Raw genomic sequence first — 144,179 nt, forward strand, 5'->3', positions numbered from 1 at the left:
CCATGTGCCAGCCAATTATCCAGATGTCATCAGAGATGGAGAAGCCACCATTTCTCCACATACTGTGACAAAGTTCCTCCTCTATCTTGGTGGGTCCTGTGCTTATTGGCGGATTTTCTTGCCTCAGAGATTCACCATGTGGGTTGGGGAACAGCCCAGAGACCTTCCCCTCTGGAAGAACCCACAGTCCAGGTCAATTGGGAGGTTTGGGGGGAACCTGGGCCCGCCCTCTACTCCGGGTTCCAGCCCAGGGCCCTGTGGACTGCAGCTGTCTATAGTACCTCTTGTAACAGCTGCATGACAGCTACAACTCCCTGGGCTACTTCCCCATGGCCTCCTCCAACCACCTTCCTTATTCTCACCACAGGACCTTCCTCCTGGTGTCTGATAACACTTGTGCTCCTTAGTCCTCCAGCAGAACACCCTCTCACTCTCAGCTCCTTGCGCCTCTGGCTCCCAGCTCCTCACACTTGCACCACAAACTGAAGTGAGCTCCTTTTTAAAACCCAGGTGCCCTGATTAGCCTGCCTTAATTGATTCTAGCAGCTTCTTCTTAATTGGCTCCAGGTGTCCTAATTAGCCTGCCTGCCTTAACTGGTTCTAGCAGGTTCCTGATTACTCTAGTACAGCCCCTGCTCTGGTCACTCAGGGAACAGAAAACTACTCATCCAGTGACCAGTATATTTGCCCTCTACCAGACTCCTGTACCCCACTGGTCTGGGTCTGTCACGTATCCCTCCCCCCTGCTCAATGCCAAGGGGTTGGGCAGCTTGGGACGCCAGACAGTGCACACGTGACAAGCCATCGGCGTTGCCATGACGGCTCCCTGCTCTGTGTTGCACACGGAACTGGAAAGGTTGGAGGGATAAGAACCATCTGGTCACCCTTGTGTTCTTCTCCTTGTTCCGCTGCATCCATTGAAGAGGGGCATGGTCGGTCACGAGGACAAATCTGCACTCGAGCAGGTAGTAGCGCAGTGTTTCCATGGCCCATTTTACAGCGAGGCATTCTCTCTCCACCACTGCATATTTTTGTTCCCTTGGAAGGAGTTTCCGACTGAGGTATAGAATTGGGTGTTCCTCCTCCCCGACCATCTGTGATAGAACGGCCCCCAACCCTACTTCCGATGCATCCGTCTGCAGGATAAACTCCTTGGTGAAATCAGGGGCTATCAGTACGGGGTTACTGCAGCGGGCAGTCCGCAGGTCTGTGAATGCTTCCTCTGCTGCGTCAGACCATCTCACCAGATCAGGTCCACGGGCTTTCACTAGGTCTGTCAGGGGGCTTGCCTTTGTGGCAAAGTGGGGGATAAATCGTCGGTAATACCCCACCACACCTAGGAACGCCTGGACTTGTTTCTTGTGACTTGGTCGGGGCCAATTTTGGATGGCCTCTAACTTGTTCACTTGGGGTTTTACCAAACCTTTTCCCACAATGTAGCCAAGATATTTGGCCTCTGTAAACCCTACAGCGCACTTGGCAGGGTTTGCTGTAAGGCCAGCTCGCCTGAAGGTATCGAGGACTGCCTCCACCTTCTCCAGGTGGGTTTCCCAGTCTGGGGTATGAATGACCACATCGTCCAAGTAGGCAGTAGCATAACTGTTATGCGGGCGTAATAGCTTGTCCATGAGGCGCTGGAAGGTAGCTGGGGCCCCATGTAGGCCAAAAGGGAGGACAGTATTTTGAAAAAGACCCTCTGCTGTAGAGAACGCAGTCTTTTCCTTTGCATCTTCTGCAAGGGGAATCTGCCAGTACCCCTTTGTCAAGTCTAGGGTAGTCAAGTACCGGGCATTACCCAGACGGTCCACTAGCTCATCTATGCGAGGTATGGGATACGCGTCGAACTGGGATACTTCGTTTAGTCGCCGGAAGTCGTTGCAAAATCTTGTGGTGCCATCAGGTTTGGGCACCAGCACGATTGGGCTGGACCACTGACTGTGGGATTCTTCGATGAACCCCAACTCCAGCATTTTTTTTACTTCTGCTTTTATTTCCTCCCTTTTTGTTGCTGGCACCCGATAGGGCCTCATTGTTACTCTGGCCCCAGGGTTCGTGACGATGTGGTGATATGTCTCGGTTGTTCGACCCGGTTTTGTCGAGAACACATCTTGGTTCCGGAAGATCATCTCAGACACCTCATTCTTCTGGTCTGGTGTTAAATCGGGAGACACTCTCACCTGTGTGGAAGGCTTGTTTTCCTGGGTTAGGTCTTTTTGGACCGTTGTGCATGCCTCTTGTGCATGCCAGGGTTTCAGAAGGTTAACATGATAAATCTGTTCTTGTTTTCTGCGTCCTGGCTGTCGCACCTTGTAGGTTACTTCCCCCAAGAGTTCAACCACCTCATAGGGCCCCTGCCATTGGGCCAGAAGCTTGCTTTCTGCCGTGGGTACCAACACCATAACCCGATCCCCTGGTTGGAACTGTCGCACTTTTGCCTGGCGATTGTAATGGGTTCGCTGGGCCTCCTGTGCCTTCTCCAAATGTTCCCGTACAATAGGGGTAACCCGGGCTATCCGGTCTCGCATCTGCATTACATGCTCTATTATATTTCTCCCCTCATTGGGTTCCTCTTCCCAGATCTCTTTGGCAATATCTAGTATGCCACGGGGGTGACGCCCATCTAATAACTCGAAGGGGGAAAACCCAGTTGAGGCCTGTGGTACCTCCCGGATAGCGAACACAAGGTAGGGTAGTAAGGTGTCCCAATCCTTCCCGTCCCGACTTACCACCTTCCTTATCATAGCCTTGAGGGTTTGGTTAAACCTTTCTACCAACCCATCAGTCTGCGGATGGTAGACCGATGTTCTCAGGGTATGTATATGGAGCAGCGTACAGAGGTCCTTCATTAGCTTCGACATAAATGGGGTTCCTTGGTCGGTTAATATCTCCTTCGGTAGCCCCATTCGGGCAAAGATCCCCACCAGCTCTTTGGTTATAGTTTTAGAGGCCGTGTTCCGCAGGGGGACGGCTTCTGGGTAGCGAGTAGCATAGTCCAAAACAACAAGTATATATTGGTGGCCCCGCGCCGTCTTCTCCAGGGGTCCCACTAGGTCCATGGCTATTCGCTCGAAGGGGACCTCTATGATGGGAAGGGGTACTAAAGGTGCCCTCAAGTGGGGACGGGGACTGTGCAGCTGACACCCCGGGCAGGAGGCACAGTACCTCCGCACTTCTTCATGTACTCCAGGCCAGAAGAACCGTCGTAGGACTCGTGCCAGGGTCTTCTCTACCCCCAAATGCCCCCCAAAAAGATGACTATGAGCCAGACTTAATACAGCATTCTGGTGTTTTTGAGGTACTAGGATCTGCTGTACTTTCTGCCCCTGTACTGGTGCAACCCGGTATAAGAGATCCTTCTTCATTACGAAGTAGGGTCCTGGTCCCTGGGTTTTTCCTTCCACGGGGACCCCATCTATTTCAGTCACCTCCTTCCTAATGTTGTCATACCTTGGGTCTTCTGCCTGGTCCCGTCCAAAATTTCCTCTCCCGGGGCTAATCTGCACAAGATCTAGGGGCCCAGTCTCTGTTGCCTCTACTGGTTCAGAAGCATTAGGGTGGAGGTCAGACTCAGGTGCTTCTCCCTCCTGCATGGCCTCCTTTTCAGCCGTGCGGGTCCGCCTACCTACAAGAGCGACCCTCTGGCTATGGGTCAGTATTCGGGTTCCCAAGGCCTTAGCTGCCCTTCTTTCCCTTTTTGTCTTTCTACCCTGTCTGGGAGTGGAGAACAAATCTGGGGATATTTCAGAGAAGATTGGGGGTTGACAGTCTGCTGTGGATGCCTCACCAATTTTAGGGTCCCCATCTTTCCCAATCCCCCTACTGGGAGTAAGTTTCCAAACCCTGGGAAGTCCCTCCCTATGAGCACCGGGTATGGGAGTTTAGGGACTACACCTGCTGCTACCTCAGTAGTGTTCCCTTGGATCTCGATTTTTACTGGGATGGTGGGGTAGTAACTAACTGTCCCATGGACACATGTTATCCCCGTACGTTTAGCCTGCAGCAGCTGACTACGCTTCACGAACTTCTCTGAGATAAGCGTGATAGCACTCCCCGAATCAACCAGTGCCGTGGTCCCTACCCCATTTAGTTTCACTGGCCTGGTATACATATGTGGGGTTAGTGAGACCCCCACAAGGTGGATTAGGGAGCATGGATCTGCCCAGTTCCCCAGGTTACACTGCATAGGCTCCTCAGCATTGGGACACTGTGCAGCTATGTGTCCCCACTCCCTGCAGGCATAACATCTGTATGGAGCCCTAGGCATTCCCCGGTCTCTTGGTTTGGGCAGTCTAACATCACGATCCTCGTCTCCCTCCGTGCTCCGACTCTTTGTGGCCTCTGATGGGCCTTCAGCCTCTCTCTTTTTCCACCTGGGCCCTCCTGGTGGCCCGGTCACCCGAACTTTAGGGCTTGGTGCTGCTAGTTTAACCCGGGGTGCCTCTTCCTTAACTGGTCGGGTCAGCTCCCTCGCTGTCCTTCGCCTCTCTACCAGGGCGACAACCTCATCATAGGTGGAGGGTTCGTTCTGGCTTACCCTGGCAGGAATGTCTGGTGGTAGTCCCCTCATGTATCGGTCGATGACCAGAACTGCTAGTATCTCTTCCAGACTCCGGGACTCTGTTTGCAACCACTTTCGTGCGAGATGGATGAGGTCATACAATTGGGACTGCGGGGTTTTGTCTTCCTGGTACCTCCAACCGTGATACTGCTGGGCCCGCACTGCTGTCGTTACCCCAGATCTGGCCAGGATCTCTGCTTTCAGCTGGGGGTAGTCTGCTGCAGCCTCTTCAGGCAGATCATGGTAGGCCTTCTGGGCCTCCCCACACAGTAATGGGGCAAGGATGCCAGATCACTGATCTCGAGGCCAGGCCTCCCGTAGGGCTGTCCTCTCAAAGGCCAGAAGGTATGCCTCTACATCATCCTCCTGTGTCATTTTCTGCAGCCAATGGCTGGCCCGTATGAGCCGCGTCCCATCATGGCCGCGAGTCAGCTCTGTAAGGGACTTTACCTGGTTTATCAGTTCCCGCAACATAGCTCGGTCTTGAGCAGCCTGGTCCATCAGCAGGCGATTAGTCTCTTGCTGCAGCCGCGCTGCTTCCTGTTGGGCGGCTGCCTGGACACGGGTAGCCTCCTGCTGGGCCGCCGTAGCTTGTATCAGTGCCCGCACTACGTCATCCATTGAGGTGGGAAAAAAAATAAACCCTCTTCTTTTTTTTTGTTTGCTTTTGTTGTTGTTGTTGTTGTTTTTTAAAATCACCCTCCTTCTTCCGCCGCGCTGTGCACCCCAAGATCCCACCTCTGACACCAGTGTGACAAAGTTCCTCCTCTATCTTGGTGGGTCCTGCGCTTATTGGTGGATTTTCTTGTCTCAGAGATTCACCATGTGGGTTGGGGAACAGCCCAGAGACCTTCCCCTCTGGAAGAACCCACAGTCCAGGTCAATTGGGAGGTTTGGGGGGAACCCAGGCCCACCCTCTACTCCGGGTTCCAGCCCAGGGCCCTGTGGACTGCAGCTGTCTATAGTACCTCCTGTAACAGCTGCATGACAGCTACAACTCCCTGGGCTACTTCCCCATGGCCTCCTCCAAACACCTTCCTTATTCTCACCACAGGACCTTCCTCCTGGTGTCTGATAACGCTTGTGCTCCTCAGTCCTCCAGCAGCACACCCTCTCACTCTCAGCTCCTTGCGCCTCTGGCTCCCAGCTCCTCACACTCGCACCACAAACTGAAGTGAGCTCCTTTTTAAAACCCAGGTGCCCTGATTAGCCTGCCTTAATTGATTCTAGCAGCTTCTTCTTAATTGGCTCCAGGTGTCCTAATTAGCCTGCCTGCCTTACCTGGTTCTAGCAGGTTCCTGATTACTCTAGTGCAGCCCCTGCTCTGGTCACTCAGGGAACAGAAAACTACTCATCCAGTGACCAGTATATTTGCCCTCTACCAGACTCCTGTACCCCACTGGTCTGGGTCTGTCACAATACACACATCCTAGAGCATGAAATAACAGCACTTCCATGAGAATACCCCAGGGCAAAGTGGTGACAAAAACTGGCATCCAGTATTACAAACGTGTATAGTCAACTGGCTGTAAAACTGGTATGTAAAATCATACTCCCTGGTGCCCATTAGATTCTCCTCCTGCAGTGGAGGAGGGATGGGAGACTGCCTTCTTGAAAAGGGCAGTGAGAAGGGAAACCAAATCGCTTCATAGATTATAAAGCTAGAAGGGACCTCTGTGACCCTGGCAACTCAGCACTGGCTGGGGAACTCCTTTACGCAGAGGGTATTCCCCAGGGGCATTATTTTCTGCAGCATTACGACCCCTTTGTGCTGCCTCGATGCCAGAGAGAAGCAGGCCTTACTTTCTACATTTTCACTGACCAAACAAATAGTTTTTTTCCCTTTTCAGAAATGCTTCCCTGGCCTCTACCTCTATCCCTGAAATTACACTGAATCGATTCAAAAGCACAGCACCTGAAACATGCTAAAAACCATTTATACCCAAAGTGTAATTGTAGCTCCTTTTAATGTTGCATAGCAGCTAGGATAGAGGAGAAGCCAGGTCCATATGAGCAGCCAGCTCTCTGCGAGTCACTAGCAAGCGTCTGCAGGCCACAGTCTGGGAACCTCTGTTCTCTGCCAAACATACAAGATGGGGTAGCAGAGTGGAGCAAATAATGGATTTTTCAGGAGGCTAATCCCACCTAGCACTTATAGAGACCTGTCATCAGTGGATCTCCAAGTGCTTTACAAAGCAGGTCAGTAGCATTAGTTCCATTTTACAGCTGGGGGAACTGAGGCACAAAGTGGGCAAGTGACCTGCACAGCACAAAGGCACCCAGCAGGCCAGTGGCAGGGCCCAAGACTAGAACCAGGGCCGGCGCAACCTATTAGGCGACCCGGTCGCCTAGGGTGCTAACATTTAGGGGGCGGTGACCACGGTGGCCAGATCTTCGGCCGCACCGGTCATCGGCGGTATTTCGGGGGCGGGACCTTCCGCCGCCTCTGTCGGGGGCGGCATTTTGGGAGTGGGACCTTCTGCCGCCTAGGGCGGCAAAAAAGCTGGCGGCGCTCCTGACTAGAACCCAGGTCTTCCAAGTCCCCGGGCTCTATCCACTAGGCCACATTGTCTCCAAAAGTGCCAAAGGGGCTAGGAAAGTTCACCAGAGACTTTTTGAACCAATCAGAACCAAAGACTCCCATCCCGCCCATCCCCCAGGGAGTGGGGCAGTAGAAGGGTGATGAGAGGCCATCCGAAACTGTGGAGTCAGCTGGGAGCTCTGGGGGATGGAAGGCTCAGCCAGAGCGCTCCTAAGTCATCCTCTGCAAGGCCCAGGTTGAGTGGCAAGGCCAGATAGAACCTGCTTGCCAATATCCTGATGCTCAGTTGCTATGGTGACGGGGTCCAGGATGACAGATTAAGAGATAGGATGAAGAAGCGAAGTTGGATGTGGAGGAGGAGTGCTAACCCATGGCAAAATGGCTTTTGAACCTACCACAAAACTGCATTCTCCCCTTTTCACATTCTAAACTCTCCCACCATTTCCATTCCTAATGTACCATCCCCTTCCCCAAACAGAGCTCAGGCCAGCAGCCAATGCAGAGATTCCTGCTTTCAGAGCTCTCTAGTCAGTACCAGACCCCAGCTCCGCAGTGTCAGAAACTCAGCCTGGCAGAGATGTGTTCCAGGAAACTTTGTCGTTCTCATTTAATTTCTCTTTGTTCAGTAACTGGGATGTGACCAGCCCTTGCCCTTGTTGCCCAGCTGCAGATGCAAACATCTGGCCCTCAGCAGCAGGTAGATGAAATCTCTGCATCCCCCGTCATGGAACCCCCAGCAGCAGCAAGCTGTCGCACTTGGTTTATTGGTTTTCATTCTGGGTATGCAAGTGAATTATCTGATCACCTCTGCAGCCCCCTAGCAGAAGGGCAACAGCCCTTGTTATCAGTAATCCAAAAATCTTTTATCCTTTAGTCCAGTGTTCTTCAACTGGAGGGGGTCACAAAAGACAAGGGGGGGGGCGGGAGAGGGGGTCTTGAGACACGGAAAATGTTACTACAATTCTAAAACCAAGTGTGTGGCTCTGGTGTTACATACACACATGTAACAGTCTATGACACAAATGGCACGCATGCATGTCTAATATACCATATGGTCTGCAGGTGGGAGGCATGTGTTGGCATCAGATGCATTAAGAGGAGACAGAAGCCCTCTGTCTATCCCCAGGCAGCAGTGGCTTTGCCCCATGCTGCCCTGCCAAAGGGCCTCACTGCCAGGCCTCAGGGTGCATTGCTAAGAGGGAACAAGTCATTCCTTGTCTCCCGGCTGAGCCTGCCCCCAGAGAAGGCTGTAGCTGATACCAGCGGGTGCTCCACCAAGCCAGGATGGCTGTGCTACATCTATTTCTCCTCAGATTCTACGGCGCTAAGGGAGGCAAATCAGTGTAGGATATTTGCTCTAGATACAGGTGATTTGCTATAGACAAGTGACCCTTCACACACGGAACGTAAACAGGACACGAAACACATTGGCACCCCCAGTTCCAGCTCTCCCATGTCAAAGGAGAGGGCTGCTCTCTCAGCTCAGAGTGATATGGCAGCCCACTGCTAAAAGACCAGCACACATTTGACACAAGTGTGTGTTTCCAACAGTAACGTCAATGTCTGATGTGAACATGTCCAGGCCAAAAACTGATTTTTTGGTTTGATGGGTGAACCAAAAAATCAGGGAGAAAAAATCATTTGGGATCGACTCAAAATGAAATTTTTTTGAATTTTTCTCAAACCAAAAAAGTTTAAAAAAAAAATTGGTTCGGGTAGAACAAAACGTACTGTTTGACGCAAAATGAAACATTTTGTTTTGGTTTTGAGAGTTTTTAACCTTTTAAAAACAAAATTGAAATAAAATTTGAAGGAAAAAGTCATTTTGAATCAAAACATTGAAAAGTTTTGATGTTTTCAGAATTTTTTTCTGATCAAAACAATTCAGCAAATTAGACCCAAATTTACCTGATATTTCAAACAAACTGAAGCTGCATTTTTCAGTGAAAAAAGGCTCTCCAGATGCCTGTGTGAAATGTTTAGTGTTTGTTTATTTGCTGAAAAAGGACCACGCCAGTTTAGCCTGTTACCTAGAAACTGAGTGGCGCTGGCCAAGCTGGAATAATAAAAGCAGTGATAAAGGACTCACGGAGGTGTTAAAGCTGAAATGTAGCAAAAGAATTTCACAAAGCTTTCAATGACAGTTATGTGACTCCTTACCTTTGGAGCAGTTATGAAAGCACCATGAAGGGATAATTCATTTACCTTGAGCTATGGAAAGAAAACCTGTTTGATATATTAGAAGTGCATAGCACAATATTGGTATTTTGGGACGTGATTTTTCTTTCAGGACAATAGCTGATCTTCCTGAAATCGAGGGACAGAAAACAACAACTGCAGACAGAAGAAGGCAAAACTTGAGCTGCCAGTTTGTTCCCAGGGGTCGGCAACGTGGCTGTACACGGACACAAGTGTCCATGGTAAAAATGTTGAGGTTCGTGGGGGTACTCACCTCAGGAGGCTCCTCACAAGTGGCTCTCCGTCCATGCTGTTGCTGGCGGAGGCATGGCCAGGTGAGTCTGCAGGCTGCCTCTGTCCCTGCTCCCTGAGTGCTGACTCTGCGGCTCCCAGCCTATTGGCAGTAGTGGCAGTGGCGGCGGCTGTGAGCCCCGGGCCCTTTTAAATTGCCCGGGTGGGCCGCAGGGCTTCTAGGCACATGCCCCATAGCTACCCAGAGTCAGCGAGAACAGGGGGCAACAGCAGTGCCTGCGCCTAGCACCGCCCTGCAGAGCCCTGCCCTTTCCTGGCGGATCAGGGGGTTGGGAACATGGGGAGGGGAGGGAGCCTCTTGGCTGTGCCCAGAGCTCCCCCTTGGGGGTCACGCTCCTGCAGGCTGGCCTGGGATCTCACGGCAGTGCACGGAGCTGATCTTGCAGAGGGGTCTCTCCTTATGCCTGGCCGGACCCTGTTTGTATTAACATCCCCCTCTGCATTTAAATAGCACCAGCCAAATATTTCAGGCAGTTCTCAGAGGTGTTGAGACTGTGTCAATCTCCACTTCCCTGGGGAGTAGCGAGGGGCTGGCTGCCCCTTTGAAGAGGCACTTTGAAATGAGAACTGGGCTGCTCCGGTTTATCTGCATGTGAATTGCTGTGAATCAAGGCAATCAACTGGGGGCACTGTCCCTTTAGGAGCTCCCAAGGGGTTCATCCCCCAAACCAAGGGGAGCCCCCATTGCACTGCCTAGTTCTCACTCCCAGGCCTTGCAGGCGGCTCTGGATCAACCCCCAGAAGATTAGAGCAAAGGCCAGTAACATTACACTGCTGCTTCAAAACCCATTCCCATACTAGGTTACTGTTTTTTTTCAGTGTGGAAAATTATGTGCACTATTTTACAGGTTGAATGACTGAATGACATAACCCCCCGCCAATGTCAGTCACTAAGGCCGGTAATTTTGTCAAGTGTCTGTCGCGCAACATGGTTGTGCTGACCCCTGTTTGTTCCTAATGCGCTCAACCTTGCCTGTAGCATTGCCAGTTCAAGCACTGGATCTTGCACAGCTCTGACCTCCTGTACCCACCTCTGTTCTAGTCCAGTGCCCAGGGCCGGCTCCAGGCACCAGCTTGCCAAGCAGGTGCTTGGGGCGGCCACTCCGGAGAGGGGCGGCACATCCAGCTATTCGGCGGCAATTCGGCGGACGGTCCCTCACTCCCGCTTGGAGTGAAGGACCTCCCGCTGAATTGCCGCCGCAGATCACGATTGCGGCTTTTTTTTTTTTTTTTTTTGCTTTGCACCGCTTGGGGCGGCAAAAACCCTGGAGCCGGCCCTGCCAGTGCCTCACACAACTCGGTCTGTCTTACTCATTCCTCTCTCTCTCTCTCTCTCTCTCTCTCTCTCTCGTTTTTACTTGGCATATGCATCTGTATTGATTTTCCCATACACACCAAAAACCAGACTCTGATCTCCTTGGCTCTCTATCCACATAATGTTATCACATATCATTAAGGAACATTGACCATGAATTGTAATGTAAATTGACATAACAGGAATAAAAAACAGAAGACAGGAATCAGTGAAAAGGAGGATAAAGGGGCCTTATAAATAGGCCAATAGACAAGAAATTAATTGAGTAATTGAGTGTTAGCAATTGACTGCAACACAACCATGAGTAAGCAGAGCATTCAGTATGAACTGCATCATTAATTGACTAAAATTAATCACGTCACTAAGGCCTGGGCTACACTGGGGGGGGGGGGGGGAGGTGTTCGAACTAAGATACGCAACTTCAGCTACGCTATTCACGTAGCTGAAGTCAAAGTATCTTAGTTCGACTTACCTGGCCGTCCTCACGGCGGCGAGTCGACCGCCGCGGCTCCCCCGTCGACTCCGCTTACTCCTCCTGCCGAGGTGGAGTACAGGCGTCAATTCGGGGATTGATTTATCGCGTCTAGACAAGACGCGATAAATCGATCCCCGATACATCGAACACTACCCACCGTATAGATGTACCCCAAGAAATCAGACAAAACACCACGTAATGTACCAGTCTGATTCCTTGCTTGATATTGTTGAGATAGCTTTTCATAATTGGTCGGTTCACTGACCCTACAAACACCCAACTGTAATGACAATGCAAGGTTTCCACCTCTGAATTCTTCTTGGTAACCAAACCAGGGTAACTCCCAGTCAGAACTTTCAGTTGAAATGACAGACAATCCCATTCAATCCTGCCCTGCAGCACTCCCTGCTGTTTTAGACCAGGATCTCAGGGAGGACAGAAGGATTTTGAGATTTCAAAATATGTGTTTTTCCTAAACTGAAGATCTCAAAGTTTTCTGCAAAGGAACATTCCAAAAAATATTTTGTTTGGAGTCATCCGAAATGTATTGTTTCAATTTTGACTTTTTTCATTTTGTATTATAAATATATTTTACTACAAAATGCAAAAAATTTGAAACTAAAAGTTGTTTCAAAACAAAAAAAATCAAAAAAGTTTCATTCTGAAAATGTTGGTACAGGTCATTTCAACATTGTTGGAATCCCTTTTCCCCCATGCATTTCTTCCTAAACAAAGTTCAGGCAGAATTCAACCCAATTTTGCTAAACGTTTTGCTTTCAACAGAACTGTATATTCTGATGGAATATGATTATGTCTACATTTCTCCAACCAGCTCGCCTCTTGAGCAGAGACTGCCAATTGTAACAAATGTGCTTTTGTTGTGTGTGATATAAATACTGATTATGGAATCTATGGTTTCTATAGCAGGAAAGTTATTACATGGCGTTCACAGAATGTATATTAGTTTGCCTAGCTTTGTTTGAGTCATGATAAATCTCTATCAGGGATCAGACTGTTATCAACATACTCGTTGCACGTGACCTAAGCCTGTTATGAGTTTGGGTCCCCGGAGATGAAAATTGTCTCCCTTCCCACCCTGTCCCCACTCCATTATTTGGATCTGTAACTAGGAAGAGCTGCTGGCTGATGTGGAGCTGGCTCATTGCCCTGCCAGTGGCCCCTGCTCCTCATTCTCATTTGGTAGCAGATTTGAGTTTGTGAATAGCGTAGGGGCTGGAATCTTTGAGCATCCAGATCTCCTCTCCCTCTTGGGCCCTGTGCTCAGCAGCACCCTCCAGGGCTGCGGTCAGCTCCGGGCTGAAGATGTTGTTGGATGCACGGTAGGTGCGGGTGAGGCGGCGGAATGAGGAGTCTGAGGCGCTGTCGTCGTGGTTGTCCTCGTCGTGGTCATGCCGTAACTTGGTCCGGCTTAGCTCTGAGCTGCTCCCCAGTTTCGAGTCTTTTAAGACCTCCTTCATGTCCTGTATGAAGGCCATTTTGGGGCTGAAGATACAAAGCAGGAACACCAGGCCTCCGGAGACCCCACACAGAAAATAGAGGCCCACCTTCTCGGGGACACCTAAGGACAGACGTGCAAACACTTCAGAAGAGAATATGAATTACTCCTAAAGAGCAACAGGAGTCATTCCCCCTTGCAGTGAGCTACCAGTCTCGTAGCCCTACTGAGCAAGCATGAGAGCAAGTGGGAAGAAGGGATGTAAAAGAACAAGGGCTCTCAATCTTCATGCTTCACAGTATAGGGGTCAGGAAGGAACCGCCCCTGTCCCCCATGATAACATATCATGGAATTAGGACAGTGTGCCATTCTATACCTTGGGGCAGTGTCTTGTAACCCCCATATTCCTCATTTTTATATAATCATAATCTTACATATAAGCATGCCTTGTAAGGTATCAGGGGAAAGGGTATGATTTGCTGAAAGTCATTTCTCTATCCATATATGTATATCATTAATACATATGAAGTTATGAGAATTGTGTGGTATGGTTGTCACTAAATCATGCTGTAAGTTGGGGAATCAGACAGATATTAGCTCCCCAGAGGCAACAGCAAGGAAAGTAACCAACGCTCGGGCAGCGTGTGAAACAACCCATCAACGGCCATTGTCCAGCAAGGGAGCTACAATTCAGTGGCTTACCTGCATGAGGCCACACCAGGGGAATTGCTCAACATTGCCTGGAGACTCAGCAATGCCCCCAGACATGGGACTAAGGGTATAAAACAGAACATAGCAGGCCCATGCTGCTGAGCCTCTCTCCTGCCCCCACCTATGCTGCAAGCAACAAAGACACTGAGAAGAAGACTGAAGACTCCAACAGAGGAGACTGGCCCAGATTTAAGGGACAAATCTGTATATTAAGGACTGCAATATCCAGTGGGGTGAGAAAAACTGCTTAATCTAGATGTTGCCCAGTCTAATATGGTTGAGAGTTTAGACTGCATGATTATATTTTATTTTATTTTGGTAACTAACTCTGACTTTTTACCTATCACTTAATATCATTTTAAATCTATCTTTTGTAATCAACAAATTTGTTTTACTGTTTATCTTTGCCAGTTAGTTTGTATGAAGTGTGTGGCAAATCTGCTCAGATTTTGCAAAGGCTGGTGTGTATATCCACTTTCCATTGATGAAGTGGTGAACCAATTATTAAATCTGCATTGCTTGTCTTGAACAGAGCAAGATGGTATATTTCCTGAAGTGTAAGTCTGGGAGCTGGGGGGATTGGGCTGGTGCCTTTCCCTGTGTGATTCATGAGTGGCTCTGGGAGCATTCATGTAATATAGCTGGGTGTGGGGCTTCACATGCAGTTGATCTGAGTGATAACAGCACCTGGAGGGGTTTGCTGCTTGTCACTAGCAAGGCATTGTGAGAGACAGCCCAGGCTGGGAGAGAGTTAAGGGGGCACAGCAGTCCCACGGTCCCAGGCTGCACCCCAGGGATCCCGTCACAGACGGTACAGGGTGTTACACCTTCCTCAGAAGCATCTGTCACTGGTCCCAGTAGGAGACAGGGTGCCAGGCTGGAAGACACTGCTTTATTCCAGCAGGATAAATTCTGTGTTTCTCTGACTAGCACAATCAAAGATGGGTTTGACTCCTGGTAGGGTGGGGGCAAGACACACAGTGAGTGGACTGGTAACTCCAGGAGTTATTTTTTAACTCATTTACACGAGTAATTTCCAGAATGGGGGGCTAGTTCGCCAAATGGTACAGCTCACACCGAGCTCGGGGGTCTGAGCTATAAACCCTGTGAGGCACTGTCCTCTCTCTCTACAGAAACGAATGCAAAACAATATCCTGCAAAAGGCTGAGGGTCTGGCTACTCTGCAATCAGAGGTGTGACTGCAGCATGTATAGACAGACCCAAGCTAGCCCTGATCTAGCTAGCTCCAGTGACAATAGCAAGGAATCTGCGGCGGCATGGGCAGCAGCATTGGCTGTACAACTCCACCCAGGACCCTGGGTATGTTACTTAAATGGCTAGCCTGCACTGATGCACCTTCACTGCTATTGCTGTTGGAACTAGCTAGATCAGGGGTAGGCAACCTATGGCACGCGTGCCGAAGGCGGCACGCGAGCTGATTTTCAGCGGCACTCACACTGCCCGGGTCCTGGCCACCGGTCCGGGGGGCTCTGCATTTTAATTTAATTTTAAATGAAGCTTCTTAAACATTTTAAAAACCTTATTTACTTCACATACAACAATAGTTTAGATATATATTATAGACTTATAGAAAGAGCCCTTCTAAAAATGTTAAAATGTATTACTGGCACGCGAAACCTTAAATTAGAGTGAATAAATGAATACTCGGCACACCACTTCTGAAAGGTTGCCGACCCCTGAGTTAGATCAAAGTCAGCTTGGGTCTGTCTACATGTGCTGCAGCTGCCTCCCTGATTGCAGGAGGAAAGGGGTGGCCCTGGAGTTCCAACAAGTGGCCAACCAGACTGGCATCTTTGCTTCTCCCTAGAGTGAGTGAGGAATTCAGCAGGCATCACATTCATTAACGTCCTCTCTCAGCTAGACTTAGTACTGTCTCCTTGCCTGAGGGAGAGAGAATTCAGTCCTGGGATCATTCAGTCCTTGAGACTCCATGACATTGCTCCACCCCTACGGATGTATCTTGGATGTGGCTTCAATGACCAGCCTACACCAGAGGAGCATTGATGGGCATAAAGGGAGTGCACGGTGCTGCGGGCTCTTCGCCAAGTGCCCCCTAACATGCCCGTGTCTCCCGGCACGCTAAAGCAAGAGAGACAGAGTGGAATGTGACTCTCTGCCTGCACCCTCTCCACAGAGCACTGTGCACACGCTCAGCGAATTCACGTACCCCAGAGGTGGGCAAACGTTTTCAGAGAGCTAGTAAAAATCATCAGATCTTCACGGAGCCTGGACAGCATCGGCCCATGGTACCAGCCACCTGCAGTGAACAAGGGGACATGGTCTTACTGGCTAGGGTACAGGGGCGAGGCGCTTCTCAACGCTCTCATCCACTCTGTGGACTTGAACCTTCACCTATCACCACACATCTGCCAACTTTCACTCCCACCCCTCCCGCCTCGGCTCTGCTCCTCCCAGGCACTCGGCACGTTTCTCTTCCATGATCCTCGCCATCCCATCCCTAAGTTCTTCCCATCCACTCTCAGCTCCTCCCATTGTCTGCGCTCCCACTCTTCGCTCTCCCCCTACCATCTCTCTCTCCTCCATGCCATGTTCCGAACCTTCTCCTCTAGCTCCTCCTAGTCTTCCTTTGCTCTTGGCCACTTCTCTCCCCCTCAGATCTGTTCTTCCCTTAACTCTTCCATAGTCCACTCCCCTTTGCTATGTTCTGAGGCACCCCTCCTCTGCAGGCCTCAGTGCTTCTCCTATCTGTCACTCTGCTCACTTCTCCTGGCTGGTCTGTGCCCATCTGTCATCTCCCCTCCAGAGATCCCCATGTTATTGCCAGACCATTTGGCCACATCCTCTAGATCTCACTCCTGGTTTTGCAACCTTGGTTTTCCTCATGAAAAAATGTTACAAAGCTAAGTGTGTGTGGAGGCGGTGGTGGGGAGGAGGTCTCTTCCCAGTTCTTGCTAGCCTTCCACCTGCTGCCTTTTCTCTAATTCATCTGCCATGGCATGAACTCCCAGTGCAACCTCACTGCCACTGCTACCGCGCAGGGTGCTTCAAATCCACCAAAGAGACAGGCCTCACAGAGCAACTCCACTTCCCTTTCGCCACTGGCAAAAGGCACCCTGCAGCATTGGGCTGGGATCCTAGCCCACACCCAGATAACTATGGGGACTGAAACCTGCCCTTAGTCAAGAAGAAGGTGGAGTCTCCAGGAAGAGCTGGGAGAGTGTGTGATACCCAGGAGAGAACAAACATGGTGAATGAATTCCCAGTGGAGAGGAGCCACCACAGGGCACAGCTGGGGTCTAGCGAGAGCATTGATGGAGCAGCACTAAGAAATCAAAGACTGAATGAGCCATTCTAGTGAACAGCACTGCACTGAACTGCCTGTATAACCAGGCCAGGGAGTTCAAAGTAATTTCCCACACACAGGAGACACAGAGGCTGTGTGCGTAAAGGGAATAGAGCCCTCCTTCTGTCAGCACATCTAGAATAGGCACATGAACTGAATCTCTGTGAGCCCTGTGACCATCAGCCTGGTCCATCGAGGTAAAAGGCCCTGATTTAGGTTTCTGCTTCCCTTTCTCTGGACTCAGACTGCATTCCTCATGTAGGGTAGAAGTGCCTGGCTCAGGGATTTCCCCTCTTCACTGCGATGCAGGATCCAGATTTTGGGCAAACCTGTGGCCTGTGTGAGAGGAGCCAGCCTGGCACATCACACACATGCGGTCCCCAGCCAGCCAGGAAACCCCAACCTGACACTCAAACAAGAGCCTTCCTTAGCCCACACAGCACAGCCCCAAGGGAACAGCAAGTGTTTACCATGTGTGTAGTCGGAGAGCGAGAAGGGGTCTGGGGAATCCTGGCCCACCTCCTCAAACAGCTGCCTTGGCACTGAAATGAGAAAGGAGACTGCACTGAAAGGGCAGCTCATGAAGAACCCCTGGGATGGGGGTAGCAGCCAGGGATGGAGAGGAGACATGAAGGCTGCACAGGTACCTCAGGTGAGGGGTGTATGGACAGAGCAGGACCAACCCACCACTGCCAGAAATTTACATACAAAATATTTCCCTATGTCAAAGCAGTGGGCGAAGAGACAGCACAGGTGCCATCCTCAGTCTGACCAGGGGAATTCTGTGGGTCAAGGAGGGAGGGGCCAGGTTGGGTAAATAATGTCCTTGGCCTTGACCACCAAAGACATGAGTTCAGTAAGTCACGTGTCATCCTTGTCTGTAGTGGGCAGAGAGCAAACTCCGGGCTGGAATAGCAGGGGGGCTACTGGCAGGATGGAGGCGCATTGGTAAAGTTGTACAAAGCTCCCAGGGGGTGCTGCAAGTCAGGAGGCCAGTATGTGGTAGAGCCATGCAGGGCCGGTGCAATGATATTTTGCGCCCTAGGTGAAACTTCCACCTTGCACCCCCCCCTTCTCCCTCCCCTCCCCCCAGACCATCACTTATTATAAACTTTCAAAATACTTTCAGAAATACACCCTTTTTAGTCACATATATTTCCTTCTTTCATATCAAAATCTACTACATTTTATTCTACCTTTAGAGTATCCAATTATTGTTATTAATACAATTTATAAAATTAGAATGTCATACAACAACAACTGACAATATCAATATGACAAATTTCAATAATCTACACACTCATATTCGCACAATAGTGAGTTTGGATCCCATGCCACTCCCGGGAGTCAGTGGTGGATCCCTGGGGAGATTAGTGGATCCAATCAGAGAGAAACCCCCATGTGGCTCTGGGGTGGGCAGGTGGCCTGAACTAGGTCCTTTGTCCGATGTCCCTTGACCCTTTTTGCTTGGTGCCAGGGAGTCCCACTTTTTTGACTGCTTCTTGGGCACTGGTGAGGGGTAGCGGTGCCAGACTGAGCCCGGTGCCAGGGGTGCACTACAAACCGAGGCCGAGGTGCTGGGCCTAGAGTCCTGCCGAGACTGCAGTCCTGCGCCGGGCAGAGCGCAGCCTCCATGAGGAGAGCCCTCAAACAAATATCACGCTCCTTCTGCATTCTTGGACGAAAGTTTTTACAAATCCGACACTTGTCTTTCATGTGTGATTCCCCCAAGTACTTCAGGCAGCTGCTATGGGGGTCACTCACAGGCTTAGGCCTGTTGCAGGCATAACAGGGCTTAAAACCCAGATACTGGCAGGGGTGGCAGGTTTGTAGAAATTTTGGTGGTGCCTAGAACCCGCCCCCCCCGAACTCTGCCCCCCACCTGCCTAAGGCTCTGGGAGGGAGTTTGGGTTGGGGGAGGAGGTCTGGGGTGCAGGCCCTGGGTTGGGGCAGGAAATTGGGGTGCAGGATCTGGGAGGGAGTTTGGGTGGGGGAGGGAGTCTGGGGTGCCGGCTCTGGGAGGGAGTTTGGGTGCTGGGTGCAGGCTCTGGGCTGGGGCAGAGGGTGGGGGTACAGAAGGGGGTGAGGGGTGCAGGCTCTGGAGGGCGTGTGAAGGGCTGGGGTGCAGGCTCTGGGAGGAAGTTTGGGGGCAGAGAGGGTGTGTGGGAAGGGGGCGGGGCTGGAGGGGTGAGGACTGTGGGGTGGGGCTGGGGATGAGGGGTTTGGGGTGTGGGAGAAGGCTCAGGGCTGGGCAGAGGATTAGGGTGCAGGGGGATGAGGACTCCCCCAAGCCCTCTCTCTGCCAGCAGCAGTGAGTTCTGGGGGAGGGGCCCCCCACTTTCCCCCCCACCCCAGTAGCAAACTCACCTTCCACCACTGTCACTGCATGTGCTCCTAGCGCCCCTCTCAGGTCCAGGAAGCCCCCTCGCCTCCCCAGTGGTGGGTGCCGCGGGGGAGCTGCCATCACAGGTGCGCCTCCTCCCCTGCTGCTGCCCCTCACTGTAGCCTCACTGGGGGTGACTCTTGCCCAGTGTGGGGCAGGAGCGGTGACTGCGGGCAGGGGGCGGGGGCTGTGCTGGTGGAGGGTCCCGCCAGAAAAGGGAAGGGTCTGAGGGGGAAGGGCAGGGGAAGGGCAGCCTGCCCTGCCACTAGTGGGTTAGGGCACTAGGACCCTGCGGCAGCAGTTGATGCTGGGAGCAGAGCAGAACAGAGGCAGTGTGGAGCTGCAGGAGAGGGGCAGGGATGCTTCTGGGGGCCGGGGGACACTTGGGGGAAGCACGGAGGGTGGTGGAAGGCTGAAACGCTGTAAAAAAATTTGGGGGCACTGCTTTTTGGCGCCCCCAAATCTTGGCGCCCTAGGCGACCGCCTAGTTCGCCTAGTGGTTGCATCGGCCCTGGAGCCATGGAGGGAGAGGCAGCTTGCATAGAACCTACCCATGCCCTGGCTGGCTGGATGTTAATCTTGCTTTCATGGGCCCTCAGATCCTTATGATTTGCTACTTACAGAGAAAGACAAAAATATTTCATCTAATGGGGAGCTTTGAGGATTCACCTTCTGTCTGTATCTGTGCACCCTGAAGCTTCCCATCACCCCACTCCCCACCCGCATGCATGTGGTTAAAGATCCATGCCACAAGAGGAGGAGACAGAGCAACAGCTGCTCAGTATCTGTCCTGTTTCTCTGGGGCTCAGCTTTGTAGCCATTTCTATAGTTCTCAGCCTGCTGTTGACGGAATGCACAAGCATCTCTCAAGGAGACATATGGCACCACTCTCATCTAAAGTGACCCTGCCCGGCAGCCTCAACAGCTATGCTATTGGCTTGCTAGGCCAACAGGTGCCCTTAGTCCTCAAAACGCCCCCGCTCTCCAGGATCCGTGTTGTACATCGTAAAGCACTTGCTGGAGTCCTTCCAGCCCCTTCCCAGGGCAGTGTCAGGGTGACTGGGGACTCTTACCACATGTATAGGAGACCCTCAGCTGTTTCTTCACACCAGGGAAGCAGGGGTCACCAAAGGTGGCCTTGTTAGCCAAGATGGTGCAGTTCTCCTTCCTGTGACACTTCCGAGAGACTCTCCTCAAGGCATCAGGAGCTAAGCACTCTGGAAATATAGACCAGGTGGTCACCAGGCTGTGGCCCCTGGATTCTCAGTAGCAGGCAGAAAAGCTTCTGGAAACCATGTAGCCCAAAGCCATACTTGGTCTGTAATATCCCATTCACATGCACCACGTAGGAGTGTATATGAATGAGCCCATATCGGTGACCTTGTCAGGATCGCATGTCTCCCTGCCCACTGAGCAGGGAGCTGGCTGTGAAGGAAGGGTGCATGTATTGTGTCCATGTGGCTGATTATATGCATACTCCCTCAGCCCACATGGCAGCGAGCTGGCTGAGAGACTGCATATCCCAGCGCCCATGCAGCAGTGAGCTGGCTGTGCAGTGCTGTGCCTGGGTGGCAGTCACCCATCCCCAGCAATATGGGGTCTTGGCTGGGAGCGTGTATGTCTCGATGCCCACACAGCAGTGATATGGCAGTGCCCAATGTAACGTCTCTGACAGCGTAATGACTTATTAAGAACATAAGAACGGCCATACTGGGTCAGACCAATGGTCCATCCAGCCCAGTATCCTGTCTTCCAACAGTGGACAATGCCACTTGCTTCAAAGGGAGTGAACAGAACAGGGCAGTTAGTGAGTGATCCATCCCCTGTCCATGCCCAGCTTCTGTCAATCAAAGCCTAGGGATACCCAAAACATGGTGTTGCATCCCTGACCATCTTGGCTAATAGCCATTGAAGAACCTATCCTCCAGGAACTTATCTAGTTCTTTTTTTAACCCAATTACACTTTTGGCCTCCACAACATCCCCTGGCAATGAGTTCCAGATTCTTCAACGTGAAAGGGGCCCCACCAGATTTCTAGTTTACACCTTCCCAACATACCTACATTGAGTCCAGTCCTGTTCGCAGAGTCACACTCTGGTTTGCCCCGCGTGGATCTGCCATAGCTTGCGGAGTAAATTGCTAGGACGGATTTAGCCCTGCACTGCAGCCTCAGCTTGTCATTCTCACACACGGTCTTAATGCGGTGGTTAGCTGGGAAACAACATTACACAGTATTCTGTTGCATCATTAACAGCTAGGCCTTTACCATTCCGAAAGTCAGAAAGCAAATTTTATGTAGCCCTCTCTGAAGTGGCAGCTCTGAGCTCCTCCCATTCGGCCTAAAAGCATCCCTTCCCAATCAGTGCATAAAACACCTAGCAAGAAGAAACCAAGAGACTGAGCAATTCCCTTCGCTGTTCTCTCTGCAACCAGCTGGTGAAGGTACTAGCTATTTGTTAGCATTTGCTTAAATGATTTGGCAAATATTTTTCATCCTATGGGATTTTGGAAACTGTTTGCTTTGACTATTTATCTGTGTCACCTACATTACATGGCATAGTTTAAGCTCCTTAATGGAGACCATTGTCTTCCTGTGTGATTGCACAGCACATTGTCCAATAGGGCCTGATCTGGACTGAGGCCTTGGAATGCTACTGCAAGACAAGCAAAAAAATTATGATCTCCCTCTCTCTGCAGGAGAAGGATGATCTGTCCAGGACACAGGTGGGGTAATTGACAATGGATTGACAAAGACAATGAATCCCCTTCTTGCCTCTGGTACACTTATAGTGCTGACTGCACCAATAGTCTATGGAAAAAACAGAGAGGATGCTAAGCAAAACCCTCCTTTGCACTTTAAAGCCATTTGCAGAGCTCACCTGGTCTGCACTTGTATGAAACTATCAGGTACTTGTGTGTCCCGGGACACGGGTCGGGCCCAAACACTGGGCTATGCACAGAGAACTGGCACCAGCGCTGGTCCTGGCACTCATCCAGAAGTTTCTGTGGAGGGGTGGGGGCAGAAGGGGAAACAGATATGAATTTAACATTAGAAATCCTAAGGTCACATTGGCATACCCTAGAACACCTCTATAATAACAGAGCCAGGCAAAGTGCATGTAGCCCTGGTGACAGTGACCTGCTGCTGCCACTCCCAAGCTCTACGTTGCTAGCAAAGCATCAGACTGCAACAACCACGCAAGTGCTGACTTCTATAGCTGACCGCTTCCTCCATAAGAACCTTTCAAACCATTTTAAAAACTGCCAAGCAAGCAATCTCCTCTTGACAAGACATTACCGAGTGGAGCAGACTGGATGATCACAATGGCCTTGGAATCTATTAAAGAGAAAACCTTACAATGAAATATCACTTTAGTTCAATTGCTCCCACTGACTCCCCTCCTTTTTTGGGCTGTTTAATATATTGTCCTGGTGGCTGCATTTGAAATAGGCCAGCCTGACTTCTCTCTGTCTTCACTTCATCTCAGGACGTACAGCCAAATCTCTCTGGGAATGACACAAATCATGTTTACAGCCTTCCCATATTTGTGTCATGAGCCCTCCTCCTTAGTTTAGCTCTTTGAACCTTTCCTCAAATCCCCTTCCACTTCTCTCCCCGCCCCTTCTTGGGCTTGACTATGATTTGTGATGCTCAGGGTTGGCCATGCTGCCCTGTGATGGGCAGTGTGACCACAGGCCTTTGCATAAAGCTAAACCAAGGGAGACACACATAACACCCAGTGCACACAGTGGTAAAGAGTGATCTGGTCGTGATTGACAAGGTCACTTCTAAGAAATCCTGCAGGCCCAGTCTGGTTTCAGGGCCCTCTACTGAGCACAGAGCTCCTCCCCCCAACACTGCTGCTCCCTGCTGAATTCTGAGCCTGTCATTGATCCGGGAAGGGCCGGCCCAACCCCAGTCTGGGCCAGCCACTCTCACAGCAGGAAGAAGATGTAAAGAGACCGGAAACTATTTTTAATGTACTTAACTCCAGGTAGCCTCCTTGGCTGCTCTCTTGCTGGGCCTCTTCCTCCATGGTGCGTCTATTCGCCCACTGATCCTTATCTAAGGATACCCTTCCTCTTCACGCCACCACCTGACAGTATGGCTTTGGCCATGGGGTAGGAGCAGATAGTTGCAACCCCTATCTGTAAAGTGGGCTAGACCTGCTATCACCCCATGATCTCTTTTAGGATTACTGCTTTCCAGACTTCACCCTCCCATTGAATATCTACCCTTCAGATTATCTTTCCACAGAGATACTGGCCTGGATTATTCCAAATTTAATCTAATCTGGTTATTTTCTGCCCATATATTAAAACCATTGCACAAGGCCTCATCTGGAATACTGCACACAATTCTGGTCACTCCTAGAGAGATAGGTCAGTGGTTTGAGCATTGGCCTGCTAAACCCAGGGTTGTGAATTCAATCCTTGAGGGGGCAATTTAGGGATCTGGGGTAAAAATCAGTCAGGGGGTTGGACTAGATGACCTCCTGAGGTCCCTTCCAACCCTGATATTCTATGATTTAGGAAAAATGCATTCAAACGGGAACTGGCGCTGAGAAGGGCTACAAGAATGATCAGGGGAAGGAAGGGCCGATTTCATGCAAGGAGGCTGGAAGAGCTTTACTAAACCAACATAGGTTTAGCAGGGAGCTGGTTGTGCTCTATTAAATCCATCAGGAGCAAACACCAGGGAGGGAGGAGAGCTATAGACGTGAAAGGACAATGGTGGGCCAAGGACAAATGGGGATAAACTAGCCATGAATAAATCTAGGTTGGAAATTGGAAGAAGGCTTCTAACCATCAGAGGAGGGAGGTTCTGGAACAGCCTCCCAACAGGAGCAGTGGGGGCAACAACGGAACTGGGATTAAGAGGGAGCTTGATAAATTTATGACTGGATTATATGGTAGGGGTTATGGGCAACAGCAAGGGACAGGGCGTGGTGACCCAGGAGCTCCCTTCCAGTCCTGCTTCATTGATCCAGTCCCTTCGTACTATTTCTCTGCCCTCACATTCACAGCTCGTCTCAAGTTAAAACCATCTGCCGGTTCCATTAACCATGGCATTTATTCCAACTTCTAGGCCAGTTTTCTCAACACTTTTCAGGTTGGCGATGCCGTCTTCAAAGGCAAACATTTTTACTATACCATAAATACCATTTACAATAAAAGTAAGAATAAAAAATTATAGCAATGTTATGCCTATAGAATCAATTTGTGTGTGTTTCAAGAGGTGGACAGAGCTACCACTTTGTATAACAAGATGGCTAGATCAAGTCCCAACCAAGGATAGATTTCTTCAAACAATTTAAGTGCTTCATATTGCAAAAGATGGAGAATTAGGAAAATAGGGCCACATTGTTGCTGGACATTGTAGCTGTATATTAATCTCCTTAGCTTCCCAGGTAAAGGCATTCAGACATACTGAACACTGTTGGAAACTTAGCTCATCAGCAGACAGATCAAAGGGACCCTAAGCTAAGAAGAGATCCTGCACCATTCCAAAGTATTGCTGCTTTCTCACTCTTTGGCTCAGGGCTCTCCCGACCTGTTTCTTTTACTGCAGCCACTAGGCATCAGGCTTTTAAATCGGACTTTGCCAATGAGGCCTTGCACACAGTTTAAAGACTGCCAGCTTATTTTTTCTGTCTTGCATTACAATGCTGCGTGCGCAGCTCCAGTGTCAGGAATGCACAGCTGCTTTTCAGTAGTGGGTAAGTGATATACTCTCAACAGCACAGATTATTACAGGCACTGGCCACTAGATGGCACTTCCTCCCTTCACAGACACAGTTCAACAAGCAAACACAATTACTGGCTGAAACTCAGTTGCTCCCTGAACAGAGTAGAATTTGGTCTTACAGAGAAATCCTTGAGTTAGATGCTGGCAGCACAAACACTGCAGCCAGAGACTATAACACAACAGCTATTTTAGCTCAACAGTAGCAGCTCACCGAAAGCTATGGCTTGTAGCACTTGGTTTTATGCTGAAAGAAGGAACACTGACCAAGACACCAAGGTTAATAGAAAAGTGCCCAGTGCAATACCCGCACAGAAATGCCCCACAGTGACAGCACTGGGTCAAAGCTCCAGACCTGAACTCATGGGACATGTAGGATTTGAGCCCAGAGCTGAGCAGGTCAGCGTCAGGTATTTTAAAGGAGCAGTGCTCCAATGGGGCTAAAGACACCCATCAACGTACATAGAAAATAAATTCAGACATGGCTGTTGAGGAGTTCTGTGCGGATTGTTTCCAGCAAAGGATGGAGTTGGTTGCAGCATGCAGGATCTGAGCTGAACTAATCCAAGGATCATGGCGTTAGTCATCCTGCGTGATCTCCAGTGATGGGCTGGAGCAGGCGCTCAAAAGCCTCTTCTTAAAATACAACAACCAGTTTGAAAAGAAGTTTGGGGGTGATTGTCCCAAGATGGAGGCACTCCTGCTTTGGACTTCAATATGGTGAGTTCCTTGGGGGAGACATTCCCCAGTCCCTCCCCACTACTCTCAGCAGAGCCCATGCATCCCAGAGACATGGGGTTTAGCACACACAGAGAAGGCTAATTTTCACTGCAGTCCTTAGGTAAAATACTGGCTTTGCTCCAACCTCAGTCAATGGAAGCCCCATATATGCAACCAGAGCCAGGCCTGAGGTGGAACCAGATTTGAAAGAATTATTTTAAGAGGACAATGTCAGCTCTTCCATTGAATAGGCAGAGCAAGGAGGAGCTTAACTCTGTACGAGCGTTTCCAGAGCTCCCTAGGCTCCACAGTTCACCAACTCTAGAGAGAGGTTTAGAAGAGCCTGCAACAAGATGCTGGGGATTGTTTCTAATGGGAGTGCCTGGGTGCCTGTTCCCAGCTTTGCAGAGGGCAGGGAAAAAAACCCACCCCAGAATGGCATTACTGAAAGCTTGGTAGCAGCCGGGAATGGCATTGGGAGACCCAGAAATAGCCAAATCAGGGATAAATACTGATTGGCTGGTCTAACCTCATTTAATCTAAACTGATCTACTGCATTCTGAGCCTGTGGTCAACCCAAGAAGTTCTGGCCTGACCCCTACAGCTGGCATTCACTCAGAGGACAGGGGAAAGATTTAGGGAGTCAGGAGCCTATTTCTCATATATCTTACTCCAGTCTTTTCAGAGATTCACAGATTCCAAGGCGGGAAGGGGCCATTGTGATCATCTGGTCTGACCCCTGTATAACACAAGCCAGGGAACATCCCCACAATAAGTCCTAGAGCAGATCTCTTAGAAAAACATCCCTTCTTGAATTAACAATAGTCAGTGATGGAGAATCCACCATGACTCTTGGTACATTGTCCAGTGGTTAATTACTCACTGTTAAAAATGTTTGCCTTATTTCCAGTCTGAATTAGTCTAGCTTCAACTTCCAGCCATTGGATCGTGTAAGACTTTCCTCTGCTAGACTGAAGAGCCCATTATTAAATGTTTGTTCCCCATGGTCTACTGACTAATCAAGTTGCCCTTTAACCTCTAAAAAGAACAGGAATACTTGTGGCACCTTAGAGACTAACAAATTTATTTGAGCATAAGCTTTCGTGGGCTACAGCCCACTTCTTCGGATGTGTCTGTAGCCCACAAAAGCTTATGCTCAAATAAATTTGTTAGTCTCTAAGGCCTGGTCTACACTACGAGTTTAGGTTGACTTTAGCAGCATTAAATCGAATTAAGCCTGGACATGTCCACACGACGAAGCCCTTTTTTTCGACTTAAAGGGCCCTTTAAACCGGTTTCTTTACTCCACCTCCGACGAGGGGATTAGCATCATAAATCGGCCTTTGCGGGTCGGATTTGGGGTAGTGTGGACGGAATTCGACGTTATTGGCCTCCGGGAGCTATCCCACAGTGCTTCATTGTGACCGCTCTGGACAGCACTCTCAACTCAGATGCACTGACCAGGTAGACAGGAAAAGCCCCGCGAACTTTTGAATTTCATTTCCTGTTTGCCCAGCGTGGAGAGCACAGGTGACCACGCAGAGCTCATCAGCACAGGTAACCATGATGGAGTCCCAGGATCGCAAAAGAGCTCCATCATGGACCAAACGGGAGGTACGGGATCTGCTCGCCATATGGGGAGACGAATCTGTGCTAGCTGAACTCCATAGCAGTAAACAAAATGGCAAAATATTAGAAAAGGTCTCAAAGGCCATGAAGGACAGAGGCCATAACAGGGACGCACAGCAGTGCCGCGTGAAAATTAAGGAGCTAAGGCAAGCCTACCACAAAGCCAGAGAGGCAAACGGAAGGTCCGGGGCAGAGCCGCAAACATGCCGCTTCTACGCAGAGCTGCATGCGATGCTAGGGGGTGCAGCCACCACTACCCCAACCGTGTGCTTTGACTCCGTCAATGGAGAAACACACAACAGGGAAGCGGGTTCGGGGTACGAGGAAGATGATGATGAAGACAATGAAGAGAGCTCACAGCAAGGAAGCGGAGAAACCGGTTTCCCCAACAGCCAGGATATGTTTATCACCCTGGACCTGGAACCAGTAACCCCCAAACTCACCCAAGGCGTGCTCCCAGACCCTGAGGGCACACAAGGGACCTCTGGTGAGTGTACCTTTGTAAATATTACACATGGTTTAAAAGCAAGCGCGTTTAATGATTAATGATTAATTTGCCCTGGCAATCGCGGCCTGTATAGCTACTGGAAAAGTCTGTTAACGTGTATGGGGATGGAGCGGAAATCCTCCAGGGACATCTCCAGAAAGCTCTCCTTCACGTACTCCCAAAGCCTTTGCAAAAGGTTTCTGGGGAGGGCTGCCTTATCCCGTCCGCCATGGTAGGACACTTTACTACGCCAGACCAGTAGCACGTAGTCTGGAATCATTGCATAACAAAGCATGGCAGCGTATGGTCCCGGTGTTTGCTGGCATGCAGATAACATCCATTCCTTATCTCTCTTTGTTATCCTAAGGAGAGTGATATCATTCATGGTCACCTGGTTGAAATGGGGTGATTTTATTAAGGGGACATTCAGAGGTGCCCGTTCCTGCTCGGCTGAACAGAAATGTTCCCCGCTGTTAGCCATGCGGTAGGGGGGAGGGGTGAAGTGATCATCCCAGAGAATTGGGTGTGTGTGTGGGGGGGGAGTAGTAGGGTTTGTGCTGCATGTTAACCCGGAAACCCCAGCCCCTCCTTTTACATTGCAAACCCATTTTAAATGGCCAACCCAATGGGTCCTTGGTATGGGAACTGAGGGCGCTGCTGTTTGAAACCATTCCCATATGTTATGAAGGTTAAAAAAGCCAAAAGACTGTGGCTTACCATGGCTGCCTGCAAGCCGAATTCTGTTGCCTGGCACTGCGTGAGTGATCTCTCACACCAAACCGGCAGGCCCTCAATATAAGAGGAAAAATGCGACCTTGTAACGAAAGCACATGTGCTGTGTAATGTGAACAGCAAAATTTAACGTGAAAGAGTGTACCCATTGTTCTCTAAAATGTGTCTTTTTTAACCACCTCTCCCTTCTCCTCCACCAGCTGCAAATGTTTCTCCTTCACAGAGGCTAGCGAAGATTAGAAGGAGAAAACGGAGGACTCGGGATGATATGTTCACGGAGCTCCAGATGTCCTCCCACGCTGAAAGAGCACAGCAGAATGCATGGAGGCAGTCAATGTCAGAGTGCAAAAAAGTACAATATGAACGAGAGGAGAGGTGGCGGGCTGAATCGCAGACTGAACAGAGCAAGTGGCGGGCTGAAGATGATAGGTGGCGTCAGCTTGCAGACAGAAGGCAAGAGTCGATGCTCCGGCTGCTGGAGCATCAAACTGATATGCTCCAGCGTATGGTTGAGCTGCAGGAAAGGCAGCAGTAGCAGAGACCGCCGCTACAGCCCCTGTGTAACCAACAGCCCTCCTCCCCAAGTCCCATTGCCTCCTCACCCAGACGCCCAAGAACACGGTGGGGGGGCCTCTGGCCACCCAGTCACTCCACCCCAGATGATTGCCCGAGCATCGGAAGGCTGGCCTTCAATAAGTGTTAAAGTTTTAAAGTTTTAAACTGCAGTTTGTCCTTTTCCTTCCCTCCTCCCCCACCCATCCCGGGCTACCTTGGCAATTATCCCCCTAGTTGTGTGATGAATTAATAAAGAATGCATGAATGTGAAGTAACAATGACTTTATTGCCTCTGCAAGCACTGCTCGAAGGGGGGAGGGGAGGGTGGGGTGGTTGGTTTACAGGGAAGTAGAGTGAACCGGGGGGGTGGGGGAGCGGAGGGTTCATCAAGGAGAAACAAACAGAAGTTTCACACTAGCCTGGCCAGTCACAAAACTCGTTTTCAAAGCTTCTCTGATGCGCACCGCGCCCTGCTGTACTCTTCTAACCGCCCTGGTGTCTGGCTGCGCGTAATCAGTGGCCAGGCGATTTGCCTCAACCTCCCACCCCGCCATAAATGTCTCCCCCTTACTCTCACAGATATTGTGGAGCGCACAGCAAGCAGCAATAACAATGGGGATATTGGTTTCGCTGAGGTCTATCCGAGTCAGTAAGCTGCGCCAGCACACTTTTAAACGTCCAAATGCACATTCCACCACCATTCGGCACTTGCTCAGCCTATAGTTGAACAGGTCCTGACTACTGTCCAGGCTGCCTGTGTACAGCTTCATGAGCCATGGCATTAAGTGGTAGGCTGGGTCCCCAAGGATAACGATAGGCATTTCAACATCCCCAGTGGTTATTTTCTGGTCCGGGAAGAAAGTCCCTTCCTCCAGCTTTCGAAACAGACCAGAGTGCCTGAAGATGCGAGCATCATGTACCTTTCCCGGCCATCCCATGTTGATGTTGGTGAAACGTCCCTTGTGATCCACCAGGGCTTGCAGCAGCATTGAAAAGTACCCCTTGCGGTTTATGTACTTGGTGGCTTGGTGCTCCGGTGCCAAGATAGGGATATGGGTTCCGTCTATCGCCCCACCACAGTTTGGGAATCCCATTGCAGCAAAGCCATCCACTATGACCTGCACGTTTCCCAGAGTCACTACCCTTGATATCACCAGGTCTTTGATTGCCCTGGCAACTTGGATCACAGCAGCCCCCACAGTAGATTTGCCCACTCCAAATTGATTCCCGACTGACCGGTAGCTGTGCAAGCTTCCACAGGGCTATCGCCACTCGCTTCTCAACTGTGAGGGCTGCTCTCATCCTGGTATTCTGGCGCTTCAGGGCAGAGGAAAGCAAGTCACAAAGTTCCATGAAAGTGCCCTTACACATGCGAAAGTTTCGCAGCCACTGGGAATCGTCCCACACCTGCAACACGATGCGGTCCCACCAGTCTGTGCTTGTTTCCCGGGCCCAGAATTGGCGTTCCACGCCATGAACCTGCCCCAGTAACACCATGATTTGCACATTGCTGGGGCCTGTACTTTGTGAGAGGTCTATGTCCATGTCAATTTCCTCATCACTCTCGTCGCCGCGCTGCAATCGCCTCCTCGGCTGGTCCTGGTTTTGCTTTGGCATGTCCTGGCTCTGCATATACTCCAGGACAATGCGCGTGGTGTTCATAGTGCTCATAATTGCCGCGGTGATCTGAGCGGGCTCCATGATCCCAGTGCTATGGCGTCTGGTCTGAAAAAAGGCGCGAAACTAGTGTCTGACGGAGGGAGGGAGGGGCGAGTGACGACATGGCGTACAGGTACAGGGAATTAAAATCAACAAAGGTGGCTGTGCATCAGGGAGAAACACAAACAACTGTCACACAGAATGGCCCCCCCAAAGATTGAACTCAAAACCCTGGGTTTAGCAGGCCGTTGATTTCATGGAGGGAGGGGGAAGCAAATGAATACAGAACAAATCCGGTCCATCTATTTTTTACATCTTAAGATGGCAGCAGACGGTGCAGCATGACTGATAGCCATCGGCATCTTCTGGGTGCTTGGCAGAAAATGATGTACTACGACTGATGGCATCTGATTCTTGACGATGATGGCTCAGAGTGGAAAGTTTGGTTCAGTATTTCTTAGAGGAATCTGCTGAAGAACTTTCCCGGGTGCCTCTGATTGAACTCACTGAGGAGTACGACGACGACGGATACCAGTCGTAATACACCATCCACTGCCAAAAGGCAATTAGCTGCTGCTGTGTAGCAATGCAGTACCACGTCTGCCGGCACTCAGATGACATATGGTGACGGTGAGCTGAGCTGAGCGGGCTCCATGCTTGCCGTGGTATGTTGTCTGCACAGGTAACCCAGGTAACCCAGGTAAAAAGGCGCGAATCGATTGTCTGCCGTTGCTCTGACGGAGGGGGAGGGGCCTGATGACATGTACCCAGAACCCCCCGCGACACTGTTTTTGCATCATCAGGCACTGGGATCTCAACCCAGAATTCCAATGGGCAGCGGAGACTGCGGGAACTGTGGGATAGCTACCCACAGTGCAACGCTCCGGAAGTCGACGCTAGCCTCGGTACTGTGGACGCGGTCCGCCGACTTAATGCACTTAGAGCATTTTATGTGGGGACACACACAATCGACTGTATAAAACCGATATCTATAAAACTGGCTTCTATAAATTCGACCTAATTTTGTAGTGTAGACATACCCTTAGGTGCCACAAGTACTCCTGTTCTTTTTGCGGATACAGACTAACATGGCTGCTACTCTGAAACCTTTAACCTCTGTTTGTTAAGCTAAATAGATTGAACTCCTTGAGTCTATCACCACAAGGCAGGTTTTCCAATCCTTTAAGCTTTCTCATCACTCTTCTCTGACCCTTCTCTAATTTATCAGCACACTTTTTGAATTGTGGGCACCAGAACAGGACACAATATTCCAGCAACGGCCACACCAGTGCCAAGTATGGCTTCCTGGTTGCCTGAAGCCTTTTTTATTTTTTTTATTTTTTTTTTAGGAAAAAGCTAAAACCAGAAAGGTCACATACAATAATCCCTTTCTATCTACTGATGGTACTTTAAATTTAGCCAATATGGAACAATTCTTTGACATTCTCCCTACCTAGCTTCCAAATCTCCACCGATGGAGACTCATGTTGAGAAGAATTATTTTAAAAGGACACTACCGGCCTGGGGCAGCACAGCTCTCCTATTTACTATGGGCAGAACAAGTGGAAGCCTAGGGCAAAACATTCTGTATTAGCACTTACAGATTCCCATGTACAATGTGGGGTTAGTACTGAACTTAGCCATGAAACCACAGCCGAAAGGAACATGTGCAGGCAAAGAGGTCTTAGAGTCCCAGACACTCCAAAATTTATGAGCTGCTGTTTCACTTCTGGGCCATATATGACTCTCTGTGTCTCTTCTACTGCAGTGCCCATGCAGACTCTTTCAGGTGTCCGTTGTTTCTAAGATCAGTGCTGGCAAGAGCCTACACTAGATATGACAATACAAAAATGTCACATGAAATCCAAGGCCCCTGACAGGACTCCACTGTCTGAGGGCTGTGTATCCAATCAGGTCATTCCGATCTGGTGTTATATCTGCCCTGCATCTTTCAAAGCAGACTGCACTGGTTTCAAGGTGACCCCATACACCAAGACAAGACATTTGCCAAAGCCTGGTCTTTATGACTACCCCAAAAAGCAGGCAGCCTGCAAGATCCAGGATGCTTAGTAGAGGTGATGAGATGCAAAGGTAGACAGGGCAATGAGAGTGTTTAGCTACCGCCCTGGAGACAATCCTGGATCAGTTCAGAGCTAGACCCCAGCAGACAAGCCAGGCACACTGCAGAGAGGAAGGATGGTTCAGTGATTAGAGCATTTGTCTGGGCTGGGGGAAACCTGGGTTTGATTCCCTCCTCTGCCACATGTTACTGTAGACAAACTCCTTAATCTCTCTGAACCTTAATTCCCCACCTTGTAAAATGAGACACATAGCTCTGCCCTGCCTCACAGAGGGCTGCTGGGATAAGTGCATTACTGATTCCCATGGTGGGGCCAGATAGAAACCTGGAATGTATATGTGGGCTGGGCTGAGCTGAAATCCATAGAGTGGTGTCTCTGATAGCTCTGAGACCCCCTAGGAGGGTGAGAAAGTGCTCTCTAAAATTGTGAGTTGTCTCTTATTCCTTGTACTTAGCCCTAGGGTGACCCTTGGTGGAGTGTCACACCAGAGCTGTTATTTACATACCATTTCTTTGGTTCTAATCCTAGCATCTTTGTGTACAATGAGATCACTGGAGGCTTGAATGACTTCATGGGTCTAGCATAGGGACTTCCCTTAAAGGGCCAGCAGCCTTCTGACCTCGTGAGAGGCAGTTGTGGGGGGAAGGGCACATACCCCAGAGCACTTGGTTTAGAAAGCCCCCTAAGAAATGCCCTGCATGCTGGTTGTGGTGAGTAAGGGAAAGTCAGTGGGCCCCACAAGTGGCAGGAATAGGGGACTGATGGCTACAGGCCATAAAGACAGATAACTCAATAAGCCTCCAAACCTAGTGACTGGTTCCCTCTATACTGTATCTGTAATGACACAAATGGAAAACAACTTTGACCCATTTCACTCGTAAGCCTCAATACCTTAAGTCAATGGACTCTGCAATCAATAAGCATAATACATACAATGTGATATGCACAGCTAGGGTCACAGCTCGTCCTCAGTGTTCATAGAAAAAGATTACCTGGGAGTGGATAAGCACAGGGTTCCTGTCCCCATTGGCTATGCAGAGCATGGGGGTGGGGCTTCAGAAGGACCAACTAAAATAAGCCAGTAAAGTTTGCTGAACAAACAACTGAGCCATTTCAATGCCCATGCAGGAGTCAGTTGGTGAATACTATGCCTCTCAATCCATGATTAAGGCTACGATTTAGTCACAGGTATTTTTGGTAAAAGTCATGGACAGGTCACGGGCAATAAATAAAAATTCACGGCCTGTGACCTGTCCATGACTTTTACTATAAATACCCATGACTGAATCTCTGCTTCAGGGGGCCCCGGCGCTCCCCAGAGCCAGCTGCCAGGGGACACTCAAGCAGTGGCCGATGCGGCTGGCCCTGGGGGCAGCCTGAGCAGCTGGCCCTGGGGCCGTTCCAGCAGCGGCCGGTGCGGCTGGCCGTGGGGCACCGGAGCAGCTGGTCCTGGGGCCATCTGTTCGAGTGGCCCTGGAGTCGGCCGTACCAACTGTTCTGGAAGTCCCGGAGGTCACAGAAAGTCATGGAATCTGTGACTTCCATGACCTCTGTGACAGAATCACAGGCTTATCCATGATTAAAATGATCAGCAGCTGGGCCAGATGATATTTCCTAGTTTGCATACTTGGATTGGCCAGGGAGATTCAGTCCCTGGAGGGAACCAGGGAGTTACCCATACCCTCCTCTAGCTGGGTTGATGGGCCAGAGTGTTGTAACTAAAGAGAGGCGCAACACAAGGACAGCTCAGGCTGATGTGAGACATTTGATGGGGAACAAAAGTTGCAAATTGAAAGCCCAGCCCGTGGGTGAAAAGCCTTTGGTGTGTTTATTAAGTCAAAAGTGAAATGGCAGAGAAAGAACTAGAGCTGCTGCACTGGGGAATCTTCGAAAGAGTTGTGTGATTTATGCTCATTATCAGCACCATTATTTTCATTGAAATCAGGTTGGTTTCCAGACAGCCAGGAAAGTTAGTTGATTCTGAGGGTTGAGGGGATTGCCCCAACAGTCACCCATGTTAAGAGTGGTGATGAATAACTCTGGATGGATAACTATGATAACTCTAGTATCAGAGGGGTAGCCATGTTAGTCTGGATCTGTAAAAAGCAACAAAGAGTCCTGTGGCACCTTATAGACTAACAGATGTATTGGAGCATGAGCTTTCGTGGGTGAATACCCACTTCGTCAGACGAATGATAACTATGATAACTCTGAGCTATGGGGAGATGGTAACACTGCTATCCCCGGTCGGCCTCATTCCTTATTCTATTCCTGACTCAGGGAACATGACATCCAGGGCACTCCTAACTGCCTATGAGGGGTTGCTCTTATTAGTGAGACGTATACTATGAAAGGTTCAGTCTGAGGTTATAAGGAAGGTTCCGATCAGCTCTTAGTTCTCCTGTGCTGCTCTGCACACCTCTTGCTCTAATATTCTCTTTAAGTCCAGCTGCCCTTGGCAGCCAAAGGCACAAGGACAAGGATTTCCACTCTCCTGGTGAATCTAGAACAAGGAGGTGATGGTGAGTTAAAAGGAGCTTAGTGGTGTTACCGTAGGCTCAGCTACAAAACAAGTCATAGCTCTCAATTCAATAGCAAAACCCAGCTGCATCCTATCCCCAAGATAAGCCAACAAGAGGCAATAAAATTTCACAAGTATAAAGTCCCCTGGCTCATGAGATCAGAGACCCAGGATCAGTCTAGGCTCATGGCCCCATTTTGACTCCCTGATATGTCAGCTGGGACAGTCAAGAATGTTTCTATTAAATGAAGAGGATGAAGATCAGCTTGCACTAAATGGTGAAATGGCCTGTCACTAAATAAAAACATTCCACTGTGATGAGGATCTAACTGGTGTCAGAAAAGTCACTGCATGTTCCAGACAGTCAGAGGATGCCACCCACCTCAAACAATTTTCACAGTAGTTGTCAGAACCTAGTGGGGTGGGTGAGGTTCAGTTGCTTTAAAACCCCAACATATCTCCTAGTTTCTTATCCAGACACCCCTCCTTAAAATGGTGACACACAGAATGAAAAGTTAGCTGCTGCTAATGTCAAAGAACCTGTGCCTCTATCTGGCTTTCTGACTCTTTGACACACAATCTCTTTCCTTCATAAGCCCATGTGAAGGCAGATCTCTTCCCAGCAAAGTGCAATGTTAAGGAAGTATTTAATCAGGTTTAAAAATTCTTTTGCCATTGGACTCTACACAATAAAAGCACCTCTCAGAGAATCTCTTGGGTGAAAAGAATAATGACTTCGGCATTCACCTCCACCATACATGGCTCGAGTATCCAGAGTCAAAGGAAAACAATGATTTCCTTTGGTTCTATATTAGCCCCAGTAAATTAAAAATCATGATCTTTCTGTATTTAAATCTCTGAAATTTACAATTCCTAAACTAATGGTTGATACTGGGCATGTGCAAGTGAGGTAATTGCTTCTAAGAATAGAAAGGTATATTAGGAGAGCCACAGTGCACCATAAAAGGCCAGCTGTCAGCAGGCAGTTTCAGAGTCCGAGTCAGAGAGAGAGAGAGGGGAATTCAGTCGGGAGCAGACGGAGGAACTGGAAACCAGTAAGAGAAGCCAAAGGAAAGAAGTCAGAAAAGCTGCAGAGAGAGAGACAGAGCAGAGCTGACTGACCAGGAGCTGAACTGCGATTAAAGAAGAAACTAAAAGATTTATCACAGCAGCAGTAGTGATATAAAGGGATACCAATGGATTTATAAAGTAAGCTTGCCAGTTTTAATATAATTTTTAGTGTAGTGTAGTCTAGCATAGTATTTAACATGTGTATGCTAGAAGTGTGTGTCTTTTAATTGTATTTTACTTATGTGAAATTTAAAGCAGTGGTTCTCAACCAGGGGTACTCAAAGGTCTTCCAGGAGGTACTCAACTCATCTAGATCAGTGTTTCTCAACCTGGGGTTTGAAGCCTCCAGGGGGGTCACGGGATGGGGTTGCAAGTGCAGAGCCGAAATCAGCTGGTGGCAAGCAGGGCTTCAGCCCTGGACAGCAAGGCTTGGGCTTCAGACAAGGCTCACAAGTGAAAAAACAGGCTCAATATCATGTAAGTACAATATTTATATTCCAATTGATTTATGTTATAATTATATGATAAAAATGAGAAAGTCAGCAATTTCTCAGTAAGTGTGCTGTGACACTTTAGTATTTTTATGTCTGATTTTGTAAGCAAGTAGTTTTTAAGTGAGGTGAAACTTGGGGTACAGAAGACAAATCAGACACCTAAAAAGTGTACAGTAGTCTAGAAAGGTTGAGAACCACTGATTTAAAGAACTACTGTCTGCGATTTGTTACAAACTGGCCACTTGTAACAAAGCACTTTGCTTAGAATCATAAACTATATACTATTGGGGTTTAAATGCTGTTTAAACTTGCAACAAGGGATTTGTGTCTCGGGGATTTTGTGTTTTGTTTAGAATTTTTAGGATACAGTGTATTAGGGATTATTAGTTACTTTGTTTTGAAAAACAATACTTCCTGTGTCAATTTCTTTATCCGAAGGTTATATCCGTGTCCTTTAGCATTTCCTTAACAACCCTGGAAACTTATATCTCGGGAAGGACAGTTTAATGGGGGTAGATTATTAGAGCGGCATCCCAGAATCAATATTTTGGGGTTACACAGCAACTGGACCATCCTTCGTCTCTGGGTTAAGCCCTAACATGGACAAATTTCTCACAATTAATGTTTTGTATGCCTATTCCAAAATTCATCCTGGTTAAAATGAATCTATAACGCCTCTTCCTAGGTTTATATCTTCAAATGCAGTTCCAGGAGGTGAACCCCACCCAATCCATCACAGAAGGTCCCATTGTGTCAGTACCTTTCATCACTCCACTGGTAAAATAGCATCCTGAATTCCTTCTGCATGTATAGGTAAGGGGTGGGAGTTCACTACAAGGTCCCAAACCACCCATCATTTTTTGGGATGGGACCTGCGGCTACAATGTTTGAGGGCCAGTTGGCAGATGTGGGGGCACTTTGGGGGCCCCCAATCAGACAATCTAATCTCCCTTGCCTGAACCCAAAAGTATCCCATGTCACCCTGAACACCTCCATGAATGGTACTGCCCTGGTTTCCTGCAGTCCCTTAGAATGTTGTTACTTGTGAATTTCAAGGATGTTTTTGCTTTTACCTGGCGGGCTGTGGCAGATACACACATGATGCTCTCACCAGAGATATTGCCAGTGCTCGGGCAGAGGTTCTGGCTGGGCACTCGACGCCCATAAAATGCAGATAGGATGCTAATGGAGGTCTTGTGGGGACAAATGACTCCCAGTTGCTCCCCATCACAGGCGTGGGCTGTGTGGTTCTTCAGCACCTTTTGAAGGTAACCTGAGAGGAGTAAAACACACAGATGTTGTATGCAGGGTTGTTGTAGCCATGCTAGTCCCACCTTGTCTCTATAAAACAGAGAGAGTCATTAGAGCTGGGAAGTGCTAGAGCCGCAAGGAATGAGAACACAGCCTCCAGACTCCTGGCAGCGGGGGGGAGGAGGGCGGAGGGGGAGAAAGGGGATGGCCCTGAACTGGGGCAGTATCCTAGGCAAATGCAAACTCAAGGAGGGAGGGAGATGTTGTGGCAGGGAGGGGAATGCACTTTTCTGCCAGGCAGGGGAAGGGGAATATTGTACCAAGGTCTACACCAGCAGTTCTCAAACTATGGGTCAGGACCCCAAAGTGGGTCACAACCCCATTTTAGTGGGGTTGCCAGGGCTGGCATTAGACTTGCTGGGGCCCAGGGCCAAAGCCTGAGCCCCACCACCCAGGGCCAAAGCCAAAGCCCGAGGGCTTCCACCCTGGATGGCAGGGGCCTAGGGATGAAGCCCTTGGGATTTGGCTTTGGCTCCCTCACCTGGGCCAGTGAGGCTTGGGCTTTGATTCTCCCCACCTGGGGTGGCAGAGCTTGGGCAGGCTCAGGCTTTGGTCCCCACTCCTGGGGTTGTGTAGTAATTTTTGTTGTCAGAAGGGGGTCGCAGTGCAGTGAAGTTTGAGAACCCCTGGTCTACACTAAGGGTTGTCCAAAGTGGGATAAAAGGAACAAAAACCAGCTCAGCCACTTGGAAAGAATAAGCAAGAGTTGGAGACAAAATTTGTTTTTTTTTAACCCGTCTTTAAGCTAAAAGAACCAATTGGGGGTTTTCAAGGTTTTTGGTGACATACCAAGCTTACTGTAGAAACAGACCAAGATGGTTCATAGATTCATCGCTTCTAAGGCTATAATCTAAAATTTTTCATAACAGACCACAGAAATTCACCAGCAGCACCTGCCTCAAGCCCAATCACTTGTGGTTAAACTAGAGCTTATCTTTAAGAAAGACATCCAGGCTTGATTTAACAATGCCAAGTGAAGGAAAATGCCCCACATCCCTCGGTGAGCTGTTGTGATGGTTAATTATTTTCACTGTTCAAAAGTTGCACCTTATTTCCACTTCAATTTTTCTACCTTGAACTTCCAGCCATTGGATCTTGTTACACCTTTGCCTGCCAGATTAAAGAGCCCTGTAGTATCAGATATATTATGTGCAGGTACTTATAGACCAAGATTAAGTTGCCTCTAGAGACACAATGCACTGGCACTCAGGGAATCGGAGTTCAGATCATCAGCTCTTCCACAGCCAGTTCCTCACATTGTTCTCAGGCTCCCCAGTTGAGCAGAGGGCTTGGGGCACTGAGGAGACATCAAGTTTGCTCTGGAAGGACCTGCAGTAAGACCTCTCTAAGGTCACTTCTACATTAAAAAAATGTAAACCAGGCCTTATCCTGAGGAGACTATCACAGGAAATTGCCATGTCCATGAAGCCTTTGGGCCTGGTTCTGGCCTCATTTACACAGGAGCAAATCAGGAATAACTCCACCAAAGTTGGCAGAATTATACAGTAGTGTAAGGGGAGAATTAGGCCCTTCACTTTTTAGCTTCTTCCCCTTCCCCTCATCCTGTTATTCAGCTCTTTATTAGGGTTACCATTCGTCTGGATTCCCCCGGACATGTCCGGCTTTTTGAGCTAAAAATAGCGTCCGGGGGGAATTTGTAAATGTCCGGACTTCCCCCCCCATGCAGAGCGCGCGCGGCTAACAGGGCAGCCGGCCAGATGGTGCCACTTACATGGGGCTCCGACAGCCAGAGAGAGCCCCTCCTCCGCTTCCCCTGCAGCAGAGATCACTCCCTCCCTCCCTGCATTCGCAGATCACCTTCGGCAGTCTGGAGCTCCTCCCCTGCTCCTCCGCCCCTGCTGCCCAGCGTGCCGGGACAAGCGGCAGGGTAAGGGGGCCAGGGGGTTGGAGAAGGGGCAGGGAGGTTCTGGAGGGGGCAGTCAAGAGATGGGAGGGGTCGGGAGTTCGGGGGGGACTTTCTGGGGGGGGGGGATAAGGTTTTGGGCAGTCAGGGTACAGGTAGGGGGTAGGGTCCTGGGGGGCAGTTAGGGTGGGGGGGTCTTAGGAGGGGGCAGTTAGGGGACAAGGAACAGGGAGGCTTAGGCTCTCTTAATGGCTCTCCATGCGTCTCTGGACCCTCTCAGCTGTCGGGCTTGGACGGAAACATTGCCTGAGGGTAGTGAGAGAATGGGTTATCGGTGAGGTGGGGGTGGGCGTGAGCCCGGTCAATAGGGGCAACCCCTACCAAGATCTGAGCCTTTTCTCACACGCCCGTTAGAGCTCGACATTATGCTGTTTGGGACCCCTCTTCGAGGAAAGCCTCTGGATTGCAAGTCCAACCGCTACCTCCTCTTGGTGAGAGTCGGTAACTGGCTTGGATAGCCAGGCGGATTGCGGAGGACGAACCCACATCCCACATTCAGTGGGGTGTGGGACGGGGTTGGGCAGCCCCATATGGTGCCACATGGATGCCCCCCTGGTAAGGGTAGCCTCCCCCAGGTACGGGTTGACTCCCCCTGGTAAGGGTTAGATTCCCCCTGGTAAGGGTAGTCTCCCCCAGGCACGGGTTAGTTTCCCCCTGGAAAGGGTAAGTTTCCCCCAGGTACGGGTTAGTTTCCCCCTGGAAAGGGTTAGTTTCCCCCTGAGAAGGGTAAATCTTTTAGCTATGGAAAAAAGTAATTTATATTTTTATACCGGATTGGCGCTGGACCGGGTTAATAACGCCCCCGCTGTTGGCTTTGATGCCCCGGCTGACAGTGTTAAATATATTAGGGGTGTGATTAGGGTCGCTGGACCAATGGATAAAATGGTGTGGACTATAATGAAGTCTCATGAGCATGAGAGTGAGAATCAAGTCCTCCCAGTGGAGCATGGAGAGGAGGTAGAGGAGACTGTTTGTGATGATCATGGTGAGGAGATTTTATCTATCTTACCGATGGTTTTTACAAGGGACACTTTTAATGATTTAACTATGGAAAGTTTTAATCCAGATTTTAAGTATTTAAGTACATTTGATGATCCATATGTTAGTGAATCGGGATATCTTAATGCTCATTTAGTTAATGGGTCTAGTTTATTAAATAGTTTTAGACCAAGTACTGATTTTAATAGGGATCGTAATAAGGATCTTAACAGTACTGGTAGTAATATAAATATATTAGAAAGTAGTTCGTGGAAGGATGGGGTTTTTTATTTAGAGTATCCCGTTGATAGTTTTAATTGTCCAATATGTCCCCAGATATTACCAACATTTGGTAAATGGGCCAAACACATTAATGTGGTTCATAAAAGTAAAGCCATACGAGTTGTATGTAGTAAATGTGGAAAATCTTCTCAATATCATAATATAGCTTGCCACTACCCCAAGTGCATACCCAAGAAGGAGGATACCCCAATGAAGAGCCATACGTGCTCGGTCTGTGGGCTTGGTTTTCATACTAGATCTGGATTGAGCCAACACTGTAGACATAGACACCCTGCTGTGAGGAATGAGCAAAGAAAAGAAGATATGGCTGCTAAAAGTAAGATCAAAGAGGGATCGACTAGATCTCGTATATGGACCAAAGATGAGGTTGCGCAGCTTATACAGTTGGAAAGGAAATATATTGGGAAAAGGAATATAAATAAATGTATTGAGAGCGAGATGAGGACCAAAACGAATAAACAAATATCAGATAAAAGACGAGAATTAGCAAAGAAGAAGTTAGTGGTAACAGGAGATAGGGAGGAAGTGACTGAGGTAGAGGACATTCGAGTAAATATATTAGAAATTCCGCCCCCAAGAGAGAGGATTTTCCCACTAAAAGGACATCCAGAAGTGGATTTAGTGGAGAAAATATGTAAACGGGGAAAACAAAGTAGGGAGGGAAGAGAAATAATAAATAGTTTAGGGGAAATTGAAGGATTATTAAAGGAGGATTTAACAAAAGCTCTCGGATGGGCAATGTTGGAAAAATTATGTTATTCGTTAGTAGAGGGAAAGGACCCTAGAAATGAAAGTCAAATAGAGTTGAGGAATAAAGGAAAAGGGAAGATGAGAAAGGAGGGGAGAAGGAAGCAATTTAATGCAATTAGGAGATATGCTACAAAGAAAGCTAAGTATAAATTCTATCAACAATTATTTGATAAGGATAGAAGAAGATTGACTCGCATTATAATGGGAGAGCCAGATAAGGCTAAGTGTGCTATCCCTATGAAAGAAATTGAGGAATACTATGTGAATATTTCGGGAACAATTGGACATGGTAATATGATAGGGTGGCCATCATCCACAGAGAATGCGGATAATGATATATTAATGAGTCCGATCTCTGTGGATGAGATTAGAATAGCTTTAAGAGAAATAAGAAAAGATAGTGCTCCTGGCCCAGATAAAGTAAAAGTGAGCAATTTGTGGGATATTTTTAATTTAGACTCCTTAATACTTACAAAAAATTTTAATATATGGTTTCTAAATAGACAGGTACCAGATGAATTTAAGAAAAATAGAACGATTTTAATACCAAAGACACAAGATGAGGAGGAAATGAAGAAGTTAACATCTTGGAGACCATTGACAATTGGGTCAGTTTGGATTAGAATCTATACCAAAATATTAGCAAAAAGACAGGTGGAAACAGTTAAGATATGTAGTAGACAAAAAGGGTTTATATCCGCCCCTGGGTGTGAGGAAAATATTGCTATATTAGATAATTTGATTAAAGGGGCTAAACGAAATGGGAATGAAATTGCAATAGTGTTCGTAGATCTGGCTAAAGCTTTTGATTCTGTGGGACACGGACATATAATAGCCGGGTTGAGAAGATTTGGTATAGATGAACATTTTATAGATATTATTAGGGACCTTTATGATAATTGCACAACTAGGGTATGGGTGGGTGATGAAGTTACTGAGTCTATTTTAATTAGGAGGGTGGTCAAGCAGGGTGACCCGCTGTCTCCAATTTTGTTTAATATTGCTATGGATCCCCTTTTAACTAGATTAGAAGTAGAAGGAAGTGGTTTTTATGTTAAGGGCAATGGTGTCACGTCATTGGCTTTTGCCGATGATGTGGCAATTTTAAGTAGCTCATATAAAGGAATGATTAAAAATTTGGGTATCTTAGAGGAGTTTTGTAAAAATACTAATCTCTCTGTTAATATGAAGAAAACGAAAGACTTTCATATTTTAACTAAACATAAAACCTATGTAGTTAATCCTAAGGATAATTGGCAGATAGGGTCAGAGGAGATTGAATATGTTCAACCAGGGGATTTTGAAAAATATTTAGGAGCTAGAATAGATCCCTGGATAGGTGTAGGGGGACCGGTACTTAAAGAAAAATTGAAAGATTGGAGTGAAAATTTAATTAAGGCCCCATTAAAACCGGCCCAAAAATATTAATTTTACAGACATATATTTTACCGAAGCTATTTTATAATCTTCTTTTAATAGAACCCCCTTTTAATCTTTTAGACGATCTTGATGTGTTAGTTAGAAAAATAGTTAAAGAGATTTTACATTTACCTCAGTGTACCACAGATGGGATATTTTATTCTAGAGGTAGGGATGGTGGTTTAGCTCTCACTAAGTTTAGTGTGCAAATCCCAAATATGTTAATTCGTAAATGGAGGAGACATACTGTCTCGAGAGATGATTGGATGGACCTATCTTATCTATATGCAGGAGAAAATCTTGTGGATAAAATATTGTCATTTAGTGCAGTAACATCTCATCCCAAGAAATGGAGGGAAGAGGAATTTTTAAGATGGTCGGAACTGAGATGTCAGGGAATAGGGATAAAATATTTTAAAAATGATTTAATTAGTAATTCGATTTTTAGAAATTCTAGTAAAGTTAAATCGTCAGCGTATATCGCAGCATTGCAGCTTAGGGCAAATATTTATCCTACTAGGGAGACATTAGCAAGAGGAAGAGGAGGTATGAATGCTCTTTGTAGATGGTGCGGTAAAGTGCGGGAGACTGTTCCCCATATCTCAGGACAATGTTATAAGACTAAGAATGCTAGGATAAAAAGGCATAATAGAGTAGTGTCTGCAGTTGTAGATAAGGTTGGTAAATTAGGGTGGAAGGCAATGATAGAGCCCCATTTGAGAAATAGTAAGGGTGAGTTAAGAAAGCCGGATATTATATTTATAAAAGGAGATACAGCAGTGGTGGTTGATGTTACAGTGCGATGGGAGGATAATGCCGGAAGTTTGGAACAAGCCCACAGTGAGAAGGTGGCTTATTATCTTGAGTTAGAGGAAGAAATTAAAAACTTAACGGGAGGTAAAAATATTCACTTCTTTGGTTTTGTGCTTGGGGCGCGTGGCAAGTGGAGTGAAGGTAATAATGATTTGTTACAATTATTGGGAATGGACAGAAGTAAAAATTTTAAGGAGAGTATATGTAGACTTGTTTTATATTCCACTATTGGTATGATGGCTATATTCAGTGACAGGTAAAGATCCCGGAGTTTCCATTCCGTGTAACTTGCCAAAACTAAATTTTAGCTATTTTGGTTTCCATGCTCTAAATTTTCAAATTTTTAATATTGTTTTGAACATTAATTTATTTAGTGTTATTTAATATCTGTCCTTCAATAGAATGGTTTTAATTATATAATAAATACTTATTAATGGATGAAATTCCAATTTAAATTATTAGTTTATTTAATTACTGGATATGGATGCGGACTGGCCGCGTATAATAACCAGGAAAGGGCAGGTAGTCACGCCTGTACATAAATAGGGGGTGGGGTTCTGGAGGGCAGTTAGGAGCAGGGGTCCCAGGAGGGGGCAGTCAGGGAACAAAGAGCGGGGGGGGGGGGGGTTGGGAGTTCTGGGGGCGGGGCTGTAGGGGGCAGGGAGCAGAGGGGTTTAGATGGGTCGGGAGTTCTTGGGGGGGCTGTCAGGGGGTGGGGAGTGGTTGGATGGGGCGTGGGAGTCCCAGGGGTCTGTCTGGAGGTGGGGGTGTGGATAAGGGTTGGGGCAGTCAGGGTACAGGTTAGGATGGGGGGAGGGTCTCAGGAGGGGGCAGTCAGGGGACAAGAGGCAGGGAGGCTTAGGTAGGGGGTGGAGTCCTGGGGGGCAGTTAGGGGCAGGGGTCCCAGGAGGGGGCAGTCAGGGGACAAGGAGCTGGGGGAGAGTTGGGGGTTCTGAGGGGGGCGGGAAGTGGGAGGGAGTGGAAGGGGCAGGGGCGGGGCTAGGGCAGGACGGGGCGGGGCTAGGGCAGGGCTCCTCCCGTCCTCTTTTTTGCTTGCTGAAATATGGTAACCCTATCTTTATAACAGGGAATGAGATGTGCTCAGTCTGACATGAAAGCTTCTACAGAAGCATTTCCCTATGACTGAAGCTCCAGCCCTGTGTCTGAAGTACATGGCTTGTGTCAGGGAGCTTTTGCTTATCAGCCAATAGAGCAGCGGTGGTTTCATTGGGAACAAGAGAAGCAGCAAGGAGGCAAAGTTCAGAAACCATGAAAGCTTGGTTCTAGGTATTGAGGGGCCAGTGCTCCACACATGAGATTTTCAGGTCTCACATGGGTCGTTCCTCACCCCGATCTTCTCTCTCCAGTTCCACTACTCATACTATATCTCCCTCATTGGGCCCCACTCAGCTACACAAGGAAAGTTAAGTTACAATTGCCTCCCTCCCAGTTCTCTGTGCCATTTGCAATGATTAATTTAATGACATAGATCTACCAAGTGAAGGACCATGTGGAGAGGTTCCCCCATGTAGATCTCCCCATGTAGATCCCTGACCTCGTTAACGTGATCCTGTGCCACTGAAGTCAAGGGGATCATTGGCAGTGAGCTGTACAGGAGCAGGATCTGACCCTCAGAAGGCACCAAAGCAACAAGAGCTACAGGACTTAAAGCCAGCCAAGGCCACAGCACAGCATTGAGGGCCACTTTCAGCTCCCCTTACCATGCACACTTCAGCCTGAGTATATCCTGACACCCACGAGTGTGGCCAGACTCAGGCTAAAGAAAAGGCCCCTAGGGAACCCTCCCTACTTCATGTCTCATGACCCCATATTTAGACAGACACCTATATGCTCCAGTCCAAGGGTCAGCACTGTCCCGCGTTCAATGGAGCGCCAATGCCCCTCGACACTGTGCTTTTTGCAGCCATCGTGGGCAAGGCCCGGTATACTGTGCAGGTGTTGGGCCTACAACCAGTATAAAGGTCTCTTGGTTTCTATGACAATCTGGGGTGTCAGACTGAAAACTCCACAACAGCTGGAGGTGAATTACAAAAACAGAAGCTCCTTATGTCGTTAAATATGACAATGAATATAATCCAGTCTGGGCACCAGGTTATTTCATGCTGTTAATTTCACTCAGCCCCTGAAGATCAGTTCTCAGTGTGTGGTAGATACTGCCATGTAGACCTCAGCAGTGGAGAAGAGGGAGGTTTGGCAGCTGAGGAGGAGGCAGTTGGGGCTTTTGGCTGCATGGAAGATGATGGAGGCAGAGTGGGATTGTGAGATGAGCACATTAGCTGGATGTCTGTGCTAAAAGGGTCAGCAGTGAAATAGGAACATCATTAACTATTTAAGTGGTCTTCAGTGGATTTCAGGTTAACACTGCAGCTCAGCTCTCTTGTTTAAGACTGTCAGACTGTCTAAGGCAAGACTGCATCCGCTTAACTCAATTTTCTTCTGGCAGGTTTTCTTTGCAACCATTTGGGGTGGGGTTAGTTATTTATAATGAAAGTTACAATCTTTAGTCCATTTCTCTGGCAAGGCATGGACACTGACCAGTGCTGCAGCTGAAGAATCATGGAATACATAGCGCCCTGACCATGAGTGACTTCCCTCTCCCTGCCCAAAGTACATTGTACTGGGCTTTTGACTAGATTCGATCATATTGCCCCCATCAAAATTCATAGCCAGGTTGAGGGGGAGGAAATCTGGCTGTGAGTTGCCTTCCCCCATTGCTTGTGATTGGCAGGGAGCTTTCCCATCTCTGATGCTTGCTGAGGGAAGGAACCATGCCCTCCAGTATCAGCACTGGCCATTAATTGCTGAGGTTGTATGAAACTCCTGACGTATCAGACCCCGCCACACCCTTATCTCCTTCTTTGAAGACTGATCTCACACCAGCTCCCCGAAATCCTCCCCTGGCAGTACTTACAGCACATGCCTGAGCTTGGGGATTTAATAGCCAGGATGGGTAGTGAATTGGTCAACCTAATGCCAGCATCCCTTCTAGGTTTTAGGCCTTGTCTACACTGGAATTTCAACCCCTGATGTAGCTGCATCTGTGTCTACAGGAGTCTGCACTATTTACACCAGTGCAGATCTCACCAGAGAGGCTACACTAGGCATTTGTAGACAAGGCCTTAGAGATCCACAAACCAACAGCACCCCAGTTTTACAAGCAGGGCCGGCTCCAGGTTTTCTGCCACTCCAAGCGGCAAAAAAAAAAAGGGGGGAAAAAAACCGATTGGCGGCACTTTGGCGGCAGCTCAATCGAGCCGCTCCATTCTTTGGCGGCAGTTCGGCGACGGGTCCTTCACTCCCTCTCTTCCTCTTCAGCAGCACTTCGGCGGCAGCTCAAAGAGGAAGAGAGGGACTGAGGGACCCGCCGCCAAATTCCCGCCGAAGACCCGGACGTGCCGCCCCTTTGTATTGGCCGCCCCAAGCACCTGCTTCCTTAGCTGGTGCCAGCCCTATTTACAAGCAAGAGTCAAAGTCTCAGAAACCCTTGGCCTAGTCTATGACTCTAAGTAAAGGAGTCAATTGACCAGATTATTTTTCAATCACTGGTCTGAGAAGCTCTGAATTCACAGCTGGTGAAGAATCTGGAGAGCTGTGTGGTGGGGCTGTGTACATCCAGCTATCCCCCATCCCTCCAGCTGGGCTATCTGGGGAAGGAGCTGCCATCCACACTGAGTCTATCCACACGTGCTCTCTGAATCCATCCAGAAACCCTGGTACCAGGCTCTGCTGTACAATGGCCTCTTTTACCTTCCCAGTACTCAGTGCTGACACTAACCCTTTGCTGTCTGGAGTCAGAGCTCCTGATAGTGCAGGGTTTCCTGTATGCAGGCTCATTCCGGGCCCCAAAGGGTTAATTATACACTTGGACACAGCAGCAGATTTTTTGATCATTTTCTTTCCTTCTCTTTTCATTGGTGAGAGAAGAATAAACATCTGAAATCTGTCCCTGGAGGGCCTCGGGGTTTCACAACTGGTTCATTCATCTTAATGTAACTACAAAGAAGAAAACAAGAAAGGAAGGGAGGAGGACGGAAATGCAGCCAAGAGGGCAGCGGATCAACAGTTTTGGTGGGGTCCCTGCAAAGCCCACCTCCCCCAGAGGGGAAGAAATGGCATTCCTTGGAATGGGTGCTAGTTCCAGGAAAGAACAGTGCTGACCCAACAAGGGCAAAAAAGGGAGGCTCTTGGGGCACTAGTGTCCACTGAAAGAGGCTGACAGGATCAACAAGGCCACAGAGCAACATTCATACCCTGGAAAAGTACTGCTCTTCAAGGGTCCCCACAGAGTACAGTGGTTCAAGTGTGGAATAAGGTTGCCTAGAGGCCCCAATTAGGATCAGGTCCGATTTGTTCTAGGCACTGCACATACCTGCTAAGAGACAACCCCTGCTTCAAAGAACTTATGATCTGAAGAGATGAGACAAACAAAGGGTGGGAGAAAGCAAGTGTAGTTATTCCCATTGTACAGATGGGGAAATTGAGGCAAAGAGATGAAGTGACTTGCCGAAAGCCATGCAAGGTGGTGGTGGCAAAGCCAGAAAATGAACCCAGGGTTCCTAATTCCCAGCCTGGTGCCTTATGCTTTAACATTTAATTTAGTGCTGTGAAACAAGACAGACTGGCAGCCCCAAAGACCGAAGTGTTCCACTGAGCCAAAGGACAGGGCTGGCTCAGACGATGGCAGTGCCAATTTCCCCCATTGGGACCACTCTTCGTAGCCCATTCAGTCAGTTGGTCTCTCTGTGCCATGGCCTGCAAAAGACCAATTACTGTAAATTAATGTGGGCACCTCTCCATCAAAAGCTAGACACAGTGCACGAGTTCATGTCACAAGCAATGCATCAATAGCCAGCAGAATACAGGTGTCCATCGACCAGTGAATCACAGGTCAGAGTGTGCCTCCGGGGCACCACAGCAAATACACCTTAAGTGTAGGTGGCAAGCAAATGACAGAACCAGAGGCTCAAGTTGATTGGTGGAGGAGGGTTCTGACATGTGAGATACAAAACAATAGCCCACCCAAGTTAGAACTTACTGCTAAGGTGCTTAACCAGCAACAGTAATAATTCCTAGCAGAGGTGTGTCATTGATACACCAAGGAGGAAAATACACTGTGATAGGTGAATCTAAAAGCCCAAAGCTGCCAAAACCTCAGGATTCAGCATCCAAAGAAGTGTTGGCATTTCTCTGTAACATGCAGGGTGCTGGGAATTGTATAACAAGACAGATATGTACAATACGCCACACTCTGTGGGGTTTAATTTTTGTAAGGAAACACACCAACCTTGGCTATACAGCTAAAAATCCACTGAGCACAGCGACAAACCCAAAATATCACTTATTTTTAGAAACATTCATCATCTTGATGCATAGTCACAGTTGTAAGCATGTCATATTCCCTTCTAGATAAGCACATATACTCATAATCACACGGTCTTCTACCACATGCTTCCCTCCTCTTAATTCACTTTCTCACTGTTGTCTCATCTGCACAAAGGTCCAATTGTACAAAAATGTATGCATCTGCTTAACTTAATGCACACGAGCAGTCCATTGAAGCCATTGGGACTACTTATGATCGTATGATTTTGCAGGATGACCAGCTTAGATTGTAAGGTCTTCGGGACAGAGACTCAGTCTTTATCTATATTGTAAAGTGCCAAGCACAACTATGATTCTATATAGGTTATAAATGATAATGTTAATTATTATTACTTCTTGTTGCAGATTCTAGGTAGTATAGTCCAAACAGCATTGCCTATGCTAAAAAGTACTAGGATTAGAACTACCATTACATTAATAGATTTTAAAATCAGAAGATACATTTTTATCAATGACTTGGAAGTAGGGCTGTCAATTAATCGCAGTTCACTCACGTGATTAACTAAAAAAAATTAATCACGATTTAATCGCAGCTTTAATCACACTGTTAAACAATAGAATACCAATTGAAATGTATTAAGTATTTTGGATTTTTTCTACATTTTCAATTATATTGATTTCAATTACAACATAGAATACAAAGTGTACAGTGCTCATTTTATATTATTATTTTTATTAAAAATACTTGCATTGTAAAAATGATAAAAGAAATAGTATTTTTCAATTTACCTCATACAAGTACTGTAGTGCATTCTCTTTATCATGAAAGTACAACTTACAAATGTAGATTTTTTTTGTTACATAAAAACAAAACAATATAAAACTTTAGCATCTACAAGACCACTCAGTCGTAGTTCTTGGTCAGCCAATCGCTAAGACAAACAAGTTTATTTACACTTATGGGAGAAAATGCTGCCTGCTTCTTATTTACAATGACATCTGAAAGTGAGAACAGGTATTTGCATGGCTTTTGTAGCCGGCATTGCAAGGTATTTATGTGCCAGATATGCTCAGCATTTGCGTGCCCCTTCATGCTTTGGCCACCGTTCCAGAGGACATGCTTCCATGCTGATGATGCTCATTAAAAAAATAATGCATTAATTAAATTTGTGACTGAACTCCTTGGGGGAGAATTGTATGTCTCCTGGTCTGTTTTACCCACATTCTGCCATATATATCATGTTATAGCAATCTCAGATGATGACCCAGCACGTTGTTCGTTTTAAGAACACTTTTAATGCAGATTTGACAAAACGCAAAGAAGGTACCAATGTGAGATTTCTAAAAATAGGTACAGCACTTAGACTCATAGACTCATAGACTTTAAGGTCAGAAGGGACCATTATGATCATCTAGTCTGACCTCCCGCATGATGCAGGCCACAAAAGCTGACCCACCCACTCCTGGAATAATTCTCTCTCTTGACTCAGCTGTTGAAGTCCCCAAATCATGATTTAAAGACTTCAAGTCGCAGAGAATCCTCCAGCAAGCGACCCCTGCCCCATGCTGGCGAAAAACCTCCAGGGTCTCTGCCAATCTACCCTGGAGGAAAATTCCTTCCCGACCCCAAATATGGCGATCAGCAGAACCCCGAGCATGCGGGCAAGATTCTCCAGCCAGACCCACATTGACCATTGATACTAATTACCAGCGATGGCATGTTATTGACCTATTGACTAAAATCACGTTATCCCATCAAACCATCCACTCCATAAACTTATCAAGCTTAATCTTAAAGCCAGAGAGGTCTTTCGCCCGCACTGTTTCCCTCAGAAGGCTGTTCCAGAACTTCACCCCTCTGACGGTTAGAAACCGTCGTCTAATTTCAAGCCTAAACTTCCCGACGGCCAGTTTATATCCATTTGTTCTCGTGTCCACATTAGTACTGAGCTGAAATAATTCCTCTCCCTCCCTGGTATTTATCCCTCTGATATATTTAAAGAGAGCAATCATATCCCCCCTCAGCCTTCTTTTGGTTAGAGTAAACAAACCGAGCTCCTCGAGTCTCCTTTCGTACGACAGGTTTTCCATTCCTCGGAACTTGACCCAAGGTTTAAGAATCTGAAGTGCCTTCCAAAATCTGAGAGGGACTAGGCGTGGAGCATGCTTTCAGAAGTCTTAAAAGACAACACTCCAATGAAGAAACAACAGAACCCGAACGTCCAAAAAAGAAAATCAACCATCTGCTGGTGGCATCTGACTCAGATGATGAAAATGAACATGCTTCGGTCTGCACTGCTTTGGATCGTTATCGAGCAGAACCCATCATCAACATGGACACATATCCTCTGGAATGGTGGTTAAAGCATGAAGGGACATTTGAATCTTTAGCGCATCTGGCACATAAATATCTTGCGACGCCGGCTACAACAGTGCCATGCAAATGCCTGTTCTGACTTTCAGATGACATTGTAAACAAGAAGCAGGCAGCATTATCTCCCACAAATGTGAACAAACTTGTTTGTCTGAGCGATTGGCTGAACAAGAAGTAGGACTGAGCAGGGCCGCCCAGAGGGGGGGGCAAGTGGGGCAATTTGCCCCAGGCCCCGGGCTCCACAGGGGCCCCCACGAGAAGGGCTGAGGCTCCCTCCCTGGCCCCGGCCCGACCCCGCCTCCGCCCCCTCCCGGAGCCTCAGCGCATCCAGGAGCATCCCTGGCTCCGGCGGGGCCTGAGCTCCTCCCCGCTCAGAGCCGCATGGTAAGGGGGCAGGGCTACGAGCTCCGGGCCGAGCGGCGGGAGCTCAGGCCCCGCTGGAGCTCGCAGCCCCGCCCCCTTACCACGCGGCTCTGAGCAGGGAGGAGCTCAGGCCCCACCAGAGCCACGCTGCAGCGCTGTCCAGGGATGCTCCTGGATGCGGCGCGCTAAGGCTCCGGGTGAGGGGGGAGTCGGGGGTAAGGGGCCCGTGGCCGGGGGGGTTTGGATAAGGGGCAGGGAGGGGGCAGAGGTTGGGGGGGTGGTCAGGGGACAGGGAACGGGGGGGTTGGATCATGGGCGTTCTGGGGGTCTGTCAGGACTCAGCGGGGGGCTGCATAGGGGTCGGGGCAGTCAGGGGACAGGGAGCAGGGGGGGGTCTGTGGGGGTGGGGTCCCGGGATGGTGGTTGGGGGGGGTCTCTGGGGGACAGTGAGGGGACAAGGAGCAGGATGGGTTGGGGATTCTGAGAGTGGCGGGCAGTCGGGGGGCAGTGGATGTGGATGGGGGTCGGATAGGGGGCAGGGCCAGGCTGTTTGGGAGGCACAGCCTTCCCTACTCTAAAGCTCATCAGCAGTTTGAGGCTTGCAGAAGAGCCAAGCTGTTAACTTTTCCATTAGGGCTGCCATCCCTTTCACTTCTCAAATGTCAAATTAATTTCAGTGCCATAGGGAGATTCATGTCAGGGGAGGGTAGCTTCATTTAAAATTAGCCACTGGGGGAGGGATCATATGAGAAGAGCAATATCCTACACCACCTACCTCCTTCCCAACCCTAGCAAGGGAGACCCCCCCTCCCCTGCATTCCCTGAGGCTTCAGAGGGGTTAATTCAGTGTTTCTCAAACTTTTGTACTGGTGACCCCTTTCACATAGCAAACCTCTGAGTGCGACCCCCCCTTATAAGTTAAAAACACTTTTTTATATATTTAACACTATTATAAATGCTGGAGGCAAAGTGGGGTTTGAGGTGGAGGCTGGCAGCTCGCGACCCCCAGTAATAACGTCATGACCCCCTGAGGGGTCCCGACCCCCAGTTTGAGACCCCCTGGGTTAATTTAATTTTAGCACCCTGTGTCCATTCACATGCATGTGCTATTTTGAGCATTTCAGTTTTTACAACATAGGCTCATCCCAGATTCTGGAACAAGCTCAAATGCTCAGTTCGTGGAGTATGTACATAAGCTATACTAAAGACAAACCCACAGTAACCGTCTCCAGTTTGTGAGGGACCCCATGGAGCCAGTCTCTAGGAAACAGATAAATGCATGGAGGTTAAGTCCATTAATGGCTATTAGCCAGGATGGGTAAGGAATGGTGTCCCTAGCCTCTGTTTGTCAGAGGGTGGATGGAGATGGATGGCAGGAGAGAGATCACTTGATCATTAACTGTTAGGTTCACTCCCTCTGGGGCACTTGGCATTGGCCATTGTCGGTAGACAGGATACTAGGCTGGATGGACCTTTGGTCTGACCGAGTATGGCCGTTCTTATGTTCTAGCCTAAATGAACCCAAAGTTATGGAGACAGATATGAGTCAAGGAAGCCAGCAGAGTATCAGAAACCTGGAAAAATCTCTGACTGGATGGGCTCAGGCGTTTGGTCACAAGCTGAAGTGGTTCAAAAGTTTTGGATTTTTTTTTAAAGCAGAATTTGTTTATTGTTTCTTTAAACAATCAAACATAGCAAGCAGCAAATATTTGGCCACACACTTCTGAAACCCCAAACCATATTCAGGTTTTGGCAGACTAATTTCAGCTTTTCAATTAAAAAAAAACACAACAAATTTTGAAGGAAAGCAGACATTGTCCGTGATTTTTTCTGCTTTTTAAAAACCCCTAGTTTTCGATCCAAAAAAAGTTTTGACGGAAAATATTTGTCCAACCCTTTTAATGAGCTTTAGTGCCTTTTAGCACTAGCTGATGCTGAGAACCAGTGATACCTTGTAAAGAAGTTTTCTCAAAACTGTGTTTGTGCCGAGATGCGGAAGGTTTATTTTTCCCAGGGCCGCCCATGGGGGAGGGGGTGGGGGGGGAAGTGGGGCAATTTGCCCCGGGCCCCACAGGGGCCCCCACGAGAATATAGTATTGTATAGTATTGCAATTTTTTTTTATGGAAGGGGCCCCCAAAATTGCTTTGCCCCAGGCCCCCTGAATCCTCTGGGCGGCCCTGGGACTGAGTGGACTTGTAGGCTCTACAGTTTTACATTGCATTCAAAAACAAAGTCATTATTTTTTGTACGTAATTCTTCATTTGTAAGTTCAACTTTCATGATATAGAGGTTGCACTACAGTACTTGTAATGGGAGAACTGAAAAAATACTATTTATTTTATCATTTTTACATTGCAAATGTTTGTAATCAAAAATAAATAAAAAGTGAGCACTGTACACTTTGTATTCTGTATTGTAATTGAAATCTATATATTTGAAAATGTAGAAAACATCAAAAAATATTTAAATGGTATTCTATTATTGTTTAACAGCATGATTAATCACGCAATTAATGTTTTTAATGTGTGATTAATTTTTTTAAAATCACTTGATAGCCCTACTTGGAAGAAAACAAAATCATCACTGATAAAGTTTTCAGATGAGACAAAAATTGGGAGAGCAATAAACAAAGACAAGGACAGGTCACTGATTCAGAGAGAGCGGGATCACTAGGTAAACTAGATGCGAGCAAACAATGTGCATTTTAATACAGCTAAATGTAGATGTATACATCTAGGAACAAAGAATGCAGGCCACACTTACAGGCTCGGGGACTCTATCCTGGGAATCAGTGACTCTGAAAAAGATTTGGGGACTGTGGTGGATAATCAGCTGAACAGGAGCACTCAATGTGATACTGTGGCCAAAAAAGCTAATGTAATCCTGGGATGCATAAACAGGGGAATCTAGAGTAGGACTAGAGAGGTTATTTTACCTCCCTATTTGGCATTGGTGCAACTACTGCTGGAATACTGTGTCCAGTTCTGGAGCCCACAATTAAAGAAGGATGTTGATAAAATGCAGAAGCTTCAGAGAAGAGCCATGAAAACAATTAAAGGATCAGAAAACCTGCCTCATAGTGACAGACTCAAAGAGCTCAATCTTTTTAGTTTGACAAAGAAAAGGTGAAGGGGTGACTGGATCACAGTCTACAAGTATCTACCTGGGAAACATATTTAATAATGGGCTCTTCAGTCTAGCAGAGAAAGGTCTAACACAGGGATCGGCAACCTATGGCACGAGACCCAGCAGGGTAAGCACCCTGGTGGGCCGGGCCGATTTGTTTACCTGCTGCATCCGCAGATTCAGGCAATCGTGGCTCCCACTGGCCACGGTTCGCCGCTCCAGGCCAATGGGGGCGGTGGGAAGCAGCGGCCAGCACATCCCTCGGCTCACGCCACTTCCCACAGCCCCTATTGGCCTGGAGTGGCGAACCGCGGCCAGTGGGAGCCGCGATTGCCTGAACCTGTGGACACGGCAGGTAAACAAGCCGGCCCGGCCCTCCAGGGTGCTTACCCTGGCGAGCCGCATGCCAAAGGTTGCCGATCCCTGGTCTAACACAATTCAATGGCTAGAAATGTAAGCTAGACAAATTCAGACTGGAAATAAGATGTAAATTTTAACAGTGAGAGTAATTAATCCTAGGAATAATTTATCAAGTGTGTGACAAAGTTCCTCCTCTATCTTGGTGGGTCCTGCGCTTATTGGCGGATTTTCTTGCCTCAGAGATTCACCATGTGGGTTGAGGAACAGCCCAGAGACCTTCCCCTCTGGGAGAAGCCGCAGTCCAGGTCAATTGGGAGGTTTGGGGGGAACCCGGGCCCGCCCTCTACTCCGGGTTCCAGCCCAGGACCCTGTGGACTCCAGCTGTCTATAGTGCCTCCTGTAACAGCTGCATGACAGCTACAATTCCCTGGGCTACTTCCCCATGGCCTCCTCCAAACACCTTCCTTATTCTCACCACAGGACCTTCCTCCTGGTGTCTGATAACGCTTGTGCTCCTCCGTCCTCCAGCAGCACACCCTCTCACTCTCAGCTCCTTGTGCCTCTTGCTCCCAGCTCCTCACACTCCCACCACAAACTGAAGTGAGCTCCTTTATAAAACCCCGGTGCCCTGATTAGCCTGCCTTAATTGATTCTAGCAGCTTCTTCTTAATTGGCTCCAGGTGTCCTAATTAGCCTGCCTGCCTTAACTGGTTCTAGCAGGTTCCTGATTACACTAGTGCAGCCCCTGCTCTGGTCACTCAGGGAACAGAAAACTACTCATCCAGTGACCAGTATATTTGCCCTCTCCAAGACTCCTGTACCCCACTGGTCTGGGTCTGTCACATATCCCTCCCCCCTGCTCAACGCCAAGGGGTTGGGCAGCTTGGGACGCCAGACAGTGCACACGTCACAAGCCATCGGCGTTGCCATGACGGCTCCCTGCTCTGTGTTGCACACGGAACTGGAAAGGTTGGAGGGATAAGAACCATCTGGTCACCCTTGTGTTCTTCTCCTTGTTCCGCTGCATCCATTGAAGAGGGGCATGGTCGGTCACGAGGACAAATCTGCGCCCGAGCAGGTAGTAGCGCAATGTTTCCATGGCCCATTTTACAGCGAGGCATTCTCTCTCCACCACTGCATATTTTTGTTCCCTTGTAAGGAGTTTCCGACTGAGGTATAGAATTGGGTTTTCCTCCTCCCCGACCATCTGTGATAGAACGGCCTCCAACCCTACTTCCGATGCATCCGTCTGCAGGATAAACTCCTTGGTGAAATCAGGGGCTATCAATACGGGGTTACTGCAGAGGGTAGTCCGTAGGTCTGTGAATGCTTCCTCTGCTGCGTCAGACCATCTCACCAGATCAGGTCCACGGGCTTTCACTAGGTCAGTCAGGGGGCTTGCCCTTGTGGCAAAGTGGGGGATAAATCGTCGGTAATACCCCACCACACCTAGGAACGCCCGGACTTGTTTCTTGTGACTTGGTCGGGGCCAATTTTGGATGGCCTCTAACTTGTTCACTTGGGGTTTTACCAAACCTTTTCCCACAATGTAGCCAAGATATTTGGCCTCTGTAAACCCTACAGCGCACTTGGCAGGGTTTGCTGTAAGGCCAGCTCGCCTGAAGGTATCGAGGACTGCCTCCACCTTCTCCAGGTGGGTTTCCCAGTCTGGGGTATGAATGACCACATCGTCCAAGTAGGCAGCAGCATAACTGTTATGCGGGCATAATAGCTTGTTCATGAGGCGCTGGAAGATAGCTGGGGTCCCATGTAGTCCAAAAGGGAGGACAGTATATTGAAAAAGACCCTCTGCTGTAGAGAACGCAGTATTTTCCTTTGCATCTTCTGCAAGGGGAATCTGCCAGTACCCCTTTGTCAAGTCTAGGGTAGTCAAGTACCGGGCATTACCCAGACGGTCCACTAGCTCATCTATGCGAGGTATGGGGTACGCGTCGAACTGGGATACTTCGTTTAGTCGCCGGAAGTCGTTGCAAAATCTTGTGGTGCCATCAGGTTTGGGCACCAGCACGATTGGGCTGGACCACTGACTGTGGGATTCTTCGATGAACCCCAACTCCAGCATTTTTTTTTACTTCTGCTTTTATTTCCTCCCTTTTTGTTGCTGGCACCCGATAGGGCCTCACTGTTACTCTGGCCCCAGGGTTCGTGACGATGTGGTGATATGTCTCGGTTGTTCGACCCGGTTTTGTCGAGAACACATCTTGGTTCCGGAAGATCATCTCAGACACCTCATTCTTCTGGTCTGGTGTTAAATCGGGAGACACTCTCACCTGTTTGGAAGGCTTGTTTTCCTGGGTTAGGTCTTTTTGGACCGTTGTGCATGCCTCGTTTTCAGAAGGTTAATGTGATAAATCTGTTCTTGTTTTCTGCGTCCTGGCTGCCGCACCTTGTAGGTTACTTCCCCCATGGGTTCAACCACCTCATAGGGCCCCTGCTATTGGGCCAGAAGCTTGCTTTCTGCCGTGGGTACCAACACCATAACCCGATCCCCTGGTTGGAACTGTCGCACTTTTGCCTGGCGATTGTAATGGGTTCACTGGGCCTCCTGTGCCTTCTCCAAATGTTCCCGTACAATAGGGGTAACCCGGGCTATCCGGTCTCGCATCTGCATTACATGCTCTATTATATTTCTCCCCTCATTGGGTTCCTCTTCCCAGATCTCTTTGGCGATATCTAGTATGCCACGGGGGGGACGCCCGTCTAATAACTAAAACCCAGTTGAGGCCTGTGGTACCTCCCGGATAGCGAACATAAGGTAGGGTAGTAGGGTGTCCCAATCCTTCCCATCCTGACTTACCACCTTCCTTATCATAGCCTTGAGGGTTCGGTTAAACCTTTCTACCAACCCATCAGTCTGTGGATGATAGACCGAAGTTCTCAGGGTATGTATATGGAGCAGCATACAGAGGTCCTTCATTAGCTTCGACATAAATGGGGTTCCTTGGTCGGTTAATATCTCCTTCGGTAGCCCCATTCGGGCAAAGATCCCCACCAGCTCTTTGGCTATAGTTTTAGACGCCGTGTTCCGCAGGGGGACGGCTGCTGGGTAGCGAGTAGCATAGTCCAAAACAACAAGTATATATTGGTGGCCCCGAGCCGTCTTCTCCAGGGGTCCCACTAGGTCCATGGCTATTCGCTCAAAGGGGACCTCTATGATGGGAAGGGGTACTAAAGGTGCCCTCAAGTGGGGACGGGGACTGTGCAGCTGACACTCCGGGCAGGAGGCACAGTACCTCCGCACTTCTTCATGTACTCCAGGCCAGAAGAACAGCCGTAGGACTCGTGCCAGGGTCTTCTCTACCCCCAAATGCCCCCCAAAAAGATGACTATGAGCCAGACTTAATACAGCGTTCTGGTGTTTTTGAGGTACTAGGATCTGCTGTACCTTCTGCCCCTGTACTGGTGCAACCCGGTATAAGAGATCCTTCTTCATTATGAAGTAGGGTCCTGGTCCCTGGGTTTTTCCTTCCATGGGGACCCCATCTATTTCAGTCACCTCCTTCCTAATGTTGTCATACCTTGGGTCTTCTGCCTGGTCCCGTCCAAAATTTCCTCTCCCGGGGCTAATCTGCACAAGATCTAGGGGCCCAGTCTCTGTTGCCTCTACTGGTTCAGAAGCATTAGGGTGGGGGTCAGACTCAGGTGCTTCTCCCTCCTGTGTGGCCTCCTTTTCAGCTGCGCGGGTCCGCCTACCTACAAGAGCGACCCTCTGGCTTTGGGTCAGTATTTGGGTTCCCAAGGCCTTAGCTGCCCTTCTTTCCCTTTTTGTCTTTCTACCCTGTCTGGGAGTGGAGAACAAATCTGGGGATATTTCAGAGAAGATTGGGGGTTGACAGTCTGCTGTGGATGCTTCATCAATTTTAGGGTCCCCATCTTTCTCCAATCCCCCTACTGGGAGTAAGTTTACAAACCCTCATAAGGAAGTCCCTCCCTATGAGCACCGGGTATGGGAGTTTAGGGACTACACCTGCTGCTACCTCAGTAGTGTTCCCTTGGATCTCGATTTTTACTGGGATGGTGGGGTAGTAACTAACTGTCCCATGGACGCATATTATCCCTGTACGTTTAGCCTGCAGCAGCTGACTATGCTTCACGAGCTTCCCTGAGATAAGCGTTATAGCACTCCCCGAATCAACCAGTGCCATGGTCCCTACCCCATTTAGTTTCACTGGCCTGGTATACATATGTGGGGTTAGTGAGACCCCTACAACGTGGATTAGGGAGCATGGATCAGCGCAGTTCCTCAGGTTATACTGCATAGGCTCCTCAGCATTGGGACACTGTGCAGCTATGTGTCCCCACTCCCCGCAGGCATAACATCTGTATGGAGCCCTAGGCATTCCCCGGTCTCTTGGTTTGGGCAGTCTAACATCACGATCCTCTTCTCCCTCAGTGCTCCGACTCTTTGTGGCCTCTAATGGGCCTTCAGCCTCTCTCTTTTTCCACCTGGGCCCTCCTGGTGGCCCAGTCACCCGAACTTTAGGGCTTGGTGCTGCTAGTTTACGGTGCCTCTTCCTTAACTGGTCGGGTCAGCTCCCTCGCTGTCCTTCGCCTCTCTACCAGGGCGACAACCTCATTATAGGTGGAGGGTTCGTTCTGGCTTACCCAGGCACGAAGGTCTGGTGGTAGTCCCCTCATGTATCGGTCGATGACCAGAACCGCTAGTATCTCTTCCGGACTCCGGGACTCTGTTTGCAACCACTTTCGTGCGAGATGGATGAGGTCATACAATTGGGACCGCGGGGTTTTGTCTTCCTGGTACCTCCAACCGTGATACTGCTGGGCCTGCACTGCTGTCGTTACCCCAGATCTGGCCAGGATCTCTGCTTTCAGCTGGGGGTAGTCTGCCGCAGCCTCTTCAAGCAGATCATGGTAGGCCTTCTGGGCCTCCCCACACAGGAATGGGGCAAGGATGCCAGACCACCGATCTCGAGGCCAGGCCTCCCGTAGGGCTGTCCTCTCAAAGGCCAGAAGGTATGCCTCTACATCATCCTCCCGTGTCATTTTCTGCAGCCAATGGCTGGCCCGTATGAGCCGCATCCCATCATGGCCGCGATTCAGCTCTGTAAGGGACTTTACCTGGTTTACCAGTTCCCGCAACATAGCTCGGTCTTGAGCAGCCTGGTCCATCAGCAGGCGATTAGTCTCTTGCTGCAGCCGCACTGCCTCCTGTTGGGCGGCTGCCTGGACACGGGTAGCCTCCTGCTGGGCTGCCGTAGCTTGTATCAGTGCCCACACTACGTCATCCATTGTGGTGAAAAAAAATAAACCCTCTCCCTTTTTTTTTTGTTTTTTGTTTAAATCACCCTCCTTCTTCCGCCGCGCTGTGCACCCCAAGATCCCACCCCTGACACCAGTGTGACAAAGTTCCTCCTCTATCTTGGTGGGTCCTGCGCTTATTGGCGGATTTTCTTGCCTCAGAGATTCACCATGTGGGTTGGGGAACAGCCCAGAGACCTTCCCCTCTGGGAGAAGCCGCAGTCCAGGTCAATTGGGAGGTTTGGGGGGAACCCGGGCCCGCCCTCTACTCCGGGTTCCAGCCCAGGACCCTGTGGACTGCAGCTGTCTATAGTGCCTCCTGTAACAGCTGCATGATAGCTACAACTCCCTGGGCTACTTCCCCATGGCCTCCTCCAAACACCTTCCTTATTCTCACCACAGGACCTTCCTCCTGGTGTCTGATAACGCTTGTGCTCCTTAGTCCTCCAGCAGCACACCCTCTCACTCTCAGCTCCTTGCGCCTCTTGCTCCCAGCTCCTCACACTCCCACCACAAACTGAAGTGAGCTCCTTTTTAAAACCCAGGTGCCCTGATTAGCCTGCCTTAATTGATTCTAGCAGCTTCTTCTTAATTGGCTCCAGGTGTCCTAATTAGCCAGCCTGCCTTAACTGGTTCTAGCAGGTTCCTGATTACTCTAGTGCAGCCCCTGCTCTGGTCACTCAGGGAACAGAAAACTACTCATCCAGTGACCAGTATATTTGCCCTCTACCAGACTCCTGTACCCCACTGGTCTGGGTCTGTCACAAGTGTCATTGTGGATTCTGCATTGCTGTCCCTTTTAAAATCAAGATTGGGTGTTTTTTCTAAGAGATCTGCTCTAGAAATTGTTTTGGGGAAGGTCTCTGACCTGTGTTATACAGGAGGTCAGACTAGATGATCACAATGGTCCTTTGGACCTTGGAATCAATGAATCTGGCCTCCTGCATAATCCTGGTCATAGACATTAATTCACTGATTCCTGTAGTGGATGGACTTATTCTTCCCAACTATGTAAGTCAACCCTATCAAGCTCAATAATTTTGGGGCACTTAAAACATACCAGGCCAAATTCAGCCCAGGTGTAAGAATGCACCAATGTACTTGGCCTATGAACCAAATCCTGAAGCCAACAGAGTTACTAGGGATTTACACTGGTGTAACTGAACACAGAATTTGGCCCTTTGGGACCATCGACTTCAGTGTGGCTGCACTAGAACTGGGAGAAATTTTTTGGTCGAATAGTAAATTCACCAAAAAAATGCAGCTTTGTGGTGACCAAATCTTGATTTAAAGACTTCAATTTACAGAGAATCCACCATTTACTCTAGTTCAAACCAGCAAGTAACCTGGACCCCATGCTGCAGAGGAAGCAAAAACCCACCATGGTCTCTCCCAATCTGACCTGGGGGGAAATTCCTTCCTGACCCCAAATACAGCAACCTCTTAAACCCTGAGCATGTAGGTGAGACCTGTTAGGAGAATGTGAAATAAAGAGGGTAGAGACTAAACAATAATAATCTTGCTTCTGGCCTTGCTTTTAGTTTAAACAGGCTGAATAAGCAAGCAAGAGAATGTAAGTGAAAGCACAAGGCTGCACCCCCACTCCCACCCCAAGCGGGTAGCCTTGCCTTTCAGTAACAAGAGAAGATAAGGAGCTCATCGAGCAGCGGGAGGGTATATAGGTGAGACGGAAAGTCTGCAAGAAAGTGACCATGGCCAAAAGAAACCCTGCTTCTTACCCCTCTGTCAGGGTTCCCTCCCCACTCTGAACTCTGGGGTACAGATGTGGGGACCCGCATGAAAGACCCCCTAAGCTTATATTCCACCAGCTTAGGTTAAAAACTTCCCCAAGGCAGAAATTCCTTTCCTTGTCCTTGGACAGTATTGCTGCCACCATCAAGTGATTTAAACAAACATTCAGGGAGGGGCCATGTGGAGCCCTATATCCCTCAAAAAATCCCCCCAAGCCCCTTCACTCCCTTTCCTGGGGAGGCTTGAGAATAATATACCAAGCAATAGGTTAACAAAGTGAGCACATACCAAATCCCTGGTTTTTAGGACACTGAAAATCAATCAGGTTTTTAAAAGAAGAATTTTATTTAAAAATAAGTAAAAGAATCACACCTGCAAAATCAGTATGGAAGATAACTTTACAGAGTAAATAAAAACATTTAAAACCCAGAGGATTCCCCTCTGATTCTGCTTCCCAGTGACAAAACAGGAATAAAATTACCTTTTAGTATAAGGAAAATTCACAAGCTAATACAAAAGATAATCTAATGCATTTCCTTGCTATTATTTACAATTTCTGTGATTTTAGATGTATCATTTCAGGATCTTTTTAGGAGATTTTTTTTCTGCCCTGGTCCCTCTCTCTGTCTCAAGAGCAAACACACACACAAGAGAACAAACAAAGCCTTCCCCCCAGATTTGAAAATATCTTCTTTCCCCATTGGTCCTTCTGATCAGGTGCCAACTAGGTTAATTGAACTGATTAACCCCTTACAGGTAAGTGATTCTGTACCTTTGGCCAAGAGGTATTTTATATTACTGCGTACATAAAGGTTGTTACCCTTCCCTTTATATCTATGACACTCTCCCATCAGGTACAAAAGAGGTAGTCTCATCGCCCCTAGACTCAAGACCTTCCAGAATGGAACACACCCATATATTGGAAGGGGTGGTACCAAGGGAGGGGCACTACAAATGTAATTAAGTTTGCCAAGAAGGTGGGGGGAAGAGGGAGCTCCGTTGGCGTGCAAAGCTAGGGGTTAGGAGAAGAAGGGGGTTCTATCAGCATATAGAACTGTAGTTGGGGGAGGGGAAGAGGAAAACTCTATCAGCGTATAGAGATAGCCCGACTGGTGTGAAGGGCTACAGAATATGCTTGCTTGCTTAGCCCCAATAAACCCATTGAATTGCCTGCAGACTGGACTCTGGACTGTTATTTTCCAGTGAACTGTGTCTGGGAACTGAGAAGGAGGAGGGAGATGCACTCCCGCCAACAAGACCCACCAACCAGACACCTGGGAAAAAATTATCTGTAGTAACTCAGAGTCCTCCCCATCTAGTGTCCCATCTCCAGCTGTTGGAGTGCCTACATTAGCAAGATTTGACCCAGTGAGCACATATTATTATTATATTTGCTGTAATAAGTTATTCAGGAACCAGAACCATAAGTTATTTTTAAAAAACCCTTAAACGGCAAGATTCAAAGAGGGATTGGACATTTATACATATAACAAGACTATGCAAACATCAGAATTAATGATAAGAACAAGACTATTGGAAGAGATATAAAACTTCCTGCTTCAGGCCTTAAGACAATCTCTAACTAACTACACCTCTACCTTGATATAACACTGTCCTCGGGAGCCAAAAAATCTTACCGCATTATAGGTGAAACCGCGTTATATTGAACTTGCTTTGATCCACCTGAGTGCGCAGCCCCGCTCCCCCCCCCCCCCCCGGAGCACTGCTTTACTGCGTTATATCCAAATTCGTGTTATATCAGGTCGCGTTATATCGAGGTAGCGGTGTATTAGGGATCAGGAAGAGATCTTCGTGGGGGACAGATTATCACCCAACTGCCTACTACAGAGTTTCTTGCACCATCCTCTGAAGCAGGGTGGATTTGATTTAAATCAAAGTGATTTAAATCATGATTTAAATCACTAGTCAGGAAGACTCGATTTAATCATGGATTTCTACATAAAAGTGCATTCTTGTTGGTTGTTATAACCTTAATACATATTCTTCACAACTCAGAGATAGATGTAGGTTTCATTTTTAGAAGGTACACACTATACATTTTTAAGTGATTTATTTTGAAAACTTTTCAGATTAGTTTTACAGCTATATCAGAAAATGAATGATTGTTTGGTTATTTCATTTACCAAAGGTAATTGAAGCAGATATTTATGAAGTCACTGGGAGGTGAACTATCCCCAATTCAACAGGTTAATCATTAATATTTGGAGGATTTTCTTGCTATGCTGTATTAGGAGGAGAACATCACCAGACAGACATTTAAATTGTTTTATTTAACTAAACAACAATGTTATGTATTCTGGATTTTTTTCTTCAACAGCAAACATATAATATTTTAACAAAACAAGCATATGAATTTTTGAATTTAGTTAAACATTCAAGTTTTTTAAAATTAGGTTTGTTTTTGTTAAAATTGTTTTTAACTAAAATACTTAAATGAAATATTTTTTAAAAAAACAAACAAAAATTAAATCAACTATGTCAGCCAGGAAACATGAGAAACTTAAAATATTGGCTTCTGTAGCTAACTCAGTTGTCTTCACCTTCATTTTCCTGTTTGTTTATAATCTGGAAAAGAAAAACAAGCTTTCCTGCTTTTTCAGGTCCCAAACGATTTCTCAATTTGGAGTGAATTAATCCAAAGGAAGAAAATATTCTTTCTACACCGGCAGAAGAAGCTACTGCTGTTAAAAGTGAGATTATCACTTCAACAGTCTCTGAATCCAAGTGCTTAAGTGACTTCCACCAGTTCACTGGTGTGACTTTCTTTAAAACATCATCAGCAAACATATATTTCTTGAATGGTTCTGTCATGGAGTGTGGGGGCAGTCAGGGCCCTGCCCCAATTCCTGCGATTCACCGTGACTCTCAGCCAGCCAGTTAAACGGAAGGTTTATTGGACGACAAGAACACAGTCCCAAACAGAGCTTGTAGGTACAACCAGGACCCTTCAATCAAGTCCCAAGGGGGGGGGGGCAGGGAGCTTAGACCCCAGCTTTGGTCCATTTCCCCAGCCAGCTCCAAACTGAAAAATCCCCTCCAGCAGTCTCACCCCGCCTCCCCCCGGCTCCTCCTCCAGCCTTTGTCCAGTTTCCCGGGCAAAAGGTGTCACCTGGCCCCAATCCTGTCCTGGGCTCAGGTTACATGCTCAGGTATCATCCCTCAAGTGAGGCCACAGCCTGGTATCCCATCACAAATGCAGACAGTCCCAATAAAACTCCCACACAACATTCCCAGGTCAATCCTCCCTACCCCGTCACAGGTTCTTATTCCCAAACTGGGTCTCTTTTACAGCCTGCTGCCATTATAGGTTTTCCATTCTAGTGAGAGAATGGTATAGTAGATCTCAAATCAATGAAGGCTACACTCAGAAAGACCTCAAGACTTCTGGAATATGCTGCTCAAACAGTTTCACTTTTGTTTTTACTTCCTGTCCCTCCCTTCTCACATTTATCTCCAGACTTCTTCTCCTTGTCCAGATCTATTCTGCCCCCAACAATCTTCTATTCATTGAACTTTTTGAAACTTTGCACTTTTAGAGAGAGGTAAGGGATTGTCTCTGTGTACACAAATTGGCAAAGGGGCAATAGGGTTGAGGTCTGTTATTTCTCACCTCTATATATTATTTATTTATTTTAAAGCATTTTTGCTGTTAACAAGCATGTTATCTCTGGAGACACAAATCCACAGTTTGAGAACTGCAAAACTAAGCATCTCTGATGGTATCTTCTAGTCTGAGCACTGAGTCCCATTGGGTAGATAGAATGATTAACCAAAATAATCTATACAGAAGCCCCTGGAACCCCATAAAATTGGGTCCCTAATCCATGAACTATTGGAACTCATTTACAAAACTTTTCTTAAACATTACATGAATATATTCTCTCATACTATAGAATTAGAATTTATAATCCCTATTCCATGATGAGATTTCTTTGAGCTATAATGTATCTTAATTAAAACTATCTTTAGATAGGTTTTTTCCTCAAAAAACATTTTATCAAAAAAATCCATTTTAATTTTTTTTTTAAAAAAAATCATTGATTTGTATCCACTCTGCTCTGAAGCATTTGGCACCAGCCACTGTTGGAGAGGACACTGGACTAGATGAACTACATATTTGATCCAGTCTGGAATTCCTAGGTTCCTTAGAACAGGAGCATTCTGGGAACTGTAGTTCAAATGGTCTCACAGGTCCAGGGCGGGGGGAGCAGGGGGGTCATACGTTTGGCAGCCCACACCACCTCCAAATGTGGCCCAAACAAGAGAGATTTAATTGCTTGATAGCCTGCCATACATGGTGCTGACCTGTTCTTTAAACTCCTATGTATATTGAATGGCCAACTGAGCTTACAATGACAACTTAATTGTTGCCAACTCTCATGATTTTATCATGAGCTTCATGACTTTTGATGGCTTTCTTAAAACTCCAATTCCTGGAGTCAAGTGACTATATGAAACTCTCAGCTTTTTTTTTTTTTTAAAGTAAGTTTCTAGCCCTGATGGTCATGGAGAAAAGCTTGAAAACATGACCCGAGGGCACCCTAAATGCTGAAAACTCAAAAGGCATCTAATAATCCAAATATATAAAAAATATATTGGGCTTTTTTTTAGTCTCATGATTTTTAAGCTGATTTTAGGAGTTTCAGGTGCCTGACGCCAAGCATTCAAAAATAATCCAATACCGCAGTGTGCTCCCAACTCCCACTCTCTCTTGTAGCTGGCACCTCCCAGCAATGATTGTCCTGATAGTTCAGCAATTTTCTTTACAACCATTAGGACTAAAAACTTTTATTTTAAAATGAAATCTGAAACGAGGTCAAAGCTGGTGAGGGCACTGGTAGAACGTGGGTACATGGTATATTGCATAATACCAGAATCCAGCCTCTGCTTCCACAGATGCGGGCGGATTGGGGTACATTGTTTTAGGAGTGTTAGAATTAAACAGACTTCAGTCCATATGTTTGTTTTAAGGAACAGGGCTTGCAGGGAATTGTTCCTGCCTCAAGGTTCCAGTGACTCAGTCCCTCTTCTCGTGGTTTTGAAGTTACCATAACCCTGCCTGATGAAGTCATTTCCTTTGATCTTACTGCAGCCCCATCTGTTATTCTAAGTAACATCTTGATATGCATTAGTGCTTCTACAAGATGCTTAGGTTTAATGAAAGGCAGGGGGTTCAGTTTATTATCCTACTAGCTCAGGGCTGTTTACTGTGAAACCCAAAAATACACAGCAGGTTTCAGTTTACCACAAAATGGGAAGTGGCTGGGTTTCGCTCAAACACTTTTTGGTCCAGGAGTCTTTGGACAAAGGTGCGGGGAAACATTTTGCTCTTTCTGGCTAGGCACAAATCTCTAGAGGCTGAGCTGGGGTTTGACTGAGCTTAGTTGGAGAAATGTCACATGCTGTAATGGTCACATAGTAGGGCCAGTTTCTCTACTTGCATAAACAGATGTGGCTCCACTGAAGTCACTGGAGTTTGGGTGCTCGCACCATTGGGCCCAGAGGTGGTACATTTAGCTGGGCTCATAAATTCTAGGGCCAGACATTTAATTGCTCTAAGAAACCCCTATCTACTACTCCAGCACCATGAAAGGACCTTGAAGCAGCTGTAAACAGCCCCCAAGGACTACCTGCAGTGCAAGGGTGCTGGTTCAGATCCGGGCATTAGAATCCAAATCACTGCCCATCTGAACCCCTGCACAATGAAAAATTCCAGCTCTCTCATCCCAGCCAGAGACTCCATTTGTGGCTATGTTCTACCTGACCCCTCATTTCATCCTGTTCATTTCACAGAAGCAAAACACTGCTCAGATGAGGGTCCTAAATACATATGGCATCACTAGGTTGCCCGCACTGGGGTGCCCTCCAGGGTCAGGCTGTGCCTGCCTCAGTTTCCCCAGAGTGTCACCCACGCAAAAGAATATTCTCTCCCTCTGTGGCAAATGCAAACCCTTTTAGTCATAGAAAGGGCAACAGTCTGCGGATCCTTCATGGTAAAACAAAACCCCAAAGTAAAATCCACTCACAATGCGCCAGCTCTTCAATCCCATACAAAGGTCTCTGTTCCCAGATTGTGCACCCGAGTCATTAACCACTCGGTCCCAGTTCCATTCCCTTGCCCAAGGGCCTCACTCTCCTCCACCTGAGAGTTCCCAGACCTGCTGCTCTCTCATGAGCCTTGAAGCCATGAAGCCTTGCTCTCTCCCTTGAAGACTTGGGGCTCAGCCTTCTCCTGTAGCCCCAAGTCAGGTCTCCTGTGAGAGGGCCCCCCTCAGGGCTCCACTGCCTCAGGGGTCCTCACCTGTGTGCCCCACTTCGCTCAGGGGAACCTCTCTCCAGAACCCCTATGCCCAGCACACACTGACCAAGCTGATTCTTCCCCTCATTTTCAGGGGCCTCTGCACTAACTTTCCCACAACTTGGCAGGGTTCTCCAGCTCTAGCAAGTCCACCCCATGGCTTTCCACAGAACTCACCCCAGCAGCCACAGTTACTGCCCTCATCCATGCTTCCTGCAACTCTCTCTCTGGGGCTAGTCTCTGCTCCTTCTGTCTGTGTTCTGAGGAAGCTCTCTCCTGCCCCTTCCTGTCTTCCTCCCCCACAGCCCCAGGTGCCTTCCCTTAAGCCCAACTGGGACGCAACTGGCCAGTCACAGGTGCATTGGACCCAACTCCCTTTTCAAGGTACCTGTCACACTATGACACATGGGTTCTAAAGGCTGCTGGGCTTTGTCTCTGTGCCTCACAGCTCACTCGTTCTATGCCCAAACCTCCGTGGGGCAGGGAGGAAAAGTCACCGGGGTTAAAGCCTCATTGATTCTCATCTCACATAAGGGATCTTCCTAGAATTCATTTTCTGCTTTGTGACTTTGCCATTCTAACTTGGCCTGCAGTATCAGTGGCAGGCAGGGCCCTGCTCCTAGACCATTTGTAGCAAACACAGAACGGCCACAGCTCAGGGAAGGCATTGTTTGCTTCGGGGTCTGATCTGGGCCAGATGGAGAATAGTCTTGCTGGTGAATCACAGCCGGCTTGAACTCAAACAGGGTGTATTTGTTTGTGTCACTCATGCCCTGATTCACCAGAACTAAATACAGACTGTGCCACCCCCACACCTCCGACAAATATAACCCTGCCCTACCCCTTCATCTTCACTGGTGGGAACCTCTCCTTGGATAGGTCTGAGAATCTGATCTCTTGGGTGTACAATTAGAGGAAATTATCCTCCCATCTCCACCCCACCCCATCCTCATTCGCTGTCTGCTAAGAAGTGGTAGTGGTAACAGGGCTAAGACTTAAGAAGATTCTTCTCCCTCCAACCTACCTTCACCCTCCACTATGCCATCTCACAAACTCACCTGAGAACTCAGGGGCTGCCTTCAGCACCGTTGAGAAGCAAAGGAAGCCCAGCACTGCCCCCAGACATGAGACCCGAGCCCCAAGCAGCTGCTGAGACACAGTCATCATGTAGTTTGTCCCGGATTCCCTGTTGCCTGGGTCCCAGAGCCACCGTGACTCCAGTCCGGGTGGGATCTCATCTTTCGTTGCTGCTGGTGCTGTAGCTCAGAGGCTCCTATTGTCCATTAACAATGGGTTGGTTCTTTGCATTGCCAGAATTACTAGGAACTCGTGTGTGTGTGTGTGTGTGTGTGTGTGTCTCTGTCTCCCTTCAATGAGAAAATGACTCATTAATTAACCAGTAAAGTCTCATTCTCAGAGCTGGGATGTCTTTCCCCCCCACCACACACACTTTAAAAGGAGGAATAAGCCACAACAAAGGTCCACTGGAATTCTGCAGCAAGACCTGGTGGGGAATTGTGCCATGGAGCAGGGTCCACAGCGTTTTCACTGCCAGTGAAACTGGCAAAAACAAACCAAACACAGACAACGTCTCTCCACAAATCAGGGTTTCGTGTATTTGCCAGATTTCTAGCTTACACCTCTAGTTTCTCAGAAAGACAAAAAGCCATTTTCCCTGTTTAAACCATGAATAGAGATATTAAATATATATAATCTCCATCTCAGCAAATGTTTGGTTAGTCTCGATTTTGCATTGAATGCAATGGTGCCAGGCAGCTGCCTGCCACACAAAGAGGCATTTTCCAGAGGAAATGTGCACCCTGCACCAACCTCACAAATGCTCATGAAATAATCCCTTGCATGAAAATTCACTCAGGGAGAGCGAGTGGGCTGGTTCTCCCTGGCAACAGTAAAGCCCCATAGTTTCTACCACTCTGTATGCAATTCTAGCTGCTTCTATCCATCCACAGCTGCTCTCCTCATCCTCCCGTGCTGAGAAATCAGTAATTTGCCTGAGGCATTGAATTGACTTTTGGGGGGCACTCAGGACACACAGCACTTTCACAAGTGGGGGAAAATCTTCAACACATTGTTGTTGTGCCTGGCAGTCTGAAAGGGTTACAACATGGGCTGTTACTTCAGCTGCAGAACTTTGATAAGCCCAAAGCAAAGGATTCCCTCCTCCAAAGTCCAGAGAACCGGCTGCTTAGAATCTGAGGTCAGCACCAGAAAGCCAAGACAACAGTACCAAGGACAAGGGCACTGGCACAACTCTTTAAAGAGCTCTCAAATGGTTGTTAAAAATCTGTGACTCCGTGGTATCAAACAATTTACCTGGAAAATGTCACTTGCAGCAACCTGGAAGGAACTTGGAGAGGGGAGCACAGGGGGCAGGAGGGAAGAGTTTGGAGAAGGAAGTCAGTTTGTGTGCACATGGTTGGCATGCTAGCTGCAGCTGCAGCATCTCTGTAAATAGGTCTCTTAAGAAAGAGCCACGTTAGTTTTAGAAATCAGGAGCCTTCTCATGTTATTGCCCAGTATACAATACATAAAATCGCCTTTTCTTGTTCATGGACTACCCCTGCAATGTCCTTAGATTTATTTATGACTCTAAATTGTTTGTCAAATAATTTGGGTCAGCACCTCCTTTGGAGCAGTTTGTTGGAGTATTCAGTAGCTGTGCTCTTTTGATTCGTCACATAGTTTTGTTTCTGTTCCCCTACTGGACGAGCATAACTCTTAAAATCGGGTTTTCCCCTTGTGGATACCCTGATTACAGATACCAAAGGGGAACATTCTGCAGTGTTTGTGTAGCATTATCTGTTTCAGGGAATATTCCTGCCAGTGAATTTGTTGGCTGGAATATTTGCAAAATGTACCTACAAAAGGGGCACAAGCACAAGGTGAATTTTTGTTTCCAAATTCAAACAAATATCTGTAGCACTACCCTATCTCTGGCCATGGTATTTATTTAACAGTTGTACAAGGAGTTGCCCTTCATGCTAAATGTTTCCTCTTCCCTTCCTCCAGTGGTCTTGGAAGAAGGACACAGTTCTTTGCTTTTTTTAAAGAATTGGCAGACTAGCTCAGACCATTGGTCCATCTAGCCCAGAATCCTGTTTCTGTCCCAGATGCTTCAGAGGAAGGTGCAAACATCCCTGCAAAAGGCATTTATTTATAACCTGCTCATAGGGAAAGTTTCTTCCTAACTCACATTAATTAAAGGTTGGTTTATGTTTTAATATTGCTCTTTGAAAACCCACCAGTATTAATTTAACAGTCTTAAGATCAATGGTCCCTGGCTGCTCTTTCCCATCTCTTGCCCTGTCCTGTGAGCATCAATGTCATTGAATAATAACGCTTTGCCTTCTCTAATGCATTTCACTTTGGAAGTGTCTCTTTCTTCCTGTCCTTGGGCAGGAGGTGAACAGCAGAAGACAACTTCAGAGCTGCAGGGTATCACCAGGCAGGTGATGATATGCTCCTCACCAGTGGCTGTGTCTTATGGCTCCGTGCTATAACAGCAGGAGCTCCCAGCAGAAATGCTTCCCATGCGCTCTGCTGCAGCAGACAACATTGGTCACCAAAATGTCCTTGCAATAGCTATTTTCTGACCAGGGGCATGCTCATTTTCAGAAATCTCTGAACTCTCTCTGCGACTCTGGGGTGACTCATTCAAGATAGGAAGCAGGGGCTGTGTGCTAATCCTCAGTATACTTAACACTTTCATGACACTTATTATCTCAGAGAACTTTAGAAAGGGATTTTTGCCCCCATCTTACAGATAGGGAAACTGAGGCATGGAATGGTGAAGGGACTAGTCCAAGACCACATTCAGTGTCAGTGTCAGAATGGATGAATCCACCATCTGGGTAAACAACAGGCACTTATTAGGGGGAAACAGCAGCAAAACAAACAAGCTGCCTTCCATCGGAGTTTCCAGCTTCATCCTTAAATCAAGATTGGATGTTTTTCTAAAAGATGTGCTCTAGTTCAAACAGGAATTATTTGGGGGAAGTTCTATAGCCTGTGTAGTACAGGCGGTCAGACCAGCGTAATGTCTACACTAGGAGTTTGGGGTGTGATTTCCCCCTCATGTACACACACACGTGCTAGCTCTCAGTGAGCTAGCATGAGCATGAATAGCAGCGTAGCCATGGTAGCAGCAGCAAAGGCACTGATTTTCCATGCCTAGGACAAACCTACTTGAAACCGGTGGGTACACGACTAATCCGTGTCCCCGCTGCTGCTGCCAATACTACTGCAGGTATGCTACTGTTTATACCATTTGAGTATGTGTACACGAGCAGGGGAATCACACCCCAACAGGGCCGGGTCCAGCTTTTCTGCCGCCCCAAGCAGAAAAAAAAAAAGACAAGCGGCGGCACTTCGGCGGCAGCTCAATCGCGCCACTTCTTCTGCGGCCATTCGGCGGCGGGTCCTCCCTCTCTTCCTCTTCGGCGGCAATTCGGCGGCAGCTCAAAGAGGAAGAGAGGGAATGAGGGACCCGCCGCTGAATTCCCACTGAAGACCCGGACGTGCCGCCCCGATACCAGACAGAGTGCCGTCCCTTTGAATTGGCCATCCCAAGCACCTGCTTCCTACGCTGGTGCCTGGAGCCGGCCCTGCACCCCAAGCTCCTAGTGTAGACGTAGCCTACATGGTCTCTTCTGGCCTTGAAATCTATGAAGCCTCCATTTTTGCTTAGTCCCACAATCCACACTCTTTCTGAAATTTTCAGTATAGCCCCTAGTTGCCAAATAGCATAACTGCAAGCAGCTATCATTACAGAGCACAGCTCCCCTGATTCCAAGGCTGGGGCTTGTGCCACTGGCCCATACATGCAGCCAGAGCACAATCGACCAGCATTTTGCACTGTGGCTGACAGTGGGTGCTGCTGCTACAATACCGAAGTATGCAATGCTGTCCCAGGCAGAGGTATTAGTCTCCGACCCTCGCTGGGGCTCAGCCTATGTCCTGAAGTATGAGGGCTGGCAGGAGATCTGTGAAAATAACTGAGTTTTTGGTTCACTGACCACATGGGAAAAGTCAATGAAATTTAGTTTCAGATGGAAGGAAATGGCTTGATTTTGAGCAGGGGTATTTTAAAACTTTTTTTAAAGTCAATGTGAAGTGAAATTTGAAACAAACAAGTCAGTTCAAAGCCCAAATGGAAATGTTTTGGCTTCTTTCCAAGTTTTTTTTTGTTTAACTGAAACAATTCAGTGACTTGGACCTGAATTTACGACATGGTTTGGTCAACCTGAATTCATTGAAAAAAAGTTTAATCCAATAAATTGCCCCCTGCTGTAATGGAGAGGCCTCACTTTTGTTTTCCTAGTGGGTGCTCTAGCTCTAATCAAGAATCCCAGGGCACAGGGGGGTGAGGGGTGGAGGGGGGGAGGGCAGCCAGCCAGTAATAACACATTCATGACCCTTCCCTTCTGGAGAAAAAGCAACTTTCTAATGAAATGACTTCATCTCCAGTACTAGGCTCTTATGCTGAGTCTGATTGAAAGATTCCCTGATAAGGCATAGGGCAGTCACTTCCCCCACTCCTGTGCTGCCAGGAAAGCAGCAGCACCTCCCATTGGCCCCTGGGAGTCTCTGGGCCAAAGAGAAGGAGCCATCCTCAATCTCTGTGTTTTTGTCTGAAGAGCTGATCTATTTGTGATGGACTTTCATTGGGCCAAACCAAACTTTTTGTCCCAACAGCCCCCAATCAGCAAAGGACAGAGTGTGGAGGGCAGACAGTAAACTTCTCCAGCTTCTCCTAAGTTCCTGGGTGTGGGGCCTGACCTCCCCCAAGCCATTCTTCCCACTCTGTCTTGTCAAGCATTCCCTCTCCTGGGCGACCTGTGCAAGGGCAGAGGACATCTGGAGATATTCCCTTGTTTACTATGGACCAAGCAGATCCCCACCTCTCCCCTGTCACGCAGCCCTTGATGATACACACAAATATCGGTGACAAATCCATGAAACTCTCTAAGGAAATGGGAGAATAACACATGGAAAGTGAATTGGACCCAGAGGAGATGAGCCGGAGCCACAGGGTTCAGATCAGGATTGGAATTGAAACTCCTGCCGATTTGGGGGCTGCTCACATCTGGGGTTCTAGATCAGCCCACAAAAGTGAGAGGCCAGAGATATGAAATTCAGACCCTTCCCTGGATCACTGGGGCTTTCCCCAAAGGGTGGAAAGGGATTCAGATCTGAGGTGCCAGTGTGGGCCCTGCTCAGATGTTGTTGTTTAAGGCAGATACTATGTGTTTTAAAGTTGTGCTTAGTAGAGGGAAGTTTGCCTCTTTTATTGGTGAATCTGGGGTCTCTCCCAACAACGCTTGCTTTCTCTTAGTGAGTGTTGTGGGGGGAGGGATGTGCTCTGGAGCTGTGGACTTTTCACCTCCTGGACAGGATAATTAGATACATGATCTCTCCAACTGATGAAGCACAAGACACTTCCAGCCCATTTCCTGTCATAAAAGCTCTCATGGGTGGGAGTTTACAGTAACAGAAGTGGAAGGACCTTTTCTGGGACATAAGCCCACGGCTCAGAAAGAGCCCAGGGCAGCATCTGGTCTGCTTGATAGCTGACAGGGGGACCTCTTGCATGCTCTCTGATAGATTAGGATGCTGAGTCACAACTGGGAGGCCCTTGTGGAAATACCCTTGCCCCTCCAGCAGTTGCTGCACATACTCTGTCACTCCTCCTCAGTTCAGAATTCAGGAGGAGGAAGGAAAAGAACCGCAATAGAACTGCCCATTGGTGAGTGAAGCTGGCAACGGGGCTTGGTGTATCTTCATTAGAGAGGTCCTTCACCATACACCAGCGTCTTTCCCACTGGATCGCCACCTGCTTCCACTCAGAGGTTCAATAGCAGCAAAGAACGGAGCAACTTGCTGCAGTGGAGAGTGGCTAGCAGTTTGAACAAGCAGAGAGGATGGCAAGCCAGCGGCACAGCCCTCGGAAGGAGCCTGAGATCGAGCTTTTTGTGAAGGTGAGTTTCAGAGACATGTATGCTTATGAATTCTGCATGCTGGATTTACCCCAGGCAGGAAGGACAACGACCCACTAAACTCACCAGTTACTTTTGATGAAGTTACCTGCAGATTTTTTTACAAGTGCTTTATCATTTCAGAGTGGGGGGCATTGTCCCATTTGCAATGGTCAGCGGTACATACGGGCAGATAGACCCATGACTACATGTGTGTGTGCACAGCGGTTGGCAGAAAAGGGTGCCAAGCATGCCCAGACTGGGGGAATTCCCAGGGAGCTATGCATTCTACTGCGGAGTGCCAAAGGAACTGGCAGGTTATAAAGTTATCAAGGGGATCAAGTTCCTTCGGTGTGACGTTGTGTTATTAATTGTTGTTATGCTGATATAAATCATATGTACAGCAGTGTAAATATGGCATGTGCCTTACAGAGACAGATAAGGTGTGAGCCTGTCCAGAAGAGATAACAGATAATAACACAAACACATACATTCAATTTCAGCTTCTCACCAAGTTGTGGTTGCAAGACAGACTCTCTGAACTGCTCTGTCTCTCTTTTGCTCTGTATGTGTCAATTATTCAGCTGAAGGCTGTTTTGCTGTAGAAATGTTTCCCCCTTAGTTAAGTGCTTTGGGGACAGTTTCCTTTGGAACATTTCAACTCCCCTCTTCAAAACATTCTTAGCAAAAGTGGAGAGAGCAATAAATGAATCAGAGAGCCTGAATTTCCAAATGAATGTCTGAGAGAGACATGACCCCAAACAACTTCCATAACTTTAAATTCCCCGGCCCTGTGCTTGTTACTTGGCTGGCCATTGATTACACCATCACAGTAATAGAACAACACGTGACTTTGTCTAGGGCATTTTGATGCAAACAGCAAATGCTCAAGATTTCACGCCACAAATAATGTTGAGATTCTGAGTCTTTTAAAAAGAAATGTTTAATGTTCTAAAAGTGTCATTTAAATGAGATAGGAGGTTTTATTCCCCAACTATTACAACGAATCCTTCCCACAGCAAATAACAGAAGGCTACCTCGGTCTATGTTAGAAATCTAGGGACTCAGACTCCACTCTCATTGTTGACGTACAGGACTTTTCCTAAGTAAAACTATTCAGGGGTCAGGTAAAAGATATTATCTGTCCTTAACCTCTCAAAGCCTAGGCTAAGTTGCTGAACAGAGATACTTCATTAAGATCATCTCCTGTTCACTGTCCTTCAATTGTTAAAACCAAACTTGGCCCAGGGTATTTTGCTGGTGAATTCAGCGCTTCTGTGGTTCCCTGTTTTATCACTATTACTTAGCTAGTCCCTAACTATCTTAGGGAGAGGCAGGAAAATGATACACAAGATTGTTTCAAAACTGCATCAGAATCAAGGGGCTTTTTATTAGAGAAGGGAAACAGAAAACAAACGCTTAGTCAGTACTTCCCCTAAAACTTACTTAATTTAGCAGTAAAAAAACCCCTTGGAACAAGTAGTATGGTGGTAAACTAACAGTCCTCTACCATAACAGTTTCTGTGTTTTAACCATCTTTGGCAGGCAGTCTTTAATGAAACAGGGTCTGATCTAAAGGGGTGCTGAGCAACCACCGATCCCAATGGGAGTTGTAGGCACTCAGCACCTCTCAAGATCAAGAGCCAGATCCTCTCCCCAATTAACACTGGAGTAACTTTAGAATTACACCCCATTCACACCAGTGTTGGTGGGAGAGAATCTGGCCCTAAACCCCAACCTTGTTTTGGGGGGGAAAGAATCCCATGAGATGCTGAGTGCTTCCCACAAGGTGCTGAACACCTAGTTCCAAGCACCTCACAGGACTGGTCTAGTCTCCTGGCAGAGATATTGACCAATAGGACATGGATGGTGTGATGCAGCTGCCCTTTTACCTACCTTTGCTATTGTTCCCAGAGTGGCAGTTCCTGAAGCTCTATTGAGACCTTCTTGGTCTTGATTTTTCTTCCTTGTAACTCATGCATCTTCAGATGGTAAAAGCTATTATTTGTGATCATTATTTCTATTCCTGACGCATACGCTGTTGTGCCAGGCACTGTACAAACACATAGTAAGAGACAATCCCTGGTATGGCCCCTGGGCATGTCTTCATTGCAGTTCACTTGAGTTAGCCACACTCAATTTACCCCTCTGGAGTTAGCCTTGCGTGGGTCAGAGCAGCCACACGGAGGACTAACACTTGAGCTGTTGTGTCCACACCAGCATGCATTGCATTCACTCATGTGTGGCACTACGGCTACTGGGGGCCATCCCATGGTTCTTTGCATTGTTGTAGGCTGAGCCACTCTATGATCTCTTTGTCAGTGAGTTGTGGGGAAACTTGCCTCTCCTTTCTGGGCACACGGGGAATTGTGGGAAGGCATCAGAGGACTATTAGCCCTCGAATGAAGCTAGTCTGCATCCACACTGCAGAGTGGTCATACCAGCAGCTGACAAGTTGTACTACCTTGAGCTTTACCCTATACCCGCACTTGGGCTCATCTACAGGAAGTAAAAGCACCACCACACTAGAGTCAAGGGGTTTTGTGTCCAGACAGGACTCGAGTTATAACTCGAGTCAATTTTGCGGTAAAGACAAGACAGACAAAGGGTGGAAGAAAGGAATGATTATCTCCATTTTATAGATGGGGAAGAGAGGCACAAAGACATTAAGGCACGTATTTTAAAGGCACCTAATTTCCTGTGATTTCCAGGGGGGTTAGTGCCTGAATACCTTTAAAAATCTGACTCAAAGTGACTTGCCCAAGGTCACGCAGGAAGTGTGTGTCAGAACTGGTGATAGACTGGCCATCGCCTTAACTGTTAACCTAAGAGCCAAATCCTCAGCTGCTATGGATCAGTGCAGCGCCACTGAAGTTGGTGGAGCTACACCAATTTATATGAGTTAAGGAGCTGTCTGTCACTGGACTCGCTTTTTTCTACAATCATCATTCTGTTGTTAAAATTCAGCTCTGACTAACATTACCCAGCTTCGGATTAATTTTTAAAAGAATCGAAAAAATATACCATAAATCTTTCCTGTGCCCTCACTCTGGCACTTTGCTCCTATCAATTTCTATCCTTTCACTCCCCCCTGATGTGCAATATTGGTCCTCTCTTTAGGTCACCCAACCAACAATCTTTCTGTGTCTGTCGCTCTCCCTCCCCAGCGGCTGATCCCTAGCTGTCACTGAACTCTCAAGCCTGGATGATATGACTGCCCCCATTGCAATGGCAGGGAGAGTTCCTTACAGCTCAGGAGTGTATTGTAAGGGGCCATTTGTCAAATTGCACTAGCCCCTCTCCTGCTAGAGTCTGATTGCTAGGCGATTGCTTGTGAACGTGGCAGGAGGACAACCCTGGCGAGTCAAATCCTTTGTGTCTAATGGGCCAGTTTAGTAGAGATAGCAGAGGAAGCTCCTTGCCCTGTTGATATGCTCCCAGTGCATCTGAACATTAATCTAGGGAGATCACATCTAGGGCTGCCACTGTAGTTCAGTTTTAAATTCATTCAGTCCTTGGCTTCTGTGATAACAGTGTCAACACATGCACCATTCTTTCAGTACCACTTGTATTGTAGCTGTGGAGTTAGGAGAACATTCACTCCTTGCAAATAGGTCTCCATAAATCAGCAGGTAATGACTTCCAGCTGTCTGTGGCCTAGCCTGAATCCGAATCAGCCGTCTAGCACCGAAAAGCTCAGGTTCCCATTATCGGTGGCTATAGGGTAGCCAATCTCCATCTTAGGTTTATGGGTTTGGTATTTTTTTTAATTCTCTGCAGTAGTAAAGGTCTCCAAGAAAGGTAATAAAGCTCTCTAAGCTTTCAGCACCCAGAAGATTTTCCTCATTTGTAAATATGACTATTTGAAAAGATTTTAGTTATTACCTTTTTTAAAATCAACAAGTAGAATTTTGTGGGCAGTCCAAATTATTTTCTTACACACCCATTAAAAGAGGAGGTGACAAACACAGCAGATAAGGGCATGAAGCGGAGGTGAGGCAGAAGACTGTCTGAGTGCTGGTAGATATACAAATTGATTTTTAAAAGTTATATTCATTCATTTGTTCATATCAAATCAGTTCATCCCATTTGTCCTACATTTGTTCCCATAATTTCGTTATTTGTCTAACCCATGGGAGTTAGGCACCCAAATACTTTTGAGGATCTGGACCTAAGTTGTTCCATTTCTCTTAATTCTGATCACCCCCCGTTCTGTAAATGGTATTTGCTGCAGCAGCAAGAGGGCACAGTCCTGGAAACACACGGGCTTGGCTTTCAGTCTCTGAATAGTCCTACTGACTTGGGTGGAAATACTCTGGGGCTTAAAATTAGGCATGTAAGCATTTGCAGTGCTGAGGCCTTATAGTTACTAGTTACTTATTCCTGTTCCATATGACTCTTGAGATGGAAATTATTGATTACACGGCTCTTTGATCAGAAACGGTAACAGAAAATACTCTTGGGAGACTATTCATTTGAATAGTTTCTTTTTAGCATAGTTAAGGTAAGGGGAGAACATTTTTAAATTGTTATTTTGTTTAGTTAAACAATTGGCTTTCCTTGGTTTGATTCCGATGCTCTAGTTGTCTTTACAAGAGTCTGATGGATCAAGGTAAAATTTCCAAAGGTGCCTATGTGAGCAGGGGCCTGATTTTCTAAACTATGTAGGAGCGGGAGCCTAAAGCTGCAGACAGATACCTAGTGGCATTTCTGAAAGCCCTAAGCAGGCTGGGTGCCTCACTCCCACTGAAAGCCCATGGGAGTTGGGTGCCTAACTTGTGGGGGATTTATTAAAGTACCTCTTAGGCGTCTATCTGTATCTTTAGGCACCCGAGCACCTCTAAAGTCTGGCCCTTGACTTTCAGTGGGACTGAGACGCCCCCAGTGCCTAAGGGGGTGTCTCAGTCCACACTGCAATAAAACCCCAGTGGCTGGCCCGGGCCACCTGATACATGGGGCTCGGGCTGCGGGGCTGTAAGATTGCTGTGTAGACATTAGGGCTGGCCAATTCCGTGCAAGTTAGGGGCCTAACGACCTTTACAAATCTATTCTTAGGTGCTTCTGAAAATGTCACCCCAAGAGCCCAGTGTAGCCTGCAGACCCTGCACATAGCACTGATGCACAAGAAGGCAGGAGCCCAGATTGTGGGTTTATAAATGTGGAACCCCCCAGCTGGCATTGTTACAGTCACTTTTCGGAGTAGAACCCCACTTGGAGAAGGGGCCCACAGTTTGAGAGTTATTATTGCCTTGTATTGAACAATCCCACCTCTCCTATACTGACCTCAGAGCCTTCCAAACACATGCAAGACTCCTGGAGGGGCCTGTCTAGATGTATTTGTTGATTAGGACTTCTACAGAGAATGAGGGCTGTAATCTGTGTCTGACAAGGTAGTCCCAGGACTTGCCCAGTAGGCTTGCAGTGTTCTTCATTTTTGTTGCACTGGCTGAAGACTGACTTTCGTTTTTAAAAAGGGAATTGTTTGTCTAGTTCATGGAAAATCTGAGCCTTTGGGAATTTACGCCGTGTCCCTTTAAATCAGCAAGTGAACAGTAAAAAGAAAACAAACTACTGTTTTCCTGGAAAACGTTAGTGCATTTTCTCCCACACCCTCCCTCTTGAGTTCTTCCTCCTGCCAGCGAGAAGCCTCCCTTCCTGTTGAATCCATTATCAAACTCCATCCTCCTTTTGTGCCTCCTGCCCCCACCGCTACCACCAGCGCTGAGTGTACCGGCCTCCACCTCCCTTTCTCACTTCCTGTCTGAGGAGCCCCTGACAATCCAGCTTCTAGAGACAGGCTTTACAAAATATGGCAACAAGGGGCACAGAGAGCTTTCACATTGTCTTCCCCTCTGACCCAGCTCCCACCCAAAGAAACAGAAACAATACCACAGTAGCATATAAAACAATCACTGTGAGTGGTGCTGGTTCATGAACCCAGCAGCCCCACGAGGGGCCCGGCCCACCTGCTCTGATGACGATCAGTTTTGGTGCATTTCCGGTGCTCAGATACCATAGTGACAAGGGCTGTATAAATAGCTAGATTAAATTCAGTCTTTCAGGGGGTTGCTGCCACGTTCGCTAGAGTTAGGCCACCAATTTGGATGGGACTCCAAAGCTTCCCCAGCCCAGCTATCCCCAGCCCTGAGCCCTGTGTTTGGCGAATGCCCTGGTGACGTTGGGCTGGGATGCCTGGATGCTGGAGTGTGACTTCATAATGTTATGTTTGCTTTTGTATGCACTGCAGGGGTGCAATGCAGGCTATCTGGGCTAGTGAATCCAGCCCATGGCCACTGCCACCTGTAACTTATACCTCCTCCCCTTACACGACTCCTCTGATTTAGCTCCCCAAGCCTGGGTGTAAGTTAGCGTAGTAGGGGCTAATTACCCCCTGCTTTGCATCATGTGTGATCATTCACAACTGTGCAAAGGAGCTGTGAACTGCCACCAGATCAGAACGCTAGGCCTAGATCCGTGGCTGTGGCAAAGCTCAGACTGGCATGGGTGCAGTAGTGGCCACTGCACTTCCCCAGTACTGGGCTGGCTATGCACTGGGCTTCCCCCGCCTCTCCCCTTCATCTTCCCCATGTAATTTCAATCAGCCTGATGCCCTGTCTCTGTAATGGACCCCCAGCCTCTAACCAACCCCAGACTTCTGGGAAGGGATTTCCAAAATACAGATGCAAACCTAGATCTGAATTTGGTGCTTAGGTGTCTCTCTGTGTAATGGATCCTGAATGGACCCCTGAATCCTAACATATCCCTTAAAAAAACCTAAACACAGATGCAAACTTTGCAGCCTCGGCCTATATCTAGATAGACTATAAATGTGCAATGTGACTTAGATTATAGTTGCTACAAGAACCATCTGAGCATCTCCCATCTCTGGTCCATTTGAAATCTCAACCATAATGTTGCATTGAATCTCCTTGTTAAAAAAAATGGAGAGAAAGGCACCTTTGACGATCTGGGCCTAACTCCCAATGAAACCAGTGAATCACCTGTTATGCTGCCACTGCCTGTTTACCAAGCCCGGAGCTGTGCTAGCAGCTCCTTGCCCAAAGCCGCTTGCAGAGGCTCAGCTGTGGGAGACATCTTACGCCCAGTGAGCAGCATTGGTCTATTTTGCTCCTTCCGCAGGCTGGCCTGGATGGCGAGAACATTGGGAATTGTCCCTTCTGCCAGCGTCTCTTCATGGTTCTGTGGCTCAAAGGAGTCAAATTCAACGTGACCACAGTGGACATGACGAGGTAAGGGAACGGTGGTAATTCTTGCCAGTGAGATATCCAGAGTACACAGCAGGGAAACTCAGGGCTGCCCCTTGGATTGTGTGCACCAACAAAATCTTAGTGTCATATGGCTCAACTGCTCTTCACTCTACACTTCAGATCTCTCTCGCTGTCAGCATCACATCCCCTTTCGTTACATCTGCCATGTCACTGGCATAGATGGAGCTGACTGGCATCATTACGAGGCGGTGTCCCTGCTAGCAGTCTAGCTGTGACCAAATTCTCGCCTCACTTATGCTCCATTTGCCCCCCGCCGCTGACCTCCCTGTAATTACACAGGGGATAAGCCAGCAGGAAATTTGGTCCCAAAATCAACAGTTCAGGCCATTGTAAGCAATTGGGGACACAATGTGAACAACAAAAGTTTGTCCATGGAGATTTATACAAGATATCCTGCAGAGACAGGGCCATGAAAAGATGGCAGTGAGCCCTCTCGGCAAATTGAAATGACTACACATATCCCATGGGCCGCCAAAGATGGATGTCCCAATGGCCAGTGAAGTCAATGGGAGCTGTGAACTCAGGGTAGAATTTGGGCCTTTATCTAGGGAGCTCCCTCTCCTGATCAGCATGGCTCTGGCTCCAAAACACGGGGCCCATGATTCCTTCTCACCACTGTGTATCCTCCATGTACTAATCTGTTCCTCTCACTATTTGATGCCTTCATCATGTGGTGTTTAAGAGCAGGTTGGACAAACACCGGTCAGGGATGTTTCTAGGTTTACGTGGTCCTGCCTCAGTGCAGGGGCCTGAACTAGATGACCTCTCAGGGTCCCTTCCTGTCCTACCATTCTATGTTCTTCTTGGTGGTTGTGCATGGTGGTGAGATGAGATTGTGACACTGCACTTGCAGTGAGGCCTTCGCCTCAGCAGTGAATCCCTCTTTTTTTTTAAAAAAATCATTTCAGGAAACCTGAAGAGCTGAAATCTCTGGCTCCAGGGACCAACCCTCCATTCTTATTGTTCAACAAGGAGCTGAAAACAGACTTCATTAAGATCGAGGAGTTCCTGGAGCAGACGCTGGCACCTCCTAAGTATTTATTATCATAGTATTATGCACTTCTTTGCAACCTTCCAACCAGGAGATGTGAACTGCCACCAGATCAGAACACTGGGCCTAGATCTGTGGCCATGGCAAAGCTCGAATGGCATGGGTGCAGTAGTGGCCATTGCACTTACCCAATTCTGGGCTTCCCCTGCCCCCCACCTCCCCTCTCGCCCCTTGCACTTTGCAAACATTGATCAGTTCAGCAATGGTACTCATCTTGTTATCTTGTGGGGCGGGGGGGACGGACAGAGGCACAGAGTGGGACTGGGAGCCAGTGGCAGTGAGTAGAATGTCCCCCTTGTCCCTTGCTCTGAGCAATATATTGCTCTCTCCATGAGGGTATTGCTGAGGCCAAGGCTAGGTCTACACTACCCGCCTGAATCAGCGGGTAGAAATCGACCTCTCGGGGATCGAATTATCGCGTCTTGTCGGGACGCGACAATCGATCCCCGAATCGACGCTCTTACTCCACCAGCGGAGGTGGGAGTAAGCGCCGTTGACGGGAAGCCGCGGAGGTCGATTTTGCCACCGTCCTTACAGCGGGGTAAGTCGGCTGCGATATGTCGAATTCAGCTACGCTATTCGCGTAGCTGAATTTGCGTATCTTAAATCGACCCCCCCCTGTAGTGAAGACGTAGCCCAAGGTACTGCTGTGTGTCCCTCAGAAGAAGCAGAGATAGGCTTTTGCCTAGTGTGAGACGGTTGGTTTAAGGTTGTGACCCTCCCTCCCCCTTCCTCTATGAATAGCTAAGCAGCAAGGAAACAGTTTGGCCTGTGAGATAACACAATAGGAGGAAATTCACTGTGTGATCTCTGGATGCAGGCAAAGAGGGAAAGGGGCTGGACAGGCGAGCCACAGGGGTGGGGGATGTGGTGAGAATGTGCAAGTGGATCGGTTTAGAGACCCAAGAAGCAGATGCCATTATTTTTGCAGCAGGGGAGGGGAAGGGATCTGAAAACCTTTTTTCTGCTTGTTTTTGAAAGGGGCTGGTGCATGTAGCCGAGCCAAGGTGAACACTCCAGCCCAGGGGTTAGGAGTGCAGCTAGCTCCCAGCCGAGCGGTTATTATGCGCTCATTCTTGGCTCTCTCCCCAACTGTTCACTGCAGTGGTAAACAGGAGACACCTTAAAGGGCCGGAACAGTTCACAGCTGGGGCTTTAGGCCAGATCCTGAGCTGTAGAAAGCTGTGTGGCTCCCCCGAGTCTCCCCCCTCTCACCTCCCTGATGAGTTACCAGCTGTTGGTGGCTGCATGGCTGTCTGGATGGAACCCAAAGCAACACTCTTTGGATAGCAGGGAGCAGAATCCTAGCCTGGGTTTCCTCCTTCAGCTCCATATTGCTCTGAAAACTCCCCTCTGTGCCTAGCCAAACTTTGGGACATACCTAGCTAGAGGTCATTGTTGCACGACCCTTTCCAGATTGCAGCCACGTCCCAAGCAAGCTGGCATGGGGGCACTCCAGGAGCTCATGCTAGAGGAATCCAAGATACTCGCTAGATCCTAGGGCCAGATCTGCAAACGAGCTCAGCACATTGGGCGCATGTTGGGTGCTGGGATATCTTGCAAATCTGTCCACAGTGGCGGGGGCTGAGCCCCTCTGAAAGCCCCGGCCTGAGAGGCCTGATTCCTGTGGGAGTTAGGGGCTGAAATGCCTCTGGAGGAGTGCACCCTTAGTGACCATCGGACACACCAACGCTCAAGGCTCAAGCCTTTCACTGGGCGACTGCTGAGCACATGAAACACTGAGGCTTTGCTCTCCATCCTCGCTCACCTAACAGCTTTCAGCCCGGCAGGCACAGCACAGAGATGGGGCAGGTGTGAGTCTCAGCTCAGTGCAATGGCATGGTGCAGTCCTGCCCTCTCCTCTCCCAGACAAGGGCACTTAGATCAATGGCTTATGGATTAACTCCTGTACAGAGTACAAAGCTCTTTAGCCCCTCAAGTCTTCCCCTTCTTCTGGGAGCTAATTCAGGCCTCTTCCCCTAAACTCAGGAGTCCCACAGCCTCCTCCATGGCCTGAGTAATAACTCAGGCAGGCTTACCTCCCTTGCATTTGAGAGTCCACCAGCCCCCCTCCAGGGGCTCACCGGTCAGTCCTTCCAGCCCTGCCCTGCCCTGGGAAAGCTCAGCCAGCAGTAGTGCTGATCTCCTGGGGAATCTCCTCTAGGTGCACCCGCCACCAGCTGAGCTACCTTTCCTCATGTCCAGGCACTCGTTAACTGCCAACCAGTCACCTGGGCATGGCATTAATGACCTACAGGTGGGCTGAGATGGGGTTGCTCTCCTTAAAGGGGCTGGCCACCCTGTGACAAACAGACTAATGGGAAAAAGCATATTACCTGCTCAGATGGTCAGGTCTAGTTACAGAACAGCACCCCCTGCCAGGAGAGGTTTTGGTACCTACAGCAGTGTTATTTTGAGGCACCCTTCAACCTTCTTCACTCATTCCTCACCCCAGGCCACTGGGTAGGTACTGGAGCTGCTAGCCTGTGCTGCCACAGCTTTGCTGCTATTGCTGCCGGAGCTAGCTAGATTAGAACTGGCTTGGGTCTGTCTACACGGGCTGCAGTCCTCGCTCTGACTGCAGTGTGGACAGACCCTGAATCTGGCAACGCCCACCTTAGGGCCAGTGCAGGGCTGGGCCTAACACAACAGCTGGGATGATGTTGGCATGCGGGGTATACTGGGATACCTCGAGAACAAAAGGCATTTCCCCACGGGAGCTGCATGAGTTTCCATATCCCCCTCGTGCCAATCCGTGCACTCCTGTCTGAGGCCAGCATCCCAGCAGAGCTCAGAGCTTCCCTCTATTCCTTGGGCAGGAAGTTAGATGAGGTTGATCATTGCAGGGCTTTATGCTTTTGAACCCATCTCAGTGCTTGTGGGTTGTATAGTCACCAGAGGAGAATGCAGCTGAGTAGCCTTCTAAAGGCAGAGTGAATTCTCCATATATGACTCTATGCAATTATCTGTTTAAGGTACCCACACCTAAGCCCCAAATACAAGGAGTCCTTTGATGTGGGCAGCAACATTTTTGCCAAGTTCTCTGCATACATCAAGAATCCCCGCAAGGAAGCGAATGAGAGTAAGGAACCCTGGGGTATTTTTATTTATTATTCTGAGTTCATCATTTCCCCTGGAAATTCACTTCCCTGGATCCTGAAGCAAAACCTATTAGCAAAATAGCTCGCTCACCCAAGGAGATCCAGAGGGTGTCTCAGCTGTTCACAGTCCATGAAGGTGGGGATGTTGGTGCACAGAATGGGAGCTACAGAACCTCCAGGAGAGGTGGAGGGGATGCCTCTCAGCAGCAGCGGCAGGGATCTAGAGGTGCTGAGTATTGGTGATAACTCCTGTGTGCAGGATTCCTGCTCGTTGAGAGGGCATCCTATGGCTGGGCTGGAGTCCCCACTGTCTCCCACACTCCACCCGCCCAAGTGATGCCCCCAGCAAGTAAAGCAATAAATTGGAAGGACAAAAGCAACCCTGCCTTTCACCCAGCACCATTTGAGGATCATGATCCATAGCTTGTGCTGTAAATGCCTGGAAGCAGCACAGCATCAGGATAGGTGGCTGCTAAAGGAGCAGCTCTGGTAGCTCCACCTGCACAGAGCCCTGTTCTGTACACACTGTGAGCAGTTCTGGCACACCCTACGGGAGGCAGTGGGACATTGCACTGTGTTTGGTGGATCTGGGCTTGGGGAGGCAGTCTACCACTGGTTTGGCCAACCCCCTCTAACCACTCCCTCTCAGAGAAAGGTGGCAATACGTATTAGGGGCACGTTCAGATCCTAGAGCTCTTTGGAAGGTGCCAAAAGGATATCTTCCGGGGTTTCTCCACCAAAATCCCAACAGTGGTCCCAGGTGGAAACCCCTCTTCATGTATGGTCCAGCTCAAAGGTACAAGTATCAGGGATTTGTCTGTGAGGGTGGAGATTTTTTTTTTTTTTTTTGATGGGGACAGGGGCATGGATTCTGTCTATACCTACGCATTGGGGCAGGTTCCTTATCTGATGCCAGGGGCCCTGACTGTGATCTCAGTTGGGCTGTTGTAGATCAAGAGTAACTCTACTGAAATCAGTGGAGTTGCAGTGAAACTGGTGGGTGTGAGAGCAGAATCTGCTCAAGGTCTTTCACACTAACACTGGTTTCTCCTTGGGTGCAGATTTTGAGAAGGCTTTGCTGAGGGAGTTCAAACGCCTGGATACCTACCTGAACAACCCGCTCCCTGAAGAAATCGACCAGGACAGTACTGAGGAAGTCCTGGTCTCCAACAGGAAGTTCCTGGATGGGAACAGGCTAACGTTAGCTGACTGCAACCTGCTGCCCAAGCTGCACATCATCAAAGTAAATCCACCCACTAGCTACAGAGGCCACAATCTCTGGGTCAAAGGGCAGGCCAGCACACGAAGTACAGGATTTTCAAAAGTGCCTTCATGCCCAGGGAGTGCAAGGTCCTGTGACAGTTAGCAGGACTTGTGCTCCTAAGTCACTTAGGCCTACCACCTCATTGAGATCAATGCCAGTTAGGCACATGAGTACCTTTGAGGATCTGGGCCTTAGGCGCTTGTGAGAATCACCTCCCAAAGCAGTACAGGTCCCTTTACACTCCCAACTAGAGCCAGCTCACCACATCTGACCTTGTGAAGCTTTGGGGAGCTGAGGCGCTGTCCAATTCCAGCTCAGAATATCTTGACTCAAGCCTGTCTGTACTCATCCCTTTGGCGCTACCCCCTGCTCGGTGTCTCGCTTGTCCCTTCAGTAGGGCATTTACCTGGGCAGTGGGCTGGAGAGGGAGGCTAGAACAGGTGAGCCAGGTCTGATCATTTAAACATGGGTGAATTTCATCCCAAGGAGAGTGAAGGAAGCTCCATCACTCGAGGGAGCTAAAGCTAAACAGGAAAAGCACTGGAGAGAAACCTGTAGGGGCAACCCTACTCCAGCCCCTGCTCTTCCGTGAGGGACCAACAGCACTAGCAAGACCCAAACACAGTGCTGGTAACCAAAGTCTGGGAAGGTCCTGGCTAGCTCTCAAAGGCGATGTCCCAAGTAAAGCCTTCACAGTATCACCCCTTCTGGCCGTGTGAAGCTCTGATGTTATTTTCAGGGGTATGGCTTTCACAGCCAGTACTTTTGGAAGCGCTGGGACACCTTTGTGTCTCTGGTTCAAAGCCAGACTGGGTGGACAGCTCCCCTCCCGCCTGCAACCCTCCTCTGCTTCTGGACTTAACAGCCTTGAACCCATCCATCTCATCCATGATGAACAATAAGTGTGAAGTCAGGGAGAGCATTGCTGCAGGAACAGAGCACAGTGTGTAATAGCCATCCCTGACATGCTGGATGGATGAGCCAAGAAAGCTGAGATTCTGAGCTGACAGGTCTATTGATCTCTCTCCAGCAAAGCTGGCCGTCTTCTTCCTCTGAATGAGGGTATTGATCCAGAAGGGATGGGAGGGATTTGTGGGAACTCAGTGGACTTCACTGTTTCATCCACCTCATGATTTTCACTCCCTCTCTTACGTGGATTGCCTTGGCCAACCTTTAGGGGGCACCCTGGGAGTCAAGTCAAGATTCACTTTGGTCCAAGGTGCTACAGTGGAACCTCAGAGTTACGAATGCCTTGGGAATGGTTGTTCGTAACTCTGAACAAAATGTTCTGGTTCTTTCAAAGTTTACAACTGAACAGTGACGTAACACAGCTTTGAAACTTTACTCTGCAGAAGAAAAATTCTGCTTTTAACCATCTTAATTTAAATGAAACAAGCACAGAAACAGTTTCTTTACCTGGTCAAAATTTTTTTTAAAACTTTCCCTTTATTTATTTTTGTAGTTTATGTTTAACACAGCACTGTACTGTCTTTTTTTTTTTGGTCTGCTGTTGCCTGATTGCATAATTCCGGTTCCAAATGAGATGCGTGGTTGACTGATCAGTTCGTAACTCTGAGGTTCTACTGTAGCACCTAGAGGCCCCAGCTGAGACTGGGGCCCCATTGTGCTGGACACTGCCCAAGGTGGGATTATTGTCCCCATTTTACAGATGTGAACTAAGGCACAGAGAGATTAGGTGAGTTGCCCAAGGAACCAATGATGGAGCTGGGAAGTGAAGTCTGAGTTTCTGCATACCAGGCCAGTGCCTTAACAACAAAACCTGCGGGCCTCCAGGTCAGTGGGGCCAGATCTTATCTGGATACCCAGAAGTCTAATAATCACCTGCATTTTCTCACCCTTCATCCCTCTAGATTGCTGCCAAGAAATACCGTGACTTCGAGATCCCAGCGGAAATGACAGGCATCTGGCGCTACCTCCACAATGCCTACTCCCGTGATGAGTTCAGCCACACATGCCCAGCCAATGAGGAGATAGAACGCACCTATGCCAGCGTTGCCAAGAAGATGACCTAGGGGCAGCCAAACGAGCCGGTTTTTGAAACCCCTCTTTCCATTGGAAACACTGCCGTGAAAGCTGCCTTCTTCTGAATGGCCATGCCAGTAGAACAGCCCAGTCCTGTCACCTGCAAACATTTGGGGATCTAGGAACTGGAGGAATCATTATGATGTAATTAGTAACAGCCTTTCAGAAAATAACCCTGTGCTTCCAGCTGCTGCAGCTACCCTCCTCATGTGTAGATTGACTGCACCCTGATTTTACAGCTATAATCATTGCATGTCGCGAAATGGCACCACCCAGCTGCCGAGGCAGCTGCTTTGTCATTCCTTAGAGGCTAGGATTCCCAACCTTTTTTGTGGGATCACCAACGTTTATTGTGCAAAACTGCGCAGAGCTGGTGACCATGTGGCATAGTGCGGTTTAAGTATCCCCCTTTTGAATCTGGAGGACGGGGTACAAATGATGTCTTAGATCCCAGCAAAATGGGTTTTCACATATGCATAGAGTTTAGGCCAGAAGACACCATCAGATCGTCTAGACTTACCTACCCTGTATAACACAGGGCATTACATTTCACCCACTTACCTCTGCTTTGAGCCCAATCACTTGTGTTTGGCTAAAGTATATTTTCTGGAAAGGCATTTGAAGACACCAAGAGATAGAGAATCCACCACTTCCCTGGAGCGTTTGTGCCCATGGTTAATCACCCTCACTGGTAAAAAGGCATGTGCCTGATTTCTAATTAGAATTTGGAGAAACTCCATCTAATTGCTGTGGAAAAATAGTGTGCTCAAGATGTGCACAGGGCTGCACCAGCGGGGGCTGCTCTAGATGAGGAATGAGGTACCCTGGCGGAGCTGTGTGAAGGCTCCAGCATGGGAGGCTCTGCAAGTCACAAACATACCAACAACAGACACTGAACTACAGTGCCTTCCCCTCCTCCAATACCAGGTTTCCATTGCTTCGTCTCCACTGACTTCAGCAGAGCTCCTCCTGAGGCATGTAGGTGTAGGTTCGAGGTGGATCAGGCTCACACATATCACAATCTCAATACAGAGCACCAGCAGCAAAGAGCCATTTCTTATACAAAGTTCACCCGGTAAGTGTCAGTGATCAGCTTGGAAACTCTTGCAAGAGATCTGCCCCGGTCTTACTGCTGGAATGTGCACTGCTAAGACTCAGGTGCTCCATCTCCAGATCTCCATGATCCCGCGCAGCAACGCAGCTTGATCAGGAGAGGTTCCCCTTTCAGGTACAGGCAGTGCAGGAGTTTTCCATGATTGGGCAGCAGACTGTGAACTTTCCCCTGATCCCACACAAGCTGTACCCACCTGCGCAGCCAACCAGAGTGGACAAAAATTCATTTGCTTTCTAAAACAAAATTATAATTGATGTGCAGCGTATCAAGGTCAAACTGTGTGTGCGTGTGCACAGAGCACCCAGGCTCACTTCCATAGCTGGGTGATCCTAGCGCAGTTCCACTGAAGGGCAAGACCAGCTAAGGATCTGGCCCACATAAGCATGGAGTGACTGATGCTGGCTTAAGAAGTACGACCCTTGAGGCCCTTTTCTACCACTGCAACCTTGGGGATTGCTGCTAGCTCTGGCATAGTCCAGGAGGCAACTGACAGAGGTTTGCTGGGAGGGGCTGGCCCAGTGCTCATGCCAGCCCCGCCCCTTCCCATCCAGCATTATCCACTCTATGGTGTGAACTGGCTATCTACGGGGGCCCATGGGATGTTGGGGACATTTTGCATGGCCACACTCTCCTCTCCTCCATTAGATTTGTGCTGCTGGGGCCTCCCGCCAAAATCGATATCCAGGAATCTGCCTCCTCCCCCCAAATAGTACAGAAACCAGTGGCAACGTAGATATTCTGTAGAATGCAATGGCCTGCCTATAATGTACTGAGCGTTACAGATCTGCACTGGGCTCTGAGATGGTAAAAGCCCCCTAGAAAACCCACTAAGTTTCTCTCTTACTTGTACTTTTGCACTAAAAAGTGTGTACTCGCAATTCTGCTTTTGATATATTTGTTAGTTTCATTCAAGTGATAATAAACTTTATTTTATATACAACTTTCACAACCCGGCCCCAGACTGCTGTCCAGGAGACGCTGAGAGCTAGAGAAGGCAGTAGAGCATGAAAAGGTGTGTGGTTGTGCTGGGAACATGAGGAAGTGAATATTAATTGCATTTCTAAAATAAACAGTAATAATAACCTCCATTTTCTGTGCGGTCCCTTGTGCTGAAGGATCCTAATATGCTGTACAGACTAGAGGGATATAGACACCACCTGGAAGGCAGCCCGCTCTGGGGTGGCACACCGCATCTGCTCTGCATCCCGAATTCTATGGAGCAGCGTCACATGAACAGGAATTCCATGACCCCTTTACTCCCCTCAGAAACTGCAGAATGGGAGAAGCCACAGCAGCATAGCAACAGCTGTGGTATTATGGACGATGTCACTCACTGGCAGTAGGAACAGTGCAAAGGACAGGGACTACTGACCACATGTTGGTTGAGGTCATGGCCCTCCATAGGGCTCCCAGGCCCCTCAGTTTTGGCAGCATGGCCTGTCCCTTTGCTGTGCTGATATTAGTCCCCTGTTGGCATCTGACGTGCCCATGCCACCAGTGAGGGGTGCAGAGCATATAGGGCACTTACTGCTGGTCAGTAACTTCTGCCCTTGCTTTCTGCACCATGTGCTTGGATTTGGGAGAGGAACATGCTGCATCCAAGGACTGGTCCCTGACTCCTCCCTGAGGGGTAGGCTCCATTTCACCATGTCCACCACGGTCCCCAATCCACAGTGAACATGAGTCTGTTCAGCAGCAGCAAGCTGTAGCCACTGCTGCTTTTAGCTCTAGAGGTCCCCAGTTCAGTCCCTGGTGTGCAAGGACCTCCATGTTGCCTGTGCATTCTACATAGTGCCATCAGATGGCACCATGCAGCAGCATTTCCTGTCTTTCTGTGAGCCCTTTATGCTTCATTTACTCCCACCTGTTTCCTCTGTGCAATGTAAGGGAGGGAAGTAGAGGGGCCAAAGACACTAAACAAGATGGACTCAGAGAGTAAAGAGAAAGAGCCAAACACACAAGAAATCAAGAACATGTATTAAACATGTCAGTTTATTAAATAAAATAGCTCCAAGTGGGGTTAAGCCACCAAGTGCTAGAACTGGGGGAATGAACAGCGGCAAACCTGGTGAGATGGACAATTGCTAAGTGCATATCCCGGAGGCCTGGAAAATGATCAGTGATGGGTTTTCTTTTTCTTTTTCCCCATTTAGCTGTCTCTGTTGCCAGACCACGTCTGGCCTTTATCCCTCAGCAGCTACACCATTCCATTGCTATAATCCACATAGCCACAAGAACGGTTTAGCTGCTTTACGAGTCAGTCATGTGATATGCAGGAAACCAGCGCAGCTGCCTTGTGGTTTTCAACATGAGAGTTTGATCATTCAGTTTTCTTCTTAATTGTCCACTGATCCTGGGGCATGAAGCACTCTCGCCTTGTGACCTCTGCAATGGGCCTGACAGGCACAAGTACAAACCGACAAATGCCCAGCATGGGTCATGCTCTTTTGTCTTCCTAGTTTGTCTGAAATTTGCAATGCTGAAACAAGCCTGGAACAGTTCCAGCCCTTTAAGATTCCTCCTGTGGTGCAGCACGGGGATGTCTCTTTCCAGGAGCTCAGCATTATTCAGTGGAATTCACACTGCAGGATAGGGGGGACCTTTAAAGGCACCAGATGCCTAATTCTCACACTGCAGGATACTTGACTTCAGTGGGTTTCCGTGCACGCTGTGGCAGGGGAATACAGCCCCAGGACTGTAGCCTATATTTCAATATGGACTATTTCATCTGAACAGAGTCAAACCCTGTTCTTTCTCTCAACATACTAAGCCCATTACCCTCTTACAAATGCTCTCCTCTTTCCACCGACGCATCCTCATTATTTGTAATGCTATTTACAAAGCAATGCATGCTCTTCCATGGCAGCTGCAGAGAGGCTGGGGGGCACAAAGGCAGGCAAGGAAGGGGCACACGCATCCAAGGGGGACGAGTTTGTGGAGGACTCTTGGTGGAGGACTCACAAAGTGCATGTCTGCGTTGGGATGGCCATGTGACAGGCAGCCTCAGTTGGTGACACAGTACTTCCAGAAGCAGGCTGGGACAAGGAGAGTGGAGGAGAAGTGTGACAGTCAGTGGGAGGGGATACAGCACAGTTCTGATACAGCAACATGGCTGAGCTTTGTGGATACAGTTATCTAGCCAGGCGCCTATAGTTGCCCTGGCAATCAGTTCCAAAGCCAGGTAGTTAGATGGCTCACTGTTAGCACTTGGACCCACCATTCTGCATCCACAATAGCTTGTGAGTAGAAAAGACAGACGCTTCTATCTGGAAATGTCAGATAAAGCACCTGAGGGTGTTAAACTGAGCAGACTGATGGAGCAATGGACCTCCCTAACCCTTTAATTCACCATATAGGTGAAACTTTGTGGTGGGAAGTTAATGGCTTCAGTGGAACAGCTAAGAAGTCTCCATTTTTGAGAAAGGCTCCTGAAAATTCCTCTGTTTGGATCCTAGGCTGTCAAATTGAGGGTTCACACAGGATAGACCATTTTGCTGTCCCAGAGATGGAGACAGATCTCTGAAGAGACCCAGGTCCTGATTCAATCTCACCTCTGTTAACTTGGCTTTGCACCGGTGTAACTTCATTCACTACATTGGGCGTACAATGGCTTAAGTACACGTTACAGAACCACAGAAAGGTACAGCTGGAAGGGAGCTTGAGAGGTCCTGTAGTCAAGCCCCTGCACTAAGGCAGGACCAGGAATACACAGACCATCCCTGATAGGGATTTGTCCAACCTCTTCTTACAAACCTCCAGTGATGGGGATCCCACACCTCCCTAGGTCACCTGTTCCAAAGCTTAACTATCCTTATAGCCAGAAAACTTTTCTTAATACCCAACCCTAAATCTCCCTTGCTGCAGTTTAAGCTGATTATCTTTTGTCCCACCCTCAGCTGACGTGGAGAACAATTGATCCCTGTCCTCTTTAGAACAGCCCTGAACATATTTGAAGACTGATCAGACCTTCCCTCAGTCTTCTTTTCTCCAGACTAAACACACCCAGTTTTGTATCCTTTCCTCACAGGTCAGGTTTTCTAAACCTTTGTTAGTTTTTGTTGCTCCCCTCTGGGCTCTCTCCAATTTGTCCACATCTTTCCTAAAGTGTGCTGCCCAGAACATGGCACAGTACTCCAGCTGAGGCCTCTCCAGTGCTGAGTAGAGCAGGACAATTAGCTCCCATGTCTTACATATGACAGTCCTGTTAATATGCCCCTGAATGATGATTGTCTTTTTTTGCAACAGTATCACATTGTTGGCTCTCATTTCATTTGTGATCTACTCTAACCCCCAGATTCTTTCCAGCAGTACTGCCAGTTATTCCCCGTTTTGTAGATTTGCGTTTGATTTTTCCTTCCTAAGTGAAGAACTTTGCACTTGTCTTTATTGAATTGTTGATTTCAGACCAATTCTCCAGTTTATCAGGATCATTTTGGAGGAGACTTGGAGCCCGTGCTCAGCCAGCTGTTCACATTATGCTGACAGTGAAATGACCACAGGCAATATTCTATCTTTAGTCATCAATTAAAACATTCCCAAAACATACTGGGCCAGATTCACTCCAGGAGCCAGGCCTGGTGCAGGGAGTCTGTCAGGTTTGCTGTTGTGCAAGATACCTACTGTCTTCCTTTCACCCAGGGGCCTGCAGACAGGCAGTGCAGCCCCAAGTCCAGGCTGTGACCCCTACAGAGCGGGTATAGCTACAGCAGCTAGTGAACCCAGCTGGGTTCATCTACAGAAACTTGTGGGAGCTGAGGAATTACCCTCGGATCACCTCCTGCCCACCCCCTGGGATGAATCCTCTCTGGGATGCAGTGGTTTTGCTGGCACAGGAGGGAGCCAATTGCCCCACACGCCAAGTCTCTGCTGCTCAATATGGCCAGTCGAGTCCTTTGACATTTTTATTGAGATGTCCATGGAGTAATTGACTGTTGTCAGTCCTTTGAGCAATCACTTCAGGCAGATTTCACAAGCAGCCAGAGCAAGGGGATCTAGCGTTTCTATCCTCCTCAAAGGAGTGGAAGGTACTTGGGGAGCTGAAGTTTCGAGTCCCCACTCTCCCTGAATTGCACGTACCCCTACAATTCCTTTTCACGACTTGACTGGGGAAAGTGCCTTCAGCTCCTACCACTGGTCTTCCAACCCGCTCCCAGAGACGGCAAAACTAACGCTCTGCTCGATTCCTGCAGCAGGTGACAAGCATCCCACCCTGACAGACCAGATGTCTGGCCCCTGAGAACAAGGAACCGCACTCAGCAAACTGCCCCTTTCCCTCCTGGAGACTCAGGTCGGCTCTGTGGCTCCCCAAGAGCTAAGTGCTCACCTCGCTTGTTGGGTTTCTGTCGGGGCTGCTCTGATTTGGTGAATCCCTGGCTCCGGAGCTGGTCTGTGGCCACCAGTTTCCACAGGATCATCTTGACATCGTTCACCTGAAAAGACACAGGGCCATGCTGGCTCACAACAGCCCTTCGCTGGGGAGAAAGTGCCCTCCTTGGAACCCTTTCCTTCCCTCCTCACCTCCCAATCACACATGCTAGTGAAGAGGCTGCCTCAGCAGCACTGCAAGCATGTTGCTTGGATTCCAGCCCCCTGGCAGCAGGGCCAGTGAGAGCTCCCTCATATTGGTGCCCCGAGTCTGCACAGCAAGGTCCTGCCAATGACAGATTAAACTCCCAACAGTGTGAGCTTCCCTCCAGCAGTGCCCTGTTACTGCCCCTAGACCTCAAAACTGCTTTCTCCATCACCTGGCCTACTCCAGGATGACTGGCCCTGGGTCTGATCATTTGAGACTTGGCATCCCAAACAAGGCTGACTACTCCATAGTGAAAAACAGCAACAATGCCTGCCTCTCTCACTCACCAGGTTATCAGGGGCGTCCTCCAGAGAAGTCTCTTTGCCTCCTGAAATGACAAAATATCTATGGCAACACCATCGTCAACAGAACACAGAGCAACTGGGTTTTCCAATAGAAAGACTGGGTAACAATCAAATGGGTGTGACGGAATGCACCCCGTCTTCACCCCCTACACATGACTGTAATAATCTTTGTGCAAAATATGCCTTGTGAGCTATCATTTGAAAACTAACAACTCACTGGTCAATAGTATCATGGCGAAATGTGTGCAGCAACATTATCTGTAAAGTTATTAATTCCCCCTGAGTGATGTTGGTGGCATATGTTCAGAAGCAGCCCCAGTTAGGGAGGACCGGTCAAGCAGGTCTTAAACAAAGGAGAGTGAATTTACCTCAATTTACATGTAAGTGGTAACCAAGGTCTTTGAGACAACAAGAGGGAGACAAAGCAAATCTGCATTTTAGCAAACAACAGCATGAAGCCTCTTTCATGAGGAGACTCAATGTCTCTCCCTGTCCAGCCCCTTCTTTTTCGGCTGAGACAACAAAAGAAGCAGCCATTGGACTTTGGAAGCAGGTCCTGGCCTGAAAGTTTGGTCAGCAACATTACTGGAAACATGTGGTAAGGGACTTCACCTTGAGCCAAGTCAATGTAAGGGGACTGTTGCCCCCTTACTAACATTCAGTGCGGGTGTTTTGGTTGGCTAGCTCCCAGCACAATGGAGAGAGGCCAATGCTCCAGATCAGCCTGATTGACAGGACGGGCAGGCTAATCAGAGAGTCAGGAGGCCAGGGGGGTCCTCTCCCCCGTGTGAGCTGGAATTGCCTGAGTCAGACAGAGTGGGGCCGAGCTAAGGAGAGAGCAGGGGCCCAAGCTAAGCTGCTGGCAGCAGAGCTGCAGCCCCAAAGCCAGAGCACAGCCCAGAAAGAGCAGACCTGCCCTGGGAGCAGAGCTGCAGCAACCAGAGCCAGAGGGGCCAGACAAGCAGCCCATGAAGCAGGTCAGAGCTGGGAGCAGAGTCACAGAAGCAGCCTGCAGAGCAGACCTGTCCTGGGAGCAGAGCTGTAGCAAGCAGAGCGGCCAGAGAAGCAGCCCAGGGAGCTGAAGGCAGAGCAGCAGCAGCAGCCGTGCTGAGGCAGAGTGGAGCCGGAGCTGGAGCTGGAGCAGTCTGGAGCTGGGTGTGGTGAGCAGCTGGGGAGACCGAGGGGGACCCTGGGCAGTGGGCCCAGCACAGGGAGACGCCTCAGCCAAGAGGCTCTGCAGGCCAGACTTGGAGGGGGATCGTAACCCTGACAGGGCGGGGGCGATGCTGGGAAGAAGGGTCCTGCCACCTTGAGCCTGAGAGCGTGTGGCCACCGCCAGAGCAAGTGTCCAACCCGCAGCGTCTCTGCAGCACAACCAGGGCCTGAGAAGGAGCCTGGGACCTACAAGGAACAGACTGTGAACTGCCCTGACGTTCCAGAGACACTGTTTGTGATGTTCCCTGCCACAGAGCAGGGTGATGCGTTTTCCTTTAACCTTTCCCATTTTCCCTTATTCTTTTTTTAAATTAACTGTTAATTAAACAACTTGTATTTGCTTTAAATTGTATGAAATGATCAATGGGTCAGGGAGGTGCCCAGTGCAGAGAGAGTACCCCGGAGTGGGGACACCCTAGCCCCTGTCCTGGGTGACCAAAGCAGAGTTGGGGGTCAAGCCCCCCAGGAATCCTGGGCCCAGCCTTGTCGGGGTTTACGAGGATTCTGCCAGACAGGAGAGTGGAAGGGGAGTCCTCAAGGTCAGGGAGGCCTCTGGGTAAAGGAAGTGGGAGCGAGGACTCAGATCCTTTCGCTAGCCCACTTCACCGGGGTAGTGCAGAAGCCAGGAAAGTTCCCCACAATAGCGGACCATTCCCCCGCTTACATCTAGTTAGTTGAGTTTAGCCCTAGAAAGTATTTTCACTTTATTTCTCTGGTAACCATTTCTGATTTTAAGGCCACTCACTTAAAACCTATCTCCTTGTAGTTAAATCAGTTTGTTTCATTCTTTAATCAAAACTGATCCAGAGTTGTGAACTGTGTGGATAACTTCATTTAAAGTGGCAAACTGCTGTATATTGATCCCCTTAGAGGGGCAATGGACTTAATCTATCTGAACTGTCCAGGAGAGGGCCAGACAGTGCAGAACACACATTTGGGGATAAAATCCGGGCCTGGCAGTGTGTTGGGGTCACACTGCAGGTAGTAATCCAGGCTGCTGGGAGCCAGTGTGTGGCAGGTCTTGCTGACAGGCTGCTGGGGTCAGAGTTGCTGGACCAGGACTGTACTCACAGACACACAGGGAGTGACCTGCATACTGTCTGGCTGGTTGTGAGCGGCCCAGGTAGGAGCTACAGCAGCAAGGCACTGTGAGGCACCCCAGGTTGCAGGGCAGGCGGTGATACAGCCCTTCACTGGTCTGGATTGCACCCTGCAATGTCATAATGAGACCAAAGGAAATTCTCCTCTTTCAGGGGACAGAGCACAGGACACAAATGAGGGCCAGGAGAGCGGAAGGCAGGTGCCAAAGACTCTGGGTACTCACCCTTCCAAGGGCCAGCTTTCTGAATCTGGCTTATTCCTTCTTCCACAGCAGAGAAAACTGAGTTCAGACTCCTGGACTGCCTGAGCCCAGTGGAAGGGGTGTTATCAGGTATGAACCCAACTGCATTGTCCGCCAAATTAAAATCCGTAGGAACAAAATCTGGGTTAAATAGAGAAACTATCACAAGGTTCCTGGTACTTTAGGACAGTCCTGCTCCTCAGACAGACAGGCAGAGGAATTTGATATGTTGTGAGGGGTGGTATTGGAATCTTTCGTCACTCGTGTCGGTGGGTATATCACATGGCCAGGAAGGACATCTGAGTTCACGGCCTGATCTCTGTCCCATGCCCCACAGGAAATGCACTCTGGCTTCTGGTGGGATGAAGTACTTTGTGCCACAGGTGTAGTGACCACTGTCAGCCAGGCTAGGTGGGAAGGGATGTTCCAAAGGGGTGTGGTTATTGCCCTAGAGAGGGCACCCTATGGCTTTGTCACTGGCATTTCTGGGCACCTAGAAATCTAGAGCTTTGGCAGTCTGCTGTGGAGACTTGGCACTCAGGCAGTATTTCCCCCCAGGCTGCCCCCACGTCCCTCACTGCCCAAGTCTGCAGCAGGGAAGCCCTGAGCGGATCCTTCCGAGGGGACAGAGCTGTTCCTTCTCACTTAGGAGCCATCCATGGGGGGTAGGCAGCAGAAGCTTAAAGAGAGGGCTGGGCACAGCTGGTGATACCAAATTTCGGATCCCTCCCACACGCTGCTGGACGCCAGTGTCCAGAAGGACCAAGTAGCAGAGGGGCAAAGACATGCAGAGGAGCCATTGGCAACAGCAAAAAGACACAAGTGACTGAGCAATCAACCTGTTGGATAACTGAGCTCTTCCCCGGCCTCCAAGACATCCCGGATCACTAATTAGAAAGATCAGTGTGTGTCCAGTGCTTTCTAATGCAATATGCATCAGCACTGCTATCGCTCTTCTGTATCCATCCTCTACGGGCCACAGGGGCTGGCACCAGCTGAGTCCCAGCAGCTGCTGTAGGATGAAATTCTGGCCTCATTAAAGTCAGCAGCAAAACTCCCATTAATTTCACTGGGGCCAGGATTTTACCCACTGCCTTCAGTGGGATTTGCAGGTGCTCAGGAATGCTGAGATTGGGCCTGTTTGTGGTTTTCATAGTTTCCCTTACGGCTTTTGTTCTCTCCTAAAGAGACCTGTACTTCAACATATTCCTTCTAGCTCATCTGATCCTGACTTGGAATCAGGCCTGGGGTCTCTCCAGATAACATTTGTTCAAAGGTTTCTGCAGAACATCAGTGGGATCTTGAAGAGGCAGCTTTGATTGCAGCTCACGATCACCACCTTGGTCATTAATGGAACTTACAGACTGAATCTCTGGGGGGGAAGCCATTCATGCAACAGATGCCAACCACTGATCCCCACAGGCACTGTTCACCACTGGACTCCAACCTGAAATCCTCCCCCACACACGAGCCTTCAATAGGCCAGTAACAACACCCAGCTCTCACAGCGCATTTGTCACGTGTAGATTGCCAAGCACGTCACACGTGATGAGGGGCATGCCATTACCCCGTTTTAGAGGGGCACGGGGAAGTGAAGGGACTTGCCTAAGGTCATGCAGTAGCATAACCAGGAATCGAAGCCTGGTCTCCTAATGCCCAGTGTGATATTCTAGCCACTAGGCCATACTGCTTTCTACTCGGCTGCCGTGTAAAATACCAAATGATGGAATCCTGATGTTTCTAACTTATGTGGTACAAATAACGTTAATTACAAATCCCAAGTCTCACAGCCCTGGCTGGGGCAAATTTCCACTGATACGCCACTGAGAGCTTCGCCTGAGTGCAAACAAACTGATCCAGGGATGCAGGACTGGCCCCATATATGGTGTTCATAGTCAGACATTAGTTACATTAGCTATTAGCAAGGGTGGTAACTCTAGAAAATTGCTTTACACATGAGCTATGGTTTCCAGATCTCCCGTTTAGAAGCCAGAAATGCCTATGTAATCTCCCATTCTCCATGGGGTCGTTGTATATTTACTTCTGTCTGGCTACCTATAGGGTACGCAGGGCTCTCACCACAGGAGCATCTGAGCACCTCACCTGAACTCAGCTACCTGTGTCTTGTTTTAAAAAACAACAGATCAATGAGATCAGATTGCTCATGAGTAGACTGGTCTTTAGTAATTTAAAAATAATTCTAGCCCTTATGCAGCATTTTTAATCAGCAAATTTCAAAGCAATTTGCAAAGGTGGTCAGTATCATTAACCCCAAATGGGGAAACTGAGGCACACAGAGGCTGTGACTTGCCCAAGGTCACCCAGCCGGCCAGTGGCAGAGCCAGAAATTGAATGCTGGTCTCGTGAGTCCCAGTCCACTGCCCAATTCATTAGGCCACACTGCCTATTTGAGCCTAAGAACTGGGTCTGTTGTCTCACCTCTAAATTTGACCCAGTTATACACAGAACCAGACCAGGACAGTCCATCTCACTGGCTGTAGAAAAATTCTGGCATGCTAGCTTGTGGTTCTGATGAACCAAATCAAACCAGGTCTAAGACCAAAGCAGGGAGATGCAGGCAAGTTTGCATGCACTTTCCAGCGTTCGATGCCAAACTAAATGTCAGATTTGGTTTGATTCCAGTTGGAGCTGGACAGGACCTGCCCATTAGGACACTGACTAAACTCTGCCTGGCTTATCGGTGCTGCCAGCCAAGTGAAAGAAAGACTCAGTAATGGCTCTTACCTTGCACCCCATCGCTCTCAGGATACATGGGATAAGCGTCCATGCGGCAGGCTGCCGAAAGCACTGCCAGGATGCACACCAGAACCCGGGGATGCATCTCCCGGACTCCTCTTCTCCTTGGAAACTTGATCAACGTTGGAGGAGCCTGCCAGCCTGATGGAGGGCTGAGAAGGGACCTCTTCTTTTATACATTCCTCGCGTATCAATCTCTGAGAGATCAATATGTCATCATTGTGATTCTCATCTTCCTAGCCAGCCATCCATCCTGGTGACAGAGCCAGCCATCACTATTGTCACCCGGGTACCATCCCTTAAATCTCCGCCTATCGCTGCTTGAACAGGTGGCATTAACAGACGTTTGCCTGGCCCTTGAAGAGCCCCACTGTTTACCTTGGCCATGCTGAACAGGAGACGGGGCAGTTCCCCTCTCTGAGCCCTGACGTCACAGGCCTGAGAGCTTCACAATGAACGCAGCAGGTTTCGGCCAACGCTGAGTGGAAATCTGAGGAGAGACGACAGTGAAACAGAACTGCCATTTGTAGAAAACCTGCAGTTCCTTTTCACAGGACACTATTTTGCAAACAGCACTGCCATTTCCCCCAAAAACCCTTCAGATCAGGACTTTCCCAGCCAGGGTTAATGATAAAGGCCCAGATCTTCAAAGATATTTAGGAACCTAACTCCCATTGATCCTAAATACTTTTGAGGATCTGGGCCAAAGTACCCCCACTTCGAGACATCCCCTCCTACCGCACTCCCGGTCAGTGATAATGCAGACCCTCTTCCATAGGACACACATCAGAAGTCCCCATTCGCCAACAACCATACAAGGTTAGTGGTCATTTCCCCCCTCCTCGAAGCCACAGGTCGGAACAACTAGCACCAGGCTGCTGCTGAAGTTTGCAAGGGGGCCCCTTTCCTTTCACTGAACCCCAAGCTATGGCTAAAGGGCCTCCTTCTAGGGGAGGCCAAGATTAGTACAGTCACACCAGGGTATTGATAAAGTCCCCTCTCCCAGGGACGCCCCGACTGGGATCGTCCATGCCCATAAATGTCATGGGATTTTCACTGGGTTGTGCGATTTTGTACACACTGCACCATTCACATTTGTTTCTAAATTCTGGACATTTTTAGTTTTGAGTTTAATATTTATTCTTCCATGTGCAAAGGTGGTGGCAGGAGATCGGGGGAGGGAAAGCATTGCATTGGTGGCTTCACTCCACCCTACACACGCTCAGATGATGGATATGAGCATAAATAGTCAGGGGAAATTGGGACTAAACTAAGGTGTCTTATGAAAGATGGAAGTTTCATGTGTCCCTGGTTAGCTCTTTGGGGCTCTCCCCCTACTTCTCGAACTCATGGCCTCCACTGGCTGATGTTCCACACCATGGTCACTATCACACAGCCAATGGCAGATTAGCCACTGAGCCCATGGGGCCCAGGCCCTGGGAACCCAGCCAACTGGGGGCCCATAACTTCTGCCCGGTGGGTGGGGTGGGGGAAGCCCCTGTGCCCCCCGACCCTATCCCCCGCAGAAGCCGCATGATGAGGGAAGCCCCCCTGGCAGCACTCCCCCACCTCATCCCCAGCAGAAGCCATGGGACGGGAGAAGCCCCTTCCCCCCGCCAGCAGCAACCCAGCCCATCCCCCGCAGAAACTGCGGGACGGGGGAAGCTCCCCCAGCAGTGTGGGGGGGCAGAAAGGAGCAAACAGGTTGTGGGGTGGGCAGAATGGGGGGGACCATGAGTGGAACAGGGGCAGGGTCCCGGGGAAGGGGCAGAAAGAGGTGGGGCTGTGGGCAGGGCTGCAGATGGAAGGGGTGGAACAGGGGCGGGACCGCAGGTGGAAGGAGGAGCCCCCCACTTGCTCTGGCCCAGGGCCCCAGGAAACCTTAATCCACCTCTGCACACAGCCCTTGCCATGGAAGAGTGGACAGGGCTTTTTGGAGTCCATCCATTGAGTCTATTGTGTTGAACTATTGAGTTAGGTGAGGTACTGTCTCCCCTTCCTCTCTGCTGTGCAGACAGGGCATGCTTCCCCACTGGGCTCCCGGCGCCTAATGAATGGAAAACGTAAGGTTCACCACTTTACGGTAACAAGCATCATCAATGGTGTTGCTGGAGCCCGAGCTCTGGGATCTTCCTACCCCTCAGGGTCCTAGAGCCTGGGCCCCAGCCTGAGCCCGGAAGTCTACACAGCCATGAACCAGCCCCACGGCCCAAGCCTGTGAGCCGAAGTCAGCTAGCACAGGCAAGCTGGGGTGTCTAGTTGCTGTGTAGACATTCCCTAAGGGGAAATGGGGCCAGCCACACCTGTGCCTGAATTAATTAGTTGCTTCCAGCCTGAGGAGGTGGGGCTAAGAGGGGTCAGATGATAGATTAATGGACACCTGGGCTTATCAAAGGACTGAGAGTGTGAGCAGACTAGAGAGGGAACCACAGGCTGGGTGGCTCACTCCCGAGCTAGGATCTGCAGGGGAAAGGGAACATCACGGGAATCAGCATGGGCCCAGCGTCTAGCCCAGAGCACAGAGAGAGAGTCTCAGATGTAGCCCAGAAAGGGACAGGGCCTAGACAGTGGGTTGAAGAGAAGCCCCCAATGTCAGAGGGACCTTTTTGCTTGTTTGGGACTTTTTAGTTGGATTTTGCTACCCCAGGAGGGGTCTGTTTGCTGTGATGTGGCTGGAGGCTAAGCCACATCTCCAGCACAGACCCGTGTGTGCACTGCAAAGGAGACCAACCTCAGGGAGGGAAACGGAGGCTGACAGTGCCAGCTGCACTATGCTCAGCCAGCAGAGAGCACTATGGGATGGCCATGACCTGTGATGGGGGCTAGTGTATATTCCGTAGTAACATCACATTTAAAGGCTTGTTAAAAATTGTGCTAAGATATTTCCAAAGTAATGGCAATAAAAAAGATTCTTAGAAATGTTGCTCAAAGGAGGGATCATGACTCCAAAGAGGGTTGCAAATAGGTGCCAGGGGATCATGACCACCTTGCCTTTCCCATAGTGTATGTGTGTGTGTAGCAGTGGGGGGGAATCTTGGCATAGACTAAGCTTTTGGGGGGCAGGGACCATCTTTTTTTCTGTCTCTGCCCAGCACCTAGCACAGCAGGGTCTTGCTCCATGAATGGGGCTCCTGAGCACAACGCTCCTACAAACAATAAATAACAGTAGAGGAGAGGAGGGATGTCGGAGGGTCTGTGGGTTGGAAAAAGCTGAGGAAGAAAGAAATATTTTGCCTTCCACTTGCTGAGAAGAGCCAAATTAGATACAGCGCAGTTGGGGGACTCTTAGACATGCATTTGCTGTTGATCCCTCTCCTAAATTGAGGCTCATTTTTCATGCAGCAGCTTGAGGGACTGGACTAGTGAGCATTACCTTTGTCTGCACATCATCGCCCATCAGCCGAGGCCTAGATGAGACTGGAGGCCCAGCACCCATCCATCCTCCCCGCAAGTGCCAGCCAGCTCAGACTATTCTCCTCTGATTAAATCCATTTCTGTTCTATTTCCAATTTGTTTCCACAGTCTGGATGTCAGATTTCTTGAGACAGAATGAAATATCCCTGATGGGGGCCCATCACTCCTTTCATCAGACCAGACAGCCACGGGGGCAAAGGCGTGAGCCAGAGATCAGTCACAAAGGGCCAGGTAAGAAGGTGGTGAGAGTGCAGAGATCGGCGATTACATCCTATCAGTGATATAGCTTTGCTGGTCCCAGTCTAGCCCAGATCTCAGAACCACAGCCGGCTGGCATATGGTGCAGATTGGGATTGATGGTCAGTGACTGAGATTTTGGGGGGCCCAGGACTAGAATAGCACAGAGAGCTGCAGGCCAAGAGGAAAGGGCGTTGGTATTGCTTTGTGGAGGCCCAGGACTGGCATCTCAGGGCATGCTGCAGATCAGGAATGAGGTAAAATTGAAGGCCTGTGATTGAGGGAAGGTTGCAAAGATGTTGCCCATACCAGACTTGACACGAGCCAGTGCTATGGGTCTTGTATTTGTTCTGAAAATTCAGTCAGTCTTATGGGCTGGATTCAGCAGACTTTCTGGGAGGAATGTCTGCTTACCAAGTGGTCCACACACAGGATGAAAAAGTTTGAGAGACATTCTAGGAGAAACCTCTCAGCATGGCTGTCAGTGAAAGGCTAGCCTCTGCAGGAAGGAGAGCTTTCTGTACAAAGGAGAACTGTGCTTCTCCCCATACTGCAACTGACATAACATTCTTGGAACTCTGATCTGGTTGCTGTGCAAAAGAACTCCAAGTAAGTGAGAGCATGGTCCAGGGGTTAGAGCATAGGCTAGGGAGTCAGAAGACCAGAATGGAGCATTTGACTTGGGCATGTCACCTAGCCATTCTGTCTTGGTTTCCCCACCTGTGAATTGCTGCTAATATTTCCCTTCCTCACGGCGGTGGTGTGAGGCTTCCCTGATCAGTGTTTTAATACTCTGTAATATGGAAGGTAGAGGGTATAAAGATGTGCTCTAGGCTACTGTATCTGGCTTTTATAGGGAAAGACAGCACACTGCACGCTGCTGGCAGAGCTTGCTGTGGCCTATCTCCATGCTTCTGGCAAACATGATCAATACTTATCCAACTCCTGTGCCCAGGAGATGGTTCCAGATGGGTGTCCAGATTTGGGAAAAAGAAACAACCCCAAATGTTCCCTTATTCCTAGAACTGAACCCACTGCTCAAACAGTGAGTGGGTCATTGCATGGTGCCCCTAAAAGAAAGGACTAGTGGATGGTAAGAAGGAGACAAAATGGCTTTGTCAAGACTGATTCCCCACTCTGGAACTTCGAGTGCAGAAGGTGGGGCCCCGCAAGGATTCTAAAAATTAATATTGGCCACTCCAAGCTTGTATTAAACTCCCAAGGCTACAGCTTCTCTCTGACCTTGGATGGGTAGATGTTGCACCACACAAATGCACAAAAAAACCCTTTTAAGAACCTAGAAAGGCGCACTTGGGAATTCCTTCCTGTGGGGTACCCTCAAGCCCTTTCACGCCCCCTCCGGGGAAGAGCTGAGAAAGAAAAACAAAGGAAATCAGCTGTTGCCACCAGCTAATTAAACAACATGCACAAACCTCTTAGGGACACAAAAATCCAGTTCTGTTCTTAAAAAACGTAAATTTTATTAAAAACGAAAAGAAAGAAAATATATCTGGAACTTAGGCTTTTTGCTAGATCAAAAAAAAAATTACAACAATTAAGCATCAAGATAGCTCTCTTGAGGTTTAGCTTAAAGGTTACAAGCAAAACAAAAGCACCTGGGATTAGCACAGAGGAGTCCACAAGCCAATAAGAAATAAAAGAAATAACCCTAATCGCGTCTTCCTAGACCTTCCCTGACTTACTTACACATCTGGGGTTTCAGATAAGCAATCTCTAGGTATGATCTGATGGGTTTTCATACCTGTCTTAAAGCTTCCTACATCATAGTTCAGCCCGGTTCCTGCTCTGCATCTCCTCTCTCCAGAGAACAACAACAAACAGACAAAGGGAAAGTTTTTTCCCAATTTTAAAAAGTTCTAGCCCTCCCATTGGCTCTTTTGGTCAGGTGCCCACTCCCTTCTTTTTACCTATGGACTTTTTTAACCCTTTACAGGTCAAGCAAGTAGAGAACAGCTATTAAGAGGGATTTTATAGCTAACTGGCTGGCTGGGTGTCCACAAAAGGAAGCTATCCCCACTCTCATTTATCACAGGCTTGAATGTGCCATGTGTGGTTGCCTGATTATATCCTCTATTTTATACATTTCTGCTGTTCACATCATCTCTCTGGAGGAAGAACATTATATTTGCTAGTGGTCTCATGGTCTCAAGCCCCCACTGCTCCAAACCCTTCCGTTCACTTTAATAAGTAATTAATAATAATAGTGCTGAACACTCCTATAATACTTTCTATCTGTAGATCTTAAATCTTGTTATAAAGATCATAGAATCATAGAATATCAGGGTTGGATGGGACCTCAGGAGGTCATCTAGTCCAACCCCCTGCTCAAAGCAGGACCAATTCCCAACTAAATCATCCCAGCCAGGGCTTTGTCAAGCCGGGCCTTAAAAACCTCCAAGGAAGGAGATTCCACCACCTCCCTAGGTAAAGCATTCCAGTGCTTCACCACCCTCCTAGTGAAATAGTGTTTCCTAATATCCAACTGTAGTAGGGTCCAGCCGGGGCTCTACCCTCCGGGACGGAGGGGCACCACACCGGCTCACTGTAGCACAGACAGTCAAAGCTCAGGCCCCTTTCCGCAGGGGCTGAGCGGTCCACAGTTCAGGGAGCTCAGGCCCTCAGGCAGGGCTTAGCAAGCACTCAGCTAGCTCAGGCCCTTTGGTGCAGGGGCTGAGCAATAGTCCACAGTTTAAGCAGGCCCAGGCCCTGGATCAGGGCGGGGCACAAACAGTCACAGCTCAGGCCCTTGGATGCAGGGGCTGAGCAACCAAATCAGTCAAGGAGCCCGGGCCCTGGATCAGGGCGGGGCACAAACAGTTACGGCTCAGGCCCTTGAATGCAGGGGCTGAGCAAACAAGCAGTTAAGGAGCTCAGGCCCTCTGGGGCAGGGGCTGAGCAGACAAGGAAGCAGTTAATGGGCCCAGGCCCTGGGTCAGGGCGGGGCACAAAACAGTCACAGCTCAGGCCCTTGGATGCAGGGGCTGAGCAGACAAACCGTTAAGGAGCTCAGGCCCTCTGGGGCAGGGGCTGAGCACACAAGCAGTTAAGGGGCCCAGGCTCCTACACCTGAGCGTTGGGTGAGGGGGAAGCCTGCCACCCCTGAGCAGGGGTGGCAGGGGGGAACGCAGACCCACCTACTCCACTGCGTTCCAGCCCGGGGCCCTAACAGCGGTTACTGCCGCTGCTGGTCAGTGGGGTATCCTGACCGAAACACACTGACATCGGCTCACAGGCCTCTGCAGCGTGACCGGGGTCGGCTACCCCCGGGCTACTTCCATGTTCCCCCTCGGGGCCTACCTCGTTGGCGACGCTGGGTTCGGGCCAGTCCAGCAGCATCAGTTCCTCCGGTGCGGGGCTTGGGGGCCGGGCCGGCAGCTGTCTACCAGGGTAGCTGGCACGGGGCAGGCTTGGCTCCTCCTCGGGGTAGCTGGCCCTGGGTAGGCTTGGCCAGTCCTCCTCGGGGTAGCTGGCCCTGGGTAGGCTTGGCCAGTCCTCCTTGGGGTACCTGGCGAGAGGTAGGCTCGACCGGCGCGGTGGGGTAGCAGGCGGCCTGCGGCTGTCTCCCAAGCGGGAGCTCGGTCCGGGACATCTGCTCTCTCTGCCGGCCTGGGCTCCACTGAGCTCTGCCGGCGGGCTTTTATACTTCTGGGTCGGGGCCGTGACCTCGGAGGGGCGGGGCCCGGACCCGGTGGCTCCGCCCACGTTGGGGTTAGGGGAAGTTCGGCCCTATGCGGGACGGAGGGGCGCCACACCGGCTCACTACACACACACACACACCCCCCAAGGCCGGCTCCCGTCCCTCGGGGCCGGACCCGTCTAACTCTCCTATGTGGGACAGAAAGTCCGTGTTCGCGAGGTCCTTACCGGCCCTATGGCGGATGGTATAAGCATAGGGCTGTAACGCCAGGTACCACCGCGTTAACCGCATATTATTGTTTTTCATTCGGGCCAGCCATCGAAGTCCGTGACTAGTATAAAGGGGGCCCCTAGGATGTAATACTGTAGGGCGTCACAGGCCCATTTCACCGCTAGGGCCTCCTTCTCTATTACCGCGTAGTGTCTTTCTCGCGGGAATAATTTTCGACTGAGATAAATAACGGGGTGCTCCTCTCCATCCACCTCCTGAGACAGGACCGCCCCTAGTCCTACCTCCGAGGCGTTGGTTTGGAGGACGAATCCACGGTCAAAGTCGGGGCTGAACAGGACGGGTTCGCAACAGAGACAGTCTTTGAGGGCCCGGAAGGCGCTGTCACACTCCGGGGTCCATTCCACCCGTCTGGGACTGGTTTTGGTGAGGAGCTCTGTTAAGGGGGCCGCAATGGAGGCAAAATTGGGGATAAACCTCCGGTAATAGCCCGCCAGTCCCAGAAATTGGCGTACCTGGCGCTTCGTTGTGGGTGGTGGGCACGCTGCTAGGGCTTGAACCTTCCCGACAAGCGGCTTCACTTGTCCTCCTCCAATCGTGTAGCCTAGGTAGGTGGTCTCCTGCCACCCGATACAGCATTTCTTTGGGTTGGCGGTTAACCCGGCAGCTCGTAGGGACCTCAGGACAGCTGCTACCCATTCCAGGTGGTTCTCCCACCGGTCACTATAGATGACTACGTCGTCCAGGTAGGCGGCCGCGTATTCCCGATGAGGAAGCAGGAGGCGGTCCATGAGTCGCTGGAACGTCGCGGGGGCACCATGGAGACCGAAGGGCATCCGGGTGAATTGGTAGAGGCCGCTGGCGGTGGCAAAAGCAGTTTTCTCCTGTGACGTGGGGTCAAGGGGAATCTGCCAATATCCTTTGCACAGATCGAGGGTCGTGGGGAAGCGGGCTTTGCCTAACCAGTCCAGCAGCTCATCTACCCGAGGCATGGGGTAGGCATCGAACTTCGAGATGGAATTAACCCGGCGGAAGTCGATGCAAAAGCGCTGGGTGCCATCCGGTTTGGGCACCAGGACTACTGGGCTGCGCCATTCGCTCTGGGACGGTTCAATGACGCCCAGCTCTAGCATTGCTCGTACTTCCTCCTGGACGACCTGCCGCATGCGATAGGGAAGGGGTCTTGTTGACTCTCGGATCACTACCCCCAGCTCCATCTGAATGTTATGGTACACGAGGGTCGTGTAGCCTGGCTGGTCGGTGAACGTCCCGCGGAACGCCTGCAGGAGACACTCAGTTTGTTTCTGCTGCTCCACAGTCAAAGACTCTCTGAGCTGCGGGGCGCCGACGTCCTTGGTCGGTGTAACCCGAGGCCCTAACTCGGGCTCGGGTGAACAGGGATTAATCAAGAGGCCTTCCCGTTCCCTCCAGGGTTTCAAGAGGTTGACGTGATACTGTTGGACTTTCTTCCGGCGGTCGGGCTGGTTGATCTCATAGGTGACTGGCCCAATCTTCCGGATCACCGCATATGGCCCCTGCCACCGCGCCAGTAGTTTGGACTCACTGGAGGGTAAGAGAAGGAGAACCTGGTCGCCCGGCTGGAACTCGCGGACTTGGGCCCCTCGGTTATAGGTTTGGGCCTGGGCTTCCTGCGCGGCCTTCAGATTCTCTCAAGCGAGAGTTCCAGCTTGTGCTAGGTGTCCCTGCAGCTGGAGGACATATTGGAGAAGGCCCTGAGTGGGTGACGGGGCTTGTTCCCAGGTCTCTCTCATGAGATCCAGCAGTCCCCTCGGCCGATGGCCGTATAACAGCTCGAAGGGAGAGAATTTGGTGGATGCTTGGGGTACCTCACGGACGGCCAGGAGCAATGGCGGGATCAACTGGTCCCACCGGCGCAGGTCCTCAGGGGAGAACTTGCGCACCATGTCCTTCAGGGTGCGGTTGAACCGCTCGACCAGGCCGTCGGTTTGCGGGTGGTATACAGAGGTGCGCAGCTGTTTGATCCCAAGGAGCCGGCAGACCTGTCATAGTAACCGGGAGGTGAAATTGGTGCCCTGGTCGGTGAGGATCTCCCGGGGCAAGCCCACGCGGGCAAAGACCTTGACGAGTTCGTCGGCAATGGCCCTTGCGGTGATACTCCAGAGCGGGACGGCCTCTGGAAAACGGGTCGCGTAGTCCACTATGACCAGGATATACAAAAACCCAGCCCGGCTCCTCGGGAGGGGTCCCACCAAGTCCATGGCCACCCGCTCAAACGGGGTCTCCATAATGGGCATAGGGACTAGTAGGGCCGGGGCTGTCCATGGGGGAGCAGCCAGCTGGCACTCTGGACAGGAGCTACAGTAGTTTCGCACCTCTTGGTGCACTCCCGGCCAGAAGAACCGGGACAGAATCCGTGCGAGGGTTTTCTCTTGACCCAGGTGCCCGGCCGCGGGGATGTCGTGGGCGAGCTTCATCACCGCCCGACGGTGGCACCGGGGCACCATTAGTTGCCTCTGGACCTCCCCGGTGCGGGAGTCTCGGTCGACCCGATAGAGGCGGTCACGTCGTAGTTCGAACCGGGGCCATCCCTTGGCCCGGGCGGGATCAATCAGCGCATCGTCTACCGCGCTCAACTGTTCATAGGCCCTGCCCAGGGTGGGATCCTCCCTCTGGTCTCGGCAGAAGTCAGTAGCGGTCTAGGGGTCGTCTGTCGGCATTAGCGGGAGGCCTTTAGGCCCTCCTTCCTGGCTCCGATGTCCCGCCTCGTCAGTCTCCTCCGGGGGGTCCTCGCGGCAATCCCCTTCCAAGGCGGGGGTGATATCGGGAGTCTCCTGCGCATGGGAGCCTAGGATGCTCGGGAACTCTGGCCAGTCCCGCCCCAAGATCACGGGGTAGGCGAGTCGCGGGGCCAGGCCCACCACCATGGTCCGCGTGACCCCGCCAATGGTCAGTGGGACTCGGGCACTGGCATAAGGGCGAACATCCCCATGGATGCATTGCAGGAGGATGTTCCCCAGCTGGGGGTCTTCGGGGAAGCCCAGGCTTTGGCGGACTAGGGTCTGTCCACAGCCCGAGTCAACCAGGGCTCAGGTCTGGCAATCTCCAACAACGACGGGCACGGTGACCTTGGCGGCCTGCGGAGGTCGAGCACGGTTCTCCCCGGCGCACACGTGCCCAAAGCTGCAGTCCATCTCAGAGCAGTCGCGTTGGAGATGCCCACGCTTCCCACAAGAGAAACAGGGTCCGATTTCTGGTCGCCCGGGTTGGGTTGGGCCCCGTACTGGGTTCTTAGGGGGACTCCGCGGGCCACGGCCAGTCCCGCTCTCAGGTCCCACAGGGGCAGGCCGAGGGGGACCCTGGGGACGTCGATACCGGGGCTCCTGACCCCCCGGGGGATTCCGTGGTTCGATTCGGGGGTTCGTCCGTCTCTCAGGGTTGGGGCGATTGAGCCCTGGAGGGTGACCCCGCATACCCGGCCCCCCCGGGGTTTCTGCCACCAGGAAGTCCTCCATGAGGGTGACGGCAGCTGCTACAGTTGGAGGCCGGTGGCGGAGGACCCAAACCCTCCCCCGGGACGGGAGGATATGAATGAACTGTTCCAAGAGAACTTGCTTGGCGAGCTCCTCGGGGCTCCGCCTCTCGGGTTGTAGCCACCGCTGGCACAGGTCCCTCAGCTCCTGGGCCACCAACCGAGGCCGGGCGCCCGGGGTGTAGGACAGAGCCCGGAACCGCTGTCGGAAGGTTTCGGGGCTAATGTCTAAGGCGTCTAATATTGCGGCCTTTACCCGGACATAATCTCGCGCCTCGTCCGTGGACAATCCCCGGTAGACGGTTTGTGCCGTCCCGGTCAGGTATGGGGCCAGGAGGGTAGCCCACTGATCCGGCGCCCACCCGGCAACGTGTGTGACTCTTTCGAAAGTCACTAGGAAGGCCTCAGGGTCATCCTGTGGTCCCATCTTAGTCAGCCTTACCGGCAGGGTGGAACAGAGGGCCCCATCCGGGTCTCCTAGGTGGGGCCCCGCGGGTCGGGGCAGAGCGGTCGTCAGCTGCTGTAGACACTGTTGCTGGAATTCCCGGGTTTTCGCCGTCAGGTCCTGCATTAGCTGCTGCTGCAGGGCTCCCTGCTGCTGGTGCTGCTGGAGTTGGGCGGCCTGCTGTTGCTGCTGAAGCTGGGCTGCCTGTTGCCGCTCCTGGCTCTCGGTCAGGATCGTGAAAAGCTTTGTTAAATCCATGTCTCCTGTGGGGGACCGCTCCCCCCCGGACCCCTTCTCACAGGGGTCTAGGGCTCGTGCCCACATTCTGGGCAAGAGATCTCCCCACTTCTGGTACCACGTGTAGTAGGGTCGAGCTGGGGCTCTACCCTCTGGGACGGAGGGGCGCCACACCAGCTCACTGTAGCACAGACAGTCAAAGCTCAGGCCCCTTTCCGCAGGGGCTGAGCAGTCCACAGTTCAGGGAGCTCAGGCCCTCAGGCAGGGCTTAGCAAGCACTCAGCTAGCTCAGGCCCTTTGGTGCAGGGGCTGAGCAATAGTCCACAGTTTAAGCAGGCCCAGGCCCTGGATCAGGGCGGGGCACAAACAGTCACAGCTCAGGCCCTTGGATGCAGGGGCTGAGCAACCAATCAGTCAAGGAGCCCAGGCCCTGGGTCAGGGCGGGGCACAAACAGTCACAGCTCAGGCCCTTGGATGCAGGGGATGAGTAGACAAACAGTTAAGGAGCTCAGGCCCTCTGGGGCAGGGGCTGAGCAGACAAGCAGTTAAGGGGCCCAGGCTCCTACACCTGAGCGTTGGGTGAGGGGGAAGCCTGCCACCCCTGAGCGGGGGTGGCAGGGGGGAACGCAGGCCCACCCACTCCACTGCGTTCCAGCCCGGGGCCCTAGCAGCGGTTACTGCCGCTGCTGGTCAGTGGGGTATCCTGACCGAAACACACTGACATCGGCTCACAGGCCTCTGCAGCGTGACCGGGGTCGGCTACCCCCGGGCTACTTCCATGTTCCCCCTCGGGGCCTACCTCGTTGGCGACGCTGGGTTCGGGCCAGTCCAGCAGCATCGGTTCCTCCGGTGCGGGGCTTGGGAGCCGGTCCGGCAGCTCTCCACCAGGGTAGCTGGCACGGGGCAGGCTTGGCTCCTCCTCGGGGTAGCGGGCCTGGGGCAGGCTTGCCCAGTCCTCCTCGGGGTAGCTGGCCCTGGGTAGGCTTGGCCAGTCCTCCTCGGGGTACCTGGCGAGAGGTAGGCTCGACCGGCGCGGTGGGGTAGCAGGTGGCTCGCGGCCTGCGGCTGTCTCCCAAGCGGGAGCTCGATCCGGGACGTCTGCTCTCTCTGCCGGCCTGGGCTCCACTGAGCTCTGCCGGCGGGCTTTTATACTTCCGGGTCGGGGCCGTGACCTCGGAGGGGCGGGGCCTGGACCCGGTGGCTCCGCCCACGTTGGGGTTAGGGGAAGTTCGGCCCTATGTGGGACGGAGGGGCGCCACACCGCCTCACTACACAAACCTAGACCTCCCCCACTGCAACTTGAGACCATTGCTCCTTGTTCTGTCATCTGCCACCACTGAGAACAGCCGAGCTCCATCCTCTTTGGAACCCCCCCTCAGGTAGTTGAAAGCAGCTATTAAATCCCCCCTCATTCTTCTCTTCTGGAGACTAAACAATCCCAGTTCCCTCAGCCTCTCCTCATAAGTCATGTACTCCAGACCCCTAATCATTTTTGTTGCCCTCCACTGGATTCTTTCCAATATTTCCACATCCTTCTTGTAGTGTGGGGCCCAAAACTGGACACAGTACTCCAGGTGAGGCCTCACCAATGTTGCATAAAGGGGAACGATCACGTCCCTCGATCTGCTGGCAATGCCCCTACTTATACAGCCCAAAATGCCATTAGCCTTCTTGGCAACAAGATCACACTGTTGACTCATATCCAGCTTCTCGTCCACTGTGACCCCCAGGTCCTTTTATGCAGAACTGCTACCTAGCCATTAGGTCCCTAGTCTGTAGCAGTGCATGGGATTCTTCCGTCCTAAGTGCAGGACTCTGCACTTGTCCTTGTTGAACCTCATCAGGTTTCTTTTGGCCCAATCCTCTAATTTGTCTAGGTCCCTCTGTATCTGATCCCTACCCTCCAGCGTATCTACTACGCCTCCCAGTTTAGTGTCATCTGCAAATTTGCTGAGAGTGCAGTCCACACCATCCTCCAGATCATTAATAAAGATATTAAACAAAACTGGCCCCAGGACCGACCTTTGTGGCACTCCGCTTGAAACCAGCTGCCAACTAGACATGGAGCCATTGATCACTACCCGTTGAGCCCGACGATCTAGCCAGCTTTCTATCAACCTTACAGTCCATTCATCCAGCCCATACTTCTTTAACTTGGCAGCAAGAATACTGTGGGAGACCATATCAAAAGCTTTGCTAAAGTCAAGGAATAACACATCCACTGCTTTCCCCTCATCCACAGAGCCAGTTATCTCATCATAGAAGGCAATTAGGTTAGTCAGGCACGACTTCCCCTTGGTGAATCCATGCTGACTGTTCCTGATCACTTTCCTCTCCTCTAAGTGTTTCATAATTGATTCCTTGAGGACCTGCTCCATGATTTTTCCAGGGACTGAGGTGAGGCTGACTGGCCTGTAGTTCCCCGGATCCTCCTTCTTCCCTTTTTTAAAGATGGGCACTACATTAGCCTTTTTCCAGTCATCCGGGACATCCCCCAATCGCCATGAGTTTTCAAAAATAATGGCTAATGGCTCTGCAATCTCATCCGCCAACTCCTTTAGCACCCTCGGATGCAGCGCATTCGGCCCCATGGACTTGTGCACGTCCAGTTTTTCTAAATAGTCCCGAACCACTTCTTTCTCCACAGAGGGCTGGTCACCTTCTCCCCATACTGTGCTGCCCAGTGCAGCAGTCTGGGAGCTGACCTTGTTCGTGAAGACAGAGGCAAAAAAATCATTGAGTACATTAGCTTTTTCCACATCCTCGGTCACTAGGTTGCCTCCCTCATTCAGTAAGGGGCCCACACTTTCCTTGACTTTCTTCTTGTTGCTAACATACCTGAAGAAACCCTTCTTGTTACTCTTAACATCTCTTGCTAGCTGCAACTCCAAGTGTGATTTGGCCTTCCTGATTTCACTCCTGCATGCCTGAGCAATATTTTTATACTCCTCCCTGGTCATTTGTCCAATCTTCTACTTCTTGTAAGCTTCTTTTTTGCGTTTAAGATCAGCAAGGATTTCACTGTTTAGCCAAGCTGGTCGCCTGCCATATTTACTATTCTTTCAACACATCGGGATGGTTTGTTTCTGCAACCGCAATAAGGATTCTTTAAAAGACAGCCAGCTCTCCTGGACCCCTTTGCCCTTCATGTTATTCTCCCAGGGGATCCTGCCCATCTGTTCCCTGAGGGAGTCAAAGTCTGCTTTTCTGAAGTCCAGGGTCCGTATTCTGCTGCTCTCCTTTCTTCCTTGTGTCAGGATCCTGAACTCGACCATCTCATGGTCACTGCCTCCCAGGTTCCCATCCACTTTTGCTTCCCCTACTAATTCTTCCCTGTTTGTGAGCAGCAGGTCAAGAAAAGCTCTGCCCCTAGTTGGTTCCTCCAGCACTTGCACCAGGAAATTGTCCCCTACACTTTCCAAAAACTTCCTGGATTGTCTGTGCACCGCTGTATTGCTCTCCCAGCAGATATCAGGGTGATTAAAGTCTCCCATGAGAACCAGGGACTGCGATCTAGCAACTTCTGCTAGTTGCCAGAAGAAAGCCTCATCCACCTCATCCCCCTGGTCTGGTGGTCTATAGCAGACTCCGACCACGACATCACCCTTGTTGCTCACACTTCTCAACTTTATCCAGAGACTCTCAGGTTTTTCTGCAGTTTCATACCGGAGCTCTGAGCAGTCATACTCCTCTCTTACATACAACGCAACTCCCCCACCTTTTCTGCCCTGCCTGTCCTTCCTGAACAGTTTATATCCATCCATGACAGTACTCCAGTCATGTGAGTTATCCCACCAAGTCTCTGTTATTCCAATCGCATCATAGTTCCCTGACTGTGCCAGGACTTCCAGTTCTCCCTGCTTGTTTCCCAGGCTTCTTGCATTTGTGTATAGGCACTTAAGATAACTCGCTGATTGTCCCGCTTTCTCAGTATGAGACAGGAGTCCTCCCCTCTTGCGCTCTCCTGCTTGTGCTTCCTCCCAGGATCCCATTTCCCCACTTACCTCAGGGCTTTGGTCTCCTTCCCCCGGTGAATCTAGTTTAAAGCCCTCCTCACTAGGTTAGCCAGCCTGCTGGCGAAGATGCTCTTCCCTCTCTTCGTTAGGTGGAGCCCGTCTCTGCCTAGCACTCCTCCTTCTTGGAACACCATCCCATGGTTGAAGAATCCAAAGCCTTCTCTCCGACACCACCTGCGTAGCCATTCGTTGACTTCCACGATTCGACGGTCTCCACCCAAGCCTTTTCCTTGCACAGGGAGGATGGACGAGAACACCACTTGCGCCTCAAACTCCTTTATCCTTCTTCCCAGAGCCACGTAGTCTGCAGTGATCTGCTCAAGGTCATTCTTGGCAGTATCATTGGTGCCCACGTGGAGAAGCAGGAAGGGGTAGCGATCCGAGGGCTTGATGAGTCTCGGCAGTCTCTCCGTCACATCGCCTATCCTAGCTCCTGGCAAGCAGCAGACCTCTCGGTTTTCCCGGTCGGGGCGGCAGATAGATGACTCAGTCCCCCTGAGGAGGGAGTCCCCGACCACCACCACCCTCCTCCTCCTCTTGGGAGTGGTGGTCGTGGAACCCCCATCCCTAGGACAGTGCATCTTTTGCCTTCCAATCGGTGGAGTCTCCTTCTGCTCCCTTCCCTCAGATGGGTCATCTAGTCCACTCTCCGCATTAGTACCTGTAGAGAGAACATGGAAACGATTGCTCACCTGTATCTCCATTGCTGGTACATGGACGCTCCTCTTTCTCCTTCTGGAGGTCACATGCTGCCAAACTTCTTCACCATCCTGTCCCTGCTGCGCCTGCTCTGAATCTTCAGAACATTGTGGCCGTAGAAGCATCTCCTGACGTCTGTCCAGGAAATCTTCATTTTCCCTTATGCAACGCAGAGTCGATACTCGTTTCTCCAGACCTCGAACCTTCTCTTCCAATATGGAGACCAGCTTGCACTTTGTACAGACAAAGTTGCTTCTGTCTTGTGGAAGAAAGACAAACATGGCACAACCTGTGCAGGTTACAACAGCTGATCGCTCACCTTCCATATCACCTTCCTTGTAAGAGCTTCCTCAGCTGTTGCAGTAACTAGTCAGAGAAACCCACAGATGAAAGCCTCAGTGAGCTCCCCCCGGGCGAACTCCCAGGCGAACTCCCTCTGTTAGCCTCTGCTGTTCGCCGCTCCGCTGGTTCGCTGCTGACTGCCCTTATATACCAGTCAGGCCCACCTGGAACAAAGCACTCCCAATTCACACTTTTCAAACAAACAAACAAGCAAGCAATCAAGCACACGGTCAAACTGACAAACTGTCCCAGCAACAGACACTCAGATACTCACCAACACAGCCCCCCTAATGCAGCATTTAGCGTACCTCCTCTCGGACAGCTCCCAGGCAAACTCCCTCTGTTAGCCTCTGCTGTTCGCCGCTCAGCTGGTTCGCTGTTTGTGAGAGGCGTTGATGAAAACTTTGCAGTAACTGAAGAATTGCTCAGCTTGTCAACAATGTGCGGTAGAACAACGGCCAGTGAAATTTTTCACTGCCTCACAGAAGCACTGGAACAATGTGTTCTGCCATGGCACTTGTTAGCAGGCTTAACCACTGACGGGGCCCCAGCAATGATTGGTCAAAAAAACGGACTGGTAGCACTAGCACAAAGAAAGATGGCCGAGCAAAACGCTGAGCAACCAACAGCGTTACACTGCATCATTCAACAACAAGCACTGTGCAGTAAATCTTTGAAATCTGACAATGTCATGTCCGTTGTTGTGAAATGTGTGAATTACATTTGCTCCAGGGGCTTGCAGCATAGACAGTTTCGTGCTTTCTTGGAGGAAATTGAATCTAAATACGGTGACTTGCTCTACTTCACTGAGGTGCGCTGGCTAAGCCGGGGTTCTACTTTAAAGAGATTCTTTGAATTGAAAACAGAGGTGAAAAGATTCATGGAAGAAATTAAAATGCTTGTACCACAATTTGAAGATCACAAATGGATGACAGATCTTGCTTTCCTTGTTGATGTAACACAAGAGCTGAATATCCTAAACCTGAAGCTGCAAGGTCCAGGCCAGGTGGTGACAAGTAGGATGACCAGATGTCCCGATTTTATAGGGACAGTCCCGATTTTTGGGTCTTTTTCTTATATAGGCTCCTATTACCCCCCCACCCCTTGTCCCGATTTTTCACATTTGCTGTCTGGTCACCCTAGGTGACAGCAGTGTATGATAATGTGAGAGCATTCACAACTAAACTAAAATTGTGGACAAATCAAATTTCTCAGGGGAATCTCACTCATTTCCCAGCATGCAAGTCACTTGTGGAAGAGCTCGGCTCTGAAATACAGTTCAGTGGTTCTGAATGCACTACTAAGCTTGACCTGCTTTTGCAATAATTTGATCAGCAGGTTGCAGATTTCAAAAAGCACAAAGAAAGCTTCATATGTTTGCTAAGCCATTTTCTGGTGATGTGGCAACAGCACCATGTGATTTACAAGTGGAACTCATTGATATGCAGTGCAACACATCTTTAAAGACTAAATTCAGAAAAACTGAGGATGTCACAGAGTTCTTCAGACAGCTACCACCATCTTTCCCAACTCTTTGCAAAACCTTTAGAAAAATCATGTGCTTGTTTGGCAGTACTTAGATTTGTGAGAAACTTTTTTCCACAATGAATATAAACAAGTCAAAATACCGAACACAACTATCTGATGCACACCTTGCTGCAATCCTGAAGGTTTCAACTGCTCAGTCACTGAGGCCAAACATCAACAAACTGACAGAACTGAAACGTTGCCAGGTGTCTGGCAAACACTAAAAACTCTCTGGCAGGCAGAGAATTGTATAAAGTTGTATAACAGTTTTATTATTTCTAAGAAATTCAAAATAAAAAATAAAATATAAAAGTTTTCTTTTCTGAACACCATCTTCAGTGACATTATTGGCTCGCTGGGAGGATTTGAGGTCTGTCACTGGCCCTAAGGTAAATTGAGTTTGAGACCCCTGGTCTAGATAATACTTAGTTTTGCCTTGAGTGCAGGGGACTAGACTAGAAGACCTCTGGAGTCCTATGATTCTATGATTTTCTAGTCCTACGATTCTATGATTTTCTAATCTAGCTTTTCCCAGAATGACTCTGAATCTCTGATCACACACTTCACCACAGAACCCCCTAGCCTGTAAGCAGGACCAGGATGAAATGCCCTTCCCTCCTCCCTGCCCCCACTCTTAAAGTGACAGCTTACAGTCCCAACAGAGTCCTCATTGCATAGAGCTACCTTAATATGCTCTGTAGCCAATGGTAGTGGCTTCTCATCTTCCACAGAAATGCCGGGGTGTGGCTGGAAAAAGGTGGCATGGCTCAGGTGTCCCTCTGTCCCCGCCTATCCCAGCTGCCAGAACAGCCCCCTGGGGACTATGGGGAGCCAGTATAAAATAGAGCTGCCCCGAGGCTGCTCTAACTTGTGTCAGAGGGTCGAGGATCTGGGGGGGGGGGGGTTGCATAGAGCTACCTTAATATGCTCTGTAGCTAATGGTAGTGGCTTCTCATCTTCCAAAGAAATGCAGGGGATGTGGCTGGAAAAAAGGGGCATGGCTCAGGTGTCCCTCTGTCCCAGCCTATCCCAGATGCCAGAACAGCCCCCTGGGGGCCGTGGGTAGTCAGTATAAAATACAGCTGCCCTGAGGCTGCTCTCACTTGTGTCAGAGGGTCGAGGATCTGGGAGGGGTTGCAAAAATAATTTAATGCAATCCAAATCTTTCAACAAGCACAGCATGGTCTGGGCTCTCCTTCTCCTAGCCCACTGGCTACAAATGGATGCAAGAGAGACATACAAGAAAGGAAATACATTTGGTTGATCTGCTGATTTAGCCACACCCCGTTGACTGCACACGGCCAACGCCCCTTAATCCAGAGGACTATCCTACACTATTTCCCTGTTTTCTGTTTTGCCTCTCATACCCATCAGAGGTCGCTAGAGTTCTCCCATCCACAACTGCAGAGGAGTGGCTCATTAGGGCTTGCTTGGACCAGAGTCAATGCAATGAACTGAAATGCCCATAGTTGTTCTAAGCACATCTCAGCCTCACTTCCACAAACACTGGAGATCATGGGCTGTGACCAGCATTGCCACCTCTGAGATACAGGAAAAGCAGACACTGGAACCGCTGAGAGGCAGGAAAGCCAGCCACTGGCCAGCCCTCACCCACCAGCAGAAAGGGGCCTTGTGCTGATGCAGCTAATTATTACTAAAGTGTTTTAGAGAATGATTGTACACATACACACATTTGTGTGTTATTTTATCATTTGTCTTACCTTATCCTAACCTGGTGCCGCAGTCTGGACCATGGGGTGTGAACCTGATGCCTGGTGCCACAGTCTGGACCTTGGTCTGGACCAAGGCTATGTTTTAGTCACAGATATTTTTAGTAAAAGTCATGGACAGGTCACAGGCAGTAAACAAAAATTCACAGCCCGTGACCTTCCATGACTTGTACTATATACCCCTAACTAAAACTTGGGCCGTGGGTACTCGGGGGGGGGGGGGTGATCCAGGGGTGCTGCGGGTACTGGTGGGGGCGGGCGGCAGCGCGTGTACCAGGACCCCTGCTGGTGTTGGTGGGGGCGGGCGGCAGCGCGCTGCCTAGGACCCCTGCTGGTGCTGGGGGAGGGGTGATGGTCAGCGGCACATGGCCCGGGACCCATGCTGATGCTGGGGGGGGAGAGTTGGCGGGGCTGGCAGGCTCCCTACTGGGCTCTGCGTGTCCCTGAAGCTCCTAGGGGAAGGGAAGGCCAGGGGAGTACCCTGCAATGCCCCCGCCATGAGCTCCAGCTAAGCAACTCCCATTGGCTGGGAATCGCAATCAATGGGAGCTGCGGGGCCGGTGCCTGGGAGGGGAAGTGCCCGGCCGGTATTTTTCCCGGACATGTTCGGCTTTTTGGCAATTTCCCCCGGACGGGGGTTTGATTACCAAAAAGCCGGACATGTCCGGGAAAAACCGGACGTATGGTAACCCTACGATTTGTTCTAAGTGACTAGCGCGATCTATTACCTCATTGGTGTCGTCAGGTATGAACACACAACATTCTTTTCCAATGAGAGCACAGGTCCCTCCTTTGGCCGCCAGCACAATGTCCAATGCCTGACGGTTTTGGAGGGCCATCTGTCAGATCGCCCCTGTTTCTTTGGCCAGGGTTTTTTAAACTCTCTCCGATTTCATTTGCCATTATTTCAACTACTGCTTGTAACCTCAGGAGCCTTTTTGCATGGTGTTGAAAGATTGTATTGTTTTCACTAAGGTTACTGTAGGGGGAACATGAAATTGATTTTTTTCTGTTTGATCCTCAGGTCAAGAAAAAATTCATATCCCCATACCCAGCCCGCCACTTTTTAGTTTTATTCGAATAATCCCATACACCAATGGCCACAATATGCTGAAGGCAACGGCTTTTTCCCAGATCCAGCTCTGTCCATTACACACCCAACACCAATGACCTTTTCCCTCCACCACACTTATCCATTTAGATACATTTATTCCCACTGTTTCCCAAGTGTCATTATTGTTCCATGTTTTGTTAAATGGACGAGGTCCTCCAGTGAGGTCTGGAGAATTGAGTGGGATTGCCAGGACAGGAACACCAGCTTGAGAGTGGGCTGGGATGTGGCTGCAGACCCAGCAATTAGAAATATTAAGGGTCTGAGCTATCCACACTTGCTGCTGGATAAAAGAATTGTCATTGTGGACTCCCCAGACCTTAAGACACCAGCAGCGGAGGAACAGGCGCCACCAGAGGCGCATGTTGGAGGCAAGGCCCTTCTGGTTCTGACAACCTCAACTGAGGGAACCGCAGTCACGGTTTTACATCCACCAGGCAGCAGGCGCTAGGCTCACTACTGCTTCTTTTTGGGCCTTGCTTTAGGTCCTCGTCTGCTTCTGGCAACCCTTACGAGAGCTTAGATGGTAAGGTATTGCAGGCTGTTCCTCTACATCTTCTTCTGGAGTCAAAATTAACTCTGCGTGGTCCTGAGGTGATGATTGGTTTGCTGGGAGTGGTGCCTTCTTACACTGCGAAGCATGTATCCACGCTGTGATGCCAGACAGTTTAACAGCCATCTGGGTAGTAAGCAGTACCTGATGATTCTTTGATGTCCTTTAAGTCTCTTTACTTCTTCTTCCTTGACTCTGGCTATAACCATGGCCTTCACACCTTATCTTTTCCTGATGCATACATTCCTTATTCACACAGATTGAGAATACAAACAGTAGTATTTTATATCGAGCAAAAAGGCATTGCAAATTAAACCTTGCTAAGTTTTACAATCAATAACCAAGACAATTTACATTGAGACCCAGACCTTCAATGTTCCTCTAATCTACTTAACATAGACACAATAGAGAATCCTGTTTCTTACTTACTAAACCTTAAAACAAAGAAATGTATATTTAACTAGAGGCCTACTTTGTAATACATATAGGAAACCATAGTAGACATAACTTATTCTAAAACAAAAGGGTGACCAGAATCAGTCATAAGGATTGTTCTGGTCTGTCATTCCTTTCTGATATTCAAAAAGGGTGGCTGACAGGATGAAATCAAATCATACATTAATTCTTATGGGACATTATAAAATGCTGCTCCTACATATCCCCCTTTTGACACTAAGATTATTAATTGCCAGTGTCACTTCTTATTTAGTCCACGTAATAGAAAATACTGGGAGGTGATTTGGGCCTGTGGCTCTAGCTTTGCATACATTTGTTTTATCCAACAGCACATTTTAAACATTCCAATTAAACCCACATACAATTTAAAACCAAAAACAATTAGGGTTAGTAACATTAGTATGCCAGTAGTTGTGGGAGACCATTCAGAAAATATGTTATACCAATGGTAAGCTGTTATGTCTTTCTGCAGTGGCAATTTTTAACATGTTCCCATTTGCGTGTATAATATGAATGGGTCGGTTTCCCACATTGCCTTTTTGTTTGTTTTAGGAACTATGTTACCTTTTTACCTTTTGTAAACACAGTACTTACATTACATTTACATTTGTCTATTGGAAGGTTGCTAACACTTCCATTCTTTTAAAACACTTTCCCCCCAAGAATTAACACATACACATAGCCCATTATATAGTACTTTGGTTTCATTATTCATTTTATCCCACATACAGGATCCTAGTGAGATGTCTTTACTACAGGGCTTTGGAGCAACAGGCATGGATAATTATACCCACTTTTATTTGTTTCTTATTAGGTTGTCCTGTAGCTGGTATCAGCTTTTTCTGAAAGACAAAAATAACATTTTTCTACCCCTTTTGGGGTGGCATTTATTATTGCTTAAAATATTTCTTTCTTTTACAAATACCCTTGCTGATTGCAGGCAAAACAAGAGGAATTACCTCCATATTTTCCTGTGTTTTTGTTCTATAGGCAGGCCAGGTTTCAATGGCTTCTATCTTTTAAGAGTTATGGGGAAATTATCCCACTGTTCAGTCATTAAATCCATGAGGTGGTGTACCGCAGTTTTCCCTTTACAGCAGACCAAGTTTACAATGTCTTTCCTGCTGTGTTAAGCTTTAAGTTTGTTCACAGGTAACAGCTGAAAAGCATCATTACCATAAAGGATTTTTCCAAAAATCATACACACTATACATTGTTACAGGGGTACTTATTAACATTAAATTTATTTTAATTAAAGGTATCTTGTTATACCGTGCCTTTTATTTAGACAATTTGTTTGCTGACCAGGTATGTTCTTTATCTGCAACTTCTTGTGCTGGCAGATCTCTCACTTCCTTTATCAGCTAGGTTTCAGAGTAGCAGCCGTGTTAGTCTGTATCCTCAAAAATAACAGGAGTACTTGTGGCACCTTAGAGACTAACAAATTTATTAGAGCATATGCTCTAATAAATTTGTTAGTCTCTAAGGTGCCACAAGTACTCCTGTTATTTTTATCAGCTAGGTAATTTGCATCAACACAGGCTTGGCTTTTGGATTCAAAGCCATCAGCAGAGCTCAGAGAATCTGTCTTAAAAGGAACACAATTAACTTTTACCAGAATTTTGATTACTTTTAACTCTTGCTTCCAAAACACACAGAGAGCTGAAAAAGAAAATACAGTCTATTGTGGCTCCTTTGGAGCCCTAATAGGATTTTAATTAAGCAGCATGTTTCGTTTGCATTTCTTTTACCCCCTCTATAATATACACTGCACATGTCTGCACATTCCTTCTATACTTTAACTTTTAAAACATTAGTCATATTAATTTTTACATAAGGTGTAACTGTTTCTTTTGTTCTTACAGAGTTTTATGTACTCTTATCAAAGTGACAGTCTGATTACACAGAGCCATTTTAAGGCTCAGTGTTTCTAACATTGCTTCTTTTTGTTTTGTGCACCTCACCCCTGCTGTTGCTTCAGAGGGGCACTGTCTTTATTCTTTTACTACAGCTCTCATCTGCTATTTTGTTACAAAAACAAACAAACAAAAAAGAATCCAGAATCTCTCCCTATTCTTCTGATTTTGACTGCCCTGCTGCAGTCATGACTTGGTCTTTATTTGAAAACATTTAAATTTTGTAAAGAATCAAGTTACCCCTTAAGGGTTAAATACCAAATCTCAAAGCCAACCAACACTGATTACCTGTGTCTGGCAAAAAGTTCTGTCAGTTTTGCAACTTTGAATTAAAGAGTCAAATGGATTTTTAATGGCATTATAAACAAAACAAAACCAATTTATCTTAAACCTACAAAACAGGAGTTTTACAAACCTCACATATTCCCACAGACAGACGGGTACATACACATTTTCTTTTACTTAATATCCCTTTTACACTGCTTTGTTTTTACATAGCTGTACATAGATTACATTACCTTTATACATTTGGGGCAGTTAAGTTCCAATAGAACCCCCCCTATGTTCTTTTAGCAAATTTGACTCAATTGTCCATAGTCAAATGATTTTAATTAGATAGTCTCTTTACCTGGATTATTTACAGACATTCTTTTGGAAAAGGGCCCATTTTTCCTTCAGAATGGCTGCAAAGAAACCAAGAATTCTTTTAACAAGGTCCTTTTAAACATTTTTACAAGATTTAACTGCTTAATTCTTTTCAGCCTCTGTAGAGTTAACTTTTCACTCTCTTTCCTTAAATCACTTGTTTATTTCCCAAAATGACACCTTTATCAACTCAGATTTCACCATTTTAAGTATTGTTCCAGGGGTTCATGCTTTTACTTACTCCTGACACTATGCCCTTAGGGCTTCCAACCTGTTTTTCAGTTTCTTTATCTGTTGCTTGCCTGCTTGTCTGGGCCCGATCCTGCTTTTTCCAATGAACCGTTTTTGTGAGTGATATTGTGGTCATTTCACAATTTTGAAAGAAATGTTTAAGGAAAGGGATCAGGAAGGGGAGTTGAGGAGCCCACCCTCCTTGCTGAATTGGTAGTGGAACACTAAAGAATCAGTTTCTGAGGCAGACAATGAAGGGGACCAGAACAAGGGGCTTTTTGTCCTTTTTACAATGAAATGGGAGTATGGAGGGGGTTGGGATCAATCCGGGGTTGTTGGGTTTTTTTCCGGAGAACGGGGTAAAGGGTAGCGCTCGGTCTGGTGGTGGGAGAGGAGGCTTTTAATAAAGCTTTTAACTTATTATTTGAATATTTGAGAGAGGCGAGTTTTGATTTTGTCCACCTACGATTTGCCTCTTCCCACCACTGCATGAAACAATTAACCTCTCCTTTTCCAATTTAGTTTTAGATTGGCCGAGTTTGTCTTTTAAGATGTCCACTCGGTCCTTGTTCCAAGATTTTAACAGTGGCCACTGAGTTTTGGGATCTCCCTGAGTTAGCCTAGACCATTTTTCCAGAAATTTACAGGAGTCCGGACCCTTCCTAAAACTGAGCCGGCGTTCCTTTAGGGAATTGTCCCGACTTAGACGTCTGGTTACCAATACAGGAGGACTATACACACACCAATCACACAAGAAGGAAATCTGGGTTCGTCAGAGCGATGCCCGGTGCAACACACAAAAGGAGCCCACAGGCTACTGCCTCAATCGCCCTTGCTTTCACACCAAGGGTTTTACCCAAGGTGCGGTGCGGCTGCGATTGTGCAGATTTCACTCACTCAGACCGCGGGGACAGGAACCCCTTGGTCGCCCGATCCCCGGACAGAGATGGCACCCAGACTCAAACACTCCACAGGAGGACGGCTAGACACAGAGACAGGACAGTCCTCAGTCCGGACAAAACACAGAAATAATTACCTGACCAGATTCCTGATGTCAGATCCCGGGATCCCTACCAGAACAGAGTGGGAACCAACAGGTTCAATGGTGTAGACCTCACTGTGGTCGTGCGCCCTTCCGTTCAGGAGGAGGACCGCTCGGGCCAAATGCCCAGGTGCCAGCTGCCACGGTCATCCTACAAAAATGGTCAGGAATCACACAGCCCCAGTGAAGACGGTTGCCATCTCGGTGGGACCTCCAAATTGTCAAAGTTAGACTCAGGACTCATAGTTTGTCAGATCACTCTGTTTTATTAGCACAGCGCTCTGCTAATACATTCAGATAATGTGAGCCCCCATGCAAGATTCAAACAGTCTTATTTATACAGATAAAAGGGTGCGAACTAAACAAAGGGACAGAGAGAGCAAAATTGTAAAATTTGCATAGGGCACAATATGCATATCCTGCTTCCTTATTAACTCTTATCGATCTAAGGCTAATGCTTCACCAATTGCCCTTAAGTGGGGCAATTCATTAAGCAGTTAATGTCTGCTTTCCTGCCCCCTGGCTTGCAGCATTTCTCATTTCTACTTAAAGGTACATACAGCATTCTTTAATTCATTCTATTTCTTTAATATAATTCATTTCACTTTCACAGAGGTCACGGAAAGTCACGGAATCCATGACTTCCATGACCTCCATGACAGACACGCAGCCTTAGGTGTGAGTTGTAGCACTCTAATGTGAAAAAAACACAGTACATTAAAGCTTTTAACCAGCAAGGCAGTAAAAACCTGGCCATGTGGCCAACTTAGCTGTGACCAGGGGGAATATTGTATTTAAATCTTCAGTGGGGACATTTGCAGTGGGGGCTGTATCACAGTTAGCTGGAGACTTTCCATTGTCCTCATGAAAAAACCCTTTGCCAGGCTGGCAAGCCAGGAACTTCAGAAATGGAAACATTATGAAACAGCATCTGTGAAAGATTTGTTGTAGCTACTGCCCCACTGAGCTGCAAAAGCCCAACAGGTCAGGGATTTATTCTATTAATCTATCTATTGTGCTGATGTATCTGAGTGCTTCACAATCTGTAATGTATTAACCCTCACAAAACCCCCGGGAGCTAGGGAAACATTGTCTTCATTGTACGGGGGGAGGCACAGAGTGGCTAAGTGACTCGCCCAAGGTCACAGGCAGTCTGGGGCAGAGTAGCGACTTGAACACAGGTTTTCTAACTCCTAGACCAGTTCCCGCCCCACTGGACAACCCTTCCTACCAATCAGTACTAAGCAGAGTGATACCGACATGCTACAGCTCTGTGGCTCAGGCTGCCAGCAGCTGGTATTACAGCTGCTGCCTGCACAGCCCAGGGAAGGAGTGGGAGTCGGTTGGGCTATTTTAGACCATGATGGCTTCATATTTGTTTACAAAGCATCTGAGAACCAGCCTAAGGAGAAGACTATCCTCTCAAGCGTCTACACCAGCGTGCTCCCCAGCAGATGATTCGATGCAGATACAAAGCATGGGGGTACGTGGGGGTGGCATCAAGGCTGTAGCAGACTGGGGTTAGGATGGCTGCATTACTGATGCATGCTGAAACCTTCATGTGAATTATGCAGGTCTTCCCAGAAGTGCAGCATGGACAGTACTCAGGCCTGGGTGAATGACAGGGCTAATGAAACACAAGGTCTCAGGACTAGAAATGGCGCTAACGGAGAGTGACTAGGGGCTCCCATTCTAATGAGTGAAGGCGTTTGTTCTAACTGTCGGAGAAAAACTGAGTTCTCACTTTTTGTTTGGGTACAGCAAGTCAGAAGCTTTATTCACTCTCACAATTGTGCAGAGGGAGAGAGCCAAGCAGGTCTCTCTCACTGATACCTAATTACAACAAGCATTTATACCTTTCATTACAGAAAATAATGAGGGACAGCTGCATTTTGTTATACATAAGCCATCTTGATATCTTATTTCTTAATTGTTTTGACTCTTGCCAACATACAATATTTCCTATACCTTATCTACACAAGGTCTTCTACACCTTATCTATACAAGGTCACAATAACTTCTCACACAGTACTTTCTCACCCGCCTCACACAATCCTCGCTTCTACAAATCTCGCGTTATCAGGGCTACAGTTAGCCTGACTCTTGCTAACAAACTGTCATGCATTGCAGTTCTTTTCTGACAGTTCTTTTTCTGCTTCCACAACCCCCCCTTTTGTACTTCTAGTACAACAAACATTCTCAAACCTCTATTTGCATCAAGTCCTGGACTTCAGATTCTATATCAGATGTTTCAATGTTAGCGGTTCTGATTGGATGTAATGACAATGCATGATTAGCATGAACATGAAAGGTATTACTATTATTACGTCTTTTACAACAACAATAACATAATCCTAAGCTAACTAATAACAATACAAGCAATAACATTCCCATAGCAAAACTATAATGGGGTTGTTGTACAGCCTTAGTTACAAAGCACAATACATTATACTTAGTACATAAAGTGGATACTCTATAAGCAGTCTGAAAGGCATACTTTTCAACTTGATATATGTTTTGAAGCATGTGAATTTGCCCTTGTACTTCAGAGATTTTCTGAATCTCTGGTAACAGTGAAAACAAATTCTGAAATCTATCAGGTACTAAACTAGTCCAATTAAAGGGTATCTGGAACCTAAGGGCTACTTGGAAAGCTCTATCTGCAGGCCAGTAAATAATATGATTGCCTGCAGTGGTAGTGAGATTAAAATGTATGTCTTGTAATGTGGTGTCATTAACATACACACAGCTATCGTTAGCTTGAAAAAGTAAGTGTCCTGTCAGGGTAGTTCCTTGTCCCCTACCCTCCCAGCAAACGTAGTCATAAACAGTGACAACTTCTCCTGGCTCCAGTTTACGGTTACACTGAAGCTGTGGGGTTCTAATGGCCAAAATGTCCACTGACTTCCTAACCCCATCCAAATGTGAGGTGTAATCCCAGGAGCACTGACTAAAAATCGATTGGGCATATCAGGTGGTCTAATTTCCCAGATGTCTCGGTGAATTATCCAATCCCACATGCATCCTCCCCATGGACCCGGCAGGATACGGTATGTAGGAGCCCACACCCCCTTTACCGGTCCATATGCTTGGAAGGAGCACTGAGAACGTCCGCACTTCCATCCAGAAAGTTTCCAAGTAAGTCTCCATGGCCACAGATCAGATGGTACTCCTGATGTGTCTGTAAGGGCAGTGGGCCAAGCCTGATGTTCTAGATCATTCCGAATGGACATCAGCTGGTCATTCAGGAAATCCTGAGTCTCTGAACATGCTAGATCCCACTGCAATGCCTTCCCAGCCTCAGTGATATTCAGTACCATCTCTCTTAGCAACTTCTGGGTCATAGAACTAAGGGCGGAAATAACATGTAACTCACCAACTCCAGCCTGTACCTGGGTTAGTTGTGCTCCAGAAACAAGGCCAATGGCCTTCTCTAGTTGGCCCAATTTCTCATCATGTTCCTGGTTCTTAAAAATATTCCACACTGCTGCTGCACTATTGGCCCCATCCCACAGGGATCCGGTCAAGTCTCTCTTCTTTCTAGAGGAAATAACCCAAGCCCTCTGTTGTGCTAATCTAATGGCAGCCCCCTGTGAACAATTTGGGTATTTGTCTGATTATTCACTAATTGGGTGACCAAATAACAATAAGGGCCTCTCTCATTTAACACAGTACAAGTTCCAGGAACAACCATCATATCTACTTCACTATAGAACCCATCAATTGCAATTATTAATTCTTGGGGTTCGCTGGTAGTGATATCATGTATTTCTATCTCTACTGATCCATTTGTTTTCCATTCAATTGTTTGCTCATATACATTATCCTGAACTTTAAAGAATAATTTCTCTGAACAAAATTTCAGTAAATCACTAAGATGTGAAAGCCTTGGCCAATGGGTTTCATTGGAATATACAGTACGGTTTGTATCTGGGTAAGTTACAGTGGTGGTGGCAGGGGTCAAGGGACTAGTGGGTGTAGTCCTAGTGGTGGCAAGGCGGTTTTGATATTCATCTTCTGAAAGCCAATTAGGAAGGGCAGTGCATCCTGAAGGTACCTGTCCATAAGCACAAAGTCCTGCCCCTGGAAAGAATCCACCCCACCACTGGACCCCGCATTCCCAGGAACGGTCCCCACAGTTCCCTCCTTGCCAATAAACGATGCTCCGTCTTCTCCACCAGGGCCAGTTCTTAATGTCTTTTGTAGTCAGGAATTCCTGGACTTTGGTGGTTTCAGCAGAGCGAGTGTTTCTTCTTTTCTTCTTCAAAAGCAGTTGTGATTCACCATAGTGCAGGGGAGAGGTTACTAGCACTTCACCCTGTACTGGTGTGATTCCTGTAAAAGAATTCAAAGGCATTGTAGATCTGTCAGAGGACAAAGGAGAGGTTACTAGCACTTCACCTTGTCCTCCTTCCCTGCTGTCCAGGAGGCACAGCAGAGCTAGCAGGAGAAATAGGCTGATCAGCAGCTGGAGAATCCTCTCCAGGTGGAGGGGTCTTTTTGCAGTAAGAAGCATGGTTCCAGGTGGGCAGTCCTTGGCACTTCACAGCGGTGTTGGTGGTTAACAGGACTTGGAAAGGGCCTTTCCAGCATGGAGCCAAAGCAGTCTTTCGTTGATGGACTTTACATAGACTCAGTCTCCTTGTTTCAATGAATGGCAGGGCTGCTAGGGTCTTTGGGTAGCACTTCTTTTATCTGTGAGAAAAGAAACCTAACACATTTCATTAATGCCTGGCAGTGTTTTGCAGATATCATAGTTGTTGGGCACATTCAGGCCCCCCCTTTTCTTGGCTGTCAGCCAAGTCTTAGCTGTGGGTAGTATCCTTGGATGGGGCCAACGTCTTATCTTTGGACTGAGCTTGCTAGCTATTTTTTTCCTCAGTTAACTCATTCTGTTCTTTTTCCTTCTCCCCTTCTTGGCTTCTTTTAACCTACAAAGGAAACGTCCACTCTTCACTCATACACCTTTTCCCAACAATGAACACATACACATTGCCATTATACAGTACATTAGTCGTCTTATTCAATGTATGCCATGTACACCCTTCCAGTAAAATAACTTTATTACAGAGCTTTGGAGCAACAAACCAGGACAAGCACACCCACTTTTGAGGAGTTCACTCGGTACAACCTCAGGTGTCCAATAGCTTTCCTCCCTCCCCAGCCCTCTGGCTAGAAATCTGAGGTAGCCAGAAGGATCCCATGGGCAATATGGGGAGTGGGTTAACCTTCCATGTCCTTGCTTCCAAAGACTGTTGGTATGCAAATTTTAACAACAATTTTTTCAATTAAAAATCTGGCCAATGAAGTTTCTTTTTCTTACTTAAGCAACTGTATTAGACTTTAGTATATCACATTTTCCTGATTTATCCAAACACTTTTTGTATTCCAAGTTGAATAAAACAAGTATCTGCTTTTTTTGATTTAACCCTTCTATTTAATTTTGAACTAGACTGTCTTATGAAATTATTAAACCCAACAATTCTGGCCACAAGACAAACACCACAAGACAGGACAAAGAACACAAAAATAATTCCTATTGTACCAGTAAATGCATGGTACATTGAATGCTGTTCAGCTGGCATCCGTTTTCTCTGATGATCTGAAAGACAAAAGAACAGAGGTCTACCCCTTCTGGGTAGTCAGTCATTGCTTAAAATATTTCCTTTATATACACATACTCTTGTTGATTTTAGACAAAACAGAGGAATTACCCCATATTTCCTTGTATTTGTTTCATAGGCAGCCCAGGTTTCAGTGGCTTCTACCTTATTAGTTAGAAAATTGCATTAATACAGATGCTTTCTGGCTTGCTTCCAGATCCAAAGCTATCCACAGCTTAAAGATTCTTACTTTAAAAGGGACACAATTAACTTTCCCAGACTTTTGATTGCCTTTTACTTCTAGCTCCTGCTTTCAAACACCCAGTGATCTGAAAAAGACAACACAACCTATACTGGTAGGTTTGCATTTCTTTTACCTCTGCTACAATATACACTGCACATGTTCTGGGGAAAATGCACATCCTCTCCACAATTCAATTTCCATAACACTAGCCACATCAATTTCTACACAAGGTGTAACTGTTTCTTTTGTGCTTACAAAATCTCCATGCACCCCTAGTAAAGTGACAGCTCGACCACACAGAGCCAGGGGCACTGTCCTTCTCTATCTTTTTACCAGATCTTTTATCTGCTATTTTGTTACCCAAAAACAAATTCAAATCTTTTATTCTCCTGGCTTTGACTACCCTGCTGCAGCCACAACCTTTGGTCTTTAGTTAAAACATTTTAAATCTTGTAAAGCATTAAGTCACCTTAAGGATTAAATGCTAAACACCGTATTAAACAACACTAGTTTCCTGTGTCTGGCAAAAGTATTTTCGGTTTTTGCAACTTTAAACAATACCAATTCATCTCAAACTTATAAAACACAGATTGTATACAGCAGGAGTGTTCTTCAGCAAATTAGACTAACGTATTCATAGTCGAATAATTCCACTTAAATAACCTCTTGCCTGAATTACTTACAGACATTCCTACCAAGTTTCACTGCTTGATTCCCTCTAGCAACTACAGAGTTAACTTTTCACTCTCTTTTCTTAAATCACTTGCTTGTCTCCCAAAACGACACCCAACTCAACTCAGATTTTACCATTCCAATTATTATCCTGGGGATTTGAAATCCCCATGCTTATAATTACTTACTCCTTTCCTTCCACTATGCCCTCAAAGTTTCCAACCTGTTTTCCAATCTCTCTATCTATTGCCTGCCCGCTTGGGCCCAATCCTGCTTTTCTCGCTGAACCGTCCCTTCCATGGGCACCGGCTTTTTCCCTACCAATTTAGATAGGAGGGTGGGCTTCTCAACTAGCCCCCACCCTTCCTGGTCTCTTCTCTTAAACATTCTTACTCACAAGGCTACCCGAGTCCTCCCTCGTGAGGCTTGCCACTTGGGCAAAACGCAGGGCCCATTGGCGTTTAACTATTCAATTTTCTCTTGTGGCAAACACACTGCTGTTACAGCATATGCAAACACAAATGGTTAAATTCTGACAAGTCCCTGAAGGACCGGTACTTGCTTAGCCAGTGCTTCCTTTTCTGCCTGGAAGTCCTGTCTCAAGGCTTGCAACTTGCCCTGGGCATAGGTTTGAGTTGCTGCCTGGTTCATGATCTATGCTTTTAATTGCTCAATTCTAGTTATCAAGTACACAACTCTTCCTATTACTCCAACTTCTCTATTGCCCAGTCCTGCTACGACTGGGGTAGATCCACCTGACACCCTTCCCGGTCAACCGGGGTGGAGAGAGGAATGCTAAATCCCTCTCCGGTTCTCAGACTTACTGCGGCTGAGAGTAGGCACACTTTCATACTCACACACGTATGTCCAGACTGGCCACGTCTGTGTATAACGTTGAGAGAAGGTGCTGTGCAATCTCCAACTTGCTTCCTCTCTTGGGAGGGCAGTTCTTTTACACCCTGAAGTCTCCTGGGGCGTCTTTTCAGTGATTCCAGTCCAGGCCGGCTGCCTGTGGCTTCTTCAGCGTCCCCAAACCACGCCAGCTCCAGGGTCGCAAAGGCAGACTGTTGGATCTCACTGGACAGTTAAGCTTTGCAAATGTAATCTCAGCACTGTAACTTGTATTGCCTTTGGTTTGACTATGTCTATATTTTTTCACAGCCAGCTGGGGCCGAAAGTAGTTTTTCTTTGTACTTAGCCTGGTCTGCATTGATTCTTGACCTTGAACGCAGATTAACTTTCTCTTTATCTCTGGACCAAGCTGAATTTCAAATTAACCCGTTCCTTTCCTCAATAGACAAATTGCTCCCATTGTGTGTCAGAGGCTTTCTTTTTTGGTGATTAAAAACTCCTCTGAGATGTATGATCTTATCTAGATTGAAGGTACCTTCTAGTGGGCATTGTTTAGATGAATTTTCACGCGTGTAATGATTCCAATTCTCTAAATACCTGCAGGTTTTAGTACCATAATGTACGTACATAAAATAAGCTGTGGTACCCTTAGGGGGTGAGAGGGAATCCTTAGACTGTCCCCCACCCATTTTCCAATCACACACACAGGGAGGAGGATGCCCTGTCCGCGCTAGCGGCATATAAACTAAGGATCTCTCCCTACAGGGTACTCACACAGGAGAGACTAACGAGGATAGCCATGACCTCCTACACCTCCCTTCAGCAAAGAGCGTCGGCTAATCTCAGAGAGACGGCGCCGCTTACTCTGTTGCATCCAGTGAGATGGTCCGACTGTCAGTGGCTCACACGGAGAGGAAAAGGGGAGGGAAGATGGGTTCACACACTCCTAGACCCAGGCAGCCTCCTCGCCGGACGATGCCAGGCCGAGTTAGCGTACCGTGGGTCGGATCTCCTAAAAGATCCTCTAGTTACCGGGCTTGCGTTAGAGTAGTTCTGGTCACGAGCCAAAAGACTTCGCAGAGTACTCTGGGCGTCTTCCGGTAACACTCAATTCACACTGGTGTGTACACACACACACACACACACACACACACACACATACACACACACACACACACACACACACACACACACACACACACACACCAAGGCCTTACTCCAGGTACTATTCCCAAGTACCTCAGGTACTATTCCCAAGTACCTCGATGCATCACTCGAGGCGGTAAAAACCCCTCTTGAGGCGGTAAACAACCCCTCTGTCCGGACTATGAGGCAGTAAAAACCCCTCCTGCTGAGGCGGTAACAACCCCTCAACACAGGTGCAATCCTATGCACCTCGCATATGCATACAGGGGGCGGCAAACAATTCCCCTACGCCGCTCAGCATCTGACCTTGCTGCACAGTCAATAAGTTCGGATGGCGTGAGCCCAACAGGGACAGACGGCCCCACGGACAGTCCTCCTCCGACACCCCAATAGAGATTTCAAAAGGTCTCCTACCTCTATTGTGGCGCCATGGGGTTCGAAGGGGAACGATCCGTAGTAACTGCCGGTGCCTCTGAGGGCGTTGCCATCCCGGACGAGCCCCCAAATTGTCGGAGAAAAACTGAGTTCTCACTTTTTGTTTGGGTACAGCAAGTCAGAAGCTTTATTCACTCTCACAATTGTGCAGAGGGAGAGAGCCAAGCAGGTCTCTCTCACTGATACCTAATTACAACAAGCATTTATACCTTTCATTACAGAAAATAATGAGGGACAGCTGCATTTTGTTATACATAAGCCATCTTGATATCTTATTTCTTAATTGTTTTGACTCTTGCCAACATACAATATTTCCTATACCTTATCTACACAAGGTCTTCTACACCTTATCTATACAAGGTCACAATAACTTCTCACACAGTACTTTCTCACCCGCCTCACACAATCCTCGCTTCTACAAATCTCGCGTTATCAGGGCTACAGTTAGCCTGACTCTTGCTAACAAACTGTCATGCATTGCAGTTCTTTTCTGACAGTTCTTTTTCTGCTTCCACATAACCCTGCCAGGTCGTGAGATAGCAGGACTTAATTCTGCAGCATCGTGATTTATAGACAAGCTCGTTTAGAGCCTTTCTAGAAATTTAAATACTGATTAACTATTTCCTAGTCAGTCACTGCTAGTAAAGCCGCCCCCTGCCTTCCTGGGCGTTTTTCTCTTTTCTCTGAGGCCAGTACAATTAGCTTCTTGGCACTCAGGCAATTCGGTTTTATCAGAATTAGTATTAGTAACAAAAATACCCTGTACAATATTTCTGAGCTAGCTTTTCTGAGTAGGGCTCGCTTCAGCTGCTTTTTCCTATGTTCTTTGATCTAGCAACTGCAGGAGTCAACATGCAGATCACTGAGTAGACAGCAATGGAGAGCCAGACCAAGGGGTTTAAGATGAGTCAGAGCACACACAAGCCTGATTTGTCTCCTTACATAGGTGTTTCAGGAGCTGTGGTCAGAATGAATCAAACCCACCCCAGGGCTGGCTCAAGCCCTCTAGGGACCCCACTTGTCAGGTCTGAGGCCAGGCTGCAACCCAAAGGTCTACACTGCTATTTTCAGCCCTGCAGCACAAGCCCCAGTCAGTTGACCTGGACGCTGAGACTCGCTGCTGGGGGAGGTTTTGCTGTGTAGATGTCCCCTGGGCCTACAGTACTGCAAGCTTAAAGGGACCAAAAATCCAGAGTCAGACCCTCAAAAATCATGAGCTTGCCCCAAAAATCATGAGGACTTTTTATTTTATTTTACTATTAAACCAAATCAGGTTTTTGCAGGCTGGCTTTTTAACTCCCTGCTACTCCTCTGCCTGTGTGTGTGTGAGAGGGGAGGGAGGATTTCAGGGTGAAACATCAATCTGTAGTGCGCATCTCTCCCTGACTGCTCAGCTGGAGACTTCACTTACCCTGCCCTCACCCCTAAGCTAGGAGAACTGCTGGCTAGTCCCCATTATTCCGCACACAGCAGCAATACTCCTCTGCCTTCTCCTGCCCTCGGATTCTCTACTTGGCACCCAGCAACACCACTTCCCCGACTCCCTGTTCCCCTGCCACCCATGGTCCCAGGACCCTCTCTGTGCTAGGACATACATGAAGGCAGGGCAGGTCTCTGCCCTCAGCCCCAAGGCTTTCTTCCCGCGTGCCCAGCCCTGAAAATCGCAGGGTCCCATCATTGCGACAGCTTCTCCAGCAGGCACTAAAATCCCATGATGTATGATCAGTTCACAGGAGCTGACAATACTGCCCCTCCAGCTGCTCAGAAGGGACCCCCTTCCTCACCACTGCCTCCCTCAGCCTACCTCCTACCCCCTCATTCCCCTGCACCCCTCTGCCTTCCCCTAATCCCTATATATCCCTGTACCCCCACTCAGCCTACCTCCTGCCCCCAACATCCCTCCAAACCCGATTTCCCTCTTTGCTCTTGTCTTTCTATATAGGTTTTTAGACCATGCTAATTCCCGTAGTAATGAGTGCCTGCCAGTAGTGCATTAAGCAATGTGACCACACATCTGTCATGTGCTGTTTGTTCTCTCATGCTCTCCGCAGAGGGAGAAGCGTGTGCAGTGGAATGTGTCATTTTGGGTATGTTTGGGATGGGGTGTTTTTGTTACATACACCATTACCATGTGTTTCTGTTAGAGAGGACGGTCAAAGAAATGCACCTTGCCCTGAGAGCAGAAGGCAAGGAGGTTTGCAATGGTCCTTAGCCCCTAGGGAAGTAAATTCAACAGTCTTGGACCAGCCCCCAGAGAAAGTTGTGTCTAACACAGAGACAAGATTCATGCCTATTGCTGGGAGTTCCATCGGAACAGAGGAGCCAAGCTGTCGACCATAGTCTTCGTTCTGGAGCTTTAGATGGTCTTTAGGTAGCCATGGAGCACTTTGAAGATAACGAGCAAGACCTTACACTTGATATTTAGCATGTGTTCAACTCTGTTGTTTTTATTAGGTTTTCTCTGTAATGCTTTTACCTTAAGAATAAATGTGCTTGCTTAGAAAGTGCTGAGTGGCAACTTGTAACTGCAGGCAATACACTGTCTGTAGCCCTTGGAGAGAAAGCAGCACACAGACTGGCTTGCTGGGGATATCACAGCATAAGGCCAGGAGCTGTGCACCCTTAAAGCACCCTGTCAGAAGGGAAGGGGGAAAGGGTCCCTGCCCAGAGACAGGTGATGGCTGGAGACCCAAGACCTGATGGAGCACTCCTGGAGTGGACCATAGACAGGTGCAGTTCCTCTGAAACTGCGACAACTGGAAACTAATGGGCAGGATCCCCTGGGAGGCTAATATGAGGGGCAAAGGAGTCCAGGAGAACTTTTATATAAAGCCTTATTGAGGGCGCAGGAACAAATCATCCCGATGTGCAGAAAGAATAGCAAATATGGCAGGCGACAAGCTTGGCTTAACAGAGAAATCTTCGGTGAGCTTAAACACAAAAAGGAAGCTTACAAGAAGTGGAAACTTGGACAGATGACTAGGGAGGAGTATAAAAATATTGCTCGAGCATGCAGGGATGTAATCAGGAAGGCCAAAGAACAATTGGAGTTGCAGTTAGCAAGGGATGTGAAGGGTAACAAGAAGGGTTTCTACAGGTATGTTAGCAACAAGAAGAAGGTCAGGAAAATTGTGGGACCCTTACTGAATGGGGGAGGCAACCTAGTGACAGATGATATGGAAAAAGCTGAAGTACTCAATGCTTTTTTTGCCTCGGTCTTCACAAACAAGGTCAGCTCCCAGACTGCTGCACTGGGCAGCACAGTATGGGGAGGAGGTGAGCAGCCTTCAGGGGTGAAAGAACAGTTTAAGGACTATTTAGAAAACCTGGACATGGACAAGTCCATGGGGCCGGATGCAATGCATCCGAGGGTGCTGAGGGAGTTGGCTGATGTGATTGCAGAGCCATTGGCCATTATCTTTGAAAACTCATCGCAATCAGGGGAGGTCCCGGACGACTGGTAAAAGGCAAATATAGTGCCCATCTTTAAAAAGGGGAAGAAGGAGAACCCGGGGAACTACAGCCTCACCTCAGTCCCTGGAAAAATTATGGAGCTGATCCTCAAGGAATCCATTTTGAAGCACATGGAGGAGAGGAAGGTGATCAGTAACAGTCAACATGTATTCACCAAGGGGAAGTAATGCCTGACCAACCTGATTGCCTTCTATGGGTATGTCTACACTACGAGGGTAGTTCGATTTCACTTAAATCGAATATGTGGAATCGATATTGCAAAGTCGAACGTGTGTGTCCACACTAAGGACAGTAATTCGACTTTGTGAGTCCACACTAACGGGGAAAGCGTCGACATTGGAAGCGGTGCACTGTGGGCAGCTATCCCACAGTTCCCACAGTCCCCGCTGCCCATTGGAATTCTGGGTCGAGCCGCCAATGCCTTCTGGGTAAAAAAAATGTGTCGAGGGTGCTTTTGGGTAATTGTCGTCATCCGTCTGTCACTACCGCCCTCCCTCCCTCCCTGAAAGCGCCGGCGGGAAATCAGTTCGCGCACTTTTCTGGTCAGTGACAGCGCGGACGCCACAGCACTGCGAGCATGGATCCCGCTGCGACCATCGCTGCAGTTGTGGCCGTTGTCAACGCCTCGCAGCTTATCATCCACCTTTACCAGAGGCAGATGCAGATAAACCAGGCGAGGAGGCTACGGCACCGCGGTGAGGGCCTGAAGTCTGAGAGTAGCACAGGCCTGTCAGAAAGCACGGGACCCAGCGCCGAGGACATCACGGTGACAATGGGTCATGTGGATGTTGTGGAACGGCGATTCTGGGCCCGGGAAACAAGCACGGACTGGTGGGACCGCATAGTGCTGCAGGTCTGGGATGAATCCCAGTGGCTGCGAAACTTTCGCATGCGGAAGGGGACTTTCCTTGAACTTTGTGAGTTGCTGTCCCCTGCCCTGAAGCGCAATGACACCCGGATGCGAGCAGCCCTCACTGTCCAGAAGCGAGTGGCCATAGCCCTCTGGAAGCTTGCAACGCCAGACAGCTACCGGTCAGTCGCGAACCACTTTAGCGTGGGCAAATCTACCATGGGGGTTGTTGTGATGCAAGTAGCCAACGCAATCGTTGAGGTACTGCTCTCAAAGGTAGTGACCCTGGGAAACGCGCAGGCCATCATAGATGGCTTCGCCGCGATGGGATTCCCAAACTGCGGTGGGGCTATAGATGGAACTCACATCCCTATCCTGGGACCGGAGCACCAGGCCAGCCAGTACATCAACCGAAAGGGCTACTTTTCAATGGTGCTGCAAGCACTGGTGGACCACAGGGGACGTTTTACCAGCATCAACGTCGGATGGCCGGGCAAGGTTCATGACGCTCGCGTCTTCAGGAACTCTGGTCTGTTTAGACGTCTGCAGGAAGGTATTTACTTCCCGGACCACAAAATAACTCTTGGGGATGTGGAGATGCCTACAGGGATCCTCGGGGACCCAGCCTACCCGCTAATGCCCTGGCTCATGAAGCCCTATACTGGCGCCCTGGACACTGAAAAAGAACTGTTCAACTACCGGCTGAGCAAGTGCAGAATGGTGGTGGAGTGTGCTTTTGGCCGTCTCAAAGGGAGATGGAGAAGCTTACTGACTCGCTGTGATCTCAGCGAAACCAATATCCCCATTGTTATAGCAGCTTGCTGTGTGCTCCACAATCTCTGTGAGAGCAAGGGGGAGACCTTTATGGCGGGGTGGGAGGTTGAGGCAAATAGCCTGGCTTCTGATTACGCCCAGCCAGACAGCCGGGCGATTAGAAGAGCCCAGCGGGACGCGCTGTGCATCCGGGAGGCTTTGAAAGCTAGGTTCCAGAGTGAGCACGGTTACCAGTGACTTTTCAGTTTGTGTACAGAGAAGCTGAACCTGCCCCCGTTTCTTTACCCAGTTAATGTTGACTATCCTCTCCAGTTACATACCCCCTTCACCCCCTTCCAAAAAAATAAAATCAGTTTTATTTTGTTAATGAACACCGTTGTCTTTATTACTGTTTTCGCGGGAATGTTTTAAACCTGGGAAGCAGACTGTGGTGGGGAGCGGGTGTAGTGTACTGATGCAAATGATGCTTCTAAACTCCAGGAATGACAGGATTCGCAGTGGTGGACTGGTTGTTTCAACGGAGCCTGCCAGCCCTCCTGAGCGGGACTGCGTGTATGTGGGGGCTATGTGAGTTTATGGCAGGGGGAGGAGGGTTACAGATCCCCTGCTGCGTGGCTCTGTGATCCAGGAAAAGGACCGCTGCATAAGTTCTGTAACTGCCCTCCCCCGCCACAAAGTCACAGAGCAAACCCCCCCCCCACCCCCAGAACATGAAAA

At 48.7% G+C, this 144,179-nt stretch overlaps 2 protein-coding genes across 2 annotated transcripts; one reads left to right on the forward strand and one right to left on the reverse strand.

The window, feature by feature from the left end:
- Positions 1-12,573: 12,573 nt before the first annotated feature.
- On the reverse strand, positions 12,574-70,533 carry LOC135884072 (protein eva-1 homolog C-like). The gene is made up of 8 exons (XM_065411365.1): positions 70,425-70,533; positions 38,024-38,223; positions 22,135-22,258; positions 21,314-21,466; positions 20,329-20,472; positions 17,343-17,414; positions 15,736-15,825; positions 12,574-12,959 (listed from the first exon to the last, which is right to left on the reverse strand). The coding sequence occupies exons 1-8, from the start codon at positions 70,531-70,533 to the stop codon at positions 12,574-12,576; spliced, it is 1,278 nt and encodes a 425-aa protein (XP_065267437.1).
- A 5,518-nt stretch (positions 70,534-76,051) lies between these two features.
- Positions 76,052-93,311, forward strand: CLIC2 (chloride intracellular channel 2). The gene is made up of 6 exons (XM_065410852.1): positions 76,052-76,364; positions 83,502-83,611; positions 84,559-84,684; positions 87,677-87,783; positions 88,864-89,045; positions 90,938-93,311. The coding sequence occupies exons 1-6, from the start codon at positions 76,308-76,310 to the stop codon at positions 91,097-91,099; spliced, it is 744 nt and encodes a 247-aa protein (XP_065266924.1). The 5' UTR covers positions 76,052-76,307; the 3' UTR covers positions 91,100-93,311.
- The last annotated feature ends 50,868 nt before the right edge of the window (positions 93,312-144,179 follow it).

This window comes from Emys orbicularis, chromosome 9, assembly GCF_028017835.1.
Source record: "Emys orbicularis isolate rEmyOrb1 chromosome 9, rEmyOrb1.hap1, whole genome shotgun sequence".
Lineage (NCBI taxonomy): Eukaryota > Metazoa > Chordata > Testudines > Emydidae > Emys > Emys orbicularis.

Bases quoted from the DNA above. Each gene is read 5' to 3' on its own strand.
- CLIC2 (XM_065410852.1), top strand. From the start codon at position 76,308: ATGGCAAGCCAGCGGCACAGCCCTCGGAAGGAGCCTGAGATCGAGCTT. The intron at 84,685-87,676 runs GTATTTATTATC...TATCTGTTTAAG, and splicing joins CAGACGCTGGCACCTCCTAA to GTACCCACACCTAAGCCCCA. The intron at 87,784-88,863 runs GTAAGGAACCCT...CCTTGGGTGCAG, and splicing joins CCGCAAGGAAGCGAATGAGA to ATTTTGAGAAGGCTTTGCTG.
- LOC135884072 (XM_065411365.1), bottom strand. From the start codon at position 70,533: ATGATGACTGTGTCTCAGCAGCTGCTTGGGGCTCGGGTCTCATGTCTG. The intron at 21,467-22,134 runs GTGAGCTCTGCA...GTTGTTTCCCAG, and splicing joins TTCATACAAGTGCAGACCAG to CTAACCACCGCATTAAGACC. The intron at 20,473-21,313 runs GTATGTTGGGAA...CTATATTTCCAG, and splicing joins CAGGACTGGACTCAATGTAG to AGTGCTTAGCTCCTGATGCC.